At 49.5% G+C, this 141,652-nt stretch overlaps 3 protein-coding genes and 1 non-coding gene across 10 annotated transcripts; 1 reads left to right on the top strand and 3 right to left on the bottom strand.

Annotated features, from left to right (window-relative positions):
- Positions 1–2,480: 2,480 nt before the first annotated feature.
- On the bottom strand, positions 2,481–48,984 carry HNRNPUL1 (heterogeneous nuclear ribonucleoprotein U like 1). 6 transcript variants are annotated; one of them, XM_010380813.2, is made up of 15 exons: positions 48,882–48,939; positions 42,767–42,889; positions 38,244–38,397; positions 36,326–36,399; positions 34,081–34,220; positions 30,937–31,036; positions 28,874–28,986; positions 17,936–18,202; positions 15,997–16,119; positions 15,771–15,899; positions 8,770–8,938; positions 7,179–7,463; positions 5,875–6,164; positions 4,293–4,484; positions 2,481–3,713 (listed from the first exon to the last, which is right to left on the bottom strand). In XM_010380813.2, exons 2-15 carry the CDS (start codon positions 42,882–42,884, stop codon positions 3,597–3,599), a joined length of 2,271 nt encoding a protein of 756 aa, XP_010379115.1. In that variant the 5' UTR covers positions 42,885–42,889; positions 48,882–48,939; the 3' UTR covers positions 2,481–3,596. The 6 variants fall into 6 exon arrangements, with proteins under 6 accessions (XP_010379115.1, XP_010379110.1, XP_010379116.1 ...); XM_010380808.2 differs by lacking the exon at positions 48,882–48,939 and adding an exon at positions 46,661–47,122; XM_010380814.2 differs by lacking the exon at positions 48,882–48,939 and adding an exon at positions 46,767–47,087.
- Positions 48,985–49,679: 695 nt separating this feature from the next.
- Positions 49,680–95,311, bottom strand: AXL (AXL receptor tyrosine kinase). 2 transcript variants are annotated; one of them, XM_010380815.2, is made up of 20 exons: positions 95,054–95,311; positions 93,682–93,904; positions 93,294–93,394; positions 92,491–92,667; positions 82,607–82,687; positions 82,356–82,471; positions 75,583–75,793; positions 75,129–75,268; positions 74,416–74,566; positions 74,137–74,163; positions 70,717–70,849; positions 70,021–70,112; positions 64,501–64,596; positions 64,290–64,367; positions 59,718–59,810; positions 59,193–59,314; positions 58,444–58,553; positions 55,178–55,337; positions 54,141–54,277; positions 49,680–51,893 (listed from the first exon to the last, which is right to left on the bottom strand). In XM_010380815.2, the coding sequence occupies exons 1-20, from the start codon at positions 95,136–95,138 to the stop codon at positions 51,542–51,544; spliced, it is 2,685 nt and encodes an 894-aa protein (XP_010379117.2). In that variant the 5' UTR covers positions 95,139–95,311; the 3' UTR covers positions 49,680–51,541. The 2 variants fall into 2 exon arrangements, with proteins under 2 accessions (XP_010379117.2, XP_010379118.2); XM_010380816.2 differs by lacking the exon at positions 74,137–74,163 and having other exon boundaries at positions 51,149–51,893.
- TRNAK-UUU lies at positions 71,412–71,484 on the top strand. Its single transcript has one exon. It is a non-coding gene; the product is annotated as a tRNA-Lys (tRNA).
- Positions 95,312–105,263: 9,952 nt separating the features above from the next.
- LOC104676091 (cytochrome P450 2S1) lies at positions 105,264–120,792 on the bottom strand. Its single transcript, XM_010380817.2, has 9 exons — positions 120,564–120,792; positions 119,297–119,462; positions 116,122–116,271; positions 115,424–115,584; positions 115,158–115,337; positions 111,281–111,422; positions 109,032–109,219; positions 106,677–106,818; positions 105,264–106,506 (listed from the first exon to the last, which is right to left on the bottom strand). The coding sequence occupies exons 1-9, from the start codon at positions 120,738–120,740 to the stop codon at positions 106,298–106,300; spliced, it is 1,515 nt and encodes a 504-aa protein (XP_010379119.2). The 5' UTR covers positions 120,741–120,792; the 3' UTR covers positions 105,264–106,297.
- Positions 120,793–141,652: the final 20,860 nt, after the last annotated feature.

Genomic DNA, 141,652 nt, shown 5'->3' on the forward strand with positions numbered 1-141,652 from the left:
GCAGGTACGGACAGTTCTGGTTGCTGCAAGCACTTCAGTACCGTCAGGGCGTAGGAAACGAGCTCTAACTTGAAAGCCATGATTGGGCTGTGGAGGTTTTGAGAACCTCATGAATTTTTATGCAAAATTCCATGTGCCTCTGTATTCTCCAATGCAGTGGTTCATGGCATCACTTGTGGGTTCCAAAAAGGATTTATGGTTCCTCAGAACTAAATAACCACGGATTTGATATTCAAAGGGGGAGCAGAAAAAGATGGAGCCAGCGAGGTTACCAGGTGCTAGGCCATGCAGGACCTCCATAAGCCATAGTAAGTGGCTTGACTTCTATATTCTGAAGGGAGTAGGCATCAAGGGAGTGGAGATGAGATGTGTGTGAGGACGACTGTGGCGGTGAACAGAGGAAAAGCTTCCTCATTTGCATTCCCTTGAGGTCTGGCGATGTGGAAGAAAGCCAAGGAGGTCCCTATTTACCACCCCAGATACCTAGGCACGGTGCCTAGGCATTACCAGGAGAGACCAGCAGAGGGTGCGGTAGCCCAGCACATGGACATGCAGGGAAAGGCTTTCCAGACTAAAGGCTCTAGCCTCTCCCTGCCACCTCCTCTCTGGGGCACTCTAGGGTCCTTTTAGCCACCAACCTTGGTTCCTTCTCACGTTCTGATGCCCTACCCGAGATTCTGAGACTAGTCAGCTTCCCTCCCTTGTTTTTGTTGCCCATCTCCCCTTCACAAGGCTCTGAGCTCCCACCAGGGAAGATTGGGGCATGTACTGAGGGAATGAAGACGTAAAGTTGCTAAGGAAGGAGGACGATGGGCCATAGGGATGCAATCTGGAGTCTTTTACCCTGGCTCACTCCAGGAAGCCCTCCCTGCACACCACCCCAGGCTCTCACAGCTGACCACTTGGTGCCGGCAGGTCTTTGTTCTCTCTGGAGTGGGAGCTCTGTGAGAACAGGGTCCAGGACTGCCGTGGCCATACCGTGTCCCCAGCACTGTCCAGGGTAGCTGAAGAACACAGCAGGTGGCACACACACTGGCTGAAACATGAAGCTCCTGGAATCCTCAACGAGCCCCAACCACAGAACAGGCAGTAACTGTCCTCCGTGCTGCACACAGGCCAGGTCTAAGGCAGGTGGTCTGTGGATACCCAGTGATGATCCCGAACAAACCAGCCCTGGTCTCTGCCCCATCAGTCCCACCCATCCCTCCACCTAGAGGCCTGTTCCACGTCCTTTACTCAAAAACTCCTGGAGGGATTTTAGACTGTGCGAGGTAGAGAACCAGAGAAGTGGGCCGGGCGCGGTGGCTCAAGCCTGTAATCCCAGCACTTTGGGAGGCCGAGACGGGCAGATCACGAGGTCAGGAGATCGAGACCATCCTGGCTAACCTGGTGAAACCCCGTCTCCACTAAAAAAATACAAAAAAAAAAAAAAAAAAAAAAAAACTAGCCGGGCGAGGTGGCGGGTGCCTGTAGTCCCAGCTACTCGGGAGGCTGAGGCAGGAGAATGGCGTAAAACCAGGGAGGCGGAGGTTGCAGTGAGCTGAGATCCGGCCACTGCACTCCAGCCTGGGCGACAGAACAAGACTCCGTCTCAAAAAAAAAAAAAAAAAAAAAAAAAGAGAACCAGAGCAGCATTTTAAAAATGAACCAGATGGGCCGGGCGCGGTGGCTCACGCCTGTAATCCCAGCACTTTGGGAGGCCAAGGCGGGCGGATCAGGAGGTCAGGAGATCGAGACCATCCTGGCTAACACAGTGAAACCCCGTCTCTACTGAAAAAAAAATACAAAAAATTAGCTGGGCATGGTGGCGGGCGCCTGTAGTCCCAGCTACTCGGGAAGCTGAGGCAGGAGAATGGCGTGAACCCGGGAGGCGGAGCTTGTAGTGGGCCGAGATGGCGCCACTGCACTCCAGCCTGGGCGACATAGCGAGACTCCATCTCAAAAAAAAAAAAAAAAACCAGATGATTTTATTTTTTTTATTTTATTTTATTTATTTATTTTTTTTGAGACGGAGTCTCGCTCTGTCGCCCAGGCTGGAGTGCAGTGGCCGGATCTCAGCTCACTGCAAGCTCCGCCTCCCGGGTCCACGCCATTCTCCTGCCTCAGCCTCCCGAGTAGCTGGGACTACAGGCGCCGCCATCTCGCCCGGCTAATTTTTTGTGTTTTTTAAGTGGAGACGGGGTTTCACTGTGTTAGCCAGGATGGTCTCGACCTCCTGACCTTGTGATCCGCCCGCCTCGGCCTTCCAAAGTGCTGGGATTACAGGCTTGAGCCACCGCGCCCGGCCAACCAGATGATTTTAAACCAGGGACCCTTGTTTAAGTGTGCATTTTTGGTACCAAAATCGGGGCCAGGCATATGAATCCCTCAGTAAGTTGGTTTAATGAATGAGTAAATAATTTCCCTTTAAAAGGCCCCCACCCCAATTAACGGCCAACTGCAGTTAACACTTCAGGGTTTCAACCCTGCTTCCTTCCTGCTAGGAGGTGCCATGTCATTTATTCAAAGAAAAGAAAACGAAACCAAACAAAACAGGGCAAACACATTTCTTAATAAGTGCAGTTTGTTAAAATCATGTTAAAACATATGAGTCAAGGGGAAGTAAAAATAAAGGGTATCACTGTAGGAAAAGCTTTTGGGTCTGGCACCTGGGAGACCACTGGAGAGGAGGCAGTGGGAGAAACTTCAAGTTCTGAAGGGAAGGAGCCCCCCAACCTCCCCTCCTTCCCTCTCACCCACTGAATCCCACCAGAAACTACCAAGACGCCCGGAATAAAAGGTTTCAAGTTCAATAGTCACACTCTCTCCAAATACAAAAAGCAGTTACAATTCAACTGAACACAGAAGCTTGTGTGCAAAGTTATGGGGAACTGGGGCATCGTATAAAAAGTCGGGTTAAAGATGATTCTGTGGTTTGGTTTTGTTGTTTTGTTTTGTGGCTCTTCCTCAGTCACCTGAACTCAGGAAAGAAATGCTTATCTTGATGAAATATCAACAGCCGACCCACAGTAAAAACAGACAAATTCTAAAAATTAAAAAAAAGCGCATAATTACCAAAAAAATATGTCACTGCTTCCTCCCTCCCCATTTTGCTTTTTAAACTTTTTTTTTTTTTTTTTAAAGTTTTGATTTTTTTTTTTTTTAATCCTGAAAAGTAGACAGTAAAACAGCTCCTGGGAGAATTTACAACCAACTGCATGAGGGTCTGGGAAGCTGAGGGGTTGGAGCAGGGTTGGGAGAGTGAACAGGAAGGGATTCTCCCCTCAGTCACTGTAGCCTCACTGTATGACCAAGGGAGGCGGGGATTATTTAGTCAAAAAGGAAGAAGGTAGGAAGAACAGGAAGTGGAAGGTTGGGGAGGTGGGGACAAACAGAAAATAAAAGGTCATTGTTGCCTGTTTGAATCCAGAGAAAAATGCCTGGCCCTATGGAGGGGAAGGAAGCCCCTCGGAGGGAGGCAGTGGGCTGGAGGGAGGCAGCCCTGGGATGACCCCATCCCCAGCACCACAGGATCTGGCGGGGGCAGAGGAGGGGCAGAGGCAGGCGCTGGTGGAGGAAGCCGGCAGGGGCCTCTGGGAGCCTCTGGGTCACACTGGCTACTGTGTGCTTGTGCCACCCTGTGTGTTCCCGGAGTAGCTCCCGTAGTCGTAGTTCCCGTAGTATGGCGGCCACTGGCCCTGGTTCTGATAGTACTGGTTCCACTGCTGGGCATACTGGGGAAAGAAACCAAGAACACCAAGTTGTCTGCATCTACCCCACATTTAGCCTCCCCACCAGCCCACTCTCATCTAGGGCAGAGACAGGTGCAGACAGGTGCAGTTGAACATGGGTCCCCTGGCAGAGAAATCAAGGCACCCAGGGAAGACCTGATGCCACACAGGTAGGCAGTTAGGGACTGAAGCTCAGGTCTCAGCTTATCAACCCAGTGCCTTTTGGGTATAGCTAGATATCATAGTCAAAAGATTTAGTAACAGGTATGGGGGCCTGGGCACCAACCTGCAGCAGGATTTGGAGCCCCCTGGCTATGGTGCTGAAAGAGGACTCTGAGGCCACTGCTACTTAGGCCAGCCCTTCCCCTTCGCTCGCTGGAGTGTGGAGGGGGCTAGGATACCAATTACCTAGCAACCAGTGCAGAAGTGTTGAGCAAATGGAATGGCTGCACCAACTGAATGCCAGGCCAAGGCCAGCAGGCTGTCTTTTTAGGGATAACCAGGCACTTGAGTCTGGGAATACACACCCAGGAGGGGCCCATGAAGTCTCTCCATCCAGTTGGCCCCCGGTCTGGCACCTACCTGCTGATACTGGTTATAGCTGGGCTGAGGGTAGGTCTGTGCGGTGGGGGGTGGTGGTGGGGTATAGGGAGCTGGGTTGTAACCGCCGTAGCTCCCATAGTTGTAGGCAGGTGGTGGTGGAGGTGGAGGCGGTGGGGCTGTGTAGCCCTGGCTGTAACCTCCCTGGTTGTAGGGTGGCTGGCTGTAACTCGGCTGGAAAGTGGAGGGAAAAAAGCCAAAGCTCTGTGAAATAGAGGAAATCTGCAGATGTGAAATGCTGGGATGGAAAAAGGGCCTTTTTAAGTGGTTGGCCCACAGGGGCCCTTCCCTTGCCTGGTGGACATTGTTTGTGGGCTGAGGAGGAGAGTCAGCTCCATGCCACAGCAGGGCAGGATGAAGGGCAAGCCCCAGGGCTGTGATCTGGACTCTAACCCCAGCTCTGAGACCCCCTGGAAGTAAGGTACATGGCACTTCTTGAAATCCCAGTTTTCTTTTTTGTAAAATGAGAATCACAATAGAACAAGAACAACCCCTTTAGCTTGCCCTGAGTATCCAATAAGCTTGTGTGTATAAACCACTGGGCACTCAACAGGTGGTGGTAGTTGTTACTGGAAGATCTGCTGAGAAATAGTAGTGGCAGTTTACTAAGTGCTTCCCAAGTACAGGTTGGATCATTAAGTCGTTTGATCTCCATATAGAATCTGGGGGTAGGTGCCACTAGCCCCGTTTTAAAGAGAAAGAAACTGAGGCTCAAGATGATGAAATTTCTGGGCCAAGGTGACACAGCAAAAAGGACCTGACCCCAGGTTTGCCTAGTCCCAAAGCTAGAGTGCCACCCATTCCTCACAACAAACCTTGGAAGTGAGTTTTACTGACACCTTTATGAGGAAAACGAGGCCCAGAGACGGGAAGCTATATGTCTAAGCTCACAGAAACAGGATGTTGTGAGGCTGGGGGTTTGGATCTGTGCCCGCCCAACTCTGGGAACCATCCATTGGTCTCCTGGCAGCTGATTCCAGGCCTGGCATGAGTGAAGTGCTCGGGAAATGGCTGTGAAATAACTGAAGACCTCTCTGGTTTACAGGAGGCTGTGCATACCAGAGCCAGGGCACTGGCTTTCCAAGAACGGGAACTGAGCCTGGAGCTGCTCAGGATTGAAGCTCTCTGTGCAGAGGGCAAGTCCTCAGCAACCTTAGGGCCCTGGTTATTATGTCCAAAAGACAAAGAGGTCAGCCAGCCTGGGCAAGGGTGACTCCAATCAAGTGCTTTCTTGGGGATTCAGTGAAGTTACTGACACAGCCAAGAATAATGTACTTGCTGGAGGGATCAGTGCTTATAGCCCATCCCCCTGAGGGTGGTGGGAGAAGAACAGGTTCTGGGAAGGTCTCCATTTACTCCTGGGTTTGGAGGGGATCTGGGAATGTGTAGGGTCCATCTGAGTCAAGATCACGGCCAGGGAGAAAGAAGGGCAGGCTAGAGGTAAGACTGAAGACCAGTAGCTGGGGCATGCGTTGATTTCCCCAGATCCGCCTCCACTTAACTTGCTCAGGTTCAAAAGCACACATGCGATCGCTACATACAAACATACACCCCGTTCTCTCACCTGTGGAGGGCTGTAGCTGCTGACGGTGGGGGTGCTGGTATTGGCGCTTGAGCCAGGGATGTTGCTGTTCTTGTTGTAGGTGCTGGCCCCTGGGGGGTTCCGAGCAGGGCTGTAGCTGGGTGGTGGCGGTGGCTGCTGTGGTGGTGGCTGTGGTGGCGGAGGCTGCTGTGGTGGCGGTTGTTGCTGGGGAGCCCGGTTGTAGCTGCCTCTGTTGTTGGAGTTGTTGTTATCCCGGTTGTTGTTACCCCAGCGGTTCTGGCTATAGCCACCACCTCCGCTGCGGTTGAAACCTGCATTGGAGAAATCCAGATGAAAGGCGCCATCATTCCCAAATTGCAACCCCAGGGAACTGGGCTGTCTTGGTGACTACTATGAGCTGGTATGGCCAGGCGCAGAGCCAAGAACTCAAGGTGAACAAACAAAGCATGTCCTCTGGGATTCTCTAGACCCCCGGGCATACTCCCGTCCCAGCCCTTAAGACAGGTTTGTCTCATCCACTGGACTGCGAGAACGGTGAGGCAGAGACCAGGGCAGTCTTGAGTTTCTGTATCCCGGCATCTCAATAGCTGTTGAATATGCAGGAAGGAGATGCTCAAGGAGAGGAAGCTGGCAGGGCGCAGTGGCTCACACCTGTAATCCCAGCACTTTGGGAGGCTGAGGCGGGTGGATCACCTGAGGTCAGGAGTTCAAGACCAGCCTGACCAACACGGAGAAACTCCATCTCTACTAAAAATACAAAATTAGCCGGGCATGGCGGTGCTTGTCTATAATCCTAGTTTACTTGGGAGGCTGAGGTGGGAGAATTGCTTGAACCCGAGAAGCAGAGGTTGCACTGAGCCAAGATCACGCCATTGCACTCCAGCCTGGGCAACAAGAGCAAAACTCCATCTCAAAAAAAAGAAAAAAAGAGAGGAAGCTAAGCATTGGGGACATCCATGAACGAGTCACATCTGGTCCTTTTCAGACTTGGCCAAAGATGTAGCCATTTCTAATAGATTTTGATCTAGACCGTATTTCCAAGGAGCTCATGGTCAGATGGGGGAAGGTTCACAAAAATGACAGCAATGTGACAAAATGACAGCACTGTGATATGCAAATGGGCAAAGGGCTTCATAAGCAATGTCCGGGGAGTGGGACAGCAGGAGCGTTTCTGAGGTCTCGTGTCTGACTTGTTTCAGTTTTCTACCAGAGTTTAACTCACAGCTGGAGCTTAGAAAACTTCAGTTGCCGATTCAATAAGCAGTCAAAGCCCAGCCCCAACCTGGGAACAGAAAGTGGAGAGTACTGTGAGTGAGATGTCTCACCTCCTCGGTAGTTGCCTCCTCCACCGCTGCCTCCCCCTCGGTTCTGGAAGCCGCCACGGTTGCCTCCAGGGGGTCCTCGGTTGTCATAGCGCTGGAAGCCACCGGCACCCCCGCGGCCCCGGAAGCCACCACCACCTCGGTTGTCAAAGCGCTTTTCAGGGGGTGGCCCAGCCTTGCGGCCTTCCTCGTTGTACTGCCTCACGAGCTTGTCTGCTTCCTCCCGCTGCAGCTCAATGAATAGAACCTCATCCAGGAAGTCCCCAACATCTGGCAACGTGAAGTTGGCTAGGAGGAAGGGAGCGCCCCAGAGGGAACAAGATGAGGTCAGTACCTTCTGAAGTCTGGGCCCCTCTACCCAGAAGAGTGGCCTTCCAGAAGGGAGAAGGTGAAGAAAACTGGAGTAGTGAATAAGAAAGAGGCAGACAGAAGGGCTGGCGCGGTGGCTCACACCTGTAATCCCAGCACCTTTGGGAGGCCGAGGCGGGTGGATCACCTGAGGTGAGGAGTTCGAGACCAGCCTGGCCAACAGGGCAAAACCCTGTCTCTACCAAACAAATAAAAAAATTAGCCAGGCATGGTGGCGGGCACCTGTAGTCCCAGCTACTCGGGAGGCTGAGGCAGGAGAATCAGTTGAACTCCAGAGGCGGAGATTGCAGTGAGCCAAGATCGCACCACTACACTCCAGCCTAGGTGACAGGGCAAGACTCCATCTCCAAAAAACAAAAAGAGAGAGAGAGAGACAGAGAGAGAGAGAGAGAGAGAGAGAGAAAAGAGAGAGAGAAGAGAGAAGAAAGAGGCAGAAAAAGCCCCAACTCCTCAGCCTGCTGTCAGGGGCTAACAAAGACTCCTCCCTTTTCTGAAGAGGTGGCTAAGATCCACCAAGCCACAGTGCTCAGCTCCCTCAGGCCTCACCCCCAGGGAATGGGTCAGACAGATGGCACCACCATCCCTATTTTTACTGAGAAACAAACTGAGGCTTGCCCACAGTCAGCCCATCTGGGGCCAGAGGCAGGGTGAGCACGCAGGACTTTCAGCTTTAGCTTGCATACATCCTTTCCCTCATGCTGCCCCAGTCCCATCCCACCTGAAAACCCTGACACAAGGCCGGGTGCGGTGGCTCAAGCCTGTAATCCCAGCACTTTGGGAGGCCGAGGTGGGCGGATCATGAGGTCAGGAGATTGAGACCATCCTGGCTAACATGGTGAAACCCCGTCCCATCAATACAAAAAATTAGCCGGGCGTGGTGGCGGGAGCCTGTAGTCCCAGCTACTTGGGAGGCTGAGGCAGGAGAATGGCGTGAACCCAGGAGGTGGAGGTTGCAGTGAGCCGAGATCGCACCACTGCACTCCAGTCTGGGCGACAGAGCGAGACTCTACCTCAAAACAAGAAAAAAGACAACCCCGACACAAGAGAAATGGGTAGCTTTTCCATTCACAGCTGTGGTAGACAAGGAAGGGACAAAGTAGAAGCAAAGAAAGAATAAGATCAAAAAAGAAACCATTAGGGAGCCAGGGAAGGGCAAACTGAGTAAAGAGCTTCTTCTCTCCAGGACCCCGTGGTGATGCTCCTCTGGGAAGCACTCATTTCCTACCTTTCATTTCTAAGACCGCATGATCTGGGACATCCTTCCCTTCCTCGTCGGTTCGCTTTATTGTTCGGTCTTTTAGGTCCTCGTCAGTGGGACAAATCACAATGGCTTTGCGCTGGAAGCCTTCAAATGGTCTCATTTTTCGTCTCTGGGCTGACCCATAAACGTTTGTCTAAGGTAAGGTAACAGAAGAGGCAAGAGATGATACATTAAGAGTTGGTTTTTTCCTCTGAGGGGTATTATGTAGGCCAGGGACTGAGAAAAGGATATTAGTGCTCCTTGTAAACAGAGAAACTCCAGAAACAGCTCTTCTTTACTCTGAAGATTCCTGAGTCACCCTCAGCAAATGAATTGACTTAGGTAAGTGGCTGCAGACAGGCACAGGGCAAAGGACTCCTAATGGTTGGGACTTTGCTTTTTAATCCTATTTGCTCTTGGTACTGGGCCTTACAATTTCTTTCCCCATTCTAAAAGTTAATACATACTCTTGGTAAAAAATTCACAGTATAAGGCATAAAGTTTAGAGGAAAAAGCCCTGCATTCCCTTAGTGCCAGCCCTACTTCCAGAGAGAATGAAGAATGAATTTCTTCCGTGCGCTTTTAGAAGTATCTATGTGATTTCTTACACAAAAAGAATTGTATTATGCACATCCTCCTAAGGCTCTTTTTCATGTAACATGAAACTTTCTCTAAAGTTTTTCTGTGCAGTATTCTTTTTTAATGGCTGTATAATACCTATAGATTAGCTATGCTACTAATTAACCAGCTCCTTTGGACAGTTTTGTAGTTTGTTCTCATTAACATTGGTTCTTTTATTCCCTCAGTCCTTCTCTGAAACATCAGCCTCACCCACAAGCTTCTAACCAGCAAGCTCGACAGGTCACGAGTCTCTGCTTCTCACAAGTGCAGTTTTGCTCCTAATGTTTCCTTCTCTTCCTCTAAGTGATGGCAGGTGTGTCCTGGGCTGGTGCTGGCACAGCAGTGCTCTAGCACATATGTGGTTGAGAGCAGTAACAACATCAGCTTCCATTTACTGAATACCTCCTTCATGTTGGGCCCTTTGGGAATGGGGTCTACCTCTGTTGGACTCAGGGTTCCACAGACTCAGCCTGTATACTTGAATCACATGGACACTACTTAAAAAGTGAGCAGCCCAAACTTCATTTGAGACTTCCTGAGCCTGAACCTCTAGAAGTGAGACCCAGGCACCTATATAGGTACCCTCCCTATGGAAACTCGGGAACTCAGCAGAAACGGAGTAAAAAGTTTTTAACTGCATTTAGACAATTTTTTAGTGGCTCTAACAGACACCCAAGAAAGAAGCCACAGATGGGGAAAACAATCTGTAAAGGGGCATGTACAAATGAACAACAAAAAAAATGTATTCTGAAGATACGGCCTAGTTGGGTGCAAAGAGTCTAGGGTCAAGTCCTGGTGTGGCTATTAACGCACCTTGGCCAGTCCTTACGGTTGCCTCATCTGTAATACGGTGTTGAAAACCCTCCCTCTCTGGGCTGGCAAGAACTGAGTAAGAGAATGTCCATAAAGCAACTGAGAAAGTGCAAGAAACTACTCAAGTAGGGGGACACAGGTGGCCTCCAGGGCGGGAGACACCTTGACGGAGAGGAAGGCAGTGCACTGGGATGGCCCAGCCTCAGCCTCTGTAAAATCAAGCTCTGAAAAGGGAAAACGGCATGGATGTCTTATGGTTGCTGTGAAGACTGAATGAGTCCATGTGAGTAAAAGCCCTCGTCTAAGCCCAGGCCCTGGCTCACAGCCAACACTCAACAACTGTGAGCTGCCACTGATGTGGTCATCACTGGGTAGATATTTATACTGTCATGTTGACTTAAAGCAACTCAGACCAAAGAAAAGGTTACGCTTGTAGTGATCTCCCAAGCAGAAAGACAGGGACAGTGAGACAGGGTGGAAAGAACACAGGATTTGGGGAAGAAACTTGGGCTTGAAATCCCCGCTGTGCCCTTTACTGTTTGTGAGACTCCAGACAAGTCCTCAAGTAGCCTGAGTCTCAAATGTCCTCGTCTGAAAGACAAGGACCATCACCCTCGTCCTGGCTCTGAAGAGGATTTGCAGATGTAAAAGTCTCTGGCAAGTGCCAAGGGGGGTGGGCAGTGAAAGAAGTCAACACCCAGAGTGGATCTGAAAATAAGGCCTATAGGACTGACTATCCAGGAGAGGCTTCTCAGTGGAAAGTACCAAGGAAAAAACAAGGTTACAAGAGATCCTCTTCTAAGACATAGGAACAGGGTGCTGGATGTGGATTAGCCAGGGGCCAGGGACTCCAGCACAGATCTGTTGGAAGTTCTGGGCCATGGGTGCAGCTGCTTAAACTAACCAGATCCTCCGGCCCTGAACCATGAGCCAGGAAAAAATGTTCTTCCCTGTCCCCCAGGCAAAGTGTCCCTACCCCCATGAAGGAGGATGTGGGCAGTCATGTGGGTGACAGGCGCACACATACTTGTTCTTGGGGTCTTGGACACTGGCCCACAAAGAGCCCTTGGGCCACAAATGGTTTGAAAAGGAACATCATGTTACAGAGGAAAAGTTAAGTCCCCTCTCCCCACTACTCTTCTTTGACTCCATTCCTAAAAGCAAACAGAACGTGGCATCTGGTCACAGGAAGAAAGAGTTTGGCTTCCTCAGCTAAATATAATTTTCTTCTAACACAAAAGCCCACAATAGGTAGGTGCCAGGATGGATATGGCCCCAAACCATTCTGCCTTTTTATTTATTTATTTTTTTTCCTCCTAAGTGATCCTACTTTGATTCCTCTGAACTGCCAGGGCATGGAGTGACACGTCCTGAGGTCTTCCATGTGGTACAACTGCCCTGTCAATGTACTGATGAGGAGACAGAGAAGAGAAGCAATTCTGCCAAGACAGCTAGTCCCTGCAGCTTCATGGGATGGGAGGAATGGAGGCGGAGCAGACTGGACTCATAAATAGCTGGCCTTTGTCCTTGGAAGTGGGCAGGCTCTGAGAGATGGCTTCTCAGGCACTTCGGAATTGAGGTGCTGAGAATCCTCAGCAATGATTTTTAAGACTGTGCCTCCCTCCACTTACTCCTTGGCTTGGGGAAGGGAAGAAGAGTATCTAAACCACACCAGCAGAAATGCAAATACTTGGCTTTCCTGGAGGAAAGGGAATTAGCTGCTGGTGGCTGTTGCCACAGCAAACACAGTGAGGTCACAGCCCCTGGACCAGCCCAGCACTTCTGTGGTCGCTGGGGGCTGCTGGCGGCTGTTGCTATGAGACCAGCACAACAGCTAGGTCAGCTTTTCCAGTTGCTTTTGTTCCCTCTGCCTAGCTCCTGCTTCTCCCAGTCCCACCCTGCTTGAAGATGTTGATTCTGAGAGAAAATGTGGCTGGCTGTGTTCCCTGGCCCCTGTGACACAGACTAAGGGACAAGAGTTGGGTTTCTCAGAGAAACTATATGGGGAGTTTTGGTGTGTACCAGTCTGAGGGAGAGAGGAGGGAACACAGCAGGTACGAGTGATGATGTGACAGCGCAGGCTCTCTCAAGCCCCACTGTCCCTGTCTACTCTCACTTTTCACAGCTCACCAGGGTCATACTGGCAGCAGGAGACACCTAGGTAGATCTGAGGAGCAAAGTTAAGGCCATGATGAGGAACGATTTGCTTTGAACTCAGAGTGAGGTGAATTCCAGGCAAAAGAACCACATTTATAGGAAAAGAACTGGCTGGAGTATGAAGAATGGAATAAGCTTCAGGCTCTAGGGATGGTTGGTCAAGGATGAAGTAAAGAAACATCCCTTTTCCAAGGCCTGCAAATAAGACGCAGGTTACTGTGGGACACTGTTCTAGCCCTGGGTTTCTGTTTCAGGCAAAAGTGTGGCACCTGCTGACCAGGATGCAAATGAGGACTAGAACGACATGTTCTGACTGTGATGTCAACCCATCCGGCCCTGATTCTAACTGATGCCTGGCCTGGCTCTGGGCTGCTAGAGCCCTCTAATGGAACTCCTAGGCAACAGTGTCCTACTCTGGGGTGGGTTTGGGCAACATGGCCCTGCGGAGGCTCCCCAGAAGCCTCCAGAAGGGCAACTTGTTTGCCTCACAGCAGGCCAGTCAGTTCCTGTTCTGTACTCCATTTTGAGGCCCTCTGGGACAAGGCCAGAAAGCATCTCATTCCAGAGGCTTCCCACCTCCAACAGAGGACCCCAAAGAGCCACCTGAAGTAATGTGGCCTTCTACTCCCCCTTTCTCTCTCCTCTGCAGCCTTTTACTAGCCAGGCAAATTTATCCATATTCCTCCGGATGAAAGCCTAACCATGACTCCCCACTCTCCTCAGAACAAAGCCCCAACTCTTTTAATCATCCTCTGTGCCCTGACCCAGACATTCCACCTCCAGAAAGCTTCCCCAAATTCCCACCATGGCCCCAACCATTCTAGACTATGGCTGTTTGGGAAGTCAGCAGGGTTGTGATCTATCAGCATACTGAGTGTGTGACTTAGCAGTCCTATAGTCCTCTGTAGAGGCCTCAGTTTCCTCTCTGGTCCACCTTTTTCTCCTCTGATGTTCCATAGCTGTGATGCCCACATGACCTGAAGAGGCTACTCAGGTTATCATAGAATGTAGGTCAAAGCCCCCATATACCTGAGAGTTTGTGCCTAATAACATACATCCCAGGGTAGGCGGTAGAGTCCTGGCCAGACAAACGCAGAATCCTGGCTTATACACGCCCACCTGGCTTCTGCAGACAACCTCTCCTTCCCTCTCAAGGATGAGCATTTCTGAGGCCAACCTACATAACATGAGGCTGGAAGAGCCAAATGTGGGGAGGTCTGACCACTCAGGAAAAACTAGTGGAGGCAAAAGATGGTTCTGGGCTGAGATCCAGGAACTGCAGGGACTTTGCCTGTAGTATGGGTTTCCCCTTTGGAAATTCCACCTAGCCCAGGAGACAGCTATGCATCATCAACTTACCTGTCACTGCCAAAGCTAGTGGAATGGAAGTGCCAGGATTGGCCAGGGACCTGCTCTGAACCTTCTATACACAAACACACAACGTCCCTCTCCCTCTTTCTCATACCCAGAGTTTTCTGGAACCCACTTTTGGGGTTTAGGCCAAAATAGGTGAAACCACTGGCTTTATACTCCCTCCCTCAGCCTGAGTAGCCTATGGCTTCAGGCCCCGAGTCAATCCTCCAATCTGTGGTTAACCAGAGAACCCTCCTCCCCAGCCTTCAGAGTTTAGGTTCTCTGTCTCACTGTTGGCCCAGATCACTTGGCCTGACCCACATGTCCCTTAAGCAGGAGGCTGGTAGCCCCGAAGACCACAGGCATACCCGGTACAGCCCTAGACCCTGTCCCTGAACAAGCCAGCAGCAGCCAAGAAGGCTGACAGTAGGTCTTCAGAGTGCAAAGCTGTCATGGGCCTGGCTTCCAGAGAAAACCCACTTCAGCATCCTGGACAGAGATGTTAGACGATCTACTCTAGACTATAATCATTCTACCATGGGCCACATATTTGAAATGGGTTTCATAGCTGATTTAACCAGCAAACCAAGAAAAAGACAGGCAGGAATACTGGCTGGGGTATCCAAAAGAGGTATGTATCCTCAGAGTGTTAAAATGGTATTACTGCTCTCCCTTTCACGACAATGAGTCCAAATGGGGTCAATTCAGACTAAAATTCTAAAATGCCCTGACAAGGAGGATCAGGCAAAGTGAGGCCAAGGGTTTAAAAGACAAATCTTCAAAGTGGAGAGAACATTGATTGTATACAATACTGATGAGGCCGAGCTGGGGGGGATAACCATGGATGGTTTTTAGACTATCCTGTGCTCAACTGTTTTGTGTAGGATCCTCATTCCTATGTGAAGGCAACTTGGTCCCTGGTGATTTCCTTCTAACAAGCCAACCACCATTCTGACAAAGCCAAACACTGTCACCACCTCCACTCTTATCAGGAGCCCTTTAAACTTATGGTCACCAAGCACCCAGGCCTACACGTATGGAAGGCACTTCAGGAAGGCTACAAGGGCAGGGTGTGACTTAGTTTACATATTTACTCACTTATAGGTTCTTAAGAAAGCACAAATGCAAGGCTAAAGGGAACAAAGGCTCATTCACAGATCCCCAAATATAGAAAATAAGGAAACACCCTTTGTTACTTGTGAAAGCCTTCAGGACAAATGTTAAGTATGACGTTGCATAGGAAATAACCATGTCGAACTCATTACTCTGGGACAGGAATCTGTAATGAGTTTTGGGTCACTCATCCTTTTAAGAATGCTGATAGGGACAAAAAAATTGTCTAAGGTTTTTTTTATTCTTCTTTTTTGTAAAAAGGATACACCTGCACCTGCACACAATATATTCAACTGCAAAGCTTCCAAGGTCCCTGATGTTAAGAACTCCACCATTAACTGAACTGTAGGTAGAAAATATGACTTAGGTATGTACCTGCCAGTCATATGTATTTGTGAAGAAAATATGATGGAAGCAATAATAGCATTTACCTTACAGCACTGCTGTTGGCATGAAAGCTACTCTACCTATTCTGTAGAGTATTTAACAATGATCACCAGCTACTAAGTGCCAGGTCCTGTGTTAGGTGTGCAGATGCTATTGAGATCCCTGTTTTATAAACCAAGCGATGGAGATTCAGAGGATAAAGTCAGCTGCCCAAAGGCACAGAGCTAGGGAGTAGCCGAGCTGGGATTTAAGCCCCAGTCTGTCAGGCTCGGAAATTCATACTCCTTCCATTTTGCTAAACAGTATTTACCTGATGTTCTTTGGGGCTGCTGATGAGTCTGAGAAGTAGGCCTAGATCATAATCCCAGTCTGGGCTCAGCTGTGCGTAGGACCATGTCATCGTGTATGACAAGGTCTGACCCCCTGACTAGCACAGCAGTCCATCATCATTATGGGGGAAAAAAAAGGGACCTGAGGGAGATTCCCAGGCACGCAAGGGGCCCCTCCCTTTTTCTGAGGACACAATGGTCATCATTAAATACCTGATCTAGGATATAGTTGCGTTTCTTGCGGGCAGCAATCTGGATGAGGCGGTTGAGGCACTGGGTGGCCTGCTGGATCAGGACGTCCCAGCGGCCAGCATAGTTCCGCTGCCGGCGTAGGCCCATCACCTGCAGGCAGGAATTGGTGAGGGGTGAGTGGTTTTAGTTGCAGGGCAGCACTCAGTAGGTGGGAGGTGAGTAAGGAGAGTCCAGTGGCTGTCCTTACCCGCATCTTATCCATGATGGCATTGGTACCCAGGATGTTGTACTTCTTGGAAGGGTTGGAGGCTGCGTGTTTGATGGCCCATGTGGTCTTGCCAGCAGCAGGCAGGCCCACCATCATCAGAATCTACAAGAACAAGACAGAGAAGGTGTTGCGGCGTGGTGGTGTGGCGCCACTCGCCTTGTTGGTGACTGTTTTGAGTGTGACTCTGGACCTCTGAGCTGTGGCTGCCTCTGCAAAGTGGAAGCAATAATAGCATGTACCTCACAGTATTGGTTTTGGGATTCGAAAAGATCAGGCTTGTGAGACTGTGAGCACGGTGCCTGGGACAGGGTGAGCATTAAGTCAAGTGCTAGCCAGGCACGGTGGCTCACGCCTATAATCCTAGGACTTTGGGGAAAAACAAAAACAAAAACAAAAACCAAGTGCTGTCATCATTAACATTTATAGGATTTTGTTTTTTTGAGACAGGGTCTCACTCTGCTGCCCAGGCTGGTGTGAAATGGCCCAATCACAGCTCACTACAGCCTTGAACTCCCAGGCTCAAGCAATCCTTCTACATCAGCCTCCAGAGTAGCCAGAACTACAGGCATACACCATCACACCCAGCTAATCTTTTTCTCTCTTTTTTTGGTAGAAATGAGGGTCTCCCTATGTTGCCCAGAATGGTCTCATTCTGGGATCCTCCTCCCTCCTTGGCCTCCCAAAGTGCTGGAATTAATAGGCGTTTGCCACCAAACCCAGCCCATTTACAGCATTATGTGACCCCTCCCCACCAATAGCCCAGGGAAGGCTGTGTACTGGGACTGGCCCCATGGAGTGGGTAGGAGAAGTGGTACAACTTTCTTGAAGTATGAAATAGGAACAGAGCTGCACACACATGGACATGAATTGCATCTAATCAGTACATTTAGAATTTGGTAAACACAGATGCATCTCAAATGCCCGACTAGAGGGGAACGGTGAGTAGTTTGTAAGGTCATTAAGAATGATGTTCATTTCCTTGAAGGATTTTTAAAAAAGAAAAAAAGAATGATATTCAAAGAGGGGTTTTCATGTGATGGGATAAAGCTCACAAAATAATGTGAAGTGAAAAGGGCAGGGCATCATAATGCTTATACCATAAAATCTCAATGATATATGTTTGTGAGCATAAGACAGGCACTTAGCACATTAAAAAGAACAGATGACCTCCAAAACTCTGCAAGTAAACTTATTTGTAGATGATGGCATTATGAAAATTAAAATTTTTTTACTTCTTAATTTTTTAGAACAAGCATAAATAACTTACACATACAAGAAAAATATTGTTTTAAGAAAAAAGACACTAGTATAGCTCTTGGAATCAAATCATCCCAAAGGCCATTTATCTCTTATGATAGCTCTGGGTGAGAGGTGGAACTTACTCAACCTCCTTCAAGAACACTCGGTGGGCCAGGCTCAGTGGCCAAAAAAGTTAGCCGGGCATGGTGGCATGTACCTGTGGTCCCAGCTACTCGAGAAGCTGAGGTGGGAGGATCACTTGAGCCTGGGAGGTCAAGGCTGCAGTAAGCCGTGATCGCACCACTGCACTCCAGCCTGGGTGACAGAGCGAGACCCTGTCTCTAAAGAAAAAAAAAGAACACTTGGTGGCACAGTGCACTCCCCAAGAGGCGCCTAGTGTCCTTTTCTGCTGTAAGAAAAGCTTCCTTTTCCCATATTCTGGCCTCACTTAAGAAGAAGAGGGAATCTTTCTGAGATTTAGGTGGCCTCTCTGACTTCACCTTAGATCACACCAACAACCCTCACCTCACACTCAGAGTTTTTCAGCTCTGAGTCCAACCCTGAGGAGCTGGACAAAGCGGCCTCTTGCCCCAAGGCTACTCATGCAGCAAGCCTGTGTGTGTGTGTCTCCTCTGTCTTGGCAGCAAGGTGGCCACCAATACATTCTGGCCCCACTCACCTCACATTCTGCTTTGCTCTTTGGTCCAACGGTGCCCCGGATCCGCTCACTAAGGGGAAGATGCTGGATGAAGGTAAACCCCGGGAGGACAGAACAGTAGGGCTCTGCCCTCTGTCCAAAGTTGAACTCCACTGCACAATTCTTCACCAGGACATGAGGATAGAGGGCCTGACCCCCCAAGGCTTCTTTCTGGATTCGGAAGGCAATGCCCATCCACTTTCCATTCTTGGTAAAGGACAGTTCCACGTCATTTCCACATTCAAAGTCCTAGCAGAAAAAGCCAAAGGAATATGATTGCCAACTCTTGCCGTAGGCACTGGGAGTCATACGTGGGAGACAGTAGATGCAGGGAATAGAATATGGACAGCTTTCCAGATTGAAGTGCATCCTTCCCCAACATACAGGTAAGCTGGGCAGCATCAGTGAACATCTCAGAGAATGTCCAGCCCAAAGTCCTCCTTGCCTAAGAACCCAAAGTTGGTGGATATGAACCAAGTAAACAAGAGTTTTTTTTTTGAGACAGGGTCTCACCCTGTCCCCCAGGCTGAGTGCAGTGGCACAGCTAGCTAGGGCTCACTGCAACCTCAAACTTCCAGGTTCAAGCAATCCTCCCACCTCAGCCTCCTCAGTAGCTGGGACTACAGGCATGTTCCACAACACCTGGCTAATTTTTAAGCTTTTTGTAGAGACGGGGTCTTGTTATGTTGTCCAAGCTGGTCTTGAAATCCTGGACTCAAGTGATCTTCCCACCTTGGCCTACCAAACTGTTGGAATTATAGGCTTGAGCCACTGTACCCGTCCTAAAGCAGGTAATTTTAAGAAGCTCTGGCCGGGCGCAGTGGCCCAAGCCTGTAATCCCAGCACTTTGGAAGGCCGAGATGGGCAGATCACGAGGTCAGGAGATCGAGACCATCCTGGCTAACAAGGTTAAACCCTATCTCTACTAAAAAATACAAAAAACTAGCCGGGTGAGGTGGCGGGCGCCTGTAGTCCCAGCTACTTGGGAGGCTGAGGCAGGAGAATGGCATAAACCCCGGGAGGCGGAGCTTGCAGTGAGCCGAGACCGCGCCACTGCACTACAGCCTGGGCGACACAGCGAGACTCCATCTCAAAAAAAAAAAAAAAAAAAGAAGCTCCAAGTATTTGAGTCTTGTGCCTAGACTGAGATGAAGATGAAGGAAACGGTGATACAGTCCTGTCCTGAAAACTGACGAAGAGCCAGGCGCAGTGGCTCACGCCTATAATCCCATCACTTTGAGAGGCCAAGGCAGGAGGATCACTTGAAGCCAGGAGTTCAAGTACAGCCTGGGTAACAGAGAGACCCCACCTCTACAAAAACAAACAAAAGAAACCCAAAAAGGGCAGTCTATGAGTATAACAGCTGAAGAAAAGCCACAGCAAGGCCTTTTCGAACTGAGTTCAGCTTGTTCAACATGTTCCCTGAGTTCATACTCTTTCTGATACGTATGTCTGCGTAATCTGGGACCAACAGAGCTTAAGAACCAGTGGGGAATGAGACAAGGATACTCTATCATAATTCAGTAAGATGACCTACCTAGAAGCAAGTTTCTGAGGAGGTTTCTCAGTTGCTTGTATATAAGCCTAGCAGTGACAGAACATAATGTCAGGTTGGCTGAGGCATAAAAGATGAGGGGGAAGTAATTCAGGAACAGCTGAAGAGCCATGCAGGGACCACATTCATTTATTCTGTAACAACTACTTATTGAATTGCTAAAGTTAGTAATTAAGACTCCCCTCTTTTTGTTGAGACAGAGTTTCACTCTTGTTGCCCAGGTTGGAGTGCAATGGCACAATCTCAGCTCACCACAACCTCCACCTCCCAGGTTCAAGCGATTCTCCTGCCTCAGCCTCCCAAGTAGCTGGGATTACAGGCATGTGAAACCATGTCCAGCTAATTTTGTATTTTTAGTAGAGATGGGGTTTCTCCATGTTGATCAGTCTGGTCTGGAACTCCTGACCTCAGGTGATCCACCTGCCTCAGTCTCCCAAAGTGCTGGGATTACAGGTGTGAGTCACCGCGCCCAGCCCATTTTAGAAGGTGGATGGCTTCGGTTCTACCATTTACTAACTTGTGGCCTTTGTTGTTTCATCTTGTTTCTTTATCAAAAAAGGGAGGGGGAGTAATAATATTTTATACAGCCTATGTTTATTCTGCTAAATGGGCTAGTACATTTAATACACAGCACACAAGTGAGCACACACAGTGAGCCATCACTGCAAGATGCCAGGCACTATGCTAGAAATTAGGGGCTGGGACTGAAGTGCTGGGAGGGGGACATGGCCTACCTCGGCATGTGAGGGATTCTAAGTTACCACAGGAATTTGAACTTGATGCTGGTGGCAGAGCAGAGTCTCTGACTTACTTTGAATAGTGGAGCAGCCTGCTCAAAACTGTGTTTTGGAAACATCGCTTTGGCTGCAGGATATGAGAGGCTCTTTTTTTTTCTTAGTGTTTTTGTCCTCTTTAAAATTTATATTTTTAAAACTTTTGGTAAATATTTTTCTAAATGCCCATCTCAGAGAAGAAAAGGCTCAAAACTTGAGATTAGCAAACAAACAAAATACGAGGTTCAGTCTCTGATATAAAAGTACAGTTTCTTTCTCTATTCAGGTGACCACCTTGGGAACTGCCCTTCAAGAAGCGACAGAAGCACCCTCCCTTGACCAGCTTTCCCATTAACCTCCTCAGTGCTCAAAGCGCGCAGCTCTGTGTCAGACGCCCTCATGCTTGTTCATCTCTAAGCATGCGCCCACGTCAAGACCATGGAGAGCGGCTGGGTACAGTGGCTCATGCCTGTAATCCCATCACTTTGGGAGGCTGAGGAGGGCGGATCATGAGGTCAAGAGATCAAGACCATCTTGGCCAACATGGTGAAACTCCATCTCTACTAAACATACAAAAATTAGCCAGTCATGGTGGCGAGTGCCTATAATCCCAGCTACTCAGGAGGCTGAGGCAGGAGAATCGCTTGAACCAGGGAGTTGGAGGTTGCAGTGAGCCAAGATCGCGCCACAGTACTCCAGCCTGGCAACAGCTAGACTCCTCAAAAAAAAAAGACCACGGAGAGCAGATATGACTGTGTAAAGGTGTTAGCCTTCCTTATGGCCACCAGCTTCACTATAGGAACTTACCATAATGCACAAAACCAGCGCCCTCAACCAACCAATCTACCACCAACAGAGCCATCTGACCAAGAAGCAAGCGGAGTTGTGTTGTTCCTGCTAAAACACTTCTCTGTCAGTCCCAGGCCTAAAGACCCAAACTCCTGAAGCCTCGCATAATTCAGAGCCTGCCATTTTTACAGTCTGGTGTCTCACACCTCTTTCTGTTGTCCCGAGGCTCTAAGTATCATACTCTTTATGGTTTGCTGAAATGGGTTATTCTGTTCTTCACTTGGAAGGCTGTTTTGCCTTTTTGTTTTGCAAATTGAGAACTTGAGGTTTGACACCAATGTCCTCCTGTCTTGTTTCAGGAGACCAGTGATTTTTACACCGCCACCAACTCCTCACTCTGAGCCTTTTTAAAGTTGTGGTATCTTCTGAACAAAGAAAACTATACAAGGAATCTTAAGACTGGATGAAGAGATGTTCTGGTTGAAGCAAGAGTCAAGGCCTAGAGCTCCATACTGCCACATACCCAAAGAACCTCATACTCTGAAAGAACAGACTTTGGCAAACACTGTCACACAGTGACAAGTTAAATTACTGCAACGTGTTTGGAGTGTAGTCTTGGTGGTAGCTATCAAAATTTAAAAATATACCTTTGACTCAGAATCTAACTTTCAAGAAGAAATACATTCCCACAAGAATGCAAAATTGTATGTGCCAAATGCTCATGCCAACACAGCAAAATGTGCTCCAATAGTGGGGCTACAAAAAGATCTCCAAGTTACTCCAGTAAATGGAAAAAAGATGAGCAGCATTATCTGTTCCAGGAAACAACTTTCAGAGCCACTAACAGGAAGACGGGCTAAATTAAAGCAGGGTACCCAAACCCCTGCCTCAGAATACTAGACAGCCATTAAACAGTCACTAAATACAAAGCTGCAAAAGTAATGACATGTACACTAAAGGGAGGGACTAGGTTAAATCAATTATGGTACAGTCACACAATGACTACAGACAATATAAAAGTACAAAGAAGCTCTCTTGGTAGTGTCATAAAAAGATCCCCACCAAGGCCGGGCACGGTGGCTCATGCTTGTAATCCCAGCACTTTGGGAGGCCAAGGAGGGCAGATCACCTGAGGTCAGGAGTTCAAGACCAGCCTGACCAACATGGTGAAACTAAACTACAAAATTAGTTGGGTGGGATGGCACATCTCTGTAATTCCAGCTACGTGGGAGGCTGAGGCAGGAGAATCACTTGATTCTGGGAGGCAGAGGTTGCTGTGAGCTGAGATTGCGCCATTGCACTCCAACCTGGGCAACAAGAGCAAAACTCCGTCTCAAAAAAAATTAATTAAATAAAAAGATCCCCAAGACATATAAATTAAAAAAAAAAAAAAAGATTGGGATGGGTATATATGAAAAATGGGTAGGGCGAGGGGGTGGGTGTCTAAAGAAGACTGTATCCCCTTTTACATTCCTTGATTTTTTTTTTTGGAAACTCTATTCTTGAAAAAATCAATTCACAATGATTAACTATTAAGAAACAATTTTAACTGAGCTAGATCTATATATTGTCTATGTGGACAGGGAAAGATGGCCAAGATTTACTGTTATATGGGAAAAAAATCCAAGGTTTAAAACCGAACAATTTGTAGAGTATAAACACAGTTTTCATTTTAAAAATGTTTTATTAAAAACATATTGAGGGCCAGGCGCAATGGCTGACACCTATAATCCCAGCACTTTGGGAAGCTAAGGCAGGTGGATCACCTGAGGTCAGGAGTTCGAGACCAGCCTGGCCAACACGGTGAAACCCCGTCTCTACTAAAAATGCAAAAATTAGCCAGGTGTGGTGGCGCGCACCTGTAGTCCCCGCTACTCGGGTGGCTGAGGCAGAAGAATCGTTTGAACCTGGGAGGTAGAGGTTGCGGTGAGCTGAGATTGCGCCACTGCACTCCAGACTGGGTGACAGAGCGAAACTCTGTCTCAAAAACAAAACAAAAAAAAGATATTGGGATCCTGAAACACAAAGAAAGGCTGAGAAACTGTTTCAGATTAAATGAGACTTAGACACATGGCAAGAGAATGCAGTGTGATCCCAGACCAGATCAGATCCTAAACTAGACACTCAACTGGACGAAAGAATATTGTTGGCACAAGTGACAAAATTTGAATGTACAGTAGATAATAGCATTATAGCAAGTTTTAAATTTAATAACTTTACTGTCATTAATATCTTTACTCTTAAGAATCAGTCGGGTGTGGTGGCTCACGCCTGTAATCCTAGCATTTTGGGAGGCCGAGGCAGGCAGATCACGAAGTCAGGAGTTTGAGACCAGCCTGACCAACATGGTGAAACACCGTGTCTACTAAAAATATAAAAATTAGCTAGGTATGGTGGTGTGCACCTGTGATCCCAGCTACTTGGGAGGCTGAGGCAAAAGAGTCACTTGAACCTGGGAGGCAGAAGCTGCAGTGAACTGAGATCATGCCACTGCACTCCATCCTAGGCGACAGAGCAAGACTCCGTCTCAAAAAAAGAATACACACCAACCAGGAGTGGTGGCCCACGCCTGTAATCCCAGCACTTTGGGAGGCCGAGGCGGGCGGATCATCTGAGCTCAGGAGTTCGAGACCAGCCTGGCCAACATGGTGAAACCCCGTCTCTACTAAAAAATATAAAAATTAGCCGGGCGTGGTGACAGGCGCCTTAATCCCAGCTACTTGGGAGGCAGAGGCAGGAGAATCGTTTGAACCCAGGAGGCGGAGGTTGCAGTGAGCCAAGATAAAGCCATTGCACTCAAACCTGGGAGACAAGAGCAAGACTTCTCTCAAAAAGAAAAAAAAAAAAAAAAGAGTAGACACCGAGCCTGGCACAGTGCCATGCACCTGCGGTCTCAGCTACTAAGTTGGGATGGATGGCTTGAGCCCAGTTCTGGGCTGTAGTGCACTATGCTGATCGGCTGTCCACACTAAGTTTGGCATTGATATGGTGACCTCCTGAGAGCCAGGGACCTTCAGGTTGCCTAAGGAGGGGTGAACTAGCCAAGGCAGGAAACAAAGCAAGTCAAAATTCTCATGCTGATCAGAAGAGGGATCACTGCCTGTGAAAATGCTGCAAGACCCTGTCTCATTTATTAAAAAAAAAAGGAAGAAGGGATACAGACCGAAGTAATGAAGACACGATGTATACAACCTCCTCTCAAATGGGTCAGATGAAAACACAGCTGACTGTAACAACACTGGCTTCAAGCTGGGCAGGTCCACTTACATGCACACTTTTTTCATTCAATAAATATACTGAAAATATTTTTTGGACACTCACAACAATTTGAAAAAACTCTCAGATCCCTATGACTAGAAATACCAAAAAAAAAAAAAAAAATAAGGAAAAGTTAGTAATGTCACGAGTGCACAAAAATTGTAGACACTAGTCTATGTGTTAATTGACTGTTTATGTTATCAGTAGGCTGTGAGTTTGCTTCCCCCCACGCCCCCCACCTCAGTCTCCTGAGTAGCTGGAACCACAGGCATATGCCACCAGGCCCAGCTAATTTTTATTTCCATTTTTGGTAAAGACAGGGTTTCCTTGTGTTGCCCAGGCTGGTCTTGAACTCCTGGGCCCAGGTGAACTGCCCAGCTTAGCCTCCCAAAGTACTGGGATTACAGGTGTGAGCCACCGCACTCAGCCAGTAGTTAAGTTTTGGGGAATCAAAAACTATACGTGGATTTTTGACTACATGGGGGTTGGTGCCCCTAACCCCTGCAAAGTTCAAGGGTTAGCTCATTGTTTAGGGACAAGTAAACCACTTTGACCCCTTCTGTACTAAACTCATGGGGTTCTTGGTGGCATTCTCCTATATCAAAAGAACTTTAAAAGGGAACCACATATTGGAAAGGTATTTCCTAAGTCCAGAAATAAAGCATCAATGGAACCAATCTAGAAAAAGTATTTTCATTGTCCACACCTTGTAGTACAACCAAAAGACTGGCAACTGGTGTTGAGGATTCAGGGCTTGAGAGTTACCAACTTTGTAAGTAACAACAGTCCTGATCATAAATCTGACAGAATTTGCTGGGCGTGGTGTCTCCGGCCTATAATTCCAGAACTTTGGAAGGTCAAGGAGGGCAGACTGCTTGAGCTCAGGAATTTGGCGAAACCCCATCTCTACAAAAAATACAAATATTAGCTGGGTGTGGTGGCGCACGTGTGTAATCCCAGCTACTTAGGTCGCTGAGGTAGAATAGCATGAACCGGGGAGGTGGAGGTTGCAGTGAGCTGAGATCATTACCACTGCACTCCGCATTAAAAATCTGTTCAGGCAGATATCCTTTCTCTTCAATTATATCTTAATGATGCCCAGGAACTTGTTTGTTGCCTCTTGGTTGGCAGAAGCTGCCTTTCCTGTTAACAATTTTTAAGCCATACCTCTTTCTAAAGTTATTAAACCATCCTTTGCTGGCATTCAATTCAGCAGCTTTAGATCTTTCACCTTTCTTTTGCTTTATGTTGTCATACAATGACTTCACTTTTTCTTGAATTATAGCCTATAGGTATGCCTTTCTTTTCTTTTTTGAGAAAGAGTCTCACTCTGTTGCCTAGGCGGGAGAGAAGTGGCACGACCTCGGCTCACTGCAAGCTCCGCCTCCTGGGTTCACGCCATTCTCCTGCCTCAGCCTCCTTAATAGCTGGGACTACAGGCGCGTGCCATCATGCCTGGCTAATTTTTTGTATTTTTAGTAGAGATGGGGTTGTACCATGTTAGCCAGGATGGTCTAGATCTCCTGACCTCGTGATCCACCTGCCTCGGCCTCCCAAAGTGTTGGGATTACAGGCGTGAGCCACTGCACCTGGCAGGTATGCCTTTCTTATAGCCACCCTGTACCTACACAAAAGCTGCAGTATTTATTTATTTATTTATTTTTGAGGCAGGGTCTCATTCTGTCATCCAGGTTGGAGTGCAGTGGGACAATCATACCCCACTGCAGCCTCAACCTCCTGGGCTCAAGCGATCCTCAGCCTCCTGAGTATCTGGGACTACAGGCGTGTACCACCACACCCAATTAATTTTTATGTTTATAAAATACTAAAAGTTTGTTTTCGCCATGATGCCCAAGCTGGTCTTCAACTCCTGGGCTCAAGTGATCTGCCCACCTTGGCCTCCCAAAGTGCTGGGACTACAAGTGTGAGTCACAGTGTCCGGCCCTGCATTTTCAATATATGATAAAAAGTGCAAGGATTTAGCACCTGCTAGCATAGCTGTAGTGATGGCTTCGGGAATTTTTTCTTTTTTTTTTTACAGTGGTCCTTATGCTGGATTAATCTTGAAATGGCAGGCAACTACAGCTGTAGACCTCAATCTATAGCACATATCAAGCAATTCAAGTTTTTCTTGTAATGTCATAACTTTTTTCTGTTTCTGAGAAACACTTGCAGCATCACTAGTGGCACTTTGTTCGGATCCCATGGTGTTACTCAAGGCTTACAATATTGCAGTAAACATAATTAAAAAATACACAAGAATTGTGAGAGATCACTTTTTACTGTGAGACACAATTTACTGAAAAGAACTGCTCACATGAAGATGTACAACACACAGTGCCAGCTTGGCCAACACGGTGAAACCCCATCTCTACTAAAAATACAAAAATTAGGCCAGGTGCAGTGGCTCACACTTGGTAATCCCAGCACTTTGGGAGGCCGAGGAGGGTGGATCGCCTAAGGTCAGAAGTTCAAGACCAGCCTAGCCAACATGGTGAAACCTCATCTCTAACTAAAAATACAAAAATTAGCCAGGCACGGTGGTATGCGCCTGTAATCCTAGCTTCTCAGGAGGCTGAGGCAGGAGAATCTCCTGAACCCGGGAGGCGGAGGTTGCAGTGAGCCGGGATTGCGCCACTGTGCTATACAGCCTAGGCAACAAAGTAAGACTCCGTCTCAAAACAAAACAAACAAAAAATCCCAGCTATTTGGGTGGCTGAGGCACAAGAATCACTTGAACCCTGGAGTTGGAGGTTGCAGTGAGTCGAGATCGTGCCACGAGACTCCAGCCTGGGTGACAGAGAAAGAATCTGTCTCAAAAAAAACAAAACAAAAAACAAAAAAAGGAAAAGCAGTTATGATTTAATACTGTACTATTATGTTTGTTTACATTTCCCTCAACTGTGAATGGTACCATGTAGTCTGTGTTTGTGTGCACAAGTTTTGATAAGTTTTAACTTTTTGTAACAGATTTGTGGATATTTTATGCTAGCCAATGATGAAATAGACTAGTATCTACTTATATTTTATGCATTCATGACATGCTTAACTTTTTCTTAATCTTACTGATATTTCTAGGCTATATGATTTGTCTATTTTTTCAAATTGTTGCAAATCTCCAAAGAAGTTTCCAATATATTTATTGAAAAAAATCTGCACGTAAGTGAACCAGAGAAATTCAAACACGTGTTGTTGAAGAGTGAACTCTATGTGTATGTACACCATAAACATGAAAATGGTAAAGCAAATGTGGCAAATGTTAGAATCTGGATAAGGTCCTATGAGAATTCTTTATTCTCAAGCTCTTCTCTGAGTTTGAATTTATCTCAAAGTTAAAAAAAGAAGGGGCCCAGAGTGGTGGCTCACACCTATAATCCCAGAAATTTGGGAGGCTGAGGCAGGCAGATCATCTGAGGTCGGGAGTTCAAGACCAGCCTGACCAACATGGAGAAACCCCGTCTCTACTAAAACTACAAAATTAGTCGGGCATGGTGGTGCATGCCTGTAATCCCAGCTACTTAGGAGGGTGAGGCAGGAGAATAGCTTGAACCCAGGACGCAGAGATTGTGGTGAGCCGAGATCGCACCATTGCTCTCCAGCCTGGGCAACAAGAGCGAAACTTCATCTCAAAAAAAAAAAAAAAAAAAAAAAAAAAAGACTATGTGTGTACAAATATGAAGGAAGGCAAAAGAACAAGCCTCAGAGAATGAATCCGTCTGGGTGGTCACTTCCTCTGTGGCCTCACAGCACATTTTACAAACATTTCTTATAACTCCTAATGTTAACAGTATTAAGTCATATTTACTGAGCACTTACTGTGTGTCAGGCATTATTATAAGTGCTTTTAAAGGATTAACTTAATGACTCCATACGAAATTCTGAGGTAGGGGCAAAGATTCTTATTTAGAGGGAACTGAAAAACAAGGAGTGTAAATTGCCCAGGGATTGAGTGGAAGAACAGAACTGGGTCCAGGGAGTCCAGCCCAGAGCTGACAGCCATATTGCACAGCATAGTGACTGCTGGCCACTGCTCTCAAAGACTGACGTATGGCAGCAGCAGCTGTTCTGTTTTGCATCATCTCTACTCTTCCAGAAGGCAGTTCATTGTAGGAAGCCTGGCTCAACCAATGTGAGATGAAGAAAGGGAGAAGTTTTAGGATAAGATGATGCCAACATGGGGCAAGAGCCAATACCACTGCCTTCAAGAGCAGACAGGCTATTTCCTAGCAATGAAAGATAAGAAATTCCTAGGTTTGTTTAGAAAATGTCACTCTGGTACCTAGGAATGGAGGAAGGCTATGCACACCTGAAGTCTGCAAACCTCTTCAGGGTGTCATCCGAAAACTTTGCACACAAGACCAGAGGAGATGGAATGACAGAATTTCCCACAAAATGACAGTAAACATTCCAGTCTGTCAAGCAGAGACAAAGAAGTATGGCGAGAGTGGCTGGATATGGGGCAGACAATGGATAGAGGTATCCTGAAAAAGAAGTCTGTAGCCCAACATCTGGTTCTGCCAACTCCCACAGGCTGCTAGCACTCACCGCAAAGCAGCCAATCACATCGTTCTCTGCAAACTTGTCTCCGTAGTTTTCAAACCGGCTATTGGTGGACTTCTTCCCAGTGCCTCCATAGCCATAGGAGAAAGGCTCTTCGCCTGACGGAAGAAATAGGCAAAGGCAGGTTAAACCTGCGATGGTCATAACCGCCTCAATGGCTGTCACATACTTTTATTTTTGAAGAAAAAAAGCATTTTCTTTACTGGTTTTATTAATCAGGTGCCTTTTTAATATAGGGATGGGGAAGGGTGAAAGGAAGCCCTTAATGATGAACTTTGGAGGGCTTGATGGGTTTCGTTGTCCAGTCTGGGAGTAGGAGCTCAACTGAATTACTCTGCACAGAAGGGAAATTTGAACAGAAAGGGAGGAAAGGAAGACAGGAACTAGGATGGAGGAGAATGGTATGCTGAGATGCAACCCTTCCTTGTGACACCCAATATTCAGTCCAGTCTACTCATGGTAGAAATCAGTGAAGGGGCTGGATTTTGCTCCTGGAGACCATGAGGACTGACCCCTAGGAAAGGTACTGGATTTCCTCAGGTTACAGAATTGGGTACTGATGTGATATGACTGAGAGATCCCAAGGGCTCTGGCTGACACCTGACCTAGAGACTCCTGGGCAGAACCCAAAGAGTATGCTGCTAGAAAAGCAGGGGCCAACAAGCATGAATACCAGGCCTGGTTCTCCTACGAACCAGCTGTGTGACCCTGGATATGGTGCTTGACCCTTTCTGGGCTGTTTCCCATCCCTATCAACTGCCACCACCTACATCTCAAAACGGAGACAGAGATAAAATGAGATGACCTATGAGTCTTTTTTTTTTTTTTTGTGGTAACATATCTACCTTTTTGAGGAGGTACCAATTTGTGGGGTACATGTGCAATTTTGTTACATGCACAGATTGCATAGTGGTCAAGCTTTTAGGGTATTCATCACCTAAAAAACGTACATTGTACCCATTAACCAATTTCTCATCCTCCTCCCCCTTGCTACCCCCTAACACTTCTGAGCCTCCATTATCTATTAATCCACTCTCTAAGTTCATGTGAACACATTTTTTAAACAAACACTTATGAGTGAGAATATATCTACTTTTAAAAATTAGTCTTAAGTGGTCAGGCAATTACGGACCAGGATAATGGCTCAAGTGTTAAAACAGCAAAAATTTGCAATAAATTTAAATGAGCTACAGAAGGGGACTGGTTTAATAACGCAACTATAAAATGGAAAATTATGCAGTAGTCAAAAAGCTGTATTTATTTACAAAAATATGGCCATCATATATTAAAACAAGGCTATACAAGGTAGTCCTAGTGTGATCCAGTTTGAATTATGTACAAAAAAAAAAAAATGTCCGGAAGACTACAAATGGAATGTTAACATTGGTTAGTTTATCTCACAAGTTTAGGAAGGATTTTCATTTTTCCCTTTCTGTATGGCCTGAATTCTTATAAGCAACATATATTATTTTCATAATTGGAACATTTGTATGATCATAAACGGAAGGCAGAAGGTGTCAGAATTGGTCAGAATAATCAGTTACTTAGGACCAGAAGGTCACTGAAGTCTGGGGATGGGGACCCGCAAAATTCAAAATCTTTCAATAGGCAGCCCCTGCCCCTCTCCCAACTAGCCCTGGCCTCACTGGTCTCTGCTCCCCTTTTTCCTCTAGGTTAGGCTCTGGACAGAAAATACAGACCGAACTTAATGGAGCTTGGGAATTTATTTGCAGCTTGGTTTAAGGGCAGGAGACACTGATCCTTTTTACAGAAAGGGAATAGATTCCTAAAGAGAACTTTGGACCCTCCCCTGAAAGATGAAGGATAAGAATTGATTCTTCACAGAAAAGTTGTTTCATGACCATAGTTCTCTCAGTTGAATACAGCATGACAGAGAGAGTGGCATATACCTAATCTTTGTACCTGTTCCACTTCACCCTAGTTCTATTCTAAGTCTGACACTGGAAAGGGAAGCTTAGGAGGCTTGAGAATCCAAGGGTAGGGACAATCACTCTCTTCTCTGGACTGCATAGCTGACCCCTCCTTACCTAGCTGGGTGCTGCAGGAGTCCAGGGACCAGCCGATACGGACCACGTGGGGGTCAGGCTCTGTAGACGGAAGGTGCTTCACAGAGATTTCCTCATTGATCTAAGGAAAGAGGACAAAAGGGCTCAGGGTTGCTTCTCTGGAGGCTGTAGGTTATGAGGCAATATAGGAAGGAAGCACATCAGGCATTAAAAAAAAGCAATGGCTTTTCTTGCTGGAGAAGAAGCATTTAAGCAGCTCTGAAGAGCCTGCTGAACAGAAGCCAGGGCCTCCAAAGGGATCAGCAGAGTACAGGGCCACAGAGACAGGCATTTCAAAATACAGTTATCTTTTAGTATAAGAGACTCTCGTAACATCTGATAGAAAAGATAAACTGGTATGGTGTCTTTAGAGGGCAATCTAGAAGTCTCTGTCAAAACTGTAAATGGCTGGGGATGGTGACTCACACCTGTAATCCCAACACTTTGGGAGGCCAAGGCAGGAGGATGGCTTGAGGCCAAGAGTTAGGAACCAGCCTGGCCAACATAGCAAGACCCCATCTATACAACAACAACAAAACCCCGTAAATGCACATGCTCTATAACTCAGTATCCTACAGAAACGCTAATACGTGTACAAGTATGTCTATGTATGTGTGAATGTATTTGTGTATGCAACATTCTGTGCAGTACTGGATGTGTGTGTGTGTGTGTGTGTGTGTGTGTATTTTAACATTAGAAAAAATATCAATAAGGCACTGATTATGGTATATCCATGCCACAAAATATGATGCAACAGTTAAAAAGAGGGAAGCAGGCCAGGCATGGTGGCTCACGTCTGTAATCCCAGCACGTTGGGAGGCTGAGGTGGGTGGAACACCTGAGGTCAGGAGTTTGAGACCAGCCTGGCCAACATAGCGAAACCCTGTCTTTACTAAAAATACAAAAAATTAGCCATGCGTGGTGTCGTGCACCTGTAATCCCAGCTACTCGGGAGGCTGAGGCAGAAGAATCACCTGAACCCAGGAGGCAGAGGTTGCAGTGAGCAGAGATTGCGCCACTGCATTCTAGCCTGGGTAACAAGTGAAACTCTGTCTAAAAAAATAAATAGGCCGGGTGCGGTGGCTCAAGCCTGTAATCCCAGCACTTTGGGAGGCCGAGACGGGCGGATCACGAGGTCAGGAGATCGAGACCATCCTGGCTAACACGGTGAAACCCCGTCTCTACTAAAAAGACAAAAAACTAGCCGGGCGAGGTGGCGGCGCCTGTAGTCCCAGCTACTCGGGAGGCTGAGGCAGGAGAATGGCGTGAACCCAGGAGGCGGAGCTTGCAGTGAGCTGAGATCTGGCCACTGCACTCCAGTCTGGGTGACAGAGCGAGACTCCGTCTCAAAAAAAAAAAAAAAAAATAAATAAATAAATAAAAAAATAAATAAATAAATAAATACATAAATAAGGGAGCAAAGCAGTACATTGGGCTAATGTACTGCTATTGAAAAAATGTCCAAGATACAGTATTTAAAAAAAAAAAAAAAGGACTTCTGACTTAATTTTGTATTAAGAGACTACTAGACTGCCGAATATCCGTATCTACCTGTGGCCTCACTGGCTTTTCAGATACACTTTTCAACATCTTTGAAATCAGGATCCATCTCAAAATAAATGTGACGAGAAAGCACTGTGTAGGCTGGGTACGGTGGCTCATGCCTGTAATCCCAGCACTTTGGGAGGCCGAGGCGGGCAGATCACCTGAGGTTGGGAGTTCAAGGCCAGCCTGACCAACATGGAGAAACTCCATCTCTACTAAAAATACAAAAATTAGCTGGGCATGGTGGCACATGCCTGTAATCCCAGCTACTGGGGAAGCTGAGGCAGGAGAACTGCTTCAACCCAGGAGGCAGAGGTTGCAGTGAGCCAAGATCGTGCCACTGCACTCCAGCCTGGGAAACAAGAGTGAAACTCCATCTCAAAACAAAACAAAACAAACAAACAAAAAACCAAAAAGAAAAGAAAACACTGTGTAGTTTATTTAGTTGGCAGTGTTTCTCTATGAGAGGGACATAAAATAATGTGCAACTTACATCAGTGGTGTCGTGGTCAATAAAATATAACCCTCTGTGTTTCAGTTTCTACCTCTAAAAACTGGGGCTAACAGTACCTGTTTTCAGATGGTACTGTGAGGATTAATGGAGATAATCCATGTAAAAAGCCTGGTGCTGTATCTTGTGCATGCAAAGAGCTCTATAGTATTAGCTATCATCAGTAAGTATGGATACACAAATAGGTAAGAAATTGTTAACACAGAAGTTTCCTCCAGGGAGTAGGATGGAGACTGAGAGGACATGAGAATAACCTGGGCTTTTTTTTGTTTTTAGACAGAGTCTCACTCTGTCGCCTAGGCTGGAGTGCAGTGCCATGATTTCGGCTCACTGCAACCTCCACCTCTTGGGTTCAAGCAATTCTCTGCCTCAGCCTCCCGAACAGCTAGGATTGCAGGTGCCCACCACCACGCCCGGCTAATTTTTTGTATTTTTAGTAGAGACGGGGTTTCACCATCTTGGCCAGGTTGGTATTGAACTCCTGACCTCTTGATCCACCTGCCTCAGCCTCCCAAAGCGCTGGGATTACAGGCGTAAGCCACCGCACCCAGCGAGAATAACCTGTTATATCCTATACTCTTCTGTGCTGTCTAAACTTTTGTTAAACATGAGCATGTATTATTTTCATAAACATAACTTAACATGGAACTGTGCAGAGATGACAGCAGATGCTGGCCTAAGCTGGCAGTTCTTTGCCCTGTTTTCCCTCTGGCCTCCCTTTACTAAGTGACACCTGAGTCTATTCTTTCTAGAACACTTTTCTTCCAAACAACATGTTTTCTCAGTTCTACAAACATGTCATCACTACACTGGTTGACTATACAATACCTGGGTCAAGTCTCACCAAGGAAATATCTGCTTGATGAAGCAATGTATGGTTGGCCTGCTTTTCTGATATGACATTTAGCAATGATGTAGTTCTCTTGAGTTCATCACAGTTTTGTCTGCTTGGACACAGTATTACACGATCCAATCTCTTTTCCAGTTGTAGCTCTGACCAAGGTGGCTGGTGTCAGGATATTACAATGGATGGACCTCTCTGACCTTCCCCTTCTCTTGTTCCTACTTACCTTCATCTCGAAGCACACACGGCCCCTTCTGACCCCATAGCTGGCACGGGCTCCTGACCACAGGTATGCAAAGCCCTCAATTGTGAGCGGATAGCCACTACTCCGATCTCGGGCCACTTTGAAGTGGAGGTCGCAGTTATCTGTGAAGGAAAAAGCCCAGTTGGCTCATGTTTTTGTTTTGCTTTGTTGAGACGGAGTTTCGCTCTTTTTGCCCAGGCTGGAGTGCAATGGTGTGATCTTGGCTCACCCCAACCTCTGCCTCCCGGGTTCAAGCGATTCTCCTGCCTCAGCCTCCCGAGTAGCTGGGATTACAGGCATGTACCACCACACCTGACTAATTTTGTATTTTTTTAGTAAAGACAGGGTCTCTCCACGTTGGCCAGGCTGGTCTCGAACTCCTGACCTCAGGTGATCTGCCCACCTCAGCCTCCCAAAATGCTGGGATTACAGGCGTGAGCCACCATGCCCGACCTGGTTGATGTTCTAAAAGTCCTAAGAAACAGGCAGAGGGAAGTTCCCCAAGTGCTGACCAGGAGTACACAAGTGAACACATCTTGGGGGCTTAAGCCATCCTCCCACCGCAGCCTCCTGAGTAGCTGGGACTACAGGGATATGCCACCATGCCCGGGTGATTTCTGTATTTTTCGTAGACAGGGTTTCGCCATGTTGCCCAGACTCAAACTAGATTTTAGAATACAAAAAGGTTGATCACCACCACCATATATTCCCACCGCCCTCTGTGCTAATTCTATCAAGTTGGGAACCAGACTTCTGTTTCCAACAGCTATACAGGGATCTGACCCTGATCCACACCTGCCACCCAGGAAACAATGCCCAGGTGCCCCATAGGCTCCTAATTCCTCTCATGGGCCTAGGATTTTCCTACTGTTGCTCTTACCCTTCTCAATATTCAAGGAGCCAGTCATGCCTCCAAGAAAGCCTTTCCTGACCATCCCTCCCATGAGGTGCTCTCCTCTCTCTGAAGGCTGACCACTGTGGTCTGTATATTTGCATTTCATCAGACGCTGCCTCATGAACCACTGGCCCCCAACACTTTTTAAACAATGTTTACCTCTACTCTGGGTAGATTTTGTCTTTGAGAGCTTGCGATATTAGAGACTGTATATATCTTTATCTCTTACAAAAGCATGTAGCCAGTGCTCTATAAACACAAGCTTCTGTAGAAATAGATAAATTGCTGCTTATCTTGTGCTCTGTTGAGAAGTGCAGTATTCTCAGATCTGACCGGGCTTCTGGGTGCATATAAAAATTTAGATTCATAGGCTCTTCATTAGACTCTGACTAGGAGGTCTGAGGAAAAGGACTTTTATAATAAATCCTCCAAAGGCCGGGCGCGGTGGCTCAAGCCTGTAATCCCAGCACTTTGGGAGGCCGAGACGGGCGGATCACGAGGTCAGGAGATCGAGACCATCCTGGCTAACACGGTGAAACCCCGTCTCTACTAAAAATACAAAAACTAGCCGGGCGAGGTGGCAGGCGCCTGTAGTCCCAGCTACTTGGGAGGCTGAGGCAGGAGAATGGCGTAAACCCGGGAGGCGGAGCTTGCAGTGAGCTGAGATCCGGCCACTGCACTCCAGCCCTGGCGACAGAGTGAGACTCCGTCTCAAAAAAAAATAAATAAATAAATAAATAAATAAAGAAAGAAAGAAAGAAAGAAAGAAAGAAAGCCTCCAATGCTCAGATGCGCAGTGAAGGTGAAAGCCACTTATCCAGTGGAAAGAAAGATGAACTGGAAGACAGACAGCAGGGTGGGCCAGGTTTGTGCCTCAGAAGACACAGTGGCATTGGTTTCACCAGGAACATGAGCAGCTGATGGAAACGGGAACTGGTTGTCAAAGAGTTAAGTTTCCCCAGCAGCACTCAGATTCCCTTCCTGATTAGATGACAACCTCTGTGTGTACAGGGCAGTTCAGGGTTTTCCAAACTGCTACCGTATCCACTGAGGAGTCTCCCTGAAAGTCCTCTGAGGTTATTACGGCAGAATTACTCCTTCCTGAAGAGAAGCTCAGAGAAGTAGAATGACTTGCCCAGGGTCCCACTGCTAGAGTTGGGAGTAGGTTTTCTGCCTCCAAACCAGGACTCTTGCTCCAGAGCTAAGCTGTGTCTCACATGTGGACTAACAATGTCTTTAGATGGTGCCAGGCAGGGATTCTGGTGAAGGTCAAGACACAATTTCCCCATACTGACTGTAAGGCAGAATTAGATGGGCACTCCAAAGACTTACAGGTGTCAATAGCAACAAGGGTATCGTCAAAGTCATCTTCATCCTCTTCAGCAGGAGGCTGAGGAGAGCGGCCCCTGTATTAGAAACAGGGGTTAAGTCACACAAGAACAATACATGAGCACAAAGGAAAGAAAATGAATGTTCTGCTATAATCTACAAGTGGCCTCCAGACTGCTTCCTGAATCTCCATTTCTTCCCACAGAAGTGGGCAAAAGAACTCTGGAACCATACATCCTTGCAATGAGAGCAATGACCATCAACTCCTAGGGTGGAGACAGGGATTGGAGAGGGCATGCTCTGCTGAAGGGGGCATCAGAATCATTTAGGGAACTTTTTTGCTCTTTTTTTACACCCTAAGATTCTAATCCATACCCTCTGCATGTTGACAATCACTTCCACACTGATCTCTGTTACTGTTTGGAGGCTGTGGTATCTCAAAAGGGTGCTGGCCAGGAAGGGGCATGTGCAAGAGCCTAGATAAATCCCAATAATTACTATCTATCCAGGTACCAGGCTTCTTAAAATCCTACATCTGAGAGAATGTGAGATGACCCATTTTTTTCAGTGTCCTAAATTATAAACGATATTCATTTTCCTACCAAAACACTAAAAAACGGACTTAACACTGTTGGTTTCTGCTGTACAGGAATGAGGAAGAAGGGTAGAAAGGTAGAGTCTAACTAACACTCAGGGTCCTGCCTGGACAGTCTGGGTGGTCGCAGTGCACTACATGCACAGATGGGGAGCCTATGCCCATCTGGCTGCTGACTCTCCCAGCAGCAGGCTTCCCTCTGGTGGAGGGCCCCTCTGGCCTCGCCAGGCCAGGGCTAACACGGATGAGTCTCCTTCCTGAAGAGAAGCTCAGAGAAGTAGAATGACTTGCCCAGGGTCCCACTCATGAAGGAGACTTATGAGCCTCATCTCATGAGTCTGTGCTCATCACATGTTAAGTCCATTCTACGAAACTTTCCCTGCCAGCCCAGGATCAGAGTGAGTGTTCTTCCTCTGCTCTCCATCAGCAAGTAGCTTCTAGGCCTCTGCTCTGTGGCAGCAGTGGAAGAACACCATATGAGGTGGGCTCCATGTCTTAACTTAAGTCATAGCCTGTGAGAGCCAGGCCCTGTCTCAGAGAGTAACAAGCTAGTTAGAAGGTGGACTCTGCCAGGTAGGAATTGGAATGTGTCAGATGACTAATCCAGGTGAGCATAATGGCCATTGCTAGTTTTCAAAATTGCAAAAGGCTTCAGATAGGAGCTAAAGGAAGGAAGGAAGGAGGGAAGGAAAGGACTTGGTCTGGAGGGAAAGGAAGGAAGGGCTTGTTAGGGAAGAGAAATGACCAAAGCAGAGGCTGCTCCCTCTTCTGAGCTCCTGAAACTCACCTGCATCCTGACTACTCACCTCAGAGGTTGTGGCTTACTTGTGTATGTGTCTGAGTCCCCATACTGGAACAACAGAAGGCAAAACTCACTGCCCATCTTTATGTTGCTAGTGTCCAGCCCAAGAGTGGGCACTTCGTGACAGCACTGTGAGAGTTGACTGAACGAGTGGATGAATGGGAAGAGGATGTGTGTTTGGGAGTAGTGTTAGGAAACAGATCTTTCTTTCATTACAGATATCAAGCAGCTGACTGCAGGGGCAGTAAGGCAAAGGACAGAAGAGGCAGGCTGGCATCTCACACATGAAAAGTCTAAGATATTTACAAGTTACCCTGCAGGTAAGAAGGGAGGAACTGGGGGAAGGACCAAAAGTTTAGGAAAGCTGAATCTGGTAGTAAGCACAGGAAGGAATAGAAAGAGTGTGAAAGCAGAGGGAATCTCTACTCAGCCCCTCTAGGTTAGTGCAAATGTCCCCAGCAAGCACGAGGCTGTGGATATAGAGACCCACCAGAGCAAGGGTGACTGCTGCCTCATACACCCACCTCCTATCCTCTCGGTGCTCAAAGTACCCCCGTCCCCGGTTTTCTTCATAAGGCCTCTTTCGACTCTGGAATTGCTGCCTGTCTGGCTTGAGTTGAGAAGCTTCAGGCGGGAGGAAGCTGGTGGGTGCTCCTTGCTTCATCTCTGTCTTCATTTCTATTGTCAGGACAAATTCAGATGGTCAGGACACTTGTAAGCTCCCCAGCTATCACTTTTCTGGTCCCTTTTCCCTTGGGAGATGTGAGCAGGATCCCCACTACAGTGATGAAGGGCTGGGCACAGGCAGCTTGCTGAGTTCAATAGAAGCCTGCTGAGCCAACCAAGAAGGCCATACCGGAGAACAAGGCTAGGATCTGAGATGCCATGACCCTACATTCTCCAATTTCTCCTCCCGAAGAACCTCTCACCTCAGTTCTTACAAAGCTTCTTCAGTCTGGCAAGGGAGGGGGAGAGGATGAATTCAACAGGGTATTGTGGTCCTGCAGCTAACTCTACGGGCTTTAGTTGCCCTACCAACAGAGGCCAGAATCACTCTGGTTAAGCCATCCCATAGGTGCAATAACCTCTTTAAATCATACCACTAACAGAAAGTCAGGATGGGATACCGTGCTGTGGACCATGGGTAAGTCCTAGTCTCAGGCAGACTCCAGGAATCAGTGCCTAACCAAGAGCAAACCATAGATGTAGGCTAGCTTAATTTCTCCCACAGCATTAATCCCTGATGCCGAGGCTCATTCACATCTACTCATTTCTGCATTCAACCCCAGACCATTTTGGATCATTCCCCAGCTTTGGCATGTGGATCACATCACTCGGAAAAGGCTCCTGGTTCTCTAGGGCAGGGATGGTGCTCAGCCATCCTGAAGAGAGCCTCCCTGGTTCCCAGCAATAGGTTGGGCTCACACAAGGCTCCTGATGAATGTCTGTGGATAACGGCACAGAAAATATTCTCCTGGGGCTGAATGATCCTACAAGTCTCAGAGAGCCTGACACAAATCTGCAGTTTAACCTACATTCATTAAAGTTCTGAGCCACCCACAAGAAATGTCTGGGGATTTAACTTTGTGGATGAACCAGAATGGCATTAGACAAAATCAACCAGATACACTAAGAAAAGGCACTGGGGGGCCACAACACAGTAAAAGCAGCACAAAACTGGGGGTCAGTCCGGGCTCCATCAGTTCTCAATAGTGGGACCCTGCTTTCCAAATAGTAAGGCACAAATGATAAGGAATGCTGCTTATTAACCAAAAGGTCTAGTCTGGGAGCAAGTTTCCTAGGTTCTAGCCCCAGCTCTGCCATCGGACAAGCCAACTCCTCAATCTATAAAATGGGGAGGAGAGGCCAGGAGTGGTGGCTCACACCTGTAATCCCAGCACTCTGGAAGGCCGAGGTGGGCGGATCACGAGGTCAGGAGATCAAGACCATCCTGGCCAACATGGTGAAACCTCGTGTCTACTAAAAACACACAAAAAATTAGCTGGGTGTGGTGGTGGGTGCCTGTAGTTCCAACTACTCGGGAAGCTGAGGCAGGAGAATCGCTTGAACTTGGGAGGCGGAGCTTGCAGTAAGCCAAGATCGCGCCACTGCACTCCAGCCTGGGCAACAGAGCAAGACTCTGTCTCAACAAAAAAAAAAAAAAAAAAAAAAAAAAAAAGGAAAGAGAGAGTTGGCATCACGGGGAACTTTGTTCTATAAAAATATATACTTAACATGCTTGGGAAATCCTAAGTTTAAACAATACAACACAAAGTTTTTTGTCTATTTTTTATTAAAAAAAATATTTTCAGCAACACCAGCTCAAGACGACACAAGGTTTTTAAATTTATTAAAAAAAAATTTTTTTTTTGGAGACAGAGGCTTACTGTTGCCCAGGCTGGAATGCAGTGGTGCCATCACGGCTCACTGGAGCCTCAACTTCCTAGCTCAAGCCATCCTCCCACCTCAGCGTCAAGAGTAGCTGGGACTTGGCTGGGCTCAGTGACTCATGCCTGTAATCCCAGCACTTTGGGAGGCCGAGGTGGGCAGATCACCTGAGGTCAGGAGTTTGAGACCAGCCTGGCCAACATGGTGAAACCCCATCTCTACTAAAAATACAAAACTTAGCCAGGCGTGGTGGCAGGCACCTGAAATCTCAGCTACTCAGGAGGCTGAGGCAGGAGAATCGCTTGAATCCGAGAGGCAGAGATTGCAGTGAGCCGAGATCGCACCATTGCACTCCAGCCTGGGGAACAAGAGTGAGACTTCGTCTCAAAAACAAACAACAACAAAAAAGAGTAGCTGGGGTCAGGCGCGGTGGCTCACGCCTGTAATCCCACCCAGCACTTTGGGAGGCCGAGGCGGGCGGATCACAAGGTCAGGAGATCGAGACCATGGTGAAACCCTGTCTCTACTAAAAAAAAGAAATACAAAAAATTAGCCGGGCGCAGTGGCGGGCGCCTGTAGTCCCAGCTACTCAGGAGGCTAAGGCAGGAGAATGGCGTGAACCCGGGAGGCGGAGCATGCAGTGAGCTGAGATCGCGCCACTGCACTCCAGCCTGGGCGACAAAGCAAGACTCCGTCTCAGAAAAAAAAAAAAAAAAAAAAAAGAGTAGCTGGGACTATAGGAATGTGCAACCATGCTCAACCATGCTCAGGTAATATTTTTATTTTTTAAAGAGACAGGGTTATGTTGCCCAGGCTGATCTTGAACTCCTATACTCAAGCAATCTTCCCAAAGTGTTGGGATTACAGGCATGTAATAGCCATCACACTCGGCCTGTTTTTATTTTTGAGGCAAGGTCTTCCTGTCGCCCAGGCTAGAGTGCAGTGCACAATCATAGCTTACTGCAGCCTCGAACTCCTGGGCTCAAGTGATCCTCCTGACTCAGTCTTCTGAGTAGCTGGGACTACAGGCATGTCACCGTGCTCAGTCAAATTTTAATTTTTTCTAAGACAACAGGGGTCTCACTATGTTGCCCAGGCTAGTCTTGGATTCCTAGGCTCAAGTGACCCTCCTACCTTGGCCTCCTAAAGTGCTAGGATTACAAGCACGAGCCACTATGCCCTGACCTACTTTTTAGTTTTTTTTTTCCTTTTAGACAGGGTCTTGCACCGTCACTCAGGCTGGAGTGTAGTGGTGCAATCATAGCTTACTGTAGCCTCAAACTCCTGGGCTCAAGTGATCCTCCTACCTCTGTCTCCTGAGTAGCTTTAACTATAGGTGTGTGCATGTACACAGTCATAGCCATGCCTGGTTAATTTTTCAATTTTTTGTAGAGAAGGGGTCTCACTATGTTGCCCAGTCTGGTCTGGAACTCCTGGTCTCAAATGATCCTACTACCTTGGCCTCCCAAAGTGTTGGAATTATAGGTGTGAGCCAGTGCACCTGGCTTGAGGCCTGACACACAGCTGTTTTGTTTTTTTTTTTTTTTTAAATTCAGGACTTCTCAGCGCCTTTAATGTTCTAACAAGCACAGTGAATTTCCAAGAGATGATATAGCACATGCTACATTTTCCAGACACATTTGGCTAGGGAACCCTTTTCTGAGAATCCCCTAATAATATCCCCTGGAACAATAATCTTCAGAACATGAGAAATACCAGATTAGACTTAGAAGGCTCTTTCTGGCTCCCCCATTCTAAGATCCTAAATAAGATTCAAACATTAGTCTAGGGGGTCTCAACTCTCCAGGGTCCTGAGACTAACATCTTTTTTTTTTTTTTTTTTTGATGGAGTTTCACTCTTGTTGCCCAGACTGAGTGCAATGGCACGATCTTGGCTCACTGCAAACTCTGCCTCCCAGGTTCAAGTGATTCTCCTACCTTAGTCTCCCAAGTAGCTGGGATTACAGGTGCCCGCCACCACACCTGGCTAATTTTTGTATTTTTTTTTTGGAGACAGAGTCTCACTCTGTTGCCCAGGCTGGAGTGCAGTGGCACAATCTCGGCTCACCACAAGCTCCGCCTCCCAGGTTCACGCCATTCTCCTGCCTCAGCCTCCCGAGTAGCTGGGACTACAGGTGGCCGCCACCACGCCCGGCTAATATTTTGTATTTTTAGTAGAGACGGGGTTTCACCGTATTAGCCAGGATGGTCTCGATCTCCTGACCTTGTGATCCGCCCACCTCGGCCTCCCAAAGTGCTGGGATTACAGGCGTGAGCCACCGTGCCGGGCCTAATTTTTGTATTTTTAGTAGAGACGGGTTTCACCATGTTGGCCAGGCTGGTCTTGAACTCCGAACCTTAGGTGATCCGCCCGCCTTGGCCTCCCAAAGTACAGGAATTACAGGAGTGAGCCACCGCACCGGGCTGATACTAACATCACTTTTATACAGATACCGTGGAACCTCCCCTCTCCCAACACTTGGAAGTAGGACTGAGATCTTTCCTTTAAACAATTCTTGCCAGAGTCACAAAGTCTAGATGAATTGCCCAACAAAAAAGATGCATAGTTTCTCTGGGAAGACACACTCTAAGCAGAGGGTAAAGGCTCCACGTAGATTCTGTTTCCATCCAAAGAGATGAACCATGTGTATTTTCCTACCTGGGCGATAGACCTGCTGCTGCTCCATTTCCAGTGGTCTCCTCTCGTAGCCGGACTCGTTTTCTTGTTTGATGACTTGGGTATCATAAAATTGGTTCTGCCTGGTAATATTGTCCATGACATCTTAAAACAAAATAAAAAATGGCCAATTAGAGGGGCGGTTCATGGAGAACCCTGGACCAAATGGTCCAGAAGGCATCTGCGGGCCCAGGAGCTCAACTTAAGAGTGGTAAGAATAACAATATTAACTATTCATGGAGTGCATACTATACTCCAGAGCCTGGGATACGGCTGAAGACAAACTTGCCCCACTGAAGCCTTCAGTTTAGGGAGACAGACAAATCTTAAAACAAATACATGCAAAAATTTAATATGATTGTGTTGAAGGCTACAAAGTAGTACCAGGAGCTAAGAAAGGGACCTGGAAAATAACAGATAAGCCTTGACTCAAAGGATACATAGGTGATGACTCAGTGATGAGAATGGAGAATGTTACTGGGGTTGGGATAACACATGTGAAATCTCAGAGGTGGAACTAAAACCAGAAATTCCCTCAAGAACCTTGCCGCCTAACCCAGAGAGAACTTTAGAAAGCTAGGATGGGCAGCATACAGGCTCTCCTCCCCAGGGGCTAGCTCTCAGTTAGGGCCCCAAGGGCCCTACTGTTGGCTATGCCAGGAGCCCTGAGGCAGAACCAAAGGGAAGGAGAGACTATTCTGCCACTTGCTAACTGACTGGATACCTTCTCAGAGGATAAATACATCTGGGCACAAACCAGGTGCAGTCCAAAGGGAGGAAAGTCACAGGTCACATGGTTTGCTATGGGTCTGTTTACCAGGGTTGAAGGAGGGCTTAAGGAAGGCATGAAGGGGGCTCAAAGGACTTTGTTGTAGCAAGTAATGGAGACAGGAAGAAATAGCATTATCTCCTTAATTGGAACACAGGGCCCTTTCAAACTATTCTGCTGCTTCCAGGCTCCACGCGGAGTACTCCGCTTCCCACAAAGCCTCTTTTCCTGAGCATCTCTCCTGTGTCCACAGAGGCAGCCTCTCCTGGAGAGGCTATGATTCTAGGGTCCTTCTCCACTTCCTAAAACATCCCCCTTCTAATAAAAGGCAGGCCCAGTGTTAAGCCCCTCACACATGCGATTTCATTCATAACACCCCCCAGGGGCTACAGCGGCTGTGAACACACTATTTGTTGATTAACTGCATTTTACACGCAAGGAAACCAGGCTCACAGAGGTGAAGTGACTTGCCAGTATCTTTAAGCCAGATTTGAAATGAAGTCTGTCTGAGTCTAGAATCTACGCTCCAAAGCACCTAATTCGCTTTCCTCTCAGAGATGACTCTCTGGCCAGACCACCAGGTGACTACTACCCCACTACCCTTTCTTGCTAGGCATTCCTGCCACGGTCCCTCCTGCTCTAGACACACACACAGGCCCACTCCTTTCTTCACAAGTCTCTGCAATGGGAAGTCCTCTTTCCAGCACCTGGGTCCTGGATAATCTCTAGGCCACTGCCTATCCCAAATCCACACTCGCATTATCTCCCTCCGGGAAACTCTCTCTTATGAACAAGTATCCAGTGCCGATCCCAAATCTTGTCTCCTCTGTTACCTCATTTCTGTCCTCATTCCCTTAGCCCCAAGTCCCATGGTGCCCTCTTTTCAGAAAAACTCCACAAACTCTTATGCCAGAATCCCTTCTACTTACTCCTTAATTTTTCCAGTCCCCCCATTTCCCAGTCCTACTAGAAAGCTGCCCTGAGGCCTGGTGCAGTGATTCACGTCTGTAATCCCAGCACTTCAGGAGGCTGAGGTGAGCAGATCACTTGAATCCAGGAGTTCAAGACCAGCCTGGGCAATATAGCGAGACCCCATCTGTATTTTATTTTATTTTATTTATTTATTTTTTTTTTTGAGACGGAGTCTCGCTCTGCCGCCCAGGCTGGAGTGCTGTGGCCAGATCTCAGCTCACTGCAAGCTCCGCCTCCCGGGTTCAGGCCATTCTCCTGCCTCAGCCTCCCGAGTAGCTGGGACTACAGGCGCCCACCACCTCGCCCGGCTAATTTTTTTGCATTTTTTAGTAGAGACGGGGTTTCACTGTGTTAGCCAGGATGGTCTCGATCTCCTGACCTCGTGATCCGCCCGTCTCGGGCTCCCAAAGTGCTGGGATTACAGGCTTGAGCCACCGCGCCCGGCCCCCATCTGTATTTTAAAAACAGAGAAGAAAGCAAGCTGCTTTTCCTTTTCTGCGACGAAGTTTCACTCTTGTTGCCCAGGCTGAAGTGCAATGGCATAATCTCGGCTGACCACAACCTCCCCATCCCAGGTTCAAGCGATTCTTCTGCCTCCGCCTCCCAAGTAGCTGGGACTACAGGTGCCCACCACCACGCCCGGCTAATTTTTGTAATTTTAGTAGAGACGGGTGACGGGGTTTCACTATGTTGACCAGGCTGGTCTTGAACTCCTGACCTCGTGATCCGCCCGCCTCGGCCTCCCAAAGTGCTGGGATTACAGGCGTGAGCCACTGCACCCGGCCCGAAAGTTGCTTTTTTCTAACTGAAGATTCACTCCGTCCTATACCAGGGTTTCCTCTCCTCAGACAACCGCAGATCTACCCGAACTCATTCCCAGAGTCACACCTCCTGGCTGATGCAGAGTTCTGTGCTGCTCGCTGAAGGCCCCCACTCCCTGGGGAGACAAATAACTGCTTCTGGGAATTGCCGATATCTCTTGGAGACGCTCAGGTCCAGAAACATTCCCCACACTCCATTCTGAGGCCTCCAGTGAAGTCAACAGGTTTTCTTTCTCTTTGCTCCCTACAGCCTCCCCCCTCCCCATATTCGCTAAGCCAAATACATACTCCTTCTGTGCTGGACACAGGATCGTCTGTCTCCTGCCACATATTTCATCCACTTGGAATGTTACCAACTCATCTGCCCCCATCCCACCCGCAGCTACCCCGTTCTCCAAAAAGCCCACAGTTAGCTCTAGACCATTCAGCAGCAGCCTCAGAATTATTTGTCCTCAGTCTTCTTAGCTCTAGACCCCCAGATCCTTTGTCGAGGGAAAAATCCTCTCCCCATCCAGCCTCTGGACACCAGGGCTCCCTACACCTCTTCTAGAAGCCAACCAGAAAGTCCCCAGATCTCCCAGCACCAAATGTCCAGGCTGTGCCTGCTTCAAGGGTGGCCTTCCACCCCCGGACGAGAGATGGGGGTGCCCCCTCGCTCAATCTCCCGCAGCCCCTAAATGCTCACCAGCCAAACTCCAAAGCACTGAGTCCATTAGACCCTCCCCAGCCACAGACACCAGCGCCTCCACCTCACCCACCCACCCCCGAACCAAATAGGAGAACTATCCAGGATCGCATCCAGCGGCATACTCCAGGATTCTGCTTCCTCAAAACTCTCGCAGCCCCGCACACCTGGACATTCTTTCCCCACCCTGGAAACACGGCTCCCCACCCCCCAGCCCACACGCTGGGCTGGCAAGGCCGCCAAGCCCAAGGAGCTCCGAACCCCAGGATCCCCATTTTCGAGACCCTCCCAACCCATATGGAAAACCTCTTGTTCTTCCGACTCTCTTCGGCTCCAGAAACCAGTTTCCGGTCTCCGATCCCTACGGTAAGGAATCCTCCCCGCCACCCCCGTCCCTCACCTCCGAAACCCAGAAGCCCCTCCCCCAGTGTCCCCCCTGCACCGAGTGTCTGGATCCACCCTCCGGTCGTGCCGGGGCCCTTGTCCCCAGATCCTTTTCGGCGGCAGGTAGCGGGATCCCCAGATCCTCAGGTCGTCTCCCCGACCTCAGGCGCTGGACTCCCGCGTCCCACAGCCCTTTCCTCGGCCCAGGCTCCGGGCTCCCCGGCCCCCGCCCCGCGCACTCTCACAATGTCCGTCCGGCCCCGAGTAGCCGCCGGGCTCCGCGTGCGGCTGCAGCCCGGGCGGCGGTGGCTGCGCGGTCCCCTCCAGCTCGGAGCCCCCCTCGGTCTCGACCTCCTCGTTGATGTGCCCGGGTCGCCCCGGTTCGTCGTCGGCCTCGAGCTCCCGCTCGTCGTCAGGCTCCTCGGCCTCCAACGCCGCCTGCAGCCGCTCAGCAAGCTCGGCCTTGAGGCCTCGAGTGTCCAGGCCGCGGCGCTGCAGCTCCTCGCGAAGTTCGTTCACCTTCAGACGGCGCACATCCATGGCCCGGGCCCCCGGGGTGGCCCCCGAGCCCGGCCCGGCCTCCCAGGGCTCTGTCCCCCTTAAACCTTTCCTGTCAGGAGGCGAAGGGGGAAAGGGGGGGGGCCCACTCCAATGGCGGCGGCGGCTCAAAATGGCCGCCGCCACCGCCTCCCCCTTCACCTGTGCCTCGTCCGATGTAATACGAGTGCCAATTGGTCAATGCATGGGGCAACGGGCGCGGGCCCGGAGACCTAGCCAATCAGAGTGCGGTTTTCAAAACAACGGCAGCGAGAAGGCCTAGGAGCTACCGGGTAGGAAGCGTTGGCCTACGTCGAAGCCGAGGCCGGAGCGGAGGGCGGGAAAAGGCAGGAGGCGGAGCGTGCGCTGATTGGGTAGCTCTCGCGCGCCGGCTGCAGTAAAGCCCAATGAAAATAAGGGAGTAACGCTTTGGACCAATCAGCGGTGAGATCTCAGAATGAGCGTCCGACGGCCTTGCCTGCGCAGTCCTTTCATCAAACTAAGTGTCTCTGTAACACACATTCCGATTGGTGTACATCTCCCGCCCCTTGAGGAGTCCGAGCGGGTAAAACCACTAGAACCAATCAAATGGAGGGTCGTCAGAAACCCCTCCTTCCTGTTGCCTTTAAGAAACCGGAAAGAAATGAATTCACCAGGGGCCCGCCCCTTGCCGTTAGGGCGGTTTCAAAACAATCTGCCCACCAATCGCAGTTATTGTCTTAGCTCACTAAAGCGTAGAGATGGCTCGTTTTAGGAAAAGTGCCCCAGATTGGCCGTGCTTCAGAGGACTGCCTCACAAATTTCGCTGTAGGAGGAGGTATACGAAATAGAGATTAAGTGGATATACAGTTCGTAATCTGGAAGGAACCCAGTTGCCTTTAGTAAAAGCAAAATTTTGACTTTAGAGAGTCCCGAAGGTTTGGCTATAGAGACTAGACTAACAACGGGAGGCTAGTTGTAAAGGACACGGCCTGCCCTTCCCTTGGGTAGTCCGCGGCCGCCTTGCTCTATGGTCGGTGCCTGACGTGGAACGGGCGCTCTGCACGCGACCATAGAGCCTTCCCCTTCCGAAAGACATCCAGAAGTTCATCGACCGCCCTCTCCAATCCTCTAATCGGCTGTTCCCGTAAATCGGGCTGTCTGGCGTCTGTATTGACAAGCTCAAACCCATAGATCCGTTTCAAACCCACGGATCCGTCATTAACCTTCGCGCTCATGAATACAAAAGCCACAGAGCTTCCCTGTGTCTAATGCTGCACCACCTGTCGCCTCTAACTCAGAAAACAAAACTCGAGTAAGACGCAATCGGGATACATGATGCAGACGCCCACTGCCTCCTGAGCCACACGTTAAGCCCGCAGAAGCCACACACCGTTTCTACTTAGACAAAGGCACACCCCGCAGTCGTAAACAAACAGGCGTGCGTCAGATCAGACGCATCCAGTTCTTTTTTTTTGTTTTTTTTTTGGGGGGGGACGGAGTCTCGCTCTTGTTGCCCAGGCTGGAGTGCAGGGCCTCGATCTCAGCTCACCGCAACCTCTGCCTCCCGTGTTCAAGCGATTCTCCTGCCTCAGCCTTCCGAGTAGCTGGGATTACAGGTCCCCACCACCGCGCCCGGGTAATTTTTGTATTTTTAGTAGAGAGGGGTTTCACCATGTCGGCCAGACTGGTCTCGAACTCCTGACCTCAAGTGATCCGCCCGCCTCGGCTTCCCAAAGTGCTGGGATTACAGGCGTGAGCCACCGCGCCCGGCCCCAAATCTGATCTGCTTTGGGTAAGGTACCCAGCTGCAGTGTAGAGGTGCCCACTACGGTCCGCAGAGGCAGGCGGCATCGAATGATAAAGATAACACAGGATAGTTGCACTACAAGCGAACACTACAGCAACCCAGACACACAGCACCCACTCAGCAGCGGGACAGACACTCACGTGGGCCCAGAGGTTCCAGTCCAGACACCCCGCCCCTCGCCCACGTCCGACTTCCTCTCTCTCTCCTCCCAGCTTCCCACAATGATTTGTTCTAAAAAAGTTTGTGGCCCGGATTGAACTGTCCCCGGTTCTCAGGAGTCGCCACTGGAGGGCGTCCGGGCGCTGCCAAGGGTTTCTCCATTTGCTGCCGGCCACACCCGCGAACGCCCGCTCGCGAGTGCGTGCCAGACACGGTGGGTTGGTCTTGGCTGGAGGCCCCTTGTGGGTCGGTGATGGTCAAAGGTGTTCTGTGCCTGTGTTTCTATGTCAGTCTGAACGTTCTGGGCTGTGAGTACCTGTTGTAATCTCCATGTCTCTTGAGTATTTGTGTCACTTGACTCTGGGTCTGTATCTTCCTATTGGTGACAGGTATCTGCCTGAGCATGTTTGTAAATATGTTTGTGTCTGTGTAATTCTGTGTATCTGTGTTACTCTATGCATCTGAATTTCAGTCTTTGTATTTGTGACCAGGTCCCCCCGGGGTGTGTCCATTAATTCATGTGTCTGTTACTTTGCGGGGGGACAGGTGTGTGTGTGTCTGTGATGCTGGATCTGTATGCCAGTTCCTCACTGGGCGTTTCTGAGAGCCCGTGTCTCTGCTTGTGTGTCTTTTTGTCTATCTGTATGTTCATCTCTACCCTCTTTAGTGAGGAGAGAATTCCAAGACCCCACCAAGCCTTCTTTTTTCTGATGCGGGAAACTGAATTGCCAGGGAATGGGGCCACATCACAGCTAAAAGGAGACAAGAGGAGACAAAAGCTCTTTGATATACAAAGTTTTATGTGACCTGAGCCCCTCTGAAGGCACCAGAGTCCACACTCTATACTCCGAAGATGAGGGATTGGCTCAGGGGGGCAACATAACCCGGAAGGTGGGAGATCGTCCATCCCCTGCGGGAAAGGAGGCATCCCTAATGCATTGCACAGGCTTGAAGGGGGCACACCCCCACAGGAGGGGAGGAGGAAGCAATGATGGCTAAAAAGGAGAGGGGCATCCCAAAGAATACTACAGTATAGGGTTAGAACCTTGGAATTGCACCTAATAATCTAAACCTGTGGACCTTTAGACTCTTAGAAACTTAGAACATTTGAGCCTTAGAACTACAGTGCCTAGAACTATAAGATTTTAGAAATGTGGATTCTTGGACGCTTAACCATGGTCCTAGAGAGGCAGAATGCAGCAAAGAACCTAAAGGTGTCCAACATTAGAAATGATTAGAACTTGGTGTCTAGTTAGTCACAACTGAGTGTGAGAGTCTTATAACTTAGATGCTTAGGATCCAGAATCTTGGACCAATGGAATCTAAAGTGCCTTGAAACAGAACAAACCATTAGAATCTTATTTAATTGTCTAGAATCTTGGAGCATCTGATCTAGAATCTTAGACACAGAGAATCTAAGATCTTAGAGTAAGTCTTAGAATATCACATCTTAGAACATTGGACCTTAGAAACTCTTATCTTTAGACTCTTAAAACTTTTGAATTGCAGATTCTAGAGCTTTTGACCCTTAGGATGTAGGATCTTATACAAGAGAATCTATTATCATAAAGCCTCAGAAACTATAATTGATCATCATTAGAATCTTAGAACTTGAGAAGATAAAATTTTGAAGGTTTATGGTCTAGAGTCTTACAGCCAGAGTATCTAGACTCTCAGAGCCTTAAAACATCATATTTTAGATACTAGGCCTTAGAACCTCCATGTCTAGAATTAAAGAATCTTTAGAATCTAGAATCTTACATTCTAAGGACTCTGAACCCTAGAAAAATAAAAATCTAGAATCATAGAGCCTTAGATCCTAAAATCAGAATCTTAGAGCTTTAAAACCTAAAACCTTGAGGCCTTATCAAAAATATTAGAACCAGAAAATCTAAAACCACAGAATCTCAGAGCCTTAGAATAGTAGGTCTTAAGGTTGAGTGCAGTGGCTCATGCCTGTAATCCCAGCACTTTGGGAGGCCGAGGTGGGTGGATCACTTGAGGTCAGGAGTTTTAGACCAGCCTGGTCAGCATGGTGAAACCCTGTCTCTACTAAAAATACAAAAATGAGCCAGGTGTGGTGGCGGGTGCCTGTAATCCCGGCTACTTGGGAGGCCGAGGCAGGAAAATCATTTGAACTTGGTAGGTGGAGGTTGCAGTGAGGCAAGATTGCATCACCGCACTCCAGCCTGGGTGACAGAGTGAGACTCTATCTCAAAAAAAAAAAAGAAAAGAAAAGAAAAAATAGTAGGCCTTAAAACCTTAGCATTTTAATGGAATTAGAGACTTTGGAATTTCAGGTCCTTAGAACCAAAGACTCATAGCATCTTTGAAACCTAGAACCTTTGAATCTAGACTCTTTGAACCTTAGACTCTAGAGTCTTGGAATGTTAATACCTGGGAGGACTTCACATATTGCAATCCAACCCCTTCCTTTTACAGATGGTGATGCTACTGCTTTCAAGGTGATGCTACTGTACAGAGAAGGGGAGGGACCTGTCTGGGATGGAGGTGGGATAGGTAGGAAGATAAGGCTTCAGGTGGGGATAAGGCCTGGGGTGGGGAAGTGGGGAGGTGGAGTTTCCCCCAGTGGCAGTGCCTAGCTTGGATCCTGAGAGGGAGTCCCAGGTGGAGGGTTGTCTCAGGCGCCATCCTCCTGCCCTGGGGCTGCTGGGGAGCCCCTATCAGCAGGCTGAGCAGGGCTAGGGGTTGTGGAAGGGCAGAGGACATAGCGTCCAGCAGGATGGACCTCAGCCGAAGTGAGGCAGCTACAGGAATCCTTAGGGTCTGGCTGGGTTGGGGGGTCAGCTCCTCCAGCAGCTCCAGGGGGTTCAGGATAACCTCCACCCTCATCCATGTTGACATAGAGGATTTCGTCAGGCTCCTGGGCAGGAGGCAAGGCCTTCAGTGTGTTCTCCAAATCTTCCCGCAGCTCTGTAAAACTTGGCCGGTCCTGGGGATTTAGCTCCCAGCACCGCGACATCAAGGCATACCTAGGGCAGCAAAACGAGGGTTGGGAGATTGAGCAGGGACTCAGAAGGGGGGCATTCTGGGAGCCTGGGGACATTTTAGGACACTCAGGGGACTGGGGGCATTTTAGGGGACTGGAGGGAGCCTCAGCAGTTTGAAGCCATCTATGGAGATTTGGGAATTCCCAAGAGTTTCTGAGTTGGGTCCTGGGAGACTCAGGAGCTGGGAAGGGTCTTGGGAAACCTGTCTGGGTATGGAGTAGTATTCTGATGAGGGTTTGCTAGAACAGACCTTCCCAGCTCCCCTGAACAGACTTGCATCAAAGCCTGGCTATGCCTCTTACAAGCTGTACTGGTTTAAAATAGATGCATAAATTCTTTGACCCTCCTCCCTGCAAAAGATGGAGAATAAATCGTCTCCTCTTGAGCATGGGCAGGACTTCGTGACTTGCTTCTGATTTGGCAGAAGCAATGGCGTGTGTGACTTCTGAGACTAGGTCATAAAAGGTATGCGGCTTCCTCACACTTTGTCTTGCCATGTTGTGAGTAAGATCAAGCAGTGCCACAAAGGGGTCCACCTGGCAACGAACTGAAGCCCCCTGCCACAGCCATGTGAGTAAGCCACCTTGAAAGCAATCTTCTAGTCCCAAGCTTCAGATGACTGCAGCCCCCAATGATATCTTTGTAACTTCATTAGAGATCCTGAACCAAAATCACTCTGATAAGCTGTTCCCAATATCCAACTTTCAGAAATCATGTGAGATAAGAAATGTTTGTTGTTTTAAACTACTCGATTTGGGGATATAGATAATAAACACACCAGCTGTGCAACCTTTGACAAATAAATCGCCCTCCCAGACTGGGCACAGTGACTCACGCCTGTAATCCCAGCACTTTGGGAGGCTGGGGCAGGTGGATGATGAGGTAAGGATATCAAGACAATCCTGGCTAATGCAGTAAAATCCCATCTCTACTAAAAATACAAAAAAAAAAAAAAAAAAAAATTAGCTGGGCGTGGTGGCACGTGCCTGTAGTCCCAGCTACTTGGGAGGCTGAGGCAAGAGAATTGCTTGAACCTGGGAGGTTGCAGTGAGCCAAGATCAAGCCATTGCACTCCAGCCTGGGCGACAGAGCGAGACTTCAATAAATAAATAAAAATAAATTACCCTCCCTGTAGGACTGGGTTTTCTCATCTGCAAAGTGGGAATCGTAATGATACCTCTCTACACCATATGGCTGTGGTAAAGACCAAATGATCTAACACATGCCAGGCACCTAAACAGTGCCTTCTAGTCAGTTCAGTAAAAATATTAACTGTTAGCCGGGCACGGTGGCTCAAGCCTGTAATCCCAGCACTTTGGGAGGCTGAGGCGGGCGGATCACGAGGTCAGGAGATCAAGACCATCCTGGCTAACATGGTGAAACCCCACCTGTACTAAAAAATACAAAAAACTAGCCGGGCGAGGTGGCGGGCGCCTGTAGTCCCAGCTACTCAGGAGGCTGAGGCAGGAGAATGGCGTAAACCCAGAAGGCGGAGCTTGCAGTGAGCTGAGATCGGGCCACTGCACTCCAGCCTGGGCAACAGAGCGAGACTCTGTCTCAAAAAAAAAAAAAATGTTAACTGTTATTTTTACTCCTCTCAGCTCTTGGAGTACCCAAGGTGGACTGAGGAGTCTGAAGCCCCAGGCTGTCTCCTTCTGACCCAACCAGCCTTCTCTCTTTACCCTCAAAGTGCTGGCTAAATGTCACGGCCTTCTCCGCATGCTCTAATATTGCAGAGTTTGATAAGCATTCCCTAAAGGATCCTGCAAACATCTCAGAGGAGACCTGAGTCTGGAGAAGGTCAATAAAACAAACTGGAGGGTTTTGCAGAGAGTCCTGGGTGTTGAGGAGCAGGTGGGGGAAGCGTGGTGTGCTCAGGAGTCTGGAATGAGAAGTCTCTGGGAGTGCATGTCCCAAAGGCAGGGCCGCCAGGTAAGACTGTGCTGTTGTTCACTACCCAAGGATACCTGGCTTGGGCGGGGGAGCCAGGGGACTGATTCAGCCCGCATTCCAGACACAGACAAAGGAGGAAAGGGTGCCTTTAGCTGATTTGCACCCCACTGGCCAGTGGTGGCCCTACTCAGAGCATTGGTGAGGGGCAAGTGGGTCATTCAGCATTCTCAGGGATTCTGTCTGGGTTATAGAGAGTACTGGACCTGTGAGGGCCACGTGGGAGTAGTCAGGGGTTTGGAATGAATTCTGGGTTGGGGGAAACCTAAGGGTCCTCACAGTCCATCCAGACAGTCCGCAGGCTGCTTCAGGCGATTTCCCTGGCGCAGATAGTCATAAATCTCGCTGTTCTCCACGCCTGGATATGGGGTTTGGCCTCTTGTGGCAATCTCCCACATTGTCACCCCGAAGGACCACTGTGAGGGGCAGAGGGAAGGGAATTAGACGGTCTCCTGCACAGAATCACCCGCCCCAATACCCAGGTTCATGGGTACACCCACACTTATGTACACATGTTCACAACCATCTTCTGGGAGCATCACAAGTATTCATAGAAACATAATACTTTAGCTGGGTGCGGTGGCTCACGCCTGTAATCCCAGCACTTTGGGAAGCTGAGGTGGGTGGACCACCTGAGGTCAGGAGTTTGAGACCAGCCTGGCCAATATAGTGAAACCCCATCTCTACTAAAAATACAAAAATTAGCCAGGCGTGGTGGTGGGTGCCTGTAATCCTAGCTACTCGGGAGACTGTGGCAGGAGAATCGCTTCAACCCGGGAGGCAGAGGTTGCAGGGAGCCGAGACATTCATGCCACTGCACTCTAGCCTGGGTGACAGCATGAGACTCCATGTCAAAAAAAGAAAAAAAAAGAAAGAAAAAAAATATATATGTAAAGTACTTGACACAGGTATACACATGAATAAGTAACTTTTGTGGATGCATACACATGCTCATCATCACACGCATATACACACTTCATGGACACATGAGCTCATGTGCCACTCTGCACACCCTGGCTGTCCACATTCTATGAGTGTGTGTGCATGCACACATAATCACTGCAGCTTCTTCTAACCTAAACTGTCTACACTGCTACCATGCACACGTGGGCCTGTATTTATCCTGGGCATGTATACACCACTGTTCAGAGATGCCCACTATACTCCAAGACATGCCTAGCCCATGTAGACAAGCCCCTGCAAAGGGAATCCCACATGTCCCTGTGACCCTTGCATTCACAGCCGCCCAGGCATAGTGTGTGATGGTCAGGCCATGCCCTCCCATGGTTCCCCACTCTTGGTGGGGATGCACGTACCACATCACTCTTGCTCGTGTAGACACGGTCAGCTAGACTCTCAATGGCAATCCACTTGACTGGCATCTTGGCGATACGTCCCTGGCGGTAGTAGTCCCCATTGTAGATCTTCTTGGAGAGCCCGAAGTCCGCCACACACACGGACATGTTCTCATTCAGCCTGTTTGGATTGGGGAAAGGAACAGGGTCAGGGCATCGGTCATCTCCACCAGGAAGTCTGCCCTGGCTCTCAGACACATCTGCACCTCCTCCCCTCACTGTCCTGGCTGCAGGGTGGAGATATGTCTCCCAAATCTTCATCCCATGCCAGAAGGGAACTGCTTTACTTCTTGTTCACTCTGTCAAATGAGGATGGGACAAAGGGCTTCCTCAGGCCTTCCCAACTTTGGCTCTTTGCTAGATTCTAAGGTCCTTCCTTGGGTTTGATTCCTTGATGAAAAAACATTTTTTTTTCTTGAAGTATACTGTACATACGGAAATGTGCACAAGTCGTAAGTGAGCAGCTCACTGAATTTTCACACACACACACACACCCATGTAACCAGCACCCAAATAAAAAACAGAACGTGGCTGGGCACGGTGGCTCACGCCTGTTATCCCAGCACTTTGGGAGGCCAAGGCAGGTGGACCACTTGAGGTCAGGAGTTCGAGACCAGCCTGGCCAACATAGTGAAACTCTTGTCTCTACTAAAAGTACAAAAATTAGCCAGGTGTTGTGGTGCACACCTGAAATCCCAGCTACCTGGGAAGCTGAAGCAAGAGAATCAGTTGAACCCAGTAGGTGGAGGTTGCAGTGAACTGAGATCGCGCCAGTGCACTCCAGCCTGGGTAACAGAGCAAGTGAGACTCCGTCTCAAAAAAAAAAAAAAAAAAAAAAGGCCAGGCACAGTGGCTGAAGCCTGTAATTTCAGCACCTTGGGAGGCCAAGGTGGGAGGATCACTTGAGGCTAGGAGTTCAAGACCAGCCTGGAAAACAAAACAAGACCCTGTCTCTACAAAAAAATTTAAAAATTAGGTGGACATGGTGGCACATGTCTGTAGTCCCAGCTACTTAGGAGGCTGAGGCAGAAAGATAGCTTGAACCAGTAGTTGGAGGCTACAGTGAGCTATGATCATGCCACTGCACCCCACACTAAAGGACAGAGTAACACTCTGTCAAAACAAAAAAGAAAAGAAGAAAGGGAACGAAAGAGAAAGAAACGGAAAGAGAGAGGGAGGGAGGGAGGGAGGGAGGAAAGGAAGGAAGGAAGGAAGGAAGGAAGGAAGGAAGGAAGGAAGGAAGGAAGGAAGGAAGGAAGGAAGGAGAAAGAAAAAAAGGAAAGAAGGAAAGAGAAAGAAAGAGACAGAAAGAAAGAAAAGAAAAGAGAAGGCCGGGCGCGGTGGCTCAAGCCTGTAATCCCAGCACTTTGGGAGGCCGAGACGGGCGGATCACGAGGTCAGGAGATCGAGACCATCCTGGCTAACACGGTGAAACCCCGTCTCTACTAAAAAATACAAAAAACTAGCCGGGCGAGGTGGCGGGCGCCTGTAGTCCCAGCTACTCGGAGGCTGAGGCAGGAGAATGGCATAAACCCGGGAGGCGGAGCTTGCAGTGAGCTGAGAACCGGCCACTGCACTCCAGCCCGGGCGACAGAGCGAGACTCCGTCTCAAAAAAAAAAAAAAAAAAAAAAAAAGAAAAGAAAAGAGAAAAGAAAAGAAAAGAAAGAAAATCCATGGGACAGGACATTAATACAATGGAATACCATACCACACAGCAAAGAAAAAGAGCAAACTACTCCTACACAGATTCATCTCAAAAACATCACGCTGAGCCACAGAAGCCAGACACAAAGCAGTACAAACTGCATGATCCCATTTGTATGACTTTTCAGAACAGGCGAAACTAGCACTGAGAAGTCAGGATAGGGGGTACCACTTGGCAGTAGTGATTGGGAAGAGGAAGAGGCATGAAGGAGCCTGCTGGGGCTAAGAAATATTCTTTACCTTGATCTAGTGGTTACATGGGTCTATACCCATAAAAATTCATCGAGCTGAGCTTGCACATATACGATGTGTATATTTTAGTGTATGGAAAATATACATCAATTTTTTTGGAGATGAGGTCTTGCTCTGTTGCCCAGGTAGTAGTGAAGTGATAGCATTATGGCTCACTTCAGCCTCAACCTCCTGGGCTCAAGCAGTCCTCCCACCTCAGCCTCCCAAGTAGCTGGGACCACAGGCATACACCGCCATGCCCAGATAATTTATTTTTTGTAGAGGCAGGGTTCACTATGTTGCCCAGGCTGGTCTTGAACTCCTGGGTACAAGTGATCCTCCTGCCTCAGCCTCCCAAAGGGCTGGGATTATAGGTGTGAGCCACTGCACCTGGCTGAGACTAATATTCTAACTCTGTGGTTCCATTCCCTCCACCCTCTACCCTCCCCTTACCCTCTATTCTGGCTTTTGGGGGATTTATTGTTCTTTTTTTCTTTTTTTTTGAGATGGTGTCTAACTGTTGTTACCCAGGCTGGTCTCGAGGCTCAAGCAATCCTCCCACCTCAGCCTTGGGAATGGCTGGGATTACAGGTTACTATTTTCTTTTTTCTTTCTTTCTTTTTTTTTGAGACAGAGTCTCGCTGTGTCACCCAGGCTGGAGGGCAGTGATGTGATCTCGGCTCATTGCAACCTCCACCTCCCGGGTTCAAGCAATTCTAGTGTTGGCATTACAGGAACACACCACCACACCTGGCTGAATTTTGTATTTTTAGTAGAGAAGGGGTTTCGCCAAGGCTGGTCTCGAACTCCTGGCCTGAAGTGATCCACCCACTTCGGACTCCCAAAGTGCTGGGATTACAGGTGTGAGCCACCGCGCCCTGTCTGGCATGTTTTCTGCTTGTCCATTGGTGGGGAGTTTGGTTTCCTTATACAGTGTGGCTACTTCCAAAGGGCAGCCCCAGGCAAGACACCCAGCATGGAGTGGGACAGAGATGGGGCTCACATGTCCCCACCCCCATTGGTCACCTCAGCCCCTTTGCTCACCTCATGCTGTGCACTGAGCCCACCTTCTGGTCTCTTCCCTCTCCACATCCAAATGCTCCTTCCAGATCTCAGTTCAGGACCCACCTCCTCCAGGAAGCCTTCCCAGACGCCCTTACTTACTTTCCTGGTCCTGAGTTCTGACCTGCCCTTAATGGGTGTCTAGCCCTGCTTCCATCCTAAGAAGGAGGGAGGGAGCTCCCTCAGGGAGTGCGGGAGCAGCGTGGGGGTGTCCCTGAAAGGCACTCACATGCAGTTCCTGGCCGCCAGGTCCCGGTGTATGAATCTCTTGGTACTCAGATATTCCATGCCACTGGCAATGTCCGCCATGAACTTCACTAGCATCTGAGTGGGCAGGTACTGGGGAGCCAAGGCAGGTGGGAGGAGAGAGAGGTCAACAGAGTCTCTGATGTGATCCCTCCTCCCTCTATCCCTCTGTGCATGCCTAGCTCTGCCAGAATTGGTTTCCCATGGCCCTGACAATTCGACCCAACCCCTCTCCATGGCCTGCAAGTTCCTATAAACTTGCTCCAGCCTTCCTTTCGGACTTGATCACCTATGTTCTTGCCCTTGACTGACACTCCCCAGACTCCTCTCTGGTCTTCAGACAAACAATGATCATTCCCACCTCCGAGCCTTTGCCTATGCTGTGTGCTCTGTTGGGATCGCTTCCTGCCCAGATCTCCACATATCCCCCCAGCCCCAACTCCTTCACAGTCACCTCCTCAGCAAGATCGTCCATGTCCACCCAAATTCACTGCCTGGCCTCCTTATCATCCATCCTAGTGTATTTCCTTCCTAGCACTGAAACACTTAAATCATCTCGCTTAGGTATTTATTAGCTTGTTTATTGTCTGCCCCTCCCCTGCTGGAAGACATGCTCCAGGAGAGTAAGCTCCTGGTCACCATCGTCTTCCCAGGGTCTGAGCAGCACTGGGAAGCGGTACCTGATAGATACTCAGTTCATATTTATAGACTGGATGACTAAATGCCCCTTACCACTGGCTGGTCCCCAAGCCGGGAATAGAGGAGGAAGCTGTGTAGGTCTCCATGCTTCATGAAAGGTAAGATGACCACAGGTGCTGGAAAGCTCTCTCGTTCAGAACCCTGGAAACAGACACCTGAGCCCCCCAGATAGCCCTGTCACTCCTACTGGGCAGAAGGGGAAGCCAAGCCCCCTCCCAGCCAGCCTCCAGCGTCTCCTTCTCACTCCCCATCCAGTCTGGCCACCATATTGTCTGGGGGGTAGTGGCAGTGGCAAGGACCGAGCTGCAGAGAAGCCGTTTCCAGCAGAGTTCCCAGGGACATTTCCGGAGCCCTCCTGGGGACCTCAGCTATTTCTGGGACTGGTCAGAGGTCACATTCCAAGCTGAGGGAGAGTAGGAGGGGGAAGCTTGCTGATCCTGACGGAGCGGGGAGCAGGAAGCCTGGAAGTTTGATCTTCCCATGGCCAGAAGAAGGGGTCTTCCCTCTGCTATGGCCCCCATGGGGCCTGTAGACCCCTTGAATCTGCCCCTCTCTCACCGATGAGCCTCATGACGTTGGGATGGTCAAATTCTTTCATGCAGACTGCTTCACTCAGGAAATCCTCCAGCTCTGACCTTGTGCAGATGGCAACTTGAGGGAGAGAGAAAGGTGGGTGTGGTGGAGGGGAGGAGAGGGAGGACTCTCCCTCCACCTCCTCTCCATCATCATCATCATCATCATCACCACTCATCTTCATCAAACATGATTAGTAAGTGCCAGGTGCCGCACTCAGCACTGTATGTGTGTGTGTGTATATATATATAGAGAGAGAGTGTGTGTTTTTTTGTTTGTTTGTTTGTTTTGTTTTGTTTTTTGAGATGGAGTCTCACTCTGTCGCCTAGGCTGGAGTGCAGTGGTTCGATCTCAGCTCACTGCAAACTCCGCCTCTCGGGTTCAAGCAGTTCTCCTGCCTCAGCCTCCTGAGTAGCTGGGACTACAGGTGCATGCCACTACACCTGGCTAATTTTTTGTATTTTTAGTAGAGACGGGGTTTCACCGTGTTAGCCAGGATGGTCTCGATCTCCTGACCTCAAGATCTGTCCACCTCGGCCTCCCAAAGTGCTAGGATTCAGGAGTGAGCCACTGCGATTGGCCAACTTTGTATATATTAACTCATTTAATCTTCTCAGGTGCTACTATTATCATTCCCATTTTATTGTTTTGTTTCTTGTTTTTTGTTTTTGAGACAGGGTCTTGTGCTGTCACCCAGGATGGATGCGATCACAGCAATCACAGCTCACTGTGGATTCGAACTCCTAGGCTTGCCTTCCTGAGTAGCTGGGACCACAGGCGCGCACCACCATCCCGGATATATATATGTGTGTGTATATATATATACACATTTTTTTTTTTTTTGAGATGGAGTTTCACCCTTGTCCCCCAGGCTTGAGTGCAGTGGTGCAATCTTGGCTCACTGCAACCTCTGCCTCCCCAGTTCAAGAGATTCTCGTGCCTCAGCCTCCCAAGTAGCTGGGATTACAGGCATGCACCACCACACCCGGCTAATTTTTGTATTTTTAGTAGAGATGGGGTTTTACCATGTTGGCCAAGCTGGTCTCAAACTCCCCACTTCAAGTGATCTGCCTGCCTTGGCCTCCCAAAGTGCTAGGATTTCAGGTGTGAGCCACCGTGCCTGGCCAATTTTTTAAGAGAGGGAGTCTTGCTATGTTGTCCAGGCTGGTCTCAAACTCTTAGCCTCAAGTGATCCTTCCACCTCAGCCTCCCAAAGCACTGGGATTACAGGCATGAGCCACTGTGCCTGGCCTATCTCTAAAGATGAAGAAAGCAAGGCACAAAAAGGTTACAGAGTCTGCCTAAGGGAACGAACGCATGGCTTGGAGGTGGAAGAGGCAGATCTCAAACCTGGGCAGTCTAGCTCCAGGGTCCACCTGTTCACAACCACCCAGGCTGCTTCCTAGCACTTCCCTACCTGCCCTGGGGACCCATACAAGTATCATCCCATTTAACAGTTCAGGACACTGTGGCTCACAGAGGCAAAATGACTTGCCCAAGGTTGCACCACTGGGATTCAGACCCAGGCCAAGACTATAACCAGTGAGAGGTTGTGTGGGGAGGATCGCTTGAGCCTCAGAGGTTGAGACTATAGTGAGCTGTGATCCTGCCACAGCAATCCAGCCGGGGCGACGAGCAAGACTCTGTCTCAAAAAACAAAGAACGTAGGCCAGGTGTGGTAGCTCACACCTGTAACCCCAACACTTTGGGATGCTGAGGCGGGTGGATCACGAGGTCAAGAGATCGAGACCATCCTGGCCAACGTGGTGAAACCCCATCTCTACTAAAAATACAAAAATTAGCTGGGCGTGGTGGCGCGCACCTGTAATCCCAGCTACTTGGGAGTCTGAGGCAGGAGAATGGCTTGAACCCGGGAGGCAGAGGTTGCAGTGAGCCGAGATCATGCCACTGCACTACGGCCTGGTGACAGAGTGAGACTCTGTCTTAAAAAACAAAAACGAAAAAACAAAAAACGTAAACCTGAGGCTGGGTGCAGTGGCTCATGGCTGTAATCCCAGCACTTTGGGAGGCCGAGGCAGGCAGATCACCTGAGGTCAGGAGTTCGAGACCAGCCTGGCCAACATAGTGAAACCCCGTCTTTACTAAAAATACAAAAATTAGCTAGGCGTGGTGGCGTGCGCCTGTAATCCAACTACTTGGGAGGCTGAGGCAGAAGAATCGCTTGAACTCAGGAGGGGGAGGTTGCAGTGAGCCGAGATCACGCCACTGCACTCCAGCCTGGACAGCAGAGTGAGATTCCTCCTCAAAACAAAACAAAGCAAAACAAACAAACAAACAAAAATAACCTGGTACACAGGAGGTGCTCAATAATTAATGAATGAGTGGGTAATGACTTCATAACCCAAGCTTTTAAGCCCTGTAACTCAGAAAAGATCATTCTCTACTCACCACCGGCCCCTATCTGAACCCCCTATGCTTCTCCTTCTCTGTGTGTGAAGAACTTAGCCCTGGACTTCCTCTGCTATGTAACCCTGAAATGGCTCCTGCCCTCTCTGATGATGTAAATAATACAGTCCTAGTCCACATTAACAAGCATGTCCTACTTGCCACCCTCAGCATGAAGTGCTTTGCCTCACAGCTTTGGAAGGTGGGGACATTAGGGTCCTTTTTTCCAGATGACAGGTGGGAGATTCAGAGAGGGAAAGTCATTTGCCTGAGATCGCCTGGCTGGTAAATGATTCAGCCAGGTATTCTTCATTCTAGAGCTTCTCCTGCTCCGCTATGTATCACAGCGGGCCAGCCCCTGAAAACTACATTTCCCTGGCTCCCTTTCCTAGTGGTTTCCTCTTGGGATTTGCCAATGGGAGGTAGGCCCTGATGGGGCCTACTGGCAGGTAGCGGGGAGGAAGGGAGAAGTCAGGGTATTTCACCCTCTCTCTGCTTCTGGTATTCCCTTGGTGGTGGTTGTGTCTCCTGTGTGTGCATGTGTGTGTTTCAATTTTTTTTTCCAGACGGAGTCTTGCTCTGTCGCCCAGGCTGGAGTGCAGTGGTGCAATCTCGGCTCACTGCAAGCTCTGTCTCCAGGGTTCAAGCGATTCTCCTGCCTCAGCCTCCCCAGTAGCTAAGATTACAGGCGCCTGCCACCACACCTGGCTAATTTCTGTATTTTTAGTAGAGGTGGGGTTTCACTATGTAGATCAGGCCAGCCTCGAACTCCTGACCTCAGATGATCCACCCGCCTCGGCCTCCCAAAGTGCTTAGATTACAGACTTGAGCCACCATGCCCAGCCATGGGTGTTTTATTTTTTTTTTATTTTTTATTTTATTTATATATTTTTTTTGAGACGGAGTCTTGCTCTGCCACCCAGGCTGGAGTGCAGTGGCCGGATCTCAGCTCACTGCAAGCTCCGCCTCCCAGGTTTACGCCATTCTCCTGCCTCAGCCTCCCGAGTAGCTGGGACTACAGGCGCCCGCCTCGCCGCCCGGCTACTTTTTTGTATTTTTCTGTGGAGACGGGGTTTCACCGTATTAGCCAGGATGGTCTCGATCTCCTGACCTCGTGATCCGCCCGTCTCGGCCTCCCAAAGTGCTGGGATTACAGGCTTGAGCCACCACGCCCGGCCGGGTGTTTTATTTTTTTAAGACAAAGTCTCGGCCGGGCGCTGGCTCAAGCCTATAATCCCAGCACTTTGGGAGGCCGAGGCAGGCGGATCACGAGGTCAGGAGATCGAGACCATTCTGGCTAATACGGTGAAACCCCGTCTCTACTGAAAAATACAAAAACTAGCCGGGCGAGGTGGCGGGCGCCTGTAGTCCCAGCTACTCAGGAGGCTGAGGCAGGAGAATGGCGTGAACCCGGGAGGCGGAGCTTGCAGTGAGCTGCGATCCGGCCACTGCACTCCAGCCTGGGTGACAAAGCAAGACTCCGTCTCAAAAAAAAAAAAAAAAAAAAGACAAAGTCTCACTCTGTCACCCAGATTGGAGTGCAGTGGCATGATCATAGCTCACTGCAACCTCTGCCTCCCAGACTCAAGCGATTCTCCCACCTAAGCCTCCTAAGTAGCTAGGACTACAGGCATGTGCCACCATACCCAGCTAATTTGTTGTTATTGTTATTTATTTATTTTTTTCATAGAGATGTGGTTTCACCATATTGCCCAGGTTGGTCTCGAACTCCTGGACTCAAGCGATCTGCTGCCTCGGCCTCCCAAAGTGTTCTTCTGGGTTTTTAGCTCCCACAGAGCAACCTCTAACTTTGTGATACCAGCTCCTGCCTGGTGTCCCTAGCTGTGGATTCTGGTAACACCACTTGCTCCCTCTGTCCTTCAGGCCTAGGGGTGGAAGTGACTTCCTGCTGCTGCTCATCTCTGGTTTCCCTCCCTGCCCCAGATGTTCCTTCAGCCCATTTCCCACCTTTATACTAATCTCCCCGTATTCAATTCCTTCTGTTGAAGTACCCGGCAGGGGCTCCATTGCCTATCTGGAAACACCAGAAGTTCTAGGCTGTGGTTAACTTGCTGTTAACTTTTCTGCTCTCTTCTTTCTCAGGGACATAGGGAAGGGGCTGGGGGTCCCACACATGTGCATATAACTCACTCTTCATCGTCTTCACAGCCACCTTGAGGATGGAGTCGTCCTGGTTGAGCTGGCCTTCCATCACGGCTCCAAACTCTCCTGTGGGGGGCCAGAGGGAGACACTGACCTCAGATGGCCCGTAGGGACTGTATTTCCTATAGTTGGGTGGGAGTGTGGAAGTGCAGGATCTCAGAAGTTCAGAAGGATGTGTGTATGCTGCAGGGGGACTCACCTTCTCCCAGAGTCTTCCCCAGGGCCACCTTGTGCCGGTCTACCATCACATCCCGCAGCTTCTCCTTCAGCTCTTCACTGATGCCCAGGCTGTTCACTGCATGCAAGGTTGGGGTGGACAGAGCCATGGGGCAGGGCTGACATTCAGGTGACATTCACCCACCAGTAGGGATAGACCCATTATTGAAACACTGATATACTTCTGCACTGATTCAAAAATAACTACTGCCCTCAGCACCCGCCTCTTCCACCCCAGCTCCTCCTCTGGACCCCCTGAACCTTCTCTCAAAGGGAACTAAAGGCGTAAAGCCTGGCCACACTCTTGCTCCAGTGGGCACCCTGATGGGTCAGTGCCCTGCTGTACCAGTTGTTAAAAATATTTTTTTTGCCGGGCACAGTGGCTTACGCCTGTAATCCCAGCACTTTGGGAGGCAGAGGCAGGTGGATCACTTGAGTCCAGGAGTTCAAGACCAGCCTGGGCAACACGGCAAATCCCTGTCTCTACGAAAAAATACAAAAATTAGCCATGTGTAGTGGTACATGCTGTAGTCCCAGCTACTGGGGAGGCTGAGGCAGGAAAATTGCTTGAACCCAGGACACAGAGGTTGCAGCGAGCTGAGATCGCACCACTTCACTCCAGCCTGGGTGACAGAGCAAGACTCTGTCTCAAAAATAAAATAAAATAAAAATATTTATTTTGCCAGATGCAGTGGCTCACGCCTGTAATCCCAGCACTTTGGGAAGCTGAGGCCGGTGGATCACTTGAGTCCAGGATTTTAAGACCAGTCTGGGCAACATGGCGAATCCCCGTCTCTAGAAAAAATACAAAAGCTAGCCATGTGTGGTGGCACAAGCCTGTAGTCCTAGCTACTTAGGAGGCTGAGGTTGGAGGATCACTTGAGCCCAGAGGTGGAGGTTGCAGTGAGCTGAGCTCATGCCACTGCACCCCAACCTGGGTGACAGAGCAAGACCCCATCTCAAATGACACACACACACACACAAATATTTCTTGCTATTGAAGTATAACCTGCACAAATTGTAAGTAAGCAACTCAGTGGATTTTCTTTTCTTTTTCTTTTCTTTAGATGGAGTTTCGTTCCTGTTGCCCAGGCTGGAGTGCAATGGCGCAATCTCGGCTCACCGCAACCTCCACCTCCCAGGTTCAAGCAATTCTCCTGCCTCAGCGTCCCGAGTAGCTGGGATTACAGGCATGTGCCACCACACCTGGCTAATTTTGTATTTTTAGTAGACAGAGAGTTTCTCCATGTTGGTCAGGCTGGTCTGGAACTCCCGAACTCAGGTGATCTGCCCATCTTGGCCTCCCAAAGTGCTGGGATTACAGGCGTGAGCCACCACGCCCGGCCAACTCAGTGGATTTTCACAAATCAAACACAAATGTGTAACTAGCACTCAGGACAAGAACAGAACATGACCTGCCCTCCTGGGGTAGCCACTTTCTTGATTTCTGTTACAATAGATTAGTTTTGAAATGTTATAAAAATGGAATCACATAGTATATTCTCTTTCGTGTCTGGCTTCTTTCACTCAACATGATGTCGATGAAATAGTTATAATCTAGTTATTGTTGGGTGTAATTGCAATTTATCCATTTTCATTGTTATATGATCATTCTCAAACAAATTGACATCAGGACACCTTTACATTGTTAGAATTATTGAGGACTAGAAAGAGCTTTTGTTTATGTGAGTTACATATATATATGTGTGTGTGTATATATATATATCTCAATATTTCTGTATTCAAAAATAAAACTAGCTGGGCACAGTGGTTCATGCTTGTAATCCCAGCAATTTGGGAGGCCAAGAAAGGAGGACCACTTCAGGCCAGGAGTTGGAGATCAGCATGGGCAACATAGCCAGACCCCATCTCTAAAAAAAAGAAAAATTTTTTTTGGAAACAGAGTCTCACTCTGTCACCTAGGCTAGAGTACAGTGGCACAATCTCAGCTCACTGCAACCTCTACCTCCTGGGTTCAAGTGATTCTCCTGCCTCACCCTCCCAAGCAGCTGGGATTACAGGTGTGTGCCACCACACCCGGCAAATTTTTTTTTTTTTTTTTTTTAATGTAGAGATGGGGTTTTGCCATGTTGCCCACGCTGGTTTCAAACTCCTGGGCCTGAAAAGAAAACCTATGAGGTTTATTTCATTTTTTTTTTTTTTTTTTTTTTTTTTTGAGAGAGAGTCTCACTCTGTTCTCCAGGCTGGAGTGCAGTGGTGCGATCTCAGCTCACTGCAACCTCCGCCTCCTGGGTTCAAGCGATTCTCTTTCCTCAGCCTCCCGAGTAGCTAGGATTATAGGCATGCACCACCACACCCAGCTAATTTTTGTATTTTAGTAGAAATGGGGTTTTACCATGTTGTCCAGGCTGGTCTCAAACTCCTGACCTCAAGCAATCTGCCCGCCTTGGCCTCCCAAAGTGGTGGGATTACAGGCGTGTGCCACCGCGCCCAGCCTGATAGATTTTTAAAACAAGAATATACAAGGTCCATCAGCTGTCAGAGTGATGGATGACATCATCCCACATCAGGGAGCCTCTGGAAAACTGCACTGAATGCTCGTGAGAGAATGAGAAAGCAGAAGAGCAAATAATGTCTTGGTAATAGTATGAAAATAGATTTGACCTTATGGGCCCCCTGCAAAGGTCTCGGGGACCACAGGGGACCAGGCTCACACCCTGAGAATGGCTGCTGTATGTTACTCAGTTAAATCACTGGAACATCGTTGCTTCTTCCTTCTCTTCTTAAGTAAATGTCTTTCCCAGCCCTTTCCAAACATCCCCCTGGGGCCCTGGCGGCTTTCTCGTTGTGTGCTAGGAAGAGACCCAGCTCTTCCATTTTCTTTCTGAATTTCTGTTTCCCTAACTGAAAGATGAGCTCCTTTTTTTTTTTTTTGAGACAGAGCCTTGCTCTATCACCCAGGCTGGAGTGCAGTGGCCCGATCTTGGCTCACTGCAACCTCTGCCTCCCGGGTTCAAGCAATTCTCCTGCCTCAGCCTCCCAAGCAGCTGGGACTACAGGCATGCACCACCACACCTGGCTAATTTTTGATGGGGTTTCACCATGTTGGTCAGACTGATCTTGAACTCCTGACCCTGTGATCTGTCCGCCTCGGCCTCCCAAAGTGCTGGGATTACAGGCGTGAGTCACCATGCCTCGCCTGAGATTCTTTTTTTTTTTTTTTTTTTCTGAGACAGAGTCTCTATCGCCCAGGCTGGAGTGCAGTGGCACCATCTCGGCTCACTGCAACCTCCACCTTCTGGATTCAAGTGATTCTCCTGCCTCAGCCTCCCAAGTAGCTGGGATTACAGATGTGCACCACCACGTCTGGCTAATTTTTGTATTTTTAGTAGAGACAGGGTCTTGCCATGCTGGCCAGGCTGGTCTCGAACTCCTGACCTCAAGTGCCTGCCCGCCTAGACCTACCAAAATGCTGGGATTACAGGCGTGAGCCACTGCGCCTGGCCGAAAGAAGAGATTTGACTGGTCCTCTGAGATCCCCTCCTTAGCTGAGAACTTCCATGACTTTCCAGTCTTCTAATGGAGAGTCTATAGTTCTAAGATTTTATTATTTCAAAAATATAAGGGTATAGAGTATATGCATATAACTTTTCAGGCCAAGATCGATTCTATCTCTCTACCAATCTATAATTCCAAGAGGTAGTAGAGTGTGGCAGTTAAGAGTATAGACTTCAGGCTGGTGGCTCACACCTGTAATCCCAGCACTTTGGGAGGCCAAGGCGGGTGGATCATGGGGTCAGGAGTTCAAGACCAGCCTGGCAAATATGGTGAAACCCTGTCTCTACTAAATGTACAAAAATTAGCCAGGTGTTTTGGCGTGTGCCTATAGTCGAGGCTACTCGGGAGGCTGAGGCAGGAGAGTCACTTGAATCCAGGAGGCGGAGGTTGCAGTGAGCCGAGATCATGCCACTGTACTCCAGCCTAGGTGACAGAACAAGATTCTGTCTAAAAAAAAAAAGTATAGGCCGGGCGCGGTGGCTCAAGCCTGTAATCCCAGCACTTTGGGAGGCCGAGACGGGCGGATCACGAGGTCAGGAGATCAAGACCATCCTGGCTAACACGGTGAAACCCCGTCTCTACTAAAAATACAAAAACTAGCCGGGCGAGGTGGCGGGCGCCTGTAGTCCCAGCTACTCGGGAGGCTGAGGCAGGAGAATGGCGTAAACCCGGGAGGCGGAGCTTGCAGTGAGCTGAGATCTGGCCACTGCACTCCAGTCCGGGCGACAGGGCGAGACTCCGCCTCAAAAAAAAAAAAAATAGACTTCAGAGCAAAAGTGCCTGGGTTCAAATCCCAGCTATCCAATTTACAAGCTGTGTGGCCTTGGGCAAGTGACTTAACCACTCTACTCCACAGCTGCCTCATCTGTGAAGTGAAGGTGATAAGAAACCCACCTCCAGCTAGGCATGGTGGCTCACGCCTCTTCTCCCAGCACTTTGGGAGGCCAAGGCAGGTTGATCACTTGAGACCAGGAATTCCAAGAACAGCCTGGCCAACAAAGACGGGGTTAGTAAAACCCCATCTTTACTAAAAATGCAAAAATTAGCCAGGCGTGGTGCCATGCGCCTGTAATCCCAGCTACTCGGGAGGCTGAGGCATGAGAATTGCTTGAACCCAGGAGGTGGAGGTTGCAGTGAACTGAGATTGAGATTGTGTCACTGTGCTCCAGCCTAGGTGACAGAGCGAGACTCTGTCTCAAAAAAAAAAAGAAAAAGAAAAAAGAAACCCGTGTCCTTGGGTTGCTCTGAGGGTTAAATGATACGTGTAGAATGCTTAGAATGGAGCCTGCCACGTAGGTAGTGCTAGGGTTCCCTGTGATTATTATCACATCATCACCATCTAATCTCAACATTATTTCATCATCATCATTTTCTTCTTGATTGTCATTATCTTCATCATTATCATCATCATTACATCTTCTAAGATCCAATGGCTCTGAGGTTTGGTGTTTCTTTTCTTTCATTTATTTATTTTTTTTCTTTCTTGAGACAGGGTCTTGCTCTGTCACCCAGGCTGGAGTGCAGTGGTGTGATCACGGCTTACTGCAGCCTTAACCTCCCTGGGCTCAGGTGATCCTCCTACCTCAGCCTCCCGAGTATCTGGGACTATAAGGGAATGCCACCATACCTGGCTAATTTTTTTTTTTTTTTGTAGAGACAGGGTTTCGCCATGCTGCCCAGGCTGGTCTCGAACTCCTGGGCTCAAGTGATCCTCCCACCTCAGCCCCGCAAAGTGCTAGGATTACAGGCATGAGCCACCACACCTAGCCTTGGTGTTTCTAAGATTTACTGTGTCTAAGATTCTATTCCTTGAAAGTTCTTTGTGGTTCCACAAATCTGTTATTTCTGGGGTCTGTGATTCTGACATGCTAGTATCCCAAGGCCTTCAGAAACTTTTGGCTGACACATCTATAGAAGCCCAGCGGTCAGATTCTCTATAGCCTTTAGCTCCAGGCCAGGGCAGTGGGGCATAGGGTTCACTTACAGGTAGCTTCAGTGGTCCGGCGACTGTAGGACTTGCGCACGCGGTACCTGACTACCAGTTCACCTCTTTCCACTGTTGGCTCGAACACTTCTCTGGGGGGGAGGGGCGGGGGAGTAGGTGAGGGCAGGGAAAAACCATGTGGAACCCCCTCCTCAACCAGCAGTTGAGCAAGTACCATCTCAGCCTCAAGCCCTGCCTGCCCTCTCTGCTAGCATTTGCTGAGCATGTCTTAGACAGCTACCTTCTGCCTTCCATTCACTCCACACACCCCCTTGCCCTCATTCTTTTTTTGGAAACAGGGTCTCACTCTGTCACCCAGGCTGGAGTGCAGTGGTACGATCTCAGCTCACTGTACCCTCCATCTCCCGGGTTCAAGTGATTTCTGTGCCTCAGCCTCCCAAGTAGCTGGGACCACAGGCATGTGCCACCACATCTCGCTAATTTTTGTATTTTTTAGTAGAGACAGGATTTCGCCATGTTGGCCAGGCTGGTCTCAAACTCCTGACCTCAAGTGATCCACCCGCTTCAGCCTCCCAAAGTGCTGGGATTACAGGTGTGAGCCACCACGCTTGGCTTCCGTTGCCCTCATTCCAATTCTTGGTCATCACTCCTCCTGCACCAGCCTCCTCACTGGCCTCCCTGCCTCCAGCCTCTCCATCCCAGGCCACACAGCCTCCCTATGTGGTTCCAACTTACCCATAACGGGTCTCCTTCTTTCGCCGGTGGACAAGGAAGAGAGCCAAGATGAGGACACAGGCAGCGGCCACGACTGCTCCTAGCAGTACATACCACCAGGGCCACGAGAAGGCAGGAGCTGAAGGTTCCTTCACTATCGGGGGTACGAGGAACAGGTCATGGATGAGGCCTTGGATCCAGCTCTCTGGGACCCAAAGGGGTGATGTTGGAGGGAGGCAGAAGGCCTCGGTAAAGATGTGCACATACTTGATGTGGTGTGTGATGGATGCATTCACATATCTGAATAGGCTGGGCTGGACAGGGTATGCAATGGATGTGATACAAGTGCATGTTAAGGCAGGAGTGTGTGAAAGTTGTAGGATGGGTGAGTTAAGAGTGGGATGGAGGCCAGGTGCAGTGGCTCACGCCTGTTATCCCAACACTTTGGGAGGCCAAGGCGGGCGGGTTACTTGAGGCGAGGAGTTCAAGACCAGCCTAGCAGACATGGTGAAACCCTGTCTCTACTTAAAAGGTATATATATATACAAAAATTAGCTGGGGTGGTGGTGCACACCTGTAATCCCAGCTACTTGGAAACTGAGGCAGGAGAATCGCTTGAATCTGGGAGGCAGAGGTTGCAGTGAGCCGAGATCGCGCCACTGCACTCCAGCCTGGGTGACAGAGCGAGACTCCATCTCAAAAAAAAAAAAAAGAGTGCCAGTATAGCTCAGTTGGTAGAGCATCAGACTTTTAACCTGGTGGTCCAGGGTTCAAGTCCCTGTTTGGGTGTTTGTAGTTTTCCTTACTTTAAGCTACCAAATATTACCCCATCAAGATCCAAAAAAAACAGAAGTGTGGAATGAATATTTGAGGAGTGTGCATTGAATGTGGAATGGGAGAGAGAGATGTGTGGAACGGGTTATGAGTGTGCTAGGAGGGCTAGATGAACATGAGATGGGTGTGGAGAAATCTCAAGTAGCATAGGTTAGTATGAGAAATGTGATGATTGTGCAATGAGGGTGGACTAGAGTGTAGATAAACAGGTGAGTGGGGAAGGAGATCCTTGCAGTGTAGGATGGTGCATGAAGCGTGTGCACGGAGAGCGAGGCTGGTGAATGAAGGACTAAGGAATATCTTTTGAGGAGAATGCAATGACTACAAAAGGATTTTCTTTCTCTCTTTTTTTTTCTGTTGTTTGTTTTTTTTTCCGAGACAGGGTCTCATTTTTTCACCCAGGCTGGAGTGCAGTGGCCCGATCTCAGCTCATTGCAACCTCTGCCTCCCAGTTTCAAGCAAATCTCCTGCCTCAGCTTCCAAGTAGCTGGGATTACAGGTGTGCACCACCATGCTCGGCTAATTTTTGTATTATTTTTTTGGTAGAGACAGGATTTCACCATGTCTCCTGAGTAGCTGGGACTGCAGGTCTGTGCCACTTGGCTAATTTTTTTTTTCTTTTCTTTCTTTCTTTCTTTTTTTTTTTTTTCTTTTTTTTTTTTATTTGAGACAGACTCTTGCTCTATTGCCCAGGCTGGAGTGCAGTGGCATGATCTTGGCTCACTGTAACCTCCGCCTCCCAGGTTCAAGCAATTCTTGTGCCTCAGCCTCCCGAGTAGCTGGGATTACAGGCTTGCACCACGCCCAGCTAATTTTTGTATTTTTAGTAGAGATGGGTTTTCGCCATGCTGGCCAGGCTGGTCTTGAACTCCTGACCTCAGGTGATCCACCTGTCTCAGGCCTCCCAAAGTGCTGGGATTACAGGCGTGAGCCACTGCACCCGGCCACAAGGGTTTCCATAAAGCAAGGAATGAGGGTGAAATAAATATCCAAAGGGGTATGGTAAGCATATACAGGGTTGAATGGCTGCTGGAAAAGTTGGGGGTGTGTGAAGTGGGAAGAATATTCATGAAGTCTTAGATACAAGGAGTGAGCAAGGAACTTTAAGGATGTAATTGCAGTGTGACAGAAGTGTGCAGTGAGCATGCAAAAGATGTGAGAAGGGCAGATGAGGAGTATGGGGTGCACAGAAAGGGGGTGTAAAAAGGGCAGGGGTGGAATGGAGTGTGTAAGAAATAAAGATCGTTATGTGCTGAGTGTGCAAGGGGTTCAGGCTGAGTGTGCAGAGAGTGAGATGGGTTGGGATTAGTGAAGGGTGAGGGAATGATGTCAATGGAGTGTGGGGTAAGCATGCAAGGAGAATCGGGTTGGGAAAGTTGTGGACAATGTTTTTCAGTGTTTGCAATGTGGAAGGTATGGTAAGTGCGTACAAGGTGTGCAGAGTTTGTTTTTTTTTTTTTTTTTGGTGACGGAGTCTCGCTCTGTCGCCCAGGCTGGAGTGCAGTGGCCGGATCTCAGCTCACTGCAAGCTCCGCTTCCCGGGCTCACGCCATTCTCCTGCCTCAGCCTCCCGAGTAGCTGGGACTACAGGCGCCTGCCACCTCACCCGGCTAGTTTTTTGTAGTTTTTAGTAGAGACAGGGTTTCACTATGTTAGCCAGGATGGTCTTGATCTCCTGACCTTGTGATCCGCCCATCTCGGCCTCCCAAAGTGCTGGGATTACAGGCTTGAGCCACCGCGCCCGGCCGAGTTTGTGAATGAGAAGTGTGGTTGTGCAGTGGGCCTTGGGAGTCATGTGGGAGGAATGGATTATAATGGGATGTATGTGAAAGGAGGGTGGAACGAGCTTGGAAAGGATATGTGAAGAAATGTAGGAAGGGATGTGAGGAGTATTGAAGGCTAGCGGGTTGAGTTACAAGAGTGGGCTGTAATAGTGCCCAGAGGAGACAATGAGTGTAGGAGGAATGTTTGAGAATTGTTAGAGAAATATTTGAAAGGGATGGATGTGAGGATGATACCTCATTCCTCCATCCATCCACCTTTCTTCCCATCCATTCATCCATTCATCCACTCACAAATCCATCCATCTGTCCATCCATCCATTTATCCAACCATCCATCCATCCATCCACCCATCTACCCATTCATGTATCCACTCACCACCCAGTCATCTTTTATTTATCCACCTATCCACCCCATCTATTAATCCATTGACCCACCCACCCATCCACCCTCTATATATCCATCCATCCATCCACCCATCCATCTACCCATCCATTTATCCACTCACCATCCAGTCATTTATCTGTTCACCCACCTATCCACCCTCTATTCATCCATTGACCCACCCACCCATCCACCCTCCATATATCCATCCATCCATTTGTTCATCCATCCACCCACCCACCTGTCATTCCCTGAATACCTACAATGTGCTATGCTAGGCCATTATAGGCACCTCCATCAAGGACCACACAAACTCAAGAAGTAGGTTAGAGTGATGAGTTCGAGAAACGCGAAAGGCATGTGCAATGAGTATGTATGGTGACAGCACCCCCAATAGGTGCTGAGGGGAGGGAGGGAGGAGATGGGGTGTGGAAGCCCTTACCCAGCTGGTGGACTGGCTGTGCTTGCCCTGTGAGAAGAAAGGACAGAGGAGACGTGCTCAGAGAGGACAAGACTGGCGTGGCACGGGTAAGGGAGTGAGGGTGTGGCACGGGTAAAGGAGTGAGGCCATGGCATGGGTAAGGGAGTGAGGGCGGCTCTCAGTAAGGCTCGGGGTAGGAACAGGGCCTAGGTTGCAGTAACTCTGAAAGGTACAGGAAGTAAGTCAGGACTGTCAGGGAGAAATAGGGTTAAAGCAGATTGGGCATGGCTTTGGACTTACCTGGGCGCCAGGCGTCCAGGGGTACTGGGAGGCTCCAGGGTCCATCCCCAGCAGCAGTGTAGGCTGCCACACACACTGTCAGATTGGACACAGACCCGTCCCCCTGCAGCTCCAGGGTCACCTCTTGCCTTAGCCCTATGTCCATTAGCACCTAGGGGGTCCAGAAGTGGCATCAGGGTAGAGCCTCACCCCCCCAGCTGTTAAGCCTTCACTCTTGGGCTCAATGCCCCATCTCTTTCTCAAAGCCCTCTCCCCATCCTCCAACTCCGCATCCTTCCTTGTCCTTCCCTTCATCTCTCATCCTCATCCTTTAACCTGTATCCCTCCATCCCCTTCTAGCTTCCCTTTCCATCCTCTCTTCCTACGTCAAGGTATTGCTAGCCCTGATAGCAGTGCCTTTGTGCAAATTGGGAAAAGGTACCCCTTCCCCAAGGTGCTATACAACTATCTGCTGTGAAATAGTTATAGTAAATACGAGTCTGCTGAAATGCTTTTGCAGTGGTTCAAAAACAGCCATTCCCCATGTCCTCCCCTAGACCCCCTTATTCTCCCCAGAATGTGAATGTGAACCTTCCCTGAACGTGCCCCTCTAGGCGTAGAGCAATTGCGTACTACCCAACTTGCACAACCGTCCATGTCTGCCCTGATATCTTCTCCTCCCTGTCTCCCTCCTCCCCCAGCCACTCCACTCCAATCCCACCAGCAGCACCCACCTCTGGGGTGTCCTGGCCTTGATACGCCAGCCGGTACCCTAACAGGGTACCCTGCAGGGGCGCCCGGGGCTCCTGCCAATGCACGAAGGCCTGGCTCCCATTCCGCGTGGCACTAATGTTCTCAGGGGGGCCCAGGGGCACTAGAGGACAGGGAAGAGGGGAAGCTGGCACCCCCACCTCTTCCTGACCCCCTCCCCTGTTCCCAGGAAATGGGTGCAGGGTGCCAAGGGCACGCATGTGGGCAACTCGTGGAGGCCTCCCATGAGCGGAAGCACAGGGGAGAGAAGGGCTGGGAGAGAGGCCAGTGGGCAGTGCTGCTGAGGGGTCAGAGATTGGACGGGAAGGAGATTGAGGCCATGAGGGGTAAAGGGGTGAAAGGGGACAATGGGGTGGCACTGATGTAAGCAAAGTCCAGTGGGGTAGTCATGACATCTCCCTCCCCAGCCCTTCTTACCTCCCTCCGGCGTCGCCACAGGAAGCCAGTGTGTCCAGGATGAGGGGCCCTGGCTGCTGGTGCATGCCACACGGATGTGATAAGGGGTGTGAGGATGGAGGCTGCCCAGCCGAAGCTGGTGGGGGGGCACAGATGCTTGCAAGGTGAGGGGCTCCTCTGGGGGGTCTGGTTCTCCTGCCTGGATGCCCACCCCATCGTCTGACAGCACAGCCTGGGGAGAGGGAAGGGTGTGAGGACAGAACAACCAAGCAATCACACAAGATGGTCACACAGCTCCCAGTGGTGGTGGTTCTAGTGTGACTACACAACTTTGCAAGGGTGTGTGTGTGTGTGTGTGTTGCAGCACCATGCTAGGATAACATGGGCATCTGGATTTGCAAACCAAGGAGATCATTTGGTTGTATATGACGCGGTTCTATCACCACTTCCAAAAGCCACCTCTGGCAAGACTCTTCCCTCTCTGAGCCTCGGTTTTCTCCTTGGGCAAATGGGGCCTTAGGGGATCAAATGCCTTATAGGATTGTTTAAAGATTAAATGTAGTTATGCCCAAAGGATGCCACAGTGCATGGCGGGTGGTCAGCACCGATAATAATGATGCATAGTGTGATGACAATAATAATGCAAATAAACTGGGCACAGTGGCTCCCGCCTGTAATCCCAGCACTTTGGGAGCCCGAGGTGGGCGATAACTTGAGGTTAGGAGTTCGAGACCAGCCTGGCCAATGTGGTGAAACCCCGTCTCTTCCAAAAATATAAAAAATTAGCCGGGTGTGGTGGTGCTCGCCTGTAATTCCAGCTACTCAAGAGGCTGAGATAGGAGAATCCCTTGAACCTGGGAGGCAGAGGTCGCAGTGAGCTGAGATCACGTCACTGCACTCCACCCTGGGTAACAGAGCAAGACTCTGTCTCAAATAATAATAATAATAATAAAAGCATGATATTGTGAGATCCCATTTATATGACATTATACTACAGGCAAAAGCGTTGTTCTAGAAGCAGAAGTGTGGTCATCTCTGGGGCCTGAGGGAGCCTTCTTGGGGACTGGAAGGGTCTGTGTCTTGATTTGGATGGTAGTTACATGGTGAATATGTGTATTACACAATCGCAAGGGTGTCCAATCTTTTGACTTTCCTGGACTATAGTGGAAGAATTGTCTTGGGCCACACATAAAATACACTAACACTAACGATAGCTGATAAGTTAAAAAAAAAATCACAAACAAATCTCATAATGTTTTAAGAAAGTTTATGAATGTGTGTTGGGCCGCATTCAAAGTCATCCTGGGTCACATGTGTTAGACGAGCTTGATCTAGATGTACACTGAAGATTATGCATGTCATACGTCTCATTTCTTTTTCTTTACTTTTTTTTTGGGGAGGGGGACGGAGTATTGCTCTGTTGCCCAGGCTGGAGTGCAGTGGCGAGATCTTGGCTCACTGCAACCTCCGTCTCCCAAGTTCAAGCAATTCTCCTGCCTCAGCCTCCCAAGTAGCTGGGACTACACGCACCACCATGCCCGACTAATTGCTGTATTTTCAGTAGAGACAGGGTTTCACCATGTTGGTCAGGCTGGTCTCAAACTCTTGACCTCAAGCAATCCGCCCGCCTCAGCCTCTCAAAGTGCTGGGATTACAGGCGTGAGCCACCACGCTTGGCTAATTTTTTTTTTTTTTTTTTTTTTAGACGGAGTCTTGCTCTGTCACTCAGGGTGGAGTGCAGTGGCACAATCTCAGCTCACTGCAACCTCCACCTCCCAGGCTCAAGCAATTCTGCTTCAGCGTCTCGAGTAGCTGGGGCTACAGTAATGCACCACCATGCCTGGTTAACTTTTTTGTATTTTTAGTAGAGACAAGGTTTCACCATATTGGTCAGGCTGGTCTCGAACTCCTGATCTCAAGTGATCCGCCCGCCTCGGCCTCCCAAAGGGGCTGGGATTACAGGCGTGAGCGACCACACCCAGCTTTATTTGCATTCTGTGTAGAGAAAGCATTTCACCATGTTGCCCAGGCTGGTCTCAAACTCCTGACCTCAGGTAATCCACCCGCCTCAGCCTCCCAAAGCGCTGGGATTACAGGCGTGAGCCACTGTGCCTGTCATGTCATATATTATCTTAATTAAAAAAGAAAAACACGTCGAACATTTACTGAGTGCCATTCTTAGCCCTTGACAAATCTGAATTCATTTGGCCCTCACATCAACCCTGTTGTTCTGTGGTAAGCATTATGCTTATTCCCACTGTACAGATGACAACACTGAGGCCCAGAGAGATAGAATCACTTGCTCAAGGTCATCGTTTGTCACTGATGAAGCTGGGACCTGAACCCCATCCTGTCCCCATAGTCTTCACTCTACTGGCGGTAAGAATATCAATAATTGTAACAATACCTCTTATCTGTGCACAGAGGCAGTTTAGCCTAGTGCTGAGGAGTACGTGTGCTGCATCTGGGGCTCAAATCCAGGCTCTACCATTCCCTAGCTGTGTGCCTCAGTCTTCTCATCTGTAAAATGGGATGACAGTGGCTCCCTACCTCACGGGGTTGACTGAATTGGGGCACATAAGCATTTAGAAGACTGCTTGTGCATACGGAGTGACATTTATTATTTTATTTATTTATTTATTTATTTATTTATTTATTTATTTATTTATTTATTTGAGATGGAGTTTCACTCTTGTTGCCCAGGCTGGAGTGCAATGGCGTAATCTCAGCTCACCACAACCTCCGCCTCCCAGGTTCAAGTGATTCTCCTGCCTCAGCCTCCTGAGTAGCTAGGATTACAGGCGTGCACCACCACGCCCGGCTAATTCTGTATTTTTAGTAGAGACAGGGTTTCTCCATGTTGGTCAGGCTGGTCTCAAACTCCCAACCTCAGATGATCTGCCCACCTCAGCCTCCCAAAGTGCTGGGATTACAGGCATGAGCCACTGCGCCCGGCCTGTCACTTATTATTTTATGTGTGTTTCCTGGTAACAAGTGTCAAGCTCTGCATAGCAGCACAAGTTCCCATACCTATTCTGCCCCAGGAATGGCACACCCAGGGTGGAGAGGGCCAACGCTGGTGTACACATCCGTATAGCCCTGCCACATGGAACCACAAAACCCCCATAACCACACAACTCACAGCCATGCACCTCAGGAATGCTGCAGCCAACGACTTCCCCTTCACCCTGGAGACCCCAGCCATATAGCCACACAGGATGTCAGGAAGGAGTTTACTGCCACAGGGTGTGGGCTCTAAAGCCAGATTCCTTGGATCTAAGTCCTGGGTTGGATGCTGTTTGCTGTGTGATCTAGAGTGAGTGTCTTAACTTCTCTGAGTCTCAGTGTCTGTCTCTGGAAAATGGGCATCACAGTTCCTACTTGTCAGGGTATAAGGTTTAATGACATGATGCATATAAACTGCTTTGCACGTTATAATTATCAAGAGCTAACATTTCTCCTTTCTTTCTTTCTTTCTTTCTTTCTTTCTTTCTTTCTTTCTTTCTTTCTTTCTTTCTTTCTTTCTTTCTTTCTTTCTTTTCTTTCTTGGCAGGGTCTCACTCTGTCACACAAGCTGGAGTGCAGTGGTGCAATGACAGCTCCACCTAATTTTTTAATTATTTGGAAAGATGGGGTTTCACCATGTTGGCCAGGCAGGTCTCAAACTCCTGGGCTCAAACGATCCACCTGCCTCGGCCTCCCAAAGGGCTGGTATTACAGGTGTGAGCCATGGCACCCAGCCTAGCAAACATTTCTTGAGTGCAAAATATGTACCAAGCTCCCTGTCAAGCACATTCCTGGATGAACTCATTGACTTTGCACTACCACCCTATGGGGTCAATTTCTTTTCTCATCCCCATTGTACAGACAGGGAAGCCAAGGCCCAGAGAGGTTCAGCAACTTGCCCAAAGTCACACAGCCCCCATGTGGGGAGACGACACCACCATGAGACCTGGGGAGGACTAGGGGGCAGATGGTGGGTACAAGGAGGGGGTGAGGCTGTCACCATGCCTGCTCTCTGACCCGCAGTGACAAACAGGAAGAGGAACCTCTACCAGGACAGAGGGGAGATGGGTACAGACAGTTGGTCTCCCCATGCCTGCTCCCACTTCTCTTTTCCCTGGGACGGCTGTGACCCTCCCACTGGAACTCTTCAGCCCTAGCCCGCATGCAGCAGGAAGTGAGACCTGGAGAGGGAAGAGCACACACTTCTGCTTTCCTGGGAACACTTGGTGGATGTGGGCAGGGGTGCAGCTGATGCCTGACCTGGCATTTGAGGTCTCCCGAATCCGGCTGGCCTCTGGGATTGAATCTCAGCTTAGGCTTTCTAGCCCCGGGGAGGGGTGGAGGGTAGGGAAAGGTCACTTCCCCTCTCTGGGCCTCAGTTCCTTACCTTGAAAAAGGGAAGATTAATAGCCACTATTTTTTTTTTTTTTTTTCTGAGACTGAGTCTCACTCTGTCACCCAGGCTGGAGAGCAGACGTTCAATCATGCCTCACTGCAGTCCTGACTGTCAGGCTCAGACAACTGTCCCACTTCCGCCTCCCGAGTAGCTGGGACTACAGGTGCGTGCTACCACGCTCAGCTAATTTTTTTGAATTTTTTGTACAGACATGCCTCAGCCCCACGAAGTTCTGGGATTACAGGCGTGAGCTATCATGCCCAGCCAACAGCCACTATTTTCTAGGTTTAAAATGACAAGCAGATGGGGTTGTGCTCAGGGCATGTAAGTATAAGACAGTTCCTGTTTAATCAAGCCCTGACTCTAAACATTTTCTCAGGGCCCAGCATGGTGGCTCACGCCTGTAATCCCAACACTTTGGGAGGCCGAGGTGGGCGGATCACTTGAGGTCAGGAGTTTGAGACCAGCCTGGCCAACATGGCGAAACCCTGTCTCTACTAAAAATACAAAAATTAGCTGGGCATGGTAGCAGGCACCTGTAATGCCACCTACTTAGGAGACTGAGGCAGGAGAATTGCTTGAACCCAGGAGGTGGAGGTTGCAATAAGCTGTGATCATGCCATAGCACTCTAGTCTGGGTGACAGAGCGAGACTCTGTCTCAAAAAAAAAAAAAAAAAGACAAGAAAAGAAAAGAAAAAAACAAAAATCAGTTTATAAGGAGGTTAGGAGCATGACATGGGTTTGCTATGACCTTGGACAAGCTAGTTAACCACTCTGAGCCTTAGTTTCTTCATCTGGAAAATGGGTGTATCCATAGACCCTCCTTCACAAACACATGAAGAGGTGTGCGTAAAACTTTAATGCAAGGCCTAGTGCACAGCGGACACTCAGTAGAAGTTGGTCATTCTTCATTACTGTCATCTACCATCATAGGCACTGTCCACCCCCCATCTCCAACATTCTAATCTCAGAGAACTTCAGACCAGAATTCGGCCTTATATTTACAGATCTGTGAGTTTGGTTTTGGTTTTGGTTTTCTTCTTTCTGTCTTTCTTTTTTTTTTTTTTGAGATGGAAGTTCGCTCTTGTTACCCAAGCTGGAGTGCAATGGCACGATCTCAGCTCACTGCAACCTCTGCCTCCCAGGTTCAAGCGATTCTCCTGCCTCAGCCTCCCAAGTAGCTGGGATTACAGATGTGTGCCACCACACCTGGCTAATTTTTTGTAGTTTTAGTAGAAATGGGGTTTCATCATGTTAGCCAGGCTGGTCTCGAACTCCTGACCTCAGGTGATCCACACGCCTTGGCCTCCCAAAGTGCTGGGGTTACAGGTGTAAGCCACCACACCTGGCCTGGTTTTAGTTTTCTTACTCTAGGAGCAACTTGAGGGCAGAGTCTGGGTCTAGCTCATCTGGGTTGTAATATATCCTTCTAGCAAATATTCCCTACTGTATGTCTGGTCCTGTGCTGGGCAAGAATGAGGAGCCAGTGGTGACTGGGACAGCTCCAGCCCTGCCCATCAGAGCTTATGTTCCAGTAGGGGACAGACCCATCCCTGGACAGTGACCACATAGAGTAGCCAGGGCTGGGATGGGAGAAGTGGAGGGTTCTGTGTACCCAGTGGTGACAGAAATGGCTCCAGACCCTGCTGTCTCAGGGCTCCCACTCTGGCTAGAGTTAATATCACTAATACTGAAAATAATTTAAACAGCTGATCATTTTCATTTTGTTAAATTTGTTTTTTGGTTTTAAGACAGAGTCTCACTCTGTCACCCAGGCTGGAGAGCAGTGGCGTGATCTTGGCTCACTGCAACTTCCACTCACTGCAAACTCCGTCTCCCAGCTTCAAACAATTCTCCTGTCTCATCCCCCTGAGTAGCTGGGACTACCAGCCCATGCCACCAGGCCCAGCTAATTTTTGTATTTTCAGTAGAGATGTGGTTTCGCTATGTTGGCCAGGCCGGTCTCTAACTCCTGACCTCAAGTGATCCGCACACCGCGGCCTCCCAAAGTGCTGGGATTATAGGCATGAGCCACCGTGCCTGGCCAATTTTGTTATGTTTGTCTCCTATGTTCGATATACCATTTTAAGTTGGTAATTTGCATTCACTCATTGAATTTTCACACTAAGCATTCCAGGTAGGCACTACCATTATGTCCATTTTATAGACGAGAGAACTGAGCCCCAGAGAGATTAAGCCTCCTACTCAAGCTCACACAGCCAGAAGGTGGTGGAGCTAGGATTCGAACCCAGGACATCTGCTTAACCCCCCAGGCTCTACTGCTTCTCAACAGTGGCAGAGAAGTGGCGGATTCCCAGGGAGAGGACGAGGGTTGTGGATGTGGGTAGAAGGAGGCCTGAGACTGAAATGAACCTAGTTTGGGCATCTCACCTGCAGGGTGCAGTGGGTCAGGGGGTAGATGCCACTCAGGCCTGGAGTCCAAGCCACCTCCAGCTCCGTGGGTTGGCGGGAGACCAGATGGAGGTTACGGGGCTGCTGGGGGAGTACTGTGGACAAATAGGAGGGATTGACCCTGGGGAGCCTTTGCTCAAAGCTCCCTACCCTGCTCTCTGCCCCCACTCTGACCCCAGACCCAAGCCCTACCCTCTGATGCCCAGCTCCCCACCTCCCAACCCTGTCACCTTTGATGGTGGCCGTGCGGGACGTGGTGACCCCCTTGGCGTTATGGGCTTCGCAGGAGAAAGAGGATGTCTTGTTCAGCCCTAGGGAGTCACATGAGGGAAGGGCCCAGTATCAGAGAGGGGCAGGAAGGGCTCCCGGGCCATGCCGGGCCACTCCTACCATGGCCTGCCTGACCAGGGTCAGTGCAGCCCACACAGGCACTTGCCTGAAGGGAGAGTTAGCGGAGTTGACGGCAATGAGTTAGGAACACAGCCTCCATCCCCAAACACAAGGATGGCTTGGCTTCAGCCCTAACCTCCCGCCACACAGACACACATAGTACAGACACACACAGCCACACACAGGCACCGGCACACACACTCTCACACACATTCTTACACCTCAGAGAGAGACACACTTATACACACAGACATGTACTCACACAGACACACACAAAGACTCACACAGCCACACACAGGCACAGGCACACACACTCTCACACACATTCTTACACCTCAGAGACACACTTATACACACACATGGACATATACTCACACAGACACACAAAGACTCACACAGCCACACACAGGCACAGGCACACATGCCCATACACACATATAGACACACATACACAGACACACACAAAGACACACAACCACACACAGGCACAGGCACACACACTCATACACACACATAGACACACATACACAGACACACACAAAGACACACAGCCACACACCGGCACAGGCGCACACACACTCTTACACCCCAGATAGACACACACTCATACACACACATAGATACATATGCTCACACAGACACACACATAGCCACACACAGGCACACACAGGCACAGGCGCACACACACACATTCTTACACCCCAGAGAGAGACACATACTCATACACACACATGCTCACACAGACACACACACAGCCACACACAGGCACACACACACACATTCTTACACCCTAGAGAGAGACACATACTCATACACACACATGCTCACACAGACACACAGCCACACACAGGCACACACACACTCACACACACATTCTTACACCCCAGATAGAGACACATACTCATAGACACACATAAACACACATGCTCACACACATGCACAGCCACAGAGACACAGCCACACACACACAGTCTGTCTCACACACACAGATTCTTACACCTAGATACATACTCACATATACATATATAGACACACACAGAAACACACATGCTCGTATATATGGACATAGACACATATATACATACACCTAGACACACAAAAGCATACACAGACACACACACACAAGGAGACACACAAACATGCACACACTCACATGCACAAACACAGGCACCCTAACTCACAGGGTCACACGTATGGGCACACACACCTGCTAGACACACTTAAGGAAACCGGCCCATGGCTGTGCGTCAATGGAGACGTGTCTGTTCATCTCTAAGCTCGCCTCCTACCAACCCCTCTCCCGCTCTCCCCGTCACATGCTCTGCTCCGGCCACACTGGCCTCCGGTGTCTTTGGAACGAATACATGAAGCATGTTTCCACCCCGAGAACTGTGCACTGTTCCCTGTGCTCAAAACAGTCTTCCACAAATGTCCCCATGACTCGCACCCTCTTCTTTCATTTTTGTTCCTCAACAACACCTCTCAGTCCGCTGAGCCTGGCCACCCTGTTAATATTGGAGCTTGGCCAGGCGTGGTGGCTCATGACTGTAATCCCAGCACTTTGGGAGGCCGAGTCAGGAGGATCGCTTGAGGCCAGGAGTTAGAGACCAGCCTGGGCAACATGGTGAGACCCCATCTCTACTAAAAAGAGAAAAATTAGCCGGGTGTGGTGGTGCACACCTGTAGTCCCAGCTACTTGGGAGGCTGAGGTGGGAGGACTACCTGTGCCCGGGGAGGTGGAGGCTGCCGTGAGCTGTGATCGCACCATTGCACTCCAACCTGGGCAACAGAGTGTGGCCCTGTCTCAAAAATATTAAAAATAATAAAATGAAATATACAGGCTGGGCATAGTGGCTTGCGCTTGTAATCCCAGTCTTGGGAGGCCGAGGCAGGTGGATCGCCTAAGGTCAGAAGTTGGAGACCAGCCTGGCCAACATAGTGAAACCTCGTCTCCACTAAAAATACAAAAAATTAGCTGGGTGTAGTGGCAGGCCCCTGTAATCCCAGCTACTCAGGAGGTTGATCAAGGCAGGAGAATTGCTTGAACCCGGGAGGCAGAGGCTGCAGTGAGCTGAGATCACGCCATTGCACTCCACTCTGGGCAACAAGAGCGAAACTCTGTCAAAAAAAAAAAAAAAAAAAAAAAAAAAAAAAAAAAAAAAAAAAAAAAAAAAAAAAAAAAAGAAAGAAAAGAAAAAATAAAAAGAAAGAAAAGAAAATAAAGAAATACAAAATAAAATAAAATTGGAGGTAACTGGAGCTTCCCCTCCAAATCTACCCCCTTCTCGCTTTACTTTTCCTCCTCTTTAGTTCTTCTCATCGCCCAACATACTTTACCTGTTACCCAGGTACCTTGTCCATTGTCAGTCTCCCCCACTAGAATGTCAGCTCCAGGAGGGCAGGGGTTGTGTCTGTTTCGTCCCCTGCTGTGTCAGGATGGTCTGGCACACAATAGATGTGCCATAAATGCGTGTTGAATGAGTGAGTGAATTTGTGCGTTCAGCTGTGTACTTATGAGTGTCCCTGGACATAGGTGCAGAAATGCGAGCGTGTGTAATTCCACAGGGGAGTTCATGTATTGTGTCTTGACTGTTTGTTTTTTTCTTTTCTTTTCTTTTTTGAGAGTCTCACTCTGTCGCCCAGGCTAGAGTGCAGTGGGGTGATCTTGGCTCACTGCAACCTCTGCCTCCCAGGTTCAAGTGATTCTCCTGCCTCAGCCTTCTGAATAGCTGGGATTACAGCAGCGCACCACCACACCCGGCTAATTTTTGTATTTTTTAGTAGAGATAGGGTTTCACCATGTTGGCCAGGCTGGTCTCAAACTCCTGACCTCAAGTGATCTGTCCACGTCAGCCTCCCAAAGTGCTGGGATTACAGGCGTGAGCCACCGTGCCCGGCCTTGAGTAACTGTTTTTGAGTGAAGGTGGATTGCCTTCACTCCCTAATGTGGTGGTGGTGGTGTTGGTATCACAGGTGTGCACACACAGAAGCACATACAAGTACAGAGACAAACACAAGAGACACTGACCTGCAAGCACACATAGATACCCAACACACACTGCTACACAACATGCATCAGTCCCCCTTTATCCGAAGTTTCACTTTTTGAGGTTTCAGTTACTCTAAGTCTAAAAATATTCAATGGAAAATTCCAGATATAACTCCTAAGTTTTAAATTGCACGCCGTTCTGTGTACTGTGATGAAACCTCATGCCATCCCACTCTGGTTGGCCTAGAACATGAATCCCCCCTTTGTCCAGCATCTCAGTGCTATAGCTGATACCTGTCTGTGGGTCACTTAGCTATCAGATCGACTGTCCTGGTATTGCAGTGCTGGTGTTCAAGGAACTCTTATTTTTCTAAATAATGGCCTGGCCGGGTGCTGTGGCTCACGCCTGTAATCCCAGCACTTTGGGAGGCCAAGGCGGTGGATCACTTGAGGTTAGAAGTTTAACACAAGCCTGGGCAACATAGTGAAATCCCCATCTCTACTAAAAATACAAAAAAAAAAAAAAAAAGAAAGAAAGAAAATCAGCCAGGTGTGGCGGTGGACGCCTGTAATCCCACCTATTCGGGAGGCTGAGACACGATAATCGCTAAAACCCGGGTGGCAGAGGTTGCAGTGAGCCAAGATCGTGCCACTGCACTCTAGCCTGGGTGACAGACCAAGGCTCTGTCTTAAAAAAAAAAAAAAAAAGCTCCAATGTGCAAAATAATGATGGCTGCAATTCGGATAGGCCAAAGAGAAGCCTTAAAGTGCTGCCTTTAGGCCGGGCGCGGTGGCTCAAGCCTGTAATCCCAGCACTTTGGGAGGCCGAGACGGGTGGATCATGAGGTCAGGAGATCGAGACCATCCTGGCTAACACGGTGAAACCCCGTCTCTACTAAAAACTACAAAAAACTAGCCGGGCGACGTGGCGGCGCCTGTAGTCCCAGCTACCCGGGGGGCTGAGACAGGAGAAGGGCATGAACCCGGGAGGCGGAGCTTGCAGTGAGCTGAGATCTGGCCACAGCACTCCAGCCTGGGTGACAGAGCGAGACTCCGTCTCAAAAAAAATAATAATAAATAAATAAAGTGCTGCCTTTAAGTGAAAAGGTGAAAGTTCTCCACTTAGAAAAAGATAATCAATGGCCGGGCGCAGTGGCTCATGCCTGTAATGCCAGCACTTTGGGAGGCCGAGGTGAGTGGATCACGAGGAGTTTGAGATGAGCCTGACCAACATGGTGAAACCCTGTCTCTACTAAAAATACAAAAATTAGCCAGGTATGGAGGTGCACAACTGTAATCCCAGCTACTCAGGAGGCTGAGGCAGGAGAATTGCTTGAACCGGGGAGGTGGAGATTGCAGTGAGCCGAGATCGCACCATTGCACTCCAGCCTGGGCAACAGGAGTGAAACTCTGTCTCAAAAAAAGAAAAAAAAAAAAAAAAAAGTAAAAATAAAGATAATCACATATACTGAGGTAGCTAAGATCTACAGTAAGAAAACTATCTGCGAAATTGTGAAGGAAAAAGAAAGCTCTGCATAGTATACATAGGGCTTAGTATTCATTGTTTCAGGCTTTTGTGGGGGGTCTTAGAGAACGTATCCTGGTGAATAAGGGGAACCCCCCAACACAGATACACATAGAAACATAGTCAGCCCCCAACACACACACACACAATGTCTGTGCTAGGGTGTAAGAAGGATCAAGTTTTTCGTTTTGTTTTTTGAGAGAGGGTCTTGCTCTGTCACCCAGGCTGGAGTGCAGTGGCACAATCACGGCTCACTGCAGCCCTGATGTTCAGGGCTCAAGCGATTCTCCTGTCTCATCCTTCCGAGTGACTGGGACTACAGGAGGCCACCACACTTCACTAACTTTTAAATTTTTTTGTAGAGAAGAGGGGAGTCTCACTATGTTGCCCAGACTTGTCTCAAACTTCTGGCCCCGAGCGATCCTCCCGCCTCGGCCTCCCAAACTGTTGGGACTGCAGGCTGAGCCACTCCGTGCCTGGACCTGGCACCAAGTCTTGTAAGTGCAACTGCAACTCTGCGTGTTGTTTACGCGTGTGCCTGTGCATCGGTGTCTGTGTTTCTGAGACGGCATGTTTGTGACCCTGCGTGTATCTGTGGATGGCGTGTATGTGCGTGCGTTGAGTATCTGTGTGCGTGTCTCTCGTGTTTGCTACGTGTGTGTACGCCTGTGTTCCCACCGCATTCGCAAGGGAGGCTCTCCATCCGCAGACACAAAGTTTCCTTTTCTCCATCAGCGGAGGGAGTGGAATGGAGCAAAGTCTGCAGAGGCCGGAAGCGGGTGGGTAGGGGAGCTCCTCAGTCGCTGCTTCCTAGGTGGCCGTTCCCAGCCAAGGTCAGGTGCCCGCTCCCGCAGCCCCCGCGCCCCGAAGGCCCCGCGCCCGCAGCCCCCGCGCCGCCGGGAGGAGAAACAGTCCAGTCCCGGGCGGGCGGCCCGAGAGGGGGCGGGGAGCCTGGGTCGGGTCCAGCCACCTGGCACGTGGGGCCCCGCCAGGGTCAGCGCGCGGGAGCTGGCGCCGCCGGCCGGAGAAGCCCTGGGGCGGGAGGTGGGTTCTGGAGCCGGGTCCCATTCCGACCGCAGCATTCCTGCCCCCGCGTGAGTCACCGGGGGCACCTCCCCACCCCAGCGCTTCCGGTCGGCTTCGAGGGCGCGGAGCCAGAGCCGGGATACCCCTTCCCAGGCCCCAACGGCCGCACCTTGAGTGAAGGGGACAGGAGGAACTGGGACCCCTTCCCTTCCAGAATTCTCTTGCTTTACCGCAGGAGGACAGGAGCAGGCGGACTCCAGATGTGCTTTCCAGATGTCCTGACCATCCCCCCACAACCCCTGCTCTCTGCTCCAGCTTTTCCAGAGAATGAGAGGGATGGAAGGAGGAGGGGCACGCCCTGAGTCAGATAGAGGGACAGAAGCACACAAACGGACAAAATTCCTTCACACAGCAACCCCCCAATACACTCACAATGAATCACACTTAAACACACAGGGGCTGTTATTGGCACAGAAAACGCAGCACTTAGTAAGTTAATGGCACACAGATATGCGAGGGCTGATGTCACACCGTGACACAAAAACACCGTGACTCACACATATACAAACGGACTGACACTGACGTACGTTCATAAAGAGACATGTATGCATACAAGCCAACGTGGGACAAACGCATCAACACACAGTCGCACGTGTACACAGTGATTACAAACACCTAGCAACGCAATGTACATCTAGGCTGATGCCAACACACACAGAAAACTAAATGTCCCTGTATATTGAGAGACACACACCATGCAACAGCATACATGGAGTTGAGGTGGACAGACAGCTACACACCAGGACACAATGAAGGGTTATGCTGACCTGCTCAGAAACAGACACACCAATGCGTACCAACACACAGCCTTTATCTACGCCATAAGATGGAGCTGGATGCACCCAGGTTTCATGTTCACTGAGACACAGACTGATACAAAAACACATTTGCGCTGGGTGCGGTGGCTCACGCCTGTAATCCCAGTACTTTGGAAGGCCGAGGCCGGTGGATCACTTGAGGTCAGAAGTTCGAGACTAGTCTGGCCAACAGGGTGAAACCCTGTCTCTACTGAAAATACAAAAATAAGCCGGGCGTGCCTGTAATCCCAGCTACTCAGGGGGCTGAGGCAAGAGAATCGCTTGAACCCAGGAGGCGGAAGTTACAGTAAGCCAAGCTCATGTCACTGCACTCCAGCTTGGGTGACAGAGTGAGACTCTGTCTCAAAAAAAAAAAAAAAAACCAAAAAACAAAAAACAAAGAAACATGGTTTCGTAGATGTGCAGGCCTGATGCAGACACGAGGATGGAGACACTGCCATGGACACATAGACTGACACAGACACACATCTATACGCTGGCTGGTAAGCATCCTTGGGTCATGTACTCAGAGGCAGCAGGGGCCAGTGCACACACAGGGAGACCAGAGAGAAGCAGAGAGGGCTGTTGCACACACACACACAGATCTGTGACAACAGTCATACACCAACGTGCCTTACCCTATGACATATACACACATGCCACAGAGACATCTATGGACACACATAGAAAGCTGGTAAGAGGCTGAGGGTTGAGTGCAGTGGCTTACGCCTGTAAATCCCAATACTCTGGGAGGCGGAGGTGGGGGGCTCACTTGAGGCCAGGAATTCAAGACCAGTCAGGGTAACATGGCGAGACCCTGTCTCTACCAAAAAATATAAAAATTATCCAGGTATGATGGTGCATGCCTATAGTCCCAGCTGCTTGAGGGGTGGGTGGGTGCTGAGGTAGGAGGATTGCTTGAGCCCAGGAGGTGGAGGCTACAGTGAGCCATGATCACAGTACTGCACTCCAGCCTGGGTTACATAGCGAGAGCTTGTCTTGAAAAAAAATAAGGGAAAAAAAAGCTGGTAAGAAACACAAGTTATCCGTGGACACATTCTGATTCTGCAAGGGAACAGAAGCTCTCACTAGGACATGCTCACACCCATAGCTGCACACCTGTGGGCTGACACTACCACCTGCATACAGAGAGGTGTGCACCATAGCCCCAAACCCACTACCCTCCATGTACACTTTACTTTCATACAGTGAGACTCAGCTGTGAACACACAAACACAAAAAAGAGGGACAGACACAGGCTGACACTGGTATACTCAGTCATGCACACACACACAGATACCCACACATGGGCAACCCCTAAGAAACATATAGAGAGAGACATACTATGAAGATCCAAACACACACTGGGACAGAATCCAAGTTGAAGGAAATATATTTATTCACACACACACACACACACACACACACCACACAGGACATCCACAGAAGCCCACCCTCGCCAAGGCACACCCTCACACAGAGGTTTTGCTGACGGATACACTAACACTCAGATCCAGAACACATGGATATCCAGACACCCCACCACACCACACAGACATGCACAGACCCTCACACCTGTGCAGCCCCCATTTCTCTGACTTCCCTCCCCTTCTTATGGGACCTGCCAGGCTGACTCATGCCCCATCCCCAACCCTGGTCCCTCCTCAGGCACTCGAGCCATGGGCCTGAGTCACTCCTCTGGGGTCAGCATGCTCACCAGGTCTTCCTTGCAACTCAGGGTCCCAGGAATGCTAAGAATGTGAGCTCCTCCCTCCACCCTGGAGACCCCCAGCCAGGAGGCCCCTCCTCATTCCAGCAGAGAGAGGCAGCAGGTTGGGAGTGTGGGAAGCTGATGCCCTCAAGGCTGTAGCCTCCTTCCTCTATGGAGCCTCCGCCATCTGCTCCTCTGTCTTTCCTCCTTCAGTAGGGAGAACCCCCTGAGTCCAGGGTACCCCAGTGATGCCTCTGACCACTGCGTAACCCTGAGCTCTGTCCTGCCTCGTCTGCATGGTGCAGAAGGGAATGGTCACCAAGAAGGAGAGGGTTTCTGTCACTCAGACTTCCCTGTCCTGTCTTTTGTTTTGTTTGTTTTTTTGTTTTGAGACGGAGTCTTGCTCTGTCACCCAGGCTGGAGTGCAGTGGTGCGATCTCGGCTCACTGCAACCTCCGCCTCCTGGGTTCAAGCAATTCTCCTGCCTCAGCCTCCCAAGTAGCTGGGACTACAGATGCCTGTCACCACGCCTGGCTAATTTTTGTATTTTTGGTAAAGATGGGGTATTACCATGTTGGCCAGGCTGGTTTCAAACCCCTGGCCTCAAGTGATCCACCTGCCTCAGCCTCCCAAAGTGCTGGAATTACAGGCGTGAGCCACCATGCCTGGCCTCCCTGTCCTGTCTATGTACAACTTGGGTCACTGTGGCCTGTCCCTTCCAGTGTCTTTCTGTCTCTCTCTGTCTCCCACTTTTTTTGTTTTGTTTTGTTTTGAGACGGAGTCTTGCTCTGTCACCCAGGCTGGAGTGCAGTGGCGAGATCTGGGCTCACTGCAAGCTCCGCCTCCTGGGTTCACACCATTCTCCTGCCTCAGCCTCCCAAGTAGCTGGGACTACAGGCACCTGTCACCACGCCTGGCTAATTTTTTTGTATTTTTAGTAGAGATGGGGTTTCACCATGTTAGCCAGAATGGTCTTGATCTCCTGACCTTGTGATCTGCCTGCCTCGGCCTCCCAAATTGCTGGGATTACAGGAGTGAGCCACCGCGCCCAGCCTCTGTCTCCCACTTTCTTCCTGTTCTCTCTTCTTTGAGTTCAGTCTCCCCAGTGGGGACCGGGCTGGACATCCTCCCTTTGACCGAGGTCAGCAGGGCTTGTTAGGGCAGGAGGTGGGCCGGTTGTGGAGGGAGGCGAAGGAGAGGAGGGCACAGTTGATTCCGGTGCCCTGCTTGGGTCAAGGGCTGACAAAGGGGCACCAGGCCCACACACACTCGGGCCATGGAACAGCTCAGAGGGAACCCAGGACAAAGAATTCTATTCAGAGAGAGGCTGGGGTGAATGGAGGGAGAGAGAAGCAGAGAGACAGAGAGAGAGAGACATACAGAGAGAAACAGAAAGACACACCAAGAGACAGAAAGACCGAAAAAGGCATTCGGAGAGAAACAAGGTAAGTAGAGACAGAGAGGCAGAGACAAACTCAGAGGGAGAAACAGAGAGACAGACAGTGAGGGACAGAAGGACAGTCAGACACCCACGCAGAGGTAGCAATACTCCCTTGCTCCTGACTTCAGCCCTGCCCGGCCCCCTGTGCAGAGCTGACCCACATTCCCGGACTCACCTGGAACATGCAGGTTGCGCTGGGGACCGTGACCTGGAGCTGTGGCCAGGGGGACAGCATCCTGGAGCCAGAGTAGGTCCACGGGCTCTGGGGGTCCCTGGGCTTGGCAGCTCAGGTTGAAGGGGGTGTTGGCGGCCACAGTCCTGTCCTCAGGCTCCTCCAGGAAGTAAGGCAAGCCTGCGGGGGTGGGCAGTGGTAGAGGCTGGGGTCCCTCTGAGCCCCCAAGATGTCTGACCCACACTAGGATGCTGTAGGCTTTGGGCAGCAAACTCACCCTGCAGGGTCATTGACCTGCCTGTGTCTGATCCCCCGAGGGCACCTGAGCCATACCCAACACACGTGACTCCAATATCTGATTCCTCCCATGTCAGACCCCCCAAGATAGCTGAGCTCCTCATGTCTCTCTTCCAGAATGTCTGACAGCTCATCCTCATCTCACTCTACAGATGAGAAAAATGACACCGCTGGGATCGTGGCGAGAGGGGTACGTTGCGTGCCTCTGATGCCTTATCTGATGCCCAGAATGGCCTCCTGTGACCTGATCGTGTCTGATGCCTAGGACATCCAACTGCCCCCAGGAAGTCTTTTCACCCAGAACATATAATACCCCCAGCCTTGGCCCCGTAACTTACATGGACTCCCAGCTTCTTGACCCCCCAAAACTCTGACATTCTTACTGTATGTCGCCTAGGGTCATCCCAAATCCTCCAGCACCCTTTGACCCCTCAGGATTCCTGACTTACCGCAACCTGTGAGTGCCACACATCCTCTGACCCCTCAGGACCCCTGACCCCAGAGCTCACCCTCCAGCCCTACGTAGCCAGGCTGGGACACGAAGTTTCGATGTCCCAGAAACACCAAACACTGGTACTGTCCCGCGTCGGAAAGCTGTAGGGAGGCGATTCTGACAGGGCAAGAGGAGAGACAGAGAGGTTCGGGGTCAGAGTTGGACACTGGGAGGGGGTCTGTCAGAACGGAAAGAGGGTGTCCAGCCTGGAAGCTCGTGACAACCACGCAGTAGCTCCTATTATTAACTCATTTTGCAGAAGAGGAAAATGAAACCTAGAGGTTCCATCACACACTCCAAGCCGCACGGCTGACAAGTGGTCAAGATGGGGTTCCCATCCAGGTGGGCTTTCTGCCCCCTGCGTGACGGAGGCGAGGGTGGGATTTGGGGATATGGCCACACACCTGAGCTGGCTGACCACTATCCAGTCATCCTGCTCATCTTCACCCAGGGGCACCTGGGTCTGGGTGCTGTCCGCGAGCTCCAGGATCTGTCCGTCCCGAAGCCAGTGTACCTCGGGGGGCTCTCCCTGAACCTGGAGCTGACACCGAAGGGTGCCTGTGAGTCCCCGGGCACCTGTGATATTCCCTGGGTTACCCACGAAAGGACTTTCTTCAGCCTGTGTGCCTGCAGGGGAGATAGGAAGAGTTAGCTTAGGAACCCCCCAGCTCCTTCTGGCCCTCATTTCCACCCTGTCCCTGTCTGCCCACCGGCTGCCAGGACCCCGCCAGGCCCTTAGGCCCACATAGTTGCAGAGTGACCTCAGAGGGGGGTGGAGGGCGGAGGCTCTGAGGGGAGGATGGGAGCCCTCCCAGGGGACTGGGATCCAGCGTCCATCCCATCGGGAAGGAGGCTCGGGATCTGGCAGCCTCCCACGCCCTGCACTGCCTGGCAGGGCCAGCCCCTGCCCCCTCCGTCCTCTCTTAGGTCTCTAGAGACTTAACAGATCATGCTGGTGCTGGTGGATGGAGGGGAAGAATCAGGGGTCAGGGGAGGGAGATAAGGGTGGTGGAGGAGTGAGATAAGGGTGGTGGAGGAGTGAGAAGCCAAAGAAAGGCAGGGGAGACGAGACAGAGAGGAGCAGAGATACAAGGAGTGACAGAAAAAATGAAGAAACAGCCCTCAAGAGAGAAGACAAGGTGGGGGCGGAGGGGGGATACAGTCACAGAGGGAGGCTGAGAAGAGAGAGAGAGAGACTTAGAGAGCAGGGAGAGATAAAGGCAGAGACTGTGTGAGAGAGAAACAGAGACCTACAGAGATAGCAGAGCTGGAGGCAGAGACAGAGAGACAAAGTGAGAGCCTCCTCCCCAGAGATGGAGTGGACTGGTGGGGTAGGGACAAGTTGGAGGGGAGGTGTTGGCAGGGAGGAGGGTTTTCCCCCAGGGCTCCAGAGCCCTCCTCATCCCGCCGCCTGACTCGGTCCACTTGGGAAAGATTTCTTCCTTCTCGGCGACCCCCAGCTCAGCCCCTCTTCCCATGGCCCGCTTCTCAGGTCCAGCCCCCACCCCTGCCCTCAGCTTCTCCTTGTCTGTCTGTCTCTTCGGGTCCTCTCTTCCGTAGCCCCTGCCCTTCAGTTCCTCTCTCTGTCTTTCTCTCCCTCTGCTGCACTTGGCGTCTCTGAATCTGTCTCCTTCTCTTGAAGTCCCTTTTCTGTGGTCCCAGGGAAACTCCCTAAGCCAGCCCAGGCCCCCCCACACCTGCCATCATCCCCCACCTCCTACCCCTGCCCCAGCCCCTCCGAGGGGGTCCCTGCCCCAAGGAGCCCCCATCACTCACCCCTGGGGGCCATGCACACCCAGCCGCACAGCGCCAAGCACCAGGCCAGCGGGACCCTGCCCATCCTGGGGCACCGCCACGCCATGGGTGCCAAACTTTCCTCAGAAGTTGTTGGGCTCCCAGCAGGGGAGGGGGCAGGGCCGGGCTGTCCCCGGCCCTCCCCCCAGCTCCAGGCTCCCAGGATTTGGCACTGCCTGCCTGGCACAGCGGCAGGGGAGGCCCTCGCCACCACCGGCTCTGCTCAGCAGCCGCCTTCTCAGCACCCCTGCCTCTTTCTCTCACTCCCAGACTTGGGCAAACCCTTTCTCCGCCCCTGGCTCCCCCTTTGCCTCCGCCCACCAGGGCCAGAGCCCAGGGGCCACCTGGACAGTCAGGGGTTAACTCAAGAGAGGAGAGGATCAGCCCTTTCTTAAAGGGGCCAGGGAGGGAGCTGAGGAGGGGGAAGGGGACCCTGGTGGCTGTGCCCCCAGTCCTGGGCCAGTGAGACCGTGTCTCTCTATCCGGGCTCTGGGCGCTGTCCCTCTGGGCTCTGTGTCTGGTAAACATTCCTCTAGAACTCCACTCCCCTCTCAGCTCGGGCCATGACGCCCCTCTCCCCGCCTCCACCCCCAGCCCAGCCCCAGCCAGGCCTCCTCGGCCCTTCACTCCCCCTCACTCTCACGGCTCCTCGGACAAGGACACACACACACACACACACACACTCTCTCTTAGACGTCATTGACACGCAGAGGCTAGGACAAGCAGAGACACGCAGAGGGACCCAGACGGGCAGGGGCATGCTACTGGCCCACAGACACACAGACAAGCCGGGCCAGGAGCTCAATTCCTGGAGAAACCTCAGAGACAGGAGGACACTACTGGGTGGGCGTCCAGGGGGGACACTTACTTAGGGAGACACAGATCTTCAGACAAGCCAAAACCTGCGTGGACGCCTAAATGGGACACCAATATACAGGCGACACGGAAGGGGACCCAAGTTGGAATCCCAGTGCTACCACTAACTGTGGGCTACTGGCAAGTGACTGGCCTCCTGAGTCTCAGTTTGTTCATCTGTAAAATGGGAATAAGAATACTTGTTGGCCGGGCATGATAACTCACTCCTGTGATCCCAGCACTTTGGGAGGAACTGGTGGGAGGATCGCTTGAGCCCAGGAGTTTGAGACCAGACTGGTCAATGCAGCGAGACCCCCATCTCTACAAGAAGTTTAAAAATTAAAACTTAACTGGATATCATGGCGCGTGCTGTGGTCCCAGCTACTAGGGAGGCTGGAGTGAGAGGAATACTTGAGTCCAAGAGATCGAGGCTGCAGCGAGCCCTGATCATTCCACTGCTCTCTCCTTCTGGTGGGATTATGTATCCTGGTTGTTGCAGATCTGCTGCCTACGTATCGGCTCTGCTGCACCTCCATTTCTCTGCCCTGTGTGTTTGGCATGTGGAGGGCTCTGCATGTCTGGACGTCTGTGAGGAGGAGGCTGGGCATCTATCCCTCTGTTCTTGGCCACCTCTGTTTGGGTACTGGTATCCCTATAGTGCATCATAAAGTCCTATCTGTTTGACCTCCTGATGGCTCTTCTACCTGCCCCTTGCCAGCACCCCTGGTCTGATCCTCCCTTCCCCTGCCTCTATACTCTCACTCCTTTCTCCCATTTAGCAACCAGAGGACTGTTTCTGAAAGTCAAATCCTACCCTGTCCCTTCTCTGCTTGCCCATGGCCTCCTGCTGCCCACAGGGCAAGCTCCCAGCTCCTTGTCACTGGCCACTTAGGGCCCTTCACCATTGTCTCCCTGGGCTGTGTCTTTTTTTTTTTTTTTTTTTGAGACAGAGTCTCGCTCTGTTGCCCAGGCTGGAGTGCAGTGGCTTGATCTTGGCTCACTGCAACCTCCACCTCCTGGGTTCAAGTGATCCCCCCAAACCCTTTCCCACCTCTGCCCCAAACCTTTCAGCAAAACCCTAAACTCCTTATGTTTCTGTGACCCTCCCCTCGCCTCCCCAGGCTTCTCTCACTTTCTCACCCAAAGGACCCCCTCAGAGGCCTTGGAGCAACCTCCTACAGCACTTTGTCCCCAACTCTATCATCCCTTCTCCATCACATCACTGCCTGGCCCCCACAACCCAATCTAGGGTCCTCATGTTGTTCACTCCCCAACACACTGTCCCTTTCCTTGGTAACACTTTGCCTGGGTTGTCATTATATATTTATTGGCATGATGATGTGTCTCACATCTCTCTCCTCCCACTTGTCTGTGGGCTCTGCGGGGGCAGGGACTGGTTATATTTTGGGCACTGTTGCATCTTCACCACCCTGTAAAAGGCCTGCCATAAAGGGGACAATTCCTTATTGTGGCTTTTTAATTTTTTTTTCTTGAGACGGAGTCTCACTCTGTCGCCCAGGCTGGAGTGCAGTGGCTATATCTCAGCTGACTGCAAACTCCACTTCCCAGTTCAAGCACTCTGTCATCTCGCTGTGTCGTCTTTCTCTGTCATCCAGACTGGAATGCAGTGGTGCCATCATAGTTGCTGAAGCCTCAAACTCTTGGGCTCACGCGATCCTCCTGCCTCAGCCTCCCCGAGTAGCCAAGACTGTGTGTGCATGCAAACCTGGCTAATTTTAAAAAACTGTTTTAGGGGCCAGATGCGGCGGCTCTCATGCCTGTAATCCCAGCACTTTGGGAGGCTGAGGCGGGCAGATCACAAGGTCAGGAGATCAAGACCATCCTGGCTAACACGGTGAAACCCTGTCTCTATTAAAAATACAAAAAATTAGCCAGGCGTTGTGGCGGGTGCCTATAATCCCAGCTACTACAGAGACTGAGGCAGGAGAATGGCGGGAACCCGGGGGGCGGAGCTTGCAGTGAGCTGAGATCGTGCCGCTACACTCCAGCCTGGGTGACAGAGCGAGACTCCGTCTCTAAATAAATAAATAAATAAATAAAATAACAACAACAACAACAACAACAAAAACTGTTTTAGGCCGGGCACAGTGGCTCATGCCTGTAATCCCAGCATTTTGGGAGGCTGAGGTGGGTGGATCATGAGGTCAGGAGTTCAAGTGCAGCCTGGCCAAGATGGGGAAACCCTGTCTCTACTAAAAATACAAAAATTAGCCAGGCACGGTGGCAGACGCCTGTAATCTCAGCTACTCGGGAGACTGAGGCAGGGAACTACTTGAATCCGGGAGATGGAGGTTGCAGTGAGCCAGGATTGTACCAATGCACTCCAGCCTGGGTGACAGCAAGAGACCATCTCCCCTTCCCCCCAAAAAAGAGAAAAAGAGACGGGACTGCACCCAGTGCTATAATCCCACACTTCAGGAGGATTGCTTGAGGCTAGGGGTTTAAAATCAGCCTGGCAACATAGCCAGACCCTGTGTCTTCCAAAACAAATTTTTTTAAAAAAATTTTTTATTTATTTTTGTTTTTTGAGACGGAGTCTCACACTCTCACCCAGGCTAGAGTGCAGTGGCGCCATCTCGGCTCACTGCAAGCTCCGCCTCCCGGGTTCACACCATTCTCCTGCCTCAGCTTCCTGAGTAGCTGGGACTACAGGCGCCCACCACCACACCCAGCACATTTTTTGTATTTTTAGTAGAGACGGGGTTTCACCGTGTTAGCCAGGATGGCAAAATTTTTTTTTAATTAGTCGGGCATGCTTGCACACATAGTCTTGGATACTCAGGGAGGCTGAGGCAGGAGGAGCGCTTGAGCCCAGGAGTTTGAGGCTGCAGCAAGCTATAATGGCACCACTGCAGTCTAGTCTGGATGACAGAGTGAGACCCTATCTCCAAAAAAAAAAAAAAAAAAAAAAAGAAGAGGAAAGATGGACAGGTGGTGCTATGGGTGGGGCTTCTACAATGAGCAAGACAAGTCCACATCCTCCTGGAGTTTCCACTCAAAGGGGAAGAGAAATAACACTCACATAAATATGTATCATGTTGCAAGATGTGCAGTGAAGAAAAATAAAGCAGGGGCCAGGCACAGTGGCTCATGCCTATAATCCCAGCACTTTGGGAGGCCAAGGCAGGAGGATCACCTGAGGTCGGGAGCGTGAGACCAGCCTGGGTGACATGAGGAAACCCATCTCTGCTAAAAATACAAAAATTAGCCAGGCACCATGGCTCATACCTGTAATCCCAGCACTTTGGGAGGCTGAGGCAGGTGGATCACGAGGTCATGAATTCGAGACCAGCCTGACCAACATGGTGATACCCTGTCTCTACTAAAAATACAAAAATTAAATTGGTGTGGTGGCACGTGCCTGTAGTCCCAGCTACTTAGGAGGCTGAGGCAGGAAAATTGCTTGAACCCAGGAGGCGGAGGTTGCAGGAAGTGAGCTGAGATCATGCCACTGCACTATAGCCTGGGCAACAGAGCAAGACTCCATCTAAAAAAAAAAAAAAACCCAACATTTATCTGGGTGTGGGGGTACATACCTGTAATCCCAGCTACTTGGGAGGCTGAGGCAAGAGAATCGCTTGAACCCCGATGGCAGAAGTTGCTTTGAGCCAATATCGTATCATTGCACTTCAGCCTGGGCAACAGAGCAAAACTCTGTCTCAAAAAACAAACAAACAAACAAACAAAAAGAAAAAGAAAAAAGCAGGGGATAGTGAGAGGTGTGGGTGCTGTTTTAGAGAGGAAGGTGGGGGAAGGCCTCTCTCAGGTTATGATTGAGATCTGAAGTAAATTAGCAAGTGAGCCCTGTGGGGAAGAGCATTCCAGGTGGAGGGAACAGCCAGTGCAAAGGCCCAGAGGCAGGCGTGTGGCAGGCGTGTGAAGAACTGTGAAGAGGCCTGTTTGTGGCTGGAACAGATGGGGGCAGGGGTAGAGGGAAGGTAGGCTTGGGGTGAGGGTGAGCCTTGGCCTGGCAAAGACTTTGACCTTTGTTTTAACTACGATATGAACAGGAGTAACACCATCTGATCTAGGGTTTAAAGGATCCCTCTGCTAAGGCAAGTGAAAGGTTGACACGTTCTTGCTCTGTTGCCCAGACTGGAGTGCAGTGGCATGAATACAGCTCATTGCAGCCTCGACCTCCTAGTCTCAAGTGACCTTCCCACTTCAGCCTCCCAAGTAGCTGGGACCACAGGTGTGCGCCACAATAACTGGCTAAATTTTTTAGTTTTTCGTAGAGACAGGGTCTCACTTTGTTATCTGGGCTAGTTTTGCACTCCTGGGCTCAAGAGATCCTCCCGCCTCAGCCTCCCAAATTGCTGGGATTACAGGCATGAGTCACCGCACACCTGGCTGGTTGGCAGAGTTTCTAACAGAGGGATCAGGACCTGGACACATTAATTTTAAGCGTCACTACACATGGGACCATCAGTTATTGCAATGTGATGCAACAAGATGTGGCCTAGAACCTCCGGTGAGGATCTCTTGCCAGAATGAGCCTGAATCTGATCTAATTCCCAGTTTACAGGAGATCCTGGGAACAGAAGGACATCTTGAACAACACCACAAAGATACTGTCAGCCTAATTCAGAATGTGAAAAATTGTACAGGGCCAACGATCCAGTTGATTCAGGAAATTAATGGCATATAAAAGAATGGGTAACAGTTACAGATTTAAAAAACTTAAAAGACATTTCAAACAAAATTCAGATTCTGATTTGAACAAACCAATCTTAAAAGACATTGATATCCCAGCACTTTGGGAGGCCAAGGTGAGAGGATTGCTTGAGCCCAAGAGTTTGAGGCCAGCCTGCGAAATAAAGGGAGATCCCATCTCAAAAAAAAAAAAAAAAGTTTTTTAAAATTAGCTGGGTGTGGTGGTGTGTGCTTGTTATCCCAGCTACTCAGGAGGCGAGAGGATCGCTTGAGCCTGGGAAGCAGAGGTTGCAGTGAGCAGAGATTGTGCCACTGCACTCCAGCCTGGGCAACAGATCAAGACCCTATCTTTAAAAAAAAAAAAGGACAGCCGGGCGCAGTGGCTCACGCCTGTAATCCCAGCACTTTGGGAGGCTGAGGCGGGCGGATCACGAGGTCAGGAGATCGAGACCATCCTGGCAAACACGGTGAAACCCCATCTCTACTAAAAATACAAAAAATTAGCTGGGCGTGGTGGGCGCCTGTAGTCCCAGCTACTCGGGAGGCTGAGGCAGGAGAATGGCGGGAACCCAGGAGGCAGAGCTTGCAGTGAGCCGAGATCGCGCCACTGCACTCCAGCCTCGATAGCAGAGTGAGACTCCCTCTCAAAAAAAAAAAAGACAGGCGAGGCGCGGTGGCTTACACCTGTAATCCTAGCCTAATGGGAGGCCAAGGCAGGCGAAGCACCAGGTCAGGAGTTCCAGACCAGCCTGACCAACATGGCGAAACCCCGTCTCTACTAAAAATACAAAAATTATATGGGTGTGGTGGTGCACACTGGTAGTCTCAGCTACTTGGGAGCTCGTGAGGCTGAGGCAGGAGAATCACTTGAACCTGGGAGGCAGCGGTTGCAGTGAGTCGAGATCGCGCCACTGCACTCCAGCCTGGGCAACAGAGCGAGACTCCGTCTCTAAAAAAAAAAAAAGAAAAAAAAAAAGGACATTTATGAGACTATCAGAGAAATGTGAACACTGATTATGAATACAATGAATGAATAACAGAATTGTTCATTGTGATAGGTGTGAAAATAAGTATTGTAGTTTTGACTTTTAAAAAATAAACTTTAACAGGGAGTTATTGTGTTTGTTGTTGTTGTTGTTTAAGATGGGCTCCCTCTGTCACCCAGGCTGGAGTGCAATGGAGTGATCACAGCTCACTGCAGCCTCGTCCTCCCAGGCTTAGGTGATCCTCCCACCTCAGCCTCCTGAGTAACTGGGACTACAAGTGTGCACCACCACACCGGGCTCACTTTTTGTAGAGATAGGGTTTCCCTATGTTACCCAGGCTGGTCTTGGACTCTTGGGCTCAAGAGATCCACGTGCCTTGGACTCCCAAAGTGCTGAGATTACAGGTGTGAGCCACCACGCTCGGCCAGAGTTATTATTTAATGGGTAGTTTTTGTTGGAAACAATGGAAACATTTTGCGCATAAATAGTGGTGATGGTTATACAACATTGTGAATATATTTTTTGTTTGATTTTTTGAGACAGAGTTTTGCTCTTGTTGCCCAGACTGGGGTGCAATGGCATGATCTCTGCTCACTACAACTGCCACCTCCCGGGTTCAAGCGATTCTCCTGCCTCAGCCTCCCGAGTAGCTGTGATTACAGGTGCCTGCCATCATGCCTGGCTAATTTTTGTATTTTTAGTAGGGACTGGGTTTTACCATGTTGTCCAGGCTGGTCTCGAACTCCTGACCTTAAGTGATCTGCCCGCCTCAGCCTCCCAAAGTGCTGGGATTATAGACATGAGCCACCACACCTGGCCCCATTGCCTTAATTTTAAAAGAAGAAAACCTTAAACTTCATTCCTTTTCAAAGTGCACTGACAGATAAAAAAATAGTAATATTAAATCCAAGAAGAACTTAGCACATATTTATTTCCTATGAAGTTCTAAAATTTTTCACATTTTTTTCGGGATTTTTTTTTTTTTCCTTGAATCAGAGTCTTGCCCTTTTGCCCAGGCTGATCTTGAACCCGTGGACTCAAGCAATCCTCCTGCCTCAGCCCCTCAACATGCTAGGGTTAGAGGTGTGAGCCACTGTGCCTGGCCAACATTTCTTACATCTTATCAATTTATTAAGGCTTTAAGATGGTAAAGCCTCAGCCAAGGTGTGGCCAGCTAGGAGGTGGCAAAGTTAGGATCTGATTCCAATCTCATCTTTCAGTTCTCTATTCTGTTTTGTGCTACCTCTGTAGAACTTAAGCCAATAAAGTGTTAATATCTTGGAATTTTTTTTTTTTAAACTTTAGCTAATGGTATATGCATTGCTTAAGTTTTTTGATGAACTGATAGGTGCAATTTCGTCAGAAATGCCTAAAAAATCCTGAACTGGTCTGGGCACAGTGGCTCATGCCTGGCCAACATGGCGAAATGCCATCTATACTAAAAAAACAAAAATTAACTAGGCACTCGCTGGTAATCCCAGCTACTCAGGAGGCTGAGGCAGGAGAATCGCTTGAACCCGGGAGGTGGAAGCTGCAGTCAGCCAAGATCACGCCACTGCGCTCCAGGTTGGGTGACAGAGTGAGACTCCGTCAAAAAAAAAAAAAAAAAAAAAAAATCAGCCAGGCACAGTAGCTCACACCTGTAGTCCCAGCACTTTGGGAAGCTGAGGCAGGCAGATCACCTGAGGTCTGAGGTCGGGAGTTTGAGGCCAGCCTGACCAACATGGAGAAATCCCATCTCTACTAAAAACACAACAATTAGCCGGGCGTGGTGGTGCATGCCTGTAATCCTAGCTATTCGGGAGGCTGAGGCAGGAGAATCGCTTGAACCCGGGAGGTGGAGGTTGCGGTGAGCCGAGATCGCGCCATTGCACTCCAGCCTGGGCAACAAGAGCAAAACTCTGTCTCAAAATAAATAAATAAATAAATAAATAAATAAATCCTGAGCTGGTGGCCAGGTGGGTAGAAATGTTAGAAAGCCGTGTAGCGAAGTGCTAGTGGGAGAACCCTGGAAGTGCACAACGTGTTCCTTGTACAATTCCCTCAACTTTGCTGCATGTTTGAAAAATGTCCTCCTAAAATGTCAAGGGCAAAAATGTCCTTAACTCTTAGAAATGTGTATTAAATTACTTTCTGTAATTTGCCTTAAAATAATCTTTAAAAAGCAATAGGTGGCCAGGCACGGTGGCTCACAGCTGTAATCCCAGCACTTTGGGAGGCCAAGGCGGGCAGATCACCTGAGGTCAGGAGTTCGAGACCAGCCTGGCCAACATGGCGAAACCCTGTCTCTACTAAAAATACAAAAATTAGCCAGGCTTGGTGGCAGGCGCCTGTAATTTCAGCTACTCAGGAGGTTGAGGCAGGAGAACTGCTTGAACATAAGAGGTGGAGGTTACAGTGAGCTGAGATAGCACCACTGCACTCCAGCCTGGGCAACACAGTGAGACTCTGTCTCAAAAAATAAATAAATAAATAAATAAAAAGCAATAGGTAAAATAAAAATATCAAGGCAGGGTACAGTGACTCAACACCTGTAATCCCAGCACTTTGGGAGGCTGGGATGGAAACTCTTGAGGCCTGGAATTTGAGACCAGTGTGAGCTATATAGTGAGACCTTCTATATAAAAAATAAAAATAAGAAATTTAGCCAGGTGTGGTGGCACGCATCTGTAGTCCCAGCTGCTTGGAGGCCGAGGCGGGAGGATCACTTGAGTCTAGGGGTCTGAGGCCACAGTGAACTATGATAATGCTACTGCACCCCAGCTTAGGCAACAAAGCAAAACCCCATCTCAGAAAAGGATATAGATGGAGTAAAAGCTGGAGAAAGTTGATGACTATTGAAATGAGGCTGGGTGCTGCACACCTGAGGGCTCACTGTATCATTCTACTTTTGTGTATGTTTGCAAACTTCTTTGCTAGATAAGAAATTCATCTAGCAGCGGCTCACGCCTGTAATCCCAGCACTTTGGGAGGCTGAGGTGGGCAGATCACCTTAAGTCAGGAGTTCGAGACCAGCCTGGCCAACATGGTGAAACCCCGTCTCTACTAAAAATACAAAAATTAGCTGGGCATGGTGGCACACACCTGTAATCACAGCTACTTGGGAGGCTGAGGCAGGAGAATCACTTAAACCCGGGAGGCAGAGGCTGCAGTGAGCCAAGATCACACCACTGCACTCCAGCCTGGGTGACAGAGTGAGATTCCGTCTCAAAAAAAAAAAAAAGAAATTTAGAAATGCATCTGGTTTCCTTGTGAAGAGGAGGCAAGAGGAAAAGGGTGGAAGAAGTGGGAGTGGGTTTAGGGTCTGTGTTGCAAGCTAGTTCCTGTGCTCAAGTTTGAAGAGTTCTTGTGCTTTCAAGTTTGAAGAGTCTCTAGGGTCTAGATCTAGTTGGCTTCAGGCTTTCCCTGACTGAGGAAACCCCCAACGTTCACAGACCAGCTTGGGTTATCCTCTCCTTCGCCACTTCTCACCGCCGGACACCTTGGCCCTTTTTTGGAAGTGAGGCCCAGGGCGGCCCCAGCCCTGCCCCTCCTCCCAGCTCCACATCTGGTCCTGATGTCAACAGCCAGGGTGGGCGGTGGCCATGTTTTTCAGCTCCCGCCCAGCCTCAGGGGAGGGGTGGACTGCCCTGTCCCCACCCCTTACTCACAGTGACTGACACGGGTCACACACGCAGTAGGCTAAAGGCCAGGAACAAATTTTAATTCCCAAACGGGACCCTTAAGTCACAAGGACGTCAGATCTGGCTCACTCCCTGACAGGGTGAATTGGAACCTGGCTCCTACTTGGTCTCTAACCCCTTCCACTGGGTCTAGTGGGGACTCTGACGCTGAATAGGGGCTGTAGATCAGTGAGTATGTACGTGTGTGTGGAGGGGCAGCAGGGGCCACTTTCCACATGGTTACATAAGCACGTGTTGGGGTGGGGCAGGTGTCCCTCTGGTCCGAGGGTCCAAGGTCTCCGTGCATAATTGCAGACCCAGATGTCTTTGCATTTGGGAGAATCAGGGTGCTTAAAAAGGGGTGACTGAGGGCTGCAGTTGCGAAGGTGGCTGGGGACTGTGCCTCTGTGGGAGCGGCGTGTCTAAGTGGGAAGATACTCTGGGGAGCCAGGACGATGTCATATGTGGGTAGCTGTGTGGACCAATGGTTGGGGGTATGTGGTCACAGGCCGGAAGAGTGGTGCAGCCACGAGAGGGAGCACATGTCAGGGCCATAGACAGTGACGGTCTCTCTGTGGCATAGCTCAGGAGGGGGCATGCTGTTCCCTGTGCCAGGCACCAGAGATAGGGACACCGAGAAGTTTGATGAATGGAGTGGGCGTGTGAGCTGTGAATATGTGTGGCTGTTTCTGTGGCTTTTGAAGGTGACAGGCAGACTCCCACATGTGGGGTGAAGATCCAGGGGAGTTGGTGGGTTACCTGGCTATGTGCTCGTGATTGCAGAGGGACTATATTTATGTCTGTGGAAAGCTAATGCAGCAGTTGCTCTGTGGCCCTTGTAGTTGTGTATGAGTGTGTGGTTGTGCATCTTAGCAGCATGAGTCAAGTAAGTGAGTGTGTGAGCCGTGGGACAGACTCCGGAAAACAGCTGCAGGTGTGTAAATGTGGCTGCCTGCAGTGTACACTTTGGAGACATTAACCCTGTCCATACCCACTGCTGAGGCTGGAGGCACCGTCCTGGGCACCCACCACCTCCAAGTTGCCTTCCTTCATCTGGTCTGCGTGGTGGAATGAAGGTCAGTGGGACGGACTTGCAGTTGGAAGGCTGGGGGGATGTTGAAAAGGCCACTGATGGTGGGCTTGAGGCTCAAGGAGTCCAGTGGGCACGGGCTCTCCAGGGAGAAGGCTTGCAGGATGGTGGTGAAGAAGAGGAAGAGCTCTGCTTTTGCCAGGCCCTCTCCAAGGCAGACACGCTTCCCTTGTGAGGAGAGAGAGAGAAAGGGCTGAGCCAGCCCTCCTCACACCAGGCCCACGGGAAGAACAGGGGGGCCAACAGTAAGCCCAGGGTGCAGAAGGATGCCCCCAGCTGGCACAGATGCCTGGAGTTTGCCAGCGCCTGCTTGTGATACCCAAGGCTGCAACAGATACCTAAGGAGAAGGGCAGGAACGCCTCATGCTTCCTGAACCGTCCATCTGCATCCAGGAAACGGTCTGGGTTGAACTCTTCTGGGTGCTTGAAGATGCTGGGGTCATGCAGGATGGAGCCAAGAAGGGGGAAGACCTCCGTGCCCTGAGGAGAAATAATAATCAAGCTACAAATCCCTTCCTACTCCAGTCTATTCGGTCCTCGAGTATGGAGCACAAGTCTGGGGTGCCAGGGACATGAGTTTACAAAACATAACGGCATCAACATTTGTTGAGTGTTGAGTGGCATGCAGCGGCTCATGCCTGTAATCCCAGCCACATGGGAGGCTGAGGTGAGAGAAGCATTTGAGCCCAGGAGTTTGAGACCAGCCTGGGCAATATAACAAGACCTTGTCTCTATGAAAAATGAAAAAATTAGCCAGGCTTGGTGGCATGAGCCCATAGTCCCAGCTGCTCAGGAGGCTTAAGTGAGAGGATCACTTGAGCCCAGGACTTCAAGGCTGCTGTGAACTATGCTTGTACCATTGCACCCCAGCCTGGGAGGCAGAGAGAGACCCTGTCAAGAAAGAGAGAAAGAGAGGAAGAGAGAAAGAGAGGAAGAGAGGAAGGGAGGAAGGAAGGAAGGGAGAAAGGAAGGAAGGGAGGAAGGGAAGAAGGGAGTAAGGAAGGAAGGAAGGAAGCAAGGAAGGAAGGAAGAGAGGAAGAGAAAAAGAGGGAAAGAAAAAAAGGAAAGAAAGAAGGAAGGAAGGAACAAAAGAAAAGAAAAGAAAGCCGGGCACGGTGGCTCATGCCTGTAATCCGAGTACTTTGGGAGGCCAAGGTGGGCAGATCATGAGGTCAGGAGATTGAGACCATCCTGCATGACACGGTGAAACCCCGTCTCTACTAAAAATACAAAAAAATTAGCCAGGCGTGGTGGCGGGCACCTGTAGTCCCAGCTACTCGGGAGGCTGAGGCAGGAGAATGGCGTGAACCTGGGAGGTGGAGCTTGCAGTGACCCGAGATCGCGTCACTGCACTCCAACCTGGGTAACAGAGCGAGACTCTGTCTCAAAAAAAAAAAAAAAAAAAAAAAAGAAAAGAAAAGAGAGAGAGGGGCAAAGAATACTATATGCAGGCTGGGTGACCTTGGCAAATCTAGAAACTTCTCAAGCTCTCAGTTTCCTTATCTGTAAGATGGGCGTGATAATGGTATAGGGTTGCTTTAAAGATTAAATGAGATAATAGATATGGAAAGCACTCAGAATAACCCCTGGTGTAGAGCGGGTCCTCAAGCCTGGATACCTGTCATTATTATCATTTAAGTGTTGCTGCCTGGTACACAGGACCGGCTCCCAAGGGCTGAGTTGGTGTTTATTTTACAAGCATTATCTTACAGTTCCAAGTTGATACTATTATTGTTTCTAATTTAGAGGAGGGATATATTGAGGTTCAGAGGGAGAAGTGATTTGCCCAAGGCCCCATTTACAAAACAGGAGAGGGTAGGCCAGGCGCGGTGGCTCACACTTGTAATCCCAGCACTTTGGGAGGCCGAGGCGGGCGGATCATGAGGTCAGGAGTTTGAGACCAGCCTGATCAACATGGTGAAAACCCGTCTCTACTAAAAATACAAAAATTAGCTGGGTGTAGTGGCGCACACCTGTAATCGCAGCTACTCAGGAGGCTGAAGCAAGAGAATTGCTTGAACCCGGGAGGCGGAGGTTGCAGTGAGCCGAGATCGTGCCACTGCACTCCAGCCTGGGCAACAAAGCGAGACTCCATCTCAGAAAAGAAAAAAAGGAAGAAGAAAAACAAAATAGCAGCAAAGCAGCATTGGATCCTAACAGCCACAGATTTGATTCTGCAGTGAAGGTGGAGGGAGCTGCTTGCACTAAACCGCTGGGGTTTCTGGGGAAACATCGCCCCCTTTTGGTTCTGCATCAGAGCTGCTCTCCAGTGAAGGGCACTGAGATTGAGGGGGAGAGACAGAGGAGAGAATGTGTCTGCAGCAGGGGCTAAGGGTCAAGAGGGCTTCCCTTAGTCCTGGACTTGCTCCTCAATTTTCAAGCTGCTTCTCTGTATATTACCTCATTCGACTGTCCTGACCACTTTGGAAGGAGATAGAATTAGGAGATCTCTGGGGCAGATGGGGCCCAGAGATAGAGTCAAAGGGCAAGAAAACATAAACCAAAAAGAAACAGAAAGAGTTAAAAGATGCAGAAAGGGAGGGAGTGTCAGAGAAAGAAGGAGGAGAAAGATGCAGTGGGGAGTAGAGGAGGAAGACAGAGAGAGAGAGAGAGAGAGACTAAGATCAACTAAAAGTCAGGGAGACACTGAGAGCAATCAGGAAGCCACGGGCCGCGGCTGTGCACATACCCACCTGGGGCAGGGTGTACCCGCGGAAGCGGGTGGTCCGCATGAGGGTGCGGGGGATTCCCATGGGCACCAGCGCCAGCAGCCGCTGCGCTTCATGCAGAACCGCGTCGGTGTAAGGGAGGCAGGTACGGTCCCCTAGGCTTGGTGCCTGGCCAGACCCCAGCTCCTGGGTCAGCTCCTCACGTACCCGCTCTGCAAGCAAGAGGAGGGCGGGAGTCAGACAGCAGGTAGGGCCCAGGGATCCTCCTCTCAGAAGCCCATCTGCTTGCATAGCTGTAGTTTGGGGTGAGGCTGACAGGTGGGGAGGAGGAGTCCCCCAGCCCTCACTGAGCCCAAAGACCACACATCTTATGTGTTGGGTGTTCCATCTATCTTCTCTCTCTCTCTTATTTTATTTTATTTATTTATTTTTGAGACCGAGTTTTGCTCTGTTGCCTAGGCTAGAGTGCAATGGCGCGATCTCAGCTCACCACCTCTGCCTCCCAGATTCAAGCGATTCTCCTGCCTCAGCCTCTTGAGTAGCTGGGATTACACGCTCTGTCACCCAGCCTGGAGTGCAGTGGCGCGATCCTGGCTCACTGCAACTCCGCCTCCTGGGTTCAAGAGATTCTCCCACCTCAGCCTCCCGAGTAGCTGGGACTACAGATGCCTGATATCATGCCTGGCTCATTTTTGTATTTTTAGTAGAGACAGGGTTTCACCATGTTGGCCAGGCTGGTCTCAAACTCCTGACCTCAGGTGATTCGTCTGCCTTGGCCTCCCAAAGTGCTGGGATTACAGACGTGAGCCACCGTACCCAGCCTTCTCTCTTTTTTTTTTTGAGACAGGGTCTTACTCTGTTGCCCAGGCTGGTGCAGCAGTGCAATGATGGCTCACTGTAATAGCCTTCACCTCACCTCCTGGGCTCAAGTGATCCTTTCACCTCAGTCTCCTGAGTAGCTATGACCACAGGCACACACCACCATGCCCAGCTAATTTTTCTATTTTTGGTAGAGACAGGGCCTCACTATGTTGTCCAGGCTGATCTTGAACTCCTAGCCTCAAGTGATCCTCCCACCTCAGCCTCCCAAAGTGCTGGGATTACAGGCGTAAGCCACCATGCCTGGCTCATCTATACTTTAATTCCCATAGCACCCTTGTGAGGTAGGTATTGTTATCTATCCCCATTTCCTAGATGAGGAAACTGAGACTCAGAGAACCCAAGTCACTGCCAGAAGTCACAGCTGGTTCCACTCCTGCAACACTACCAGGACCTCAACTCCCATATTCCAGGTCAGCCCATCCCCATGGCCCACAGCAGCTGCCTAACCCTAAAATGCTGGATTTGGGCTGGGCGCCTTGGCTCATGCCTGTAATCCCAGAATTTTGGGAGGCCGAGATGGGCAGATCACTTGAGGTCAGGAGTTCGGGACCGGCCTGGCCAACATGAGGATAACCTGTTTCTACTAAACGTACAAAAGTTAGCTGGGTGTGGTGGTGCACGCTTGTAATCCTAGCTACTTGGGAGGCTAAGGAAGGAGAATTGCTTGAACCCGGGAGGCTGGAGGTTGCAGTGAGCCGAGATCGCACTACTGCATTCTAGCCTGGGCGACAGAGGGAGACTCTATCCCCTATAAAAAAATAAAAAATAAAAATAAAAAACCAATTTGACCGTGCCCTTCCCTGCTCAAAGTCATTCCATTGCTCCCCATGGCTCAGGATAAGGCACCTAATGTATCACTAAGGCGATGAGGCCCGCAGACACCTGCCTTGTCTTTCACTATGCCTGATACTGCAGTCAGCAACTCCTGAACCTCTTCTGGCTCCTGGACATCCCAAACACCATGCCCATTGATGCCTCAAAGATTTAGCTCAGCCTGTCTGCTCGGCCTGCCCACTCTTCCCTCTAAAACTCTCACTTTTTTTTTTTTTTTTTTTTTTTTGAGACAGTGTCTCGCTCTGTCACCCAGGCTGGAGTGCAGTGGTGTGATGTCAGCTCACTGCAACTTCTACCTCCTGGGCTCAAGCAATTCTCATTCCTCAGCCACCCGAGTAGCTGAGATTACAGGTGCATGCCACCACACCCGCTAATTTCTTATTTTCAGTAGAAATGGGGTTTCACTATGTTACCCAGGCTGGTCTTAAACTCCTATTCTCAAGTGATCAGCCCGCCTCAGCCTCCCAAAGCACTGGGATTATAGGCGTGAGCCACCTTGCTCAGCCTAGAACCCTCACTTCTGTTCCCAAGGCCTGGCAGGTGGAAAAGGCTCTTACTTTGGACATGAGGGTATTTCATCAGGAGCAGGAGGGTATAGCCAACCGTGGCGCTGACCGTCATTGTCCCAGCGAACAGCAAATAAATGACTGTCATCAGCATGTTCTTGTTGGTGAATTCTGTGTCTGGGTTTTGTTCCTCCTGAAAGAAATCAGGCAGAGGGGCTGAGAGAACACAGCCTTCGGGAAGTAAATGTCCAGAACAGCCAAGCCTGGGGTCAGCACCACGAGTTTTGTCATGGGGTTTAGATAAATTTTGGGGAAGGTTGGGAAGTAGACTCTTTTTTTTTTTTGAGACAGTCTTGCTTTTTCGCCCAGGCTGAGTGCAGTGGCACAATCCTGGCTCACTGCAACCTCCGCCTCCTGGGTTCAAGCAATTCTCCCACCTCAGCCTCCCGAATAGCTGGGATTACAGGTGCATGCCATCACGCCCGGCTAATTTTTGTATGTTCAGTGGAGATGGGGTTTCTCTATGTTGGCCAGGCTGGTTTTAAACTCCTGACCTCAGGTGATCCACCTGCCTCTGCCTCCCAAAGTGCTGGGATTACAGGTGTGAGATACTGTACCTGGCTGGGAAGTAGACTCTTGATGTTAGTTCTCTCTGGTTGAAATGTTTTTAAAAATGAAAGAGAGGCCAGGCGCGGTGGCTCAAGCCTGTAATCCCAGCACTTTGGGAGGCCGAGACGGGCGGATCACGAGGTCAGGAGATCAAGACCATCCTGGCTAACACAGTGAAACCCCGTCTCTACTAAAAAATACAAAAAAACTAGCTGGGCGAGGTGGCGGGTGCCTGTAGTCCCAGCTACTCGGGAGGCTGAGGCAGGAGAATGGCGTGAACCCGGGAGGCAGAGCTTGCAGTGAGCTGAGATCCGGCCACTGCACTCCAGCCCGGGCGACAGAGCAAGACTCCGTCTCAAAAAAAAAAAAAAAAAAAAAAAAAATGAAAGAGAATACTACTAACAAAAACACAGAAAGTTATAAGCATTGATGAAGGACTTTGAAACCCATGTACACCATTGGTGGGAATGTGAAATGATGCAGCCCTGTGGAAAATGGTATAGCAGTTCCTGAAAAAATAAAAAATATGGATGGGAGTGGTGGCTCACATCTGTAATCCTGGCACTCCAGGAGGCTGAGGCAGGTAGTTTGCTGGAGCTCAGGAGTTTGAGATCAGCCTGGGGAACATAAAGAGACCTCATCTCTCCTAAAATTAAAAAAAATTAGCCAGGCCGGGCGCGGTGGCTCAAGCCTGTAATCCCAGCACTTTGGGAGGCCGAGACGGGCGGATCACGAGGTCAGGAGATCAAGACCATCCTGGCTAACATGGTGAAACCCCGTCTCTACTAAAAATACAAAAAAAACTAGCCGGGCGACCTGGCGGGCGCCTGTAGTCCCAGCTACTCGGGAGGCTGAGGCAGGAGAATGGCGTGAACCCGGGAGGCGGAGCTTGCAGTGAGCTGAGATCCGGCCACTGCACTCCAGCCTGGGCGACAGAGCGAGACTCCGTCTCAAAAAAAAAAAAAAAAAAAAAAAAAAATTAGCCAGGTGTGGTGGGGCACACCTGTAATTCCAGCTACTCCGGAGGCTGAGGCAGAAGGATTGCCTGAATTCAGGAGATCACGGCTGCAATGAGCTATGATTGAACCACTGGACTAGAGCCTGGGCAACAGAATGAGACCCTATCTCAGAAAACAAACAAACAAAAATTAGAATTATAGAATTACCATATAATCCAGCAATTTGACTTCTAGGGATATAACCAAAAGAATTGAAAGCAGGGGCTGGGCATGGTGGCTCACACCTGAAATCCCAGCACTTTGGGAGGCCTAGGCAGGTGGATCACCTGAGGTCAGGAGTTCAAGACCAGCCTGGCCAATATGGTGAAACCCTGTCTCTACTGAAAATACAAAAACAAAATTAGCTGGGTGTGGTGGCGGGCGCCTGTAGGCCCAGCTACTTGGGAGACTGAGGCAGGAGAATCACTTGAACCCTGGAGGTGGAGGTTGCAGTGAGCTGAGATCGTGCCACTGCACTGTAGCCTGGACGACAGAGCAAGACTCCATCTCAGAAAAGAAAAAAAAAAAAAAGAATTGAAAGCAGGGACTTGAAGAGATACACTCATGTTAATAGCAGTATTATTCACAATTGCCAAGAAGTGGAGGCAACCTGTGTCCATCAGTGGATGAATGGATACGCAGAATGTGGTATATACACACAGTTGAGTATTACTCAGGCTTAAAAAGGAAAGAAATCCTGTCACAAGCTATAACACGGATGAACCTTAAGGACATTATGCTAAATGCAATGAGTCAGTCATAAAAGGACAAATACTGTATGAATCCACTCATATGAGGCACCTAGAATAGTCAAATCTATATAGACAAAGTAGAAAGGTGCCAGGCACAGTGGCTCATGCCTGTAGTCCCAGCACTTTGGGAGGCTGAGGCAGTTTGGTCACTTGAGGCCAGGAGTTTGAGATCAGCCTGGCCAACATAGTGAAACCCCGTCTCTACTAAAAATACAAAAATTAGCCAGGCGTGGTGGCGCATGCCTGTAGTCCCAGCTACTCAGGAGCCTGAGGCAGGAGAATCGCTTGAACCCAGGAGGCAGAGGTTGTTGTGAGCCAAGACTGCACCGCTGCGCTCCAGTCTGGGTGACAGAGTGAGATTCTGTTTCAAAAAAAAAAAACAACAAAAAAAAGGGTGATTGCCAGGGGTTGGGGAAGGGAGGAACAGGCAGTTGTTTAATGGGTATAGAGTTTCAGCTTCACAACATGAAGAGTTCTGGAGACTGATTGCATAACAATGTGAATGTACTTAACACTACTGTACTGCATACCTAAAAATGGTTAAGATGGTAAATGTTATGCATATTTTACTATAGTTAAAACTAAAAAAAAATTCAATAAAAGAGAAAAGAAATGGGGCAATAGAGTTAAGAAAAATTTTTATTTCTCCACAAACAGGGAGGCTGCATTTAATTAAAGACTGTGGCCCCATTCTTCCAAAGTTCGTACAATTAAAAACTATTTATTTCCTTAGGAGTCACCTTAATTCTTGTTTTCTTGCAGGGCATGGTGGCTTATGCCTACAGTCCCAGTACTTTGGGAGTTCAAGGTGGCAGGAGGATTACATGAGCCCAGGAGTTCAAGACCAGCCTGGGTAACATAGTGAGAGTCCGTCTCTACAAAGAAAAACAAAATTTAGCCAGGTGTGGTGGTGCGCACCTGTTGTCCCAGCTACTTGGGAGGCTGAGGCAGCAGGATTGCTTGAGCCCAGGAGTTCAAGGTTGCAGTGAGTTATGATTTTGCAACTGTACTCCAGCCTGGGCCACAGAAAGAGATCCTGTCTCTTAAAAAAAAAAAAAAAAAAAAAAAAAGAAAGAAAGAAAGAAAGAAAGAAAAAGAAATATTGTTCTCATATAATTAATAAAGTGGACTTTACTAACATAAATTGATATTGCAAGGCTTCCTAATAAATGACCATAATTCACATAAAATTGTGAATTTACATAAAAGTCTGGGGAGGCTGCAGGGGGTGGGATGAAGTGATCCTGGGGATTGCTGGTGTAGGACCCTGGGCAAGGGCCTGAACACAAGGGCCGAGGTGGGAGGGAGAAAGAGGAGAAATGCTGGAGAGACAAAGAACCTGGCACAAATGCCCAGGTTGGGGGTGGGAGAGGCAGTGAGAGCAACTCCCTGAAAGAGACAGACAGATGTGCAGAGAAGGGACACACACACACAGACACTCATACTCACAGAGACATGTAGAGAGAGAAAGAGAGAGGGACCCAGTCGAGGTCCCCAGGGACACCTGGCTGGGGACCTACCAGGTCGCCACACCCATTCAGAGAGGGGGTCCCTGCACCCTTCCCACACCTGTGCCATCTTCAACAGGAAGGCATCCACAAGGTCACGTGCGGGACCCGAAGCATCCAAGTTCCCCTGGTGCTGCTGCACCTGCCGGACTGTGAAGGCAGCTAGGGTGCTGACGTGGTGGAGGAGCTGCTTGTGGGGGCCTGGCAGGGGCCACAGGAACCAGGAACACATCTCATAGGTCTGTGGGGAGAAGGACGGCTAGTTCTCATGGGGCCTTGGCAGGAACCTTCAGGGAAGGTAGTTGGAAAGGGGTCCCACCCACTCACCTGACCCCCCTGGGAGCTGACTCCCAGCAGGGTACCACCAGCTGCCCGGACCATGGCCTGGAACTCTTTATCCTCATAGGAGAAGCGGAGGCCAAAGAGGAGGGAGCAGACTACGTTGGAGGTGGCCTGGGCCAGCAGCAGGGAGGGATCGAATGGGCGTCCTGGGGGGAATGGGGGCAGGGAGGTAGGCTGTGATGGAGCCAGGCAGAGGGGAGCAGGTTGGGGCTGAACCCAACCAGAGAGAGACAGGGAGGCAGGGAAAGACAGATGGACAGACAGTGCAGGGAGAGAGCTAAACAGGCAAAGAAGGAGACAGACAGATAGGGACAGAGAAACAGACAGGGAGAAAGAAACTGAGTGACCATCACACGGACAAGGAGAGAGAAACAGAGATAGACTTAGGGCCCGAAAAATAGAGGAAAGGAGAGAGAAAGAAAAGAGACAGAGAGAGAGATGGAGACCCAGGAAGAATGGGATGATAGCACCAGGGACACACAGAGAGATGTCGTGACAGCCTTGGAGAGACAGTGAGACAGAGACAGAGGGTGGGGGTGAACAGAACCCCCAGCCCAGCCCTAGAGTCCAAGGCTTCCCCTCCCGCCCATTCCAGGACCTGGGTTGGGGCCACCCCCAGCCACAGCAGGAGAGTTTTCCCTTTCACTCGGCTGGAGACCCTGGGGTGACCCCGCCATGCTGACCTTCTGTCCCCTGGAATGCCTCCACCAAACACCGGGCCTCCGCCTGGATCAGCTCCTCGCCTTCTCGCTTCCCCATGCCCAGGTCCCGCAGAGCAAGCATGGTAAACTTCCTCAGCTGCCTCCACCGCTCCCCGTTGGAGAAGAAAACCCCTGCACAGAAGGCTAGACTCAAAGAGGGACCGGTCCCTCTGCCCATTCCCCCTTCTTTCTTTCTTTCTTTTTTTTTTTTTTTGAGACGGAGTCTCGCTCTGTTGCCCAGGCTGGAGTGCAGTGGCGTGATCTTGTCTCACTGCAACCTCTGCCTCCCGGGTTCAAGCAATTCTCCTGCTTCAGCCTCCTGAGTAGCTGGGACTACAGGCGCATGCCACCATGCCCGACTAATTGTATTTTTAGTGGAGATGGGGTTTCACTGTGTTAGCCAGGATGGTCTCGATCTTCTGACCTCGTGATCCGCCCGCCTCAGCCTCCCAAAGTGTTGGGATTATAGGCATGAGCCACTGCGACTGGCCGATTCCCCCTTCTTTCTAGTGAGGTTCTCTGAGGGGGACTCTTCAGGCTCTGAGTCCATTCCAGCCTAGCCCAGGGATGAGGACTCAGTAGGTGTTCAATAAATGCATAATCAAATTGGTTCTCCCATCCTTTGCCCTTGGGTAAGGGAGTACATTCTCCTGAAAAGTAGGTAGCTGGGATGACCCAGGCTCCTTCTGTTTTGTAATTATTATTATTATTATTGAGACGAGGTCTTGCTTTGTCACCCAGGCTGGAGTGCAATGGCACGATCTTGGCTCATTGCAACCTCTGCCTCCCGGGTTCAAGTGATTCTCCTGCCTCAGTTTCCCAGCTAGCTGGGATTACAGGCATACGCCAGTACACCTGGCTAATTTTTATGTCTTTAGTAGAGATGGGGTTTTGCCATGTTGTCTAGGCTGGTCTTGAACTCCTGACCTGAGGTGATCCAGCTGCCTCAGCCTCCCAAAGTGCTAGGATGACAGGTGAGAGCACCACACCTGGCCTGTTCTGTAATTAACCAGGATGAATGAAGAGTTCTTTCCTCCTTTCTTCTTTCCTTGCATCCAACCATCCCATCATTTATGGAGTCCCACTGGGTCCTGGGTCCTGTGCCCCATGTAATTCAGAGGTTGAACACAGAGGGAGGATGGAACTGTACCATTTTCCTCCTTTATCCAAGACACCTGTTCCAGACAGACCCTCCCTGTCCAACGCCAGCCTGTCGTGGCCTCTTGGGCACCTCCCCTTGGGCGTCTCCTGCCCTGGCCCCACTGTGTTCCAAAGTGATCTCAGCATCTCTCCTTTCTGTTTTTCAGCCCACCATCCATTCCCTGGCCAGAGCCCCAGGCCTCTCCCAATTACTCCTTCCTCCCCATCCCCTGGCCCCAGCCCTGGTCCATCACCCTGGACTCCTAGCCTCCATTTTCATCCCCTTCAGGCAGCAACAACAGGATCTTCCCAACTCTGACTACAGCTGTTCCCTGCTTAAAACCGACTGCTCCCAGGAAAAACAAAAGCCCAAACACTCTGGCATGACTCACAGGCCGCATGACCAGGGGTTTCCCTGGCTTCTCAACTTTGTTACTTAGCCCACTACGAATGCACTGGTCTCTCACTTCCTCAAAGGGGTCAGGATCCCGTCTAGGCCTATGATCCTGCAGTTCCCTCTGCCTGCATCACTCTCACCTGCTTCCATCCCATCCTTGGTGAACTAATTCGTTCATCCTTCATGGCCCAGCTCAAATGCTACCTCCTCTGAGAAGCCTTCCCTGATTCGCTCTTTACCCTCGTACAGGTGCCTGTGCCCTGTGTTTGCCCTCAAATCTGTCCCTCTCATTTTAGGATTATATTCCCTCCCTCTATTGTCTTACTGCAGTACAAGCCCGCCTCTCCCACTGTAGGAGAGGACACCACACCTGTCTGAGTCATCTCTGTGTACCTGGTACTCAGTATAGGACTGGGCATAATGACCATTTTTATGTTTGTTTGTGTTTTGTGGAGGCAGGGTCTCATCATGTTGCCCAGGCTTGTCTCAAACACCTAGGCTCAAGTCATCCTCCCAATTCAGCCTCCCTAAGTGCTGGGATTACAGGCATGAGCCACCATGCCCAGCCTGAAAATTCACCAGTTGAATGAATGAATGCTTCTCTCAAAGTCATGCTTTTGTAGGTGCTGGTCTTTCTGCCTGGAACACCCTCCCCACTCATGAGTCTCAGCTTTGACAGCCTCTCTTCCAGGAAGACTTTCTGAATCTCCCTCACCAAACAAGCTGGGTCAGGTACCTCCTCTAAATTCCTACAGTCCTAGGGCTTCCTTCAGCCTGGCCCTGATCCCTCTTGCCCTGACCCCTCCCCATCCCACCGTGACCTTTCCCCCTGTGCTTCCCCGTCTCGGCCCTGACCACTCTGGGCTGGCACCGTGTCATGAGTCTGTTTCCCCACTGGCCTCGGTGCTCTGGGGACGCAGCACCAGTGCTGTTTTAGTCACTGCTGAGTTCCTGGCAGCACCCAGCATGGGCCTCCTGCTTTCTGTTGTAACACAGAGAACTGCCTCTATCATTGGAGGGCTTACCCACCAATCCTCAGCACCTTGAAAGCACTCTGGAATCTTTCTGAACCCTCAGGGCTTTACCTGGATCACTGATGGTTATCACTGATACCACAACCTGTTGATTAGTGAGTGCTCACTTTGCACAAGGCTCAGTCCTCACTCACTCAGTCCTACATGATGGGCACTGCTTTTTGTTTGTTCATTTGTTTGAGATGGAGGCTCGCTCTGTTTTCCAGACTGGAGTGCAGTGGCACGATCTTGGCTCACTGCAACCTCTGTATCCGGGGTTCAAGCGATTCTCCTGCCTCAGCCTCCCGAGTATCTGAGATTACAGGTACGCGCCACCATGCCCAGCTCATTTTTATATTTTTAGTAAAGACAGGGTTTCGCCATGTTGGCCAGGCTGGTCTCGAACTCCTGACCTCAAGTGATCCACCCACCTCTGCCTCCCAAAGTGTTGGGATTTCAGGCATAAGCCACTGCCTCCCAGCCGATGGGCACTGTTACCACGCCATTTTACAGATGAGGAAACAGAGGCATTAAGCCATGTGCAAAGGTCACACACCGGTTAGTGGTGGCAGGCTGTGAGTGGAGGGCCCAGCAGCCCTTGACTTACCATGGCCATCAAAAGTCCGTTCCAGCATCGCTATGGTTCCCCGGCCACTGAACTCTTCAGCCTGACCTCCCAGGGCCTCTCGCACAGCCTCCTGCCCAACCAGGACCACCACGGGCCGCCAGGGTCCCAGGTAGATGGTGAACACCGGTCCGTACTTCTTACTCAGCTGGGCACAGGGAGGAAGAAAGAAGAGGATGCTGTGACCTCTTCCAGCCAAGTTGTCTCCATCATGGCCCCTGTCACTGGAGGAGCCACCGGGTTTAGCTTCTACACCCTCTACCAGGAACCTGCCCCCACCCCAGCAGAAATAGCTGAGGCTCAGTTCTCTTTTTGTACTAGGCTCCCGGGCCTCCTCCCCCAGTACATCCTTCAGTGGCATCCCCCAACTTCCTGCCATTCCCTTGCTTCCTGCTGAACCTTAACTTCTGACACTGGGCAATCCAGAAGCAGTTTGGGTCTCCCCTAATTCCTTAGGGCCCCCCCTACCTACCAAATATCCAGCTACCCTTTTCAGTCACGGCAAAACCCTCAAATTCTAGAGCAGACACTGCTGAGTATCTGCCCCATCTCTCCCCCAAGACCCCACCCCTTTTTCTATGTCCTTGAAGTCACCCAGAATCCTTTTGAATGGGAAACTTCAGGCCTCTTCCCACTCCCACCCGCTATTCCCTAAGGCTGGGGCTGCCTCTGCCTTCTTTCTTGCTCTCCTTCCCTCCCCCTCCCCAGGAACTCCCAGCTGAGCTCCACCCATCCTCCCATCCCGCATTCTGAGCAGACAGATTCCTTCAGCGGGACCCCCTCTCTGAGCCTGCAATCCTCCAGTCTCTTCATTGCCTCCAACTCCCGCAGGGACGCCTCCCCCTTTTCTTCTTTGTGCCCTCTTCAGCATGCCCCACCTGTATGGCTCCAGCTACCTCTCCCTCTGGGGCAAACCCAGCCGCATCAGCTTCTCCTTGGCTGGAGGACTTCTGTCTCTCTCATCCTCGGTCCCTGCCCATCACCTTCCCAGGATTCTGTAGGCAGAGGTGTCTGCCCTCCTAGCCCCCTGGTCCCCCACCCCACGATCTTCTCTCCCGGGCACCTCTCCGGTTCTCAGCCCTGGACAACCTGCTGCAGCCCCCACCCCAGGAAAGCTGCAGCCCCTTTGCCTTGGGACCCCTGCCCCTGCCTCCTCCCTAGGATACCCGAAAACCCCCTCGCCCTGGCAATCGGGTTTCTCTCCCAGGGACTCCTATCCCCTAGCCAGGACGTCCCCTGGGCCCCTCACCCGCATGAGCCCCGAGTACAGCGCCCCAGGCCGTAGCTGCAGAAGGTTTCCCAGCAGTGGCAGTGGCGTGGGCCCGGGGGGCAGCTGGCCTCGGGCCCGGGTCCCAGACAGCGCCAGCGTCAGCAGCAGGAGCAGCGCCAGCGCCAGCAGCAGCGCCCAGGTGCCGTTCGCCTCCATCTCTGCAGGTCGGCTCCTTCTCCTCTCCCAGGCGCTCCGCGCGGTTGGGCTAGTTAGGGGCGGGAGCCGGGCGTCTCCCTCCCCAGCAAAGTCAGGCGCGGGGCGGGGCAGCTAGCCCAGCCCCCTGCCTGCTGGGCAGGCTTATCTCCCCGCCGCCGGGTTTCTCCCGGACCACCGCCGCCGCCTGATGTCGGGAGCTCATGCTCCAACGGATGTCTCGGAGGTCACCTAGATTTACGTGGGGCTTGGGCGGCGGAGACAGCGCCTTGGGCCCCCGGGTAGGGAGGAAGCAAACAGAAGAACCTGGAAGCCAGAGACTTTGGCCGCCTGGAGGTTGCCACACCCTGCATCTGGCGTTGACCCCGCGCCACCCTCCCCAGCTCTATCTCCCTCATTGTTCGGGAGTGGGTTCGCGTGTGCGTGCGTATATGGGGTGTCTTTGAGCCAATTTTCTCCAGCATCTTAACATCTTCACGAACCGAGAGGAAGGACTTGACCTTTAAGGATAAGCAATCTGAAGTCCAGGGAGATAAATCGGTTGGTCCCAGGTCAACTTGGCTGAGTGGCAGAGTTAAGATTTAGACTTGGGCGAGTCAGAATGATTGAGTCATTCATTCATTCACTTAGAGACAGTTTGTAGAGCGGTTAGGACGGTGATGGCTGAAGCCAGACTGCTTGAATTCACAGCCTAACTCCTCTGTGCCTCTGTTAGCCTTGTAAAATGGGGCTAGTTTTCAGGATTAAATAGTACATCTGTACACACAATTTAAAGCAGACGCAGGTGCACGTGTAACAAGCACTAAATAGATGTTAGCTAGTATTTCTGCAACTAATTGTTTTTGAGGTCTTACTGTAAACAAGACTTTGTTCTAGACCCGAGGATGCAGCTATGAGCGATGGAGAGAAGGGCTCTGACCTTCCTGAGCTCATATCCACATGCAGATGAAGTTGAGATGAAGACAATTTCAGGAAGTGAGAAGGCCCGCCAGGGGAATGGGCTTCTTGAGAAGGAAGAATGTTAGAGCCATTCGTGCATGAATTATTACAGGTTTGGTTCACTGCTGTATCCCCAGCATGTCGTGCAGTGCCTGACACACGGTAGGCACTCAATAAATATTTGTTATATCTTCAAAGATTGAATTTAGGAGACAAGATTCATGAAGTCTTAGGAGCCACCTTGCAAGGTCTTGGAAAAGAGTGCATTTTATTTCTATTGCAAACAGATGCTGTCTGGAGGGGTTTTCAGCAGGGCAGTTACTTTGTTTGCTTTGCATTTTCATTTCTTATTTTATTATAAAAATATTAAAATTTCAAACATACAGTGAACACCTGTATACCCATCAGATTCCACCATTTTATTATCCTTTCTTTGTTGCCTATTCTATTTTTGTTTGTTTTTTGTTTGAGATAGAGTCTCACTCTGTTGCCCAAAGTGGAGTGCAATGGCATGCAATCTGGGCTCACTGCAACCTCTGCCTCCCGGGTTCAAGCAATTCTCCTGCCTCAGCCTCTCAAGTAGCACTGGGATTACAGGTGCGCACCACCATGCCTGGCTATTTTTTGTATTTTTAGTAGAGATGGGGTTTTGCCATGTTGACCAGGCTGTTCTCAAACTCCTGACCTCAGGTGATCTTCTCTCCTCAGCCTCCCAAAGTGCTGGGATTACAGGCATAAGCCACTGTGCCAGACCCATTTTTCATTACATATCTATTAATTTTACCTATCTATTCATTGATTTGTTTTAAGCATTTCAAAGTCAGTTGCAGACACCAGTACACTTCACTCCCAAATACATCAGCATGCATATCAGTAGCTAGAGCTCAGTATTTGTTTGCAGATACTTTTTGTTCCTCAAGGTATCCTATATACAATGAAATGCATACCTCTTAAGTGTATAATTAGATGACCTTTGACATGCATATGCTGGAGTTTTAAAATATTAGACTCTTAGAATTTTCACAATCTTTTTTTTTTTTTTTTTTTTTTTTTTTTTGAGACAGGGACTCACTATGTTGCCCAGGCTAGAGTGCAGTGGCACGATCTTGGCTCACTGCAACCTCTGTCTCCCAGGTTCATGTGATTCTCCTGCCTCAGCCTCCTGAGTAGCTGGGATTACAAGCGCCCACCACCACTCCCAGCTAACTTTTGTATTTTTAGTAGAGTTGGGGTTTCACCATGTTGGCCAGGCTGGTCTCACACTCCTGACCTCAGGCGATTTACCAGCCTCAGCCTCCCACAGTGCTGGGATTACAGGCATGAGCCACTGCACCCGGACTTCAATCTTGCAATTTTTATTCTAGTCCAGAGCCCTTTCCCTCAAGAGCATAGCAGAATGCTCCCTGGAGTCTAGGGAATCCTTGACTGCGGCCTTCTCTAGCATTGATTCTGTCCTCTGACACCCCTTCGGTGCCCCCGAAGGATGAGGGGTGGGGAGGCTCATATGCTCTTGCTATGAAGTAAATGCCAGTTCTCAGTTCCTCCTTTGCCTTGTTCTGGAAGGTTTCCAGGACGTCCCAAATCCAACCTTGAGCCTATCTGCTCACTCTGTTCTACTCCTGGGGGAACTAACAGACATCTCAAACTTCTTGGATCCAAAAGAATTCCCGATTCCCCCACCTCCTGCAAAATGGGCTCTACCAGCTTCCCACCCCATCTGGGAATACTTTCTCTCATCTCCTTCCTCATCTCTGTAAAAGGTATCATCATCTTTTCACTTGGTGATGACAACAAAATATAGGAGGAGAGGCTGGGCACAGTGGCTCATGTCTGTAATCCCAGCACTTTGGGAGGCCGAGGTGGGCAGATCACCTGAGGTCAGGAGTCCAAGACCAGCCTGGTTAACATGGTGAAACCCGCCTCTACTAAAAATACAAAATTAACCAGGTGTGGTGGCGCATGCCTGTAATCCCAGCTACCCCGGAGGCTGAGGCAGGAGAATTGCTTGAACCTGGGAGGCGGAGGTTGCAGTGAGCCGAGATCGCACCATTGCACTCCAGCTTGGGCAACAAGAGCAAAACTCCATCTCAAAAAAAAAAGGAGGAGGGGAAAAAATTAGTTTCATTAGACAACACATCCTTCTGGGTTATCAGATTCTGGTGTTGTTCATTGTTTTTACAGCCATCTTTCCTCCGTTGCAATAGTCTTTTTGCATAATGTCTCTACTCGCCTGAGACTGCATCTGTTTTTATTCATTTGTTAACCTTGATTTCTCTCTTTGACTTTAAACCCAATTTGTCAGCAAACCCTGCTGGCTCTACCTCCAAATACATTCCAAATGTATCCATTTCCTCCTTTCCCTACCACCCTGATCTAACTGACACCAGCCCTGAGCCAAGATACTGTCATTGCTTGCCAGGATTTTGCAGTAGCCTCCCCACTGAGCTACCTGCTTCCTCTTTCCTTCTCCCTCTCCTCCTCAATTCATTCACTGGATGCCAGCCAGAAAGGTCTTTTTAAATGCAAGGAGAAAATTAATGTACGGTGGGAGGGAGGAGGGATCAGTACAGACTCCAGGGAGCATTCTCATTTTGTTCTTGAAAGAAAGGTCTCCAGCCTAGAATAAAAATAGCAAGAATGTTGACCAGGCACAGCGGCCAAGGCAGGTGGATCACCTGAGGTCAGGAGTTTGAGATCAGCCTAATAAGCATGGTGAAATCCTATCTCTACTGAAAATATAAAAATTAACCGGCTGGGCGCAGTGGCTCATGCGTGTAATCCCAGCACTTTGGGAGGCCGAGGTGGGTGGATCACGAGGTCAGGAGTTCAAGACCAGCCTGGCCAGGATGGTGAAACCCCATCTCTACTAAAAATACAAAAATTAGTCAGGCATGGTGGTGGGCGTTTGTAATCCCAGCTAGTCGGGAGGCTGTGGCAGAGAACTGCTTGCTTGAACCCGCAAGGAGGAGGTTGCAGTGAGCCAAGATCTCCCCACTGCACTCCAGCCTGGGCGACAGAACGAGACTCCAACTCAAAAAAAAAAAAAAAAAAAAAAAAAAAAAAAAAAAAAAAAAAAAAAAAAAAATTAACTGGGTGTGGTGGGTGGTGGTGCACTCCTGTAGCCCAGCCACTCAGTTGGCTGAGGGAGGAGAATCACTTGAACCCAGGAGCTGGAGGTTGTAGTGACCCAAGATTGTGCCACTGTACTCCAGCCAGGGCAATAAAGTGAGACTCAGAGTCATATATATACACACACACACACACATATATGACTCTTTATAGTCCTGCTATATATATATACATATAGCAGGACTATAAAGATTCCAAGTCTAATGTTTAAAGATGATGATGATTGCAACATCCTATAGATAAGAAAACTTAAAAGTTCTTGTGGGGGCGCAGTGGCTCATGCCTGGAATCCCAGCACTTTGAAGTTTGAGGTGGGCAGATCACGAGGTCAGGAGTTTGAGAGCAGCCTGAATATGGTGAAACCCCTTCTCTACCGAAAATACAAAAATTAGCCAGGCATTGTGGCATGCACCTGTAATCCCAGCTACTCAGGAGGCTGAGGCAGGAAAATCTCTTGAACCTAGGAGATGGAGGTTGCAGTGAACTAAGATCATGCCATTGCACTCCAGCCTGGGCGACAGGGTGAGACTCTATCTCAAAAAAGGCAGAATTGCTTGAGCCCAGGAGTTCAATATAGTGGGAAATATAGTGAGACCCCATCTCTCCAAAAAGAAAAATTATTCAGGCATGGTCACACATGCCTGTAGTCCCAGCTACTCAGGAGGCAGCGGTGAGAGAATCACTTGAGTCCAGGAGGTCGAGGCTGCAGTGAGCTGTGAAGGCACCACTGCACCCCAACCTGGACAACACAGTGAGACCCTGTCTCTCAATAAAATAAAATAATAAAGATTTCAGGCTGGGCGTGGTGGCTCACACCTGTAATTCTAGCACTTTGGGAGGCTGAGGTGGGCGGATTACCTGAGGTCAGGAGTTCAAGATCAGCCTGGCCAACATGGTGAAACCCCATCTCTACTAAAAAAGTACAAAAAGTTAGCTGGGTGCAGTGGCACATGCCTGTAATCCCATAATCCCAGCTACTCTAGAGGCTGAGGCAGGAGAATCGCTTGAACCCAGGGGGCAGAGGGTGCAGTGAGCCGAGATCATGCCATTGCACTCCAGCACGGGCTACAGAGTGAGACTTCGTCTCAAAAAAAAAAAAAAAAAAAAGAGTCCAGAACAAGAATTCCCACTATCCTGGTAAAAAAATTCGAGCCCCTCACGGTGACCTACAAGGCCCTTAAGCATCTGTCCATTGGTTGCTGAATTTGACATCATCTTGGCCCACTGTCTTCTCTGCTTACAATACATCACTTGTTTCTGTTTCTCCAATGTCTAGCCAGCCTCAGGGCCTTTGCACTTGTCCTCTGTCTGAAGTGCTTGTCCTGGAAATTGAGGCTGGCTCATTCTGTTCCCTTCTCAAAGACCAGCCCCCTTCCAGCAGAGACCTTCCCAGACCACACGAGCCAAATTAGCTTAACTCCCTTCCCTATCCCAGGCCCTGCTTTTTTATTAGAGTACCTTATACGTATTAAATTAGTTAACATTTTAAACACTTAATAGTGCCTAGCTTATACTAAACTTTTCTTTAGAGGCAGGGTCTCATCATGTTGTCCAGGCTGGTCTCAAACTCCTGGGCTCAAGCAATCCACCCATCTCGGCCTCCCAAAGTGCTGGGATTATAGGCTTAAGTCACTGCATCCAGCCTATACTACGCTTTAAATTGTTTGTTAAATATATAAAACATTTTCTTTTTTCCTTTTTTTTTGTTTTTGAGATGCAAAACAACACCACACCGCCTGGTGTGGTGGCTGGCACCTGTAGTCCCAGCTACTCGGGAGACTGAGGCAGGAGAATTGCTTGAACCTGGGAGGTGGAGCTTGCAGTGAGCCAAGATCGCGCCACTGCACTGCAGCCTGGGTGACAAAGTGAGAATCCATCTCAAAAAAAAAAAAAAAAAAAGATTAGGCAGGTACGGTGGCATGTGCCTGTAATCCCAGCTACTCTGGAGGCTGAGGCAGGAGGATTGCTTGAACCCAAAGGGCAGAGGTTGAAGTGACCTGAGATTGTGCCCCTGCCTTCCAGCCTGGGTGACAGAGTGAGACTCCATCTCAAAAAAAAAAAAGAAAAGAAAAGGAACTTATTCTTTCTATCTAGCTGTATTAACCAACGTCTCTCCCCACCCCACCCCACCCATACACCTTTCCCAGTCTCTAGTATCCATCATTCCATTCTCTACCGCCATGTGATCAACTTTTTTAACTTCCACATGTGAGTGAGAACATGCATTATTTATCTTTCTGTGCCTGGCTTATTTCAACTAATGTAATGACCTCGTTACGTCCATGTGTAACTGTAATAGGTTCGTCGCCCAATGCACACAGCACGTCAGTATACTGAGACACTGTGAAACCATTCCCACAGGGTTGACAAGAATTGCATGCTGGGTTCTGGACAGAAACATAATTATAATTAAGTGTCACTCAGGCTGCACTTTGGTCCATTTCCTTGTTGCTAGAAGTCAGGTAGCGCTAGATACTGACCATGTGCACCCCCATTGTTCCTACAGACAGGATCTCTGATATTAGAGTCATAAGGATTTTGTTAAGAATCATTTAAGATGCTCTTCAGGGCCAGGTGCGGTGGCTCACGCCTATAATCCCAGCACTTTGGGAGGCCGAGGTGTGTGGGTCACTTGAGGTCAGGACTTCGAGATCAACCTTGTCCACATGGTGAAACCCCAGCTCTACTAAAAATACAAAGGAAATTAGCCGGGTGTGGTGGCGGGCACCTGTAATCCCAGCTACTTGGGAGGCTGAGGCAGGAGAATCGCTTGAACCCAGGAGGCGGAGGTTGCAGTGAGCTGAGATTGTACCACTACACTCCAGCCTGGGCGACAGAGCGAGACGCCATCTCAATTAAAAAAAAAAAAGAAAAAAAAAAAGATGCTTTTCAGACCCTGAATTCCAGCAACCAGTGTGAAGCCCACCCACGGGGGAATGGGATCAACATGAGAATACAGCTCCTTCATCTCTCTGTCCCGCGACTTCACCCTGCATTCAACTCTTTTGGCGACCCTATGATGAAACCTCTTCTCTCCTGCAACCCAGTGTCTCCTTACGTTGATGTGCTGTGTTTACTGGGCAACGAGTCTATTACAGTTATAACTGGTTTGCAGCAGAGAAGCAGGTTTAATCGTAGGGTCACTGAATGAGGAGATGGGAGGAAACCTGACATCCATCTCCCCTAAGAGTTTGGGGCTAGGGTTTTCAAGGATTTTGGAGTGGGCTGAAGGGTGGAGATCGTTGATTGGTTGAAGAGTGCAGAGTGAAGTCACGGGACAGAGGGTGGAAGAAGTTATAGTCTCATGCTGATCCCTTTCACTCCTGTCCGTGTAAAGAGACCACAAAACAGGCTTTGTGTGAGCAACAAGGATGTTTATTTCACCTGGGTGCAGGTGGGCTGAGTCTGAAAAGAGAGTCAGTGAAGGGAGATAGGGGTGGGGCCATTTTATAGGATTTAGGTAGGTAGGTGAAAATTACAGTCAAAGGCGGTTGTTCTCTGGCTGGCAGGGGTGGGGGTCACAAGGTGCTCAGTGGGGGAACTTTTGAGCCAGGATGAGCCAGGAGAAGGAATGTCACAAGGCAATGTCATCAGTTAAGGCAGAAACGGGCCATTTTCACTTCTTTTGTGATTCTTCAGTTACTTCAGGCCATCTGGATTTATACGATGGCTTAGCTTGGGCTCGGAGGCCTGACAATCCCCATCCTCTAGGGGGGGTCTTCAAACTGGTGGCTGGAATTGGGGTCCAAAAACCATCTGACGTGATTCTTAACAAAAACATCATGATTCTAAGGTCAGTGATGCTGTCTATAAGAACAATGGGGATACAAATGAATTTTTAAATAGTCTTAGGACCCTAAAGTCAGAAATCCTATGTATAGGAACAGTGGGCGTGCAAATGGTCAGTATCTAGATCTTTGCAGCTTTCAGCAACAAGGAAGTGGACCAAAGTGCAGCATGATTAATGTTTAATTTTCTTTCGTTCTTTTTCTTTTTTTTTTGAGACAGAGTCTCACTCTGTCCCCCAGGCTGGAGTGCAATGGCACGATCTCAGCTCACTGCAACCTCTGCCTCCCGGGTTCAAGCAATTATCCTGCCTAGGCCTGCCAAGTAGCTGGGATTACAGGTGACCGCCATCATACCTGGCTACTTTTTGTATTTTTAGTAGAGACAGGGTTTCACCGTGTTCACCGTGTTGGCCAGACTGGTCTCGAACACCTGACCTCAAGTGATCTGCCCATCTCGGCCTAGCAAAGTGCTGGGATTACAGGTGTGAGCCACTGCGCGCAGCCAATGCTTAATTATATTTCTAGCCAGAACCTGGCTTGCAGTTCTTGTCAACCCTGTAGGGACAGACAGTTTCACATGTTGCTACAAATGACAGGATTTTATTCTTTTTTTAATGGTCAAATAGTTTTCCATTGTGTATATGTACCACATATTCTTTTTTTTTTTTCTTTTTTTTTTGAGACAGAGTCTTGCTCTGTCGCCCAGGCTGGAATGCAGTGGCATGATCTCAGCTCACTGCAAGCTCTACCTCCCGGGTTCACGCCAGTCTCCTGCCTCAGCCTCCTGAGTAGCTGGGACTACAGGCGCCCACCACCATACCCGGCTAACTTTTTGTATTTTTAGTAGAGACAGGGTTTCACCGTGTTAGCGAGGATGGTCTCGATCTCCTGACCTCGTGATCCGCCCACCTTGGCCTCCCAAAGTGCTGGGATTACAGGCGTGAGCCACCGCGCCCGGCCTGTACCACATATTCTTTATCCATTCATCTGTTGACGTTGACGGACATTTACATTGATTCCATATCTTTGCTATTGTGAATAGTGCTGCAATAAACATTGCTGTGTAGATATCCCTTTGATATATTGATTTCTTTTCCTTTGGATAAATTCCCAGTAGTGGGATTGCTGGATCATATGATTGTTTTGTTTTGTTTTGTTTTGTTTTGTTTTGTTTTGTTTGTTTGCTTGCTTTTGAGATGGAGTCTTTCTCTGTTTCCCAGACTGGAGTGCAGTGGTGCCATCTTGGCTCACTGCAAGCTCTGCCTCCTGGGTTCATGCCATTCTCCTGCCTCAGACTCCCGAGTAGCTGGGACTACAGGCACCTGGCTAATTTTTTTCTTTTTTTTGTATTTTTTGTATTTTTAGTAGATAGATTTCACAGTAACTGAGTCATTCCAGGTGGATTCTGGCCTTTCTGCAATGCGAGATCCCCACCCTGGGCCAGGAGATGCCCATATGTATAGTTCAGCTGCAAACAGCCTGACTTTTTCCACCATGCCTTGCCCTGACCCCAGCTACTTCCCATCAGAAACCCTCTGATCTGGGCTGGGTAGTGCTGGAGTGACCCTTTTTGTGTCTGGCCTCCTACTGTGGATTTTCTTTTTCTTTCTTTCTTTTTTTTTTTTTTTTTTTTGAGACGGAGTCTCGCTCTGTCGCCCAGGCTGGAGTGCAGTGGCCGGATCTCAGCTCACTGCAAGCTCCGCCTCCCGGGTTTACGCCATTCTCCTGCCTCAGCCTCCCGAGTAGCTGAGACTACAGGCGCCCGCCACCTCGCCCGGCTAGTTTTTTGTATTTTTTAGTAGAGACGGAGTTTCACCGTGTTAGCCAGGATGGTCTCGATCTCCTGACCTCGTGATCCGCCCGTCTCGGCCTCCCAAAGTGCTGGGATTACAGGCTTGAGCCACCGCGCCCGGCCTCTTTCTTTTTTTTTTTAAGATGGAGTCTCGCTCTGTTGCCCAGGCTGGAGTGCAATGGCACGATCTCGACTCACTGCAACCTCCACCTCCTGGGTTCAAGTGATTCTCCTGCCTCAGCCTCCCAAGTATCTGGGATTACAGGTGCGTGCCACCACGCCCAGTTAATTTTTTGTATTTTTATTGGAGACGGGGTTTCACTGTGTTAGCCAGGATAGTCTCGATCTCCTGACCTCGTGATCCGCCCGCCTCGGCCTCCTAAAGTGCTGGGATTACAGGCATGAGCCACCGCGCCTGGCCACTACTGTGGATTTTCCTAACCATTCTGGAAGCTGCCAACCCCAGGGTTCTGGCAAGCTGAGAGATGGATGGGTTTGAGAAACTGCCGGGGGTGGGGGTGGGGGGTTGAGTTTGCTAAGGCTCCTCCAAGCATAGGGCTCTGGAACCCCACCTGCTGTCTGAGGCTAAGCCACAGCCTGTCTGCTCTGTGGTCCACTTTATCAGGCTCACTCTGCCTGCCCACTCTGATTTTTTCCTCTCAGACTTGCTTATCTTAGTCTCTCTCCTTTCTCTTCTTCAGAGCTGCCTCATTCCGCACCTGGAACTGGATAGAAGGGGAAGTCCAAGATGAGTCCTGCTTCCAGGCCTTGGACTTCCCCGGATTCTGCGACCATCATCCCTGACTGGGAATAGTGTCAGTGAGTTGAACTGATTACCTCATAGACCCCAAAGCAGCAATGTTCTCTGCTCTGGGCTTCTACAGCCATCTCGTCATCCTATCCCTCCTCCCTTCCCTATTAATCCTGTCATCTACCCACTCATGCATGCCCCCCATCAGCCCTTCCGCCACTGCCTCCCCCATGCTCTCATTTACCCCCACCTATCCCTTATCCAGTCCTTCGTTCCATCCCCTCATCCCACTGCTCATCCTGTCCCATTATCCTACATCCTCACCCCATCACCTCGCCGCATCCTTTCTTTTCCCAACATGTTCTCTATACTGTGGACCTAAAAGAAAGAAGTCAAGGGCTGGGTGTGGTGGCTCATGCCTGTTATCCCAGCATTTTGGGAGGCCGAGGAGGGCGGATTACAAGGTCAGGAGATTGAGACAATCCTCTTTAATCGAGACCATTAACACGGTGAAACCCTGTCTCTACTAAAAACTACAAAAAATTAGCCAAGTACGGTGGCGGGCGCCTGTAATCCCAGCTACTCAGGAGGCTGAGGCAGGAGAATCGCTTGAACCCAGGAGGCAGAGATTGCAGTGAGCCAAGATCACGCCACCGCACTCCAGCCTGGGCGACAGAGTGAGACTCTGTCTCAAAAAAAAAAAAAAAAAAAAAGAAAAGAAAAGAAAAAAAGATTCATTCATATCCATACAGCTGGCTCTGGATTGCTAATTTTAACGCCTGGGAGGTGTTTCAGAGAAGGCTTTGGTACAACGTCTCCATCCATTTAATCTCCCATCTGATCAGATCTCTAGGTCGTTTCGAATCTTTTCCTCTTAGAATCAGTTCTGCATCTATCTCTGGGTTGAGAATTCCCTCATTTCAAACACCTGAGTCATGGGGTCCTGTTTTCTTCTCTCTCTAGCATTTGGCTTTGATCTGCCCGCTTCTGCCCTCCGTACATTCTATTCTGGCTCTTTCCCCTCCCATCTAGGCCCCACCCATTCTCCTCTCAGAGCCCCAGGACTCCCGGTTCAGTTCCCCTCCACCCTCTTCTCTGCAGCCAGAGGATCTTGAAACAGCGGGCATCTGAGATTATTTGCCTGAGCTGGTTTCCTCTCCTAGCCCAAAGTGGGGTGAGTGCAGGGACAGGGCTTGTCTGCCTTCCCTAGGCCTGCCATGAGATGAGGAAGACACAGTCATTAAATGGGATGAAAATGTACCTGTCTCAACAACTGGCTTCTTGCTCATAGGTGGAGAGCGATCTTGGCTGATGAAAATATGTGGATTGGCAGGTTAGTGGAGACAGGGGGAGTGGAAGAGGGGTGGTGGGTAGGTAGTGGGATAGGCAGGAACTGGAGTTTAGCAGTTTAGCAGGAACACGTTTGGGGGATGGAATGGAGAGGAGCGTGGATGCCGTGGATGCTGAAGCTTGAGGTCTGGGGGCTGGAAGCTCTGTTCTGGAAACACAGGGGAACCAGAGTTACTGGAATTCACCTCATTTCCCTGCTAACACCACTGCCTTTTTCTTTTCATTTCTTTTCTTTTTTCTTTTCGGAGACAAAATCTTGCTCTGTCGCCCAGGCTGGAGTGCAGTGGTGCAATTTCAGCTCACTGCAACCTCCACCTCCTGGGTTCAAGCGATTCTCCTACCTCAGCCTCCCGAGTAGCTGCGATTATAGGCACGCACCACCACACCCAGCTGATTTTTGTATTTTTAGTAGAGACAGGGTTTCACCATGTTGGCCAAGCTGGTCTCAAACTCCTGACCTTAGGTGATCCGTTCGCCTCAGCCTCCCAAAGTGCTGGGATTTCAGGCGTGAGCCGCCACTCCCGGCCTCAAAGCAGACCAATTTAACCAGCGTTCCACCAATGTCCATGCCGAACCATGGGAATGGCAGCCTGTTCTTTCTCCTGGAGTCCATCCTCCTCTGCAGCCGGATTTCTTGGCCGGAGAGTCATGCTGAGGGAGCACCCCACTGCGTCTATTATGTGATTTTAGCCAAGTTGTCCAACCTCGGTTTTCCTCATCTGTGAGTGAGGCTTATAACTGTACCTAATCCTCCTCTGAGTGCGATACTAACTCATCTTCAGATGAGGAAACTGAGGATCAAGGACCCTAGGTCACCTGCCCAGAGTCACACAGCCCCTAAGTGTCTGTGGCTCTGGGATGCTCCTTCTCTCCTTCTCCCACTACTCTCGTCTGGGGGCATTTTTTTTGCTCCACTCCTACGCCCCCAACACACCCAGAACAGAGTGGCCCCTCTGGGCTGTGATGATGAAGAAATGAAAGAGTGCACTGTACTCTGATGCCCACCTTTCCATATCCCGGTGGGACCGAAACCACTCCCACACTGCCATCTGCCTCCACCCTGTACCGCCCTGACTTTCTGTACCAGGCACACACACGCCAGGGGGTGCCCCCAGCCTACAAGTCACCCCTTTGAGTTTTTGGAGAATGGGGCAGGGGAGAGGAGGAGGATGGTCCAGAGACAGACTGAAAACCCTGGAGGTGAGGGGTGTGCGGAGAACCAGAGAGAGACGGACAATAATCCTTTCTTTCCTTCCCCTCCTCCTCCTCCTCTCCTCCGTGGGTTCCAGTCTTAGGCTGGCTTGATTTGTGACTTTGGGCCTTTGACTGAACTTCTCATCAGCAGGTCAGGAATGACATGTGAGTACAGCCCTCGGAGGCTTATGGGAATCATATGATGAATACCTGAGCAGCATTTAGGGAAATCCTGGCACATAGCCAACATGTGCTGCCTGGCGTTCACTGTCCTCCTGTTCTCCATGCTTTTTCTGTGCCAGGTGTGGCACCGAAATCTTACAACAGCCTGGAAGTCGGCACCTTTATGATCTCCACTTTGTTATGCTTTTCACAGGAATTCAGTTACGTAAGTAATAGATGATTATAGATCGATTACAAACTTCAGCTGGGTGCAGTGGCTCAGGCCTTTGGGAGGCCAAGGTGGGAGGATCGCTTGAGTTCAGGAGTTTGAGATCAGCCTGGGCAACATAGCGAGGCCCCCCATCTCTATAAAAAATTTAAAAATTAGCTGGGTGTGGTGGCAGACGCCTGAAGTTCCACCTGCTTGGGAGGCTGAGGCGGGAGAATCACTCAAGTTCAAGGCTGCAGTGAGCTCTGATTGTGCCATGGCCCTCCAGCCAGGGCAACAGAGCAAGACCTTGTCTCCAAAAAAGAAAAGAGAAAAATAAAATTTCAAAGACTACAAAAAAAGAATTCCCTTTCTCCCTTCAACCCACTACTCCCTTGGTTGCTGTCAATTTCAGTCCCACCCCCAGCTGTCCATCACTGGCCACTCCTGCCATTACTATTGTTCTCCTAAAGCTGCCGGAGTCAGCCTGGCCTGGTTCTATTCTTTTCTATCTTTCTAGCAGGTAAGACCCACTCTGGGTGGGTCAGGAGGTTAGTGCGTTACTTTTTTTTTTTTTTTTTTTTTTTTGAGACTGAATCTCGTTCTGTCACCCAGGCTGGAGTGCAGTGGCGTGATTTTGGCTTACTGCAACCTCTGCCTCCTGGGTTCAAGTGATTCTTTTGCCTCAGCCTCTGGAGTAGCTGGGATTATAGGCACATGCCACTACGCCCAGCTAATTTTTGTATTTGTAGTAGAGACGGCGTTTCACCATGTTGGCCAGGCTGGTCTCGAACTCCTGACCTCAAATGATCTGCCTGCTTCAGCCTCCCAAAGTGCTGGGATTACAGGCATGAGCCACTGCACCCGGCCTCTATGTGTCACTTTGGAGAATAAATAAATAAATACATAAAATATTAGCATCTGGTACAGATAGGAGTTTAAAATATAAATATATTAGCAAACAGAATCTTACAAAATATAAAAATGTTAATAAATCATAGTTCAGTTGTCGTTATTCCAGGAAGAATAATTTAACATCTGAAAATTACTCAGTATTATTTAGACTAAAGGAGAAAAGCTGTATGATGATCTCAATGGATCTAAAAAAGTATCTAACAAAATTCAACACCTATTCATGATTAAAAAGAAAAAATGGCTGGGTGCAGTGCTTACACACTTTGGGAGGCTGAGGCAGGCAGATCACTTGAGGTCAGGAGTGTGAGACCAGCCTGGCCAACATGGCGAAACCCCATCTCTACTAAAAATACAAAAATGAGCTGGGCATGGTGGTGCTCACCTGTAATCCTAGCTACTTGGGAGTCTGAGGCAGAAGATCGCTTGAACCTGGGAGGTCGAGGTTGCAGTGAGCTCAGATCGCACCACTGCACTCCAGCCTGGGTAACAGAGTGAGACTCTGTCTCAAAGAAAAAAAAAATTCCTAGCAAAGTAAGAAAAAAATGCCTTAATCTAATCAAGTTTCCTATAGCAAACTTATACCTAATAGTGAAACACTGAAAATGTTCCATTTCAGAATGGCAACAAGACAAGATGTCTACTCTCACTACTTGTATTGAATACGGTACTGGAGGACTTAACCCATTTACAGATGAGGAAACCGAGGCTTGGGCATGTTCTGTCACTTTCCCAAGGCCAGCCAGTCAGTAACTCCCAGGCTTTGGGCCCGAGCCCGGGCTCTCTCTGAATCCAGAGTCGGTGCCACACTGCCTGGAGACTCTAGACGCTCAGAATTGAGAAATTTTAATCTTGGGACCCCATTAGAGACCCTCTGACCCATCCCCTTTGTTTTACAAAAGAGGTTTTAGGGCCAGAGTCAGAAAGTGACTTGCACAGAGTCATCTGCTTAACAGGTGCAAGGTGTGAGGGGAAACGCGAGGCATGGGTGGGAACCTCTCCCTGTTGACATTCTGATATGTAGGACTTTGGCACAATTTATTTTGAAGATAAAGAAATACCTAAGGCAACCAAGGTATGTGCCAAGTTGAATGAGTCCCTTAATCTCTTGAGAAATTTCTCTAGGAGACGGGTATAGCTGAGATGACCTCGGGGAAACCTAAACCAGAGGCTCCAACAGTTTGCATTCTCTTCCAGCGCGTGAATGAGCAGGGGCTGGACAGTGTCACAAGATCAGTAGACTTTCCAGGAAAGTGAAAGTTATCAGTCTGTGTCCTGACTACAGGCAAGGACTGACTGCTGATCCAGGCCTTGGAACGAATCTTAACCCTGGACCAAGAGTGAAACCTAACTGCAGCCACAGAGGGAGCCGGGAGAGCCTGGGCAAAGATCGAGAGAAAGACAATATATAGTATGTTGGGGGAGTCTGAGTTGTTTAGGCCAGAGGGATCTCTAACTCTTGTTGCCACATAAAAGCCACTCCAGGGCCGTGTGCGGTGGCTCATGCCTGTAATCCCAGCACTTGAGGAGGCTGAGGCAGGTGGACGGCTTAAGTCCAGGAGTTCGAGACCAACCTGGTCAACATGGTGAAACCTCATCTCTACTAAAAATACAAAATTAGCCCGGTGTGGTGGCACATGCCTGTAATCCCAGCTACTTGGGAGGCTGAGGCAGGAGAATTGCTTGAACCCGGGAGGTGGAAGTTGCAGTGAGCTGAGATCGCGCCATTGTACTCCAGCCTGGGCAACATGAGCGAAGCTCCATCTTAAAAATAAGTAAATAAATAGGCCAGGCACAGTGGCTCATGCTTGTAATCGCAGAGCTTTGGAAGGCTGAGATGCGAAGGTAGGAGAATCGCTTGAACCTGGGAGGCTGAGGTTGCAGTGAGCTGAGACTGCACCACTGCACTTCAGCCTGGGCAACAAAAGCAAGACTCTGTCTCAATAACAACAACAACAAAAAGGCGGGGGGGTCCGGATGCGGTGGCTCACACCTGTAATCCCAGCACTTTGGGACCAGCTCACTGCAACCTCCACCTCCCGGGTTCAAGGGATCCTTTGTCTCAGCCTCCCGAGTAACTGGGACTACAGGCATGCGCCACCACACTGGGCTACTTTTTGTATTTTTGGTAGAGACAGGGTTTCACCATTTTGGCCAGGGTGGTCTCGAACTCGTGGCTTCAAATGATCAGCCTGTCTTGGCCTCCCAAAGTGCTGGGATTACAGGCATGAACTGCTGCACCCGGCCGATGGTGTTATTATCTTAAAATTGCTGCCATTAACAAATTTCCACAAACTTAGTGGTGTAAATCAACACAGATTTATTCTCTTACAGTTCTGGAGGTCAGAAGTCTGAAACAAACCTTAACGGGCTAAAGTCAAGTGTCAGCAGGGCTGGATCCTTCTGGAGGTTTCAATGGAGAATCTGTTGCTTGCTTCTCCCAGCCTCTGGAGGCTGCCTTCATGCCATGGCTTCTGGGCGCATCACTCCAGTCTCTGCTTCAGTGGTCACATCTTCTCTGACTCTGAACTTTCTTTCTCTCCCTTTTTTTTTTTTTTTTTTTGAGATAGAGTCTTGCTTTGTCACCCAGGCTGGAATGCAGTGGCACAATCTTGGCTCACTGCAGCCTCCACTTCCCAGGTTCAAGTGATCCTTATGCCTCAGCCGTCCGAGTAGCTGGGTCTACAGGCACACACCACCACACCGGCTAATTTCTGTATATTTAGTAGAGACAGGGTTTTACCATGTTGGCCAGGCTGGTCTCGAACTCCTGACTTCAGGTGATCCACCCACCTCGGCCTCCCAAAGTGCTAGGATTACAGGTATGAGCCACCGCGCCCAGATGTTTATCACTATGTCTAGTTAAATCAATGTCGAATGTTTGCATGACGACTCTGCAATAGATGAGTCCACAGTTAGGCCGTGTAGTGAACTATTCAGTGATGACACTTCCCTTCTCATACAGGCTTGTTTATCCTAAAGTCAGTAACTGTCTCGTCTTTCATTTACTTACTCTTCCAATCACTTGTTAGTATTTTTTTTTCACTTGTTAGTATTTTATCACTAGATTCTGACATAGCCATACAACTCTCACCATGATCCAACATGTCAGGGAATCAGCATCTTTTTTTTTTTGAGATGGAGTGTCACTCTGTTGCCCAGGCTGTGGTGCAGTGGCATGATCTTGGCTCACTGCAACCTCCGCCTCCCAGGTTCAAGCTATTCCGCTGGCTCAGCCTCCTGAGTAGCTGGGATTACAGGCACTAGTAGAGACAGGGTTTCACCATGTTGGCCAGGGTTGTCTCAAACTCCTGACCTCAAGTGATCCACCTGCCTTGGCCTCCCGAAGTGCTGGGATTACAGGTGTGAGCCACAGTGCTCTGCCAACATCTTGATACTCAAAAGAACCTCACAGGCCACCTTTGAAGGATGCTAAGGAACTAACTCATTGTTGCGAAAACTAATAAGGAAAGGAAAGAATCAGGCATGTCTCTTGCTTTTTCTTCTATTTCTTTTTTTTTTTTTTTTTTGGAGACAGGGTCTTATTCTGTTCATCCAGACTGGAGTGCAGTGGTGCAGTCATGGCTCACTGCAGCCTCAATCTCCCAGGCTCAAGTGATTCTCCTGCCTCAGCCTCTGTAGCAGCTGGGACTACAGGTGCCCACCATCATACCTGGTTAATTTTTAAAAATTTTTGTAGAGACAAACTCTTGCCATGTTGGCCAGGCTGGTCTTGAACTCCTGGGCTCAAGCAATCGGCCTGCCTCAGCCTCCCAAAGTTCTGGGATTACAGGCATGAGCCACCACGCCCTGTTATCTCTTGCCTTCTGTATAAAAACTGTACATTAGGACCCCATTTTTCCCAAGCCGAAGATCTCAATACTTAAAGGTTTTTTTTTTTGTTTGTTTTTTGAGACGGAGTCTCGCTCTTTCTCCCAGGTTGGAGTGCAGTGGCACGATCTTGGCTCACTGCAAGCTCCACCTCCCAGGTTCATGCCATTCTCCTGCCTCAGCCTCCTGAGTAGCTGGGACTAGAGACATCCGCCACCATGCCGGGCGAATTTTTTTTTGTATTTTTAGTAGAGACAGGGTTTCACCGTGTTAGCCAGGATGGTCTCGATCTCCTGACCTCGTAATCCGCCCACCTCGGCTTCCCAAAGTGCTGGGATTACAGGCGTGAGCCACCAGGCCCAGCCCTATATCATCTTTATATTGTATAAGCATACATCATTTATCTGTACATATATGCTAATATATTAATATTCTATATTTATATCTAATATTTCAGAATAACTTACCCTTGTTATATTGCTGAGAGACTCATGCACAACCACTCCTTTCCATTCTCCAAAGACTTCAGATTCCAGATTCCAGCCATCCCAGACTTTTAACTGCCTTTTACCTACAAACACACACAAAAGTACCTATGCAGATATAACTCGCACAGGGGAAACCCCTCACCCCCCCCCCCCCACCAGGTTAAATGTGCCTCTGGTCTCCTCCAGTGATAACAGGTAACATCCCAGAACTCTCCAGCCCAGCACCCTGCCCCTTACCCACTCTCCCATTCTTGTGCCCCCTCCAAGGGTCAGACCCTCCAGGCCTCCAGGTGGCGCTGTGAGCTGTAGCTGAGGTGGGAAGGTTTAGGAATGGCGGAGGCAGGGAGACAGAAATGGCTTGAGTGGAAGAAGGAAGACATAGAGTGAGAGAGAATAGTAATGTGATACCATTTAATTCTCAGAAATCCCGAGGGGAATGTACTTATGATTCCCACTTACAGATAAGGAAACTCAGGCTGAGGAAAATGACACAATTGCTTAAGTTCACACAGCTTGGAAGCAAATGAACTAGGACTGAACTTACATGTTGTGGCAACAAAGCCCTTTCTCTCTCTTTTTTTTTTTTTTTTTTTTTTGAGACGGAGTTTCGCTTTTGTTGCCCAGGCTGGAGTGCAATGGCCTTATCTCGGGTCACCGCAACCTCCGCCTCCCGGGTTCAAGGAGTCTCCTGCCTCAGCCTCCTGAGTAGCTGGGATTACAGGCGCCCGCCACCAGGCCCGGCTAATTTTTGTATTTTTAGTAAAGATGGGGTTTCTCCATGTTGGTCAGGCTGGTCTCGAACTCCCGACCTCAGATGATCTGCCCGCCTCAGCCTCCCAAAGTGCTGGGATTACAGGCGTGAGGCACCACACCCAGTCAGCCCTTTCTCTTAAGCACTGACAATACATTGCTCTGGATTAATGTATACGGAGGTGGGTGGTATTTTCAGTTGATCAAAATTATCTGTGTGAAAATAATGATAATATAAATAACAACAATAGCTAATATTTATTAAGGGCGTCCTATGAGGACTTGTGTTCAGCCCTTTGCCTACACGTCTTGCTAAATCTTCACATACCACTGAGAGGCAGGTAACATTTTCTTTTTCTAAAATTTTTAAATTTTTTCCTTGTATCCACAAATTAGTTTCATTTCATTTAATTAATTTCATTTTTTTTTTTTGATACAGAGTTTGACTCTGTCACCCAGGTTGGTTTGCAGTGGCATGATCTCGGCTCACTGCAACCTCTGCCTCCTGGGTTCAAGCGATTCTCCTGCCTCAGCCTCCCAAACAAATTTATTGTTCTTTATTAAGATGCTATGGCTGGGCATGGTGGCTCACGCCTGTAATCCCAGCACTTTGGGAGGCCGGCGGGGGTGGGGGGGAGGTGTGGATCACCTAAGGTTGGGAGTTCGAGACCAGCCTGGCCAACATGGAGAAACACTGTCTCTACTAAAAAATACAAAATTAGCCGGGTGTGGTGGCACATGCCTGTAATGCCAGCTACTTGGGAGGCTGAGGCACGAGCATTGCTTGAACCCAGGAGGCGGAGGTTGCCGTGAGCCGAGATCCTGCCATTGCACTCCAGCCTGGGCGACAGAGTTGGATTCCAGATCAACAACAACAGTAACAACAAAAAAAAGATGCTATGTAAGCTCCACGTTCATCGGCAGAAGTAGGGCCATGTGCAGTAAAGCCTAACTCTGCAGGCATGGGTGCTTAAGTCTTAAACATTCCAAAGAAAAAAACTGGCCCCTCACCAGCTTCTTAACCTCTAAGCCTTTGGAATATCCTACCTGATAACACTATCTGGGCCTTGGGCTGGACGCAGGGATAATTTATGCTAACAATATGACTCATGGTAAGTGTCTGGTTTTTTGCATGCCTCGGGCTTTGGGCAACACTGTATTAGTTTAACCTCTGCAGGCTGGAGACTGAGGAGTTAAGTCACTTGGGTGCTCTATGCCTGTGTAACTGACCCCCAATGAACACTTTGGGCACCAAAGCTTGGATGAGCTTTCCTGGTTGGAAGTGCTCCATGCTTGTCATACCTTCTTGCTGGGGAATAAATCCCTGTCCACATGAGTCCACCGAAAGAGGACAGGTGGAAGCTCATGGGATCTCCCTCGGACTCCACCCTGTGAGCCTTTTTTTTTTTTTTTGCTGATTTTTAAATTTTTTTTCTGTTGCCCAGGCTGGAGTGCAGTGGCACAATCTTGACTCACTGCAACCTTTGCCTCCTGGGTTCAAGCGATCCTCCTGCCTCAGCTTCTTGAGTGGCTGGGATTACAGGCATCTGCCACCATGCCTGGCTAATTTTTTATTTTTAGTAGAGATGGGGTTTTATCATGTTGGTCAGGCTGGTCTTGA

This window comes from Rhinopithecus roxellana, chromosome 12 (genome assembly GCF_007565055.1).
Source record: "Rhinopithecus roxellana isolate Shanxi Qingling chromosome 12, ASM756505v1, whole genome shotgun sequence".
In the NCBI taxonomy this organism is placed as follows: Eukaryota; Metazoa; Chordata; class Mammalia; order Primates; family Cercopithecidae; genus Rhinopithecus; species Rhinopithecus roxellana.

Excerpts from the sequence above, each read along its gene's own strand:
- AXL (XM_010380815.2), bottom strand. The coding sequence starts at position 95,138 with ATGGCGTGGCGGTGCCCCAGGATGGGCAGGGTCCCGCTGGCCTGGTGC. Across the intron at positions 82,688-92,490 it reads GCGCAACCTGCATGTTCCAG|GGCTGAACAAGACATCCTCT; the intron begins GTGAGTCCGGGA and ends GTGACTCCCTAG. Across the intron at positions 74,567-75,128 it reads AAGGCCAGGACACCCCAGAG|GTGCTAATGGACATAGGGCT; the intron begins GTGGGTGCTGCT and ends TGGACCCCCTAG.
- HNRNPUL1 (XM_010380807.2), bottom strand. The coding sequence starts at position 46,955 with ATGGATGTGCGCCGTCTGAAGGTGAACGAACTTCGCGAGGAGCTGCAG. Across the intron at positions 42,890-46,660 it reads CTCGGGGCCGGACGGACATT|ATGTCATGGACAATATTACC; the intron begins GTGAGAGTGCGC and ends TTTTGTTTTAAG. Across the intron at positions 18,203-28,873 it reads ATGTGATTGGCTGCTTTGCG|GACTTTGAATGTGGAAATGA; the intron begins GTGAGTGCTAGC and ends TTTTTCTGCTAG.
- LOC104676091 (XM_010380817.2), bottom strand. The coding sequence starts at position 120,740 with ATGGAGGCGAACGGCACCTGGGCGCTGCTGCTGGCGCTGGCGCTGCTC. Across the intron at positions 116,272-119,296 it reads ACGGACTTTTGATGGCCATG|GGGTTTTCTTCTCCAACGGG; the intron begins GTAAGTCAAGGG and ends CCTTCTGTGCAG. Across the intron at positions 106,819-109,031 it reads GCGGGTACACCCTGCCCCAG|GGCACGGAGGTCTTCCCCCT; the intron begins GTGGGTATGTGC and ends ATTTCTCCTCAG.